This window comes from Ammospiza caudacuta, chromosome 2, assembly GCF_027887145.1.
Source record: "Ammospiza caudacuta isolate bAmmCau1 chromosome 2, bAmmCau1.pri, whole genome shotgun sequence".
In the NCBI taxonomy this organism is placed as follows: Eukaryota; Metazoa; Chordata; class Aves; order Passeriformes; family Passerellidae; genus Ammospiza; species Ammospiza caudacuta.
The window spans coordinates 115620730-115764908 of NC_080594.1; the positions used below are offsets into that span (position 1 = coordinate 115620730).

The 144179-nt window shown below is 42.7% G+C and overlaps 1 protein-coding gene and 1 long non-coding RNA gene across 3 annotated transcripts; one reads left to right on the forward strand and one right to left on the reverse strand.

Annotated features, from left to right (window-relative positions):
- The first annotated feature begins 7759 nt into the window (after positions 1-7759).
- On the forward strand, positions 7760-10243 carry LOC131554841 (uncharacterized). Of its 2 annotated transcripts, none has more exons than XR_009274445.1 (3): positions 7760-7816; positions 8381-8475; positions 9627-10243. It is a non-coding gene; the product is annotated as an uncharacterized LOC131554841 (long non-coding RNA). The 2 variants fall into 2 exon arrangements; XR_009274446.1 differs by having other exon boundaries at positions 7767-7816; positions 9617-10243.
- Positions 10244-14239: 3996 nt separating this feature from the next.
- AGPAT3 (1-acylglycerol-3-phosphate O-acyltransferase 3) lies at positions 14240-109504 on the reverse strand. Its single transcript, XM_058825420.1, has 10 exons — positions 109291-109504; positions 70108-70228; positions 35525-35751; positions 29476-29645; positions 28499-28660; positions 26882-27035; positions 26389-26491; positions 23987-24062; positions 21625-21823; positions 14240-20953 (listed from the first exon to the last, which is right to left on the reverse strand). Exons 3-10 carry the CDS (start codon positions 35700-35702, stop codon positions 20865-20867), a joined length of 1131 nt encoding a protein of 376 aa, XP_058681403.1. The 5' UTR covers positions 35703-35751; positions 70108-70228; positions 109291-109504; the 3' UTR covers positions 14240-20864.
- Between the last annotated feature and the right edge of the window lie 34675 nt (positions 109505-144179).

Here is a 144179-nt window from a genome sequence, read left to right on the forward strand (position 1 = left end):
ATGGTCGGGGTTGGAGTGACCGCTGGAGATCGCTCAGTGACCTCCCGAGATCGCTCAGGGACCTCCCAAGATCGCTCAGTCCATCCTCCTGCCCCTGAGGGACGGCCCGAGGCGCCTGAGGGGCAGAGCCCCCGGGCCGCCCTAAACGGTGACAGCCGGCGGGAGGGTCGGGGTTGGAGTGACCGATGGAGATCGCTCAGGGACCTCCCGAGATCGCTCAGTGACCTCTGCATTTCACTCAGTCCATCCTTCTGCCCAGGCAAGGTCACCCAGAGCAGGTGACACAGGAACGTGTCCAGATGGGTCTGGAATGTCTCCACACAGGGAGACTCCACACCCTCCCTGGGCAGCTGTTCCACAGCTCTGCCACCTCCAAGGAAAGAAGTTCCTCCTTGTGTAGGGGTGAAACTTCTCGTGTTTTAGTTTATGCCCTTGTTTTTAGTTTTTTTATGCCTTATTGCTCCTTGTCCTGCCGCTAGACACCACTGAGGAGTCCGGCACCATCCTCTTGGCAACCTTCTGGGAGATATTTATATGTATGGATGAGATCTCAGCCTTCTCCAGACTAAACAGGTCCTGCTCCCACAGGTTCTCCTCATAAAAGAGATGCTCTTTGTTAAAATGAATTTTATTTAAATTTGTTGCAGGACTTCTATTAGGCTTTGGTGGACTTCGTGGGCAGCTGCCTGATGTGTCATTCCCATGGCTGTTCCTGGCTAGTTCAGTGGGAGTAAATGCATTAGGGATCATATTTTCCACTGACTTCAAATATATAAGTGAATATGGCCCTTGAAGTTTAATGGTTTATAATGTAGAGTTTTAAATGCATAGAGATAATAACACCCCATTACACTTCTGTTGGGTCTAATTAGTGGTATTAGAGCCATAAAATTGACCCTTGTTTTACTTTAGACTGAGATGCTATTCCTTTCTTTTAAATAAACCTGCTGTTCACCTGGGTCATCTGCAGTTTCTTCAGAATAAAGAATCCTAAACTTAGAGGGTTTGCACTTACTGTCTCCAATAAAAGTGAGTAAGATCTAGAAGAACATATTGAAAGTAGCCTACCATAAGGGATAAAAATGGAAAACACTGCATACTTGTGTAAAGCTAAATGTAACCTCAGGTAATACTATAAGTAATCTGTGAATTAATTATAATTCTTTATTTCACAGTGACATTGTGCTCAGGTGGTTTGGGTGTACAAATATTTATAGGAGTCAATTTGTTTAGAATTTTCTTTCAGTAAAACCTTAACCCTGTTTTCTGGACTTATAATGTTGATTCAAAAAAAATTACAGCATCCTTGTAACATATTTCATCCCTTAATACTGCTGAATACTCCCAGTTATTTTACTGGGGGATTATTGGTTGTTTCCTGTTTGAATATTTGCACAGAAATTTGCTTTCACCTTGGTTGTAACTTGTTTCTTAGCACAGTGAAACTTTAATAATATTTTATATAGAACAATTAAATGTTTTCATCTGATTTTCAGGTTTAGGTGAACAGCTGGACACAAACAATTTTTAATGCTGTGAGAGTTGAGACATATCATGGTACAATTTTATTAAACACTATTTTACAGTGTAAGTGATAAGTGTGTTGCAAAAATTATTCACTGAAACAGAAAAGAAAAAACAGTCTTTATGCATTTATAAAAAATTAGAAATTCCTCCCAGTAAGCTCCTAAGTAACTCAGATACACAAAGTCATGTTGTGCATCTGTCAAATGGTCCTGAACAGCACAGATAGGGAAACAGGTGAGCCCAAGTCAAATGTATTTATCCCATTTTCTCAGAGATTACAGCTAAGGCAAATAGTTTGTTGGAATTAACATTTTATTCTCCATAGAATTTGATTAATAATTAAATTTTTTCTCTAGATTTTATGTTGCAGTATAGCTGTTTCTATCAAAAATAAACAAACCAACAAAAAGAAAAGCCCTGTCCTAGCCCTGCTTGCTGTTTTTGATAGCAAGAGAAGCAAATACATCTCCATTTGTGGTTTATTCCTAAATCATCTTCTCCCTCCCAGAAAACAAGATAGGCTCATTAATATAGGTAAAAAGACTCAGGAAAACAACTTTTCATTGTGTCTCAGGTGTTTAATTGCCAAAAGTACTTGAAAGTCAGTTTGACAGGGAAGTGAAATTGACTGGTCTCTGCTGGGAAAAGTAGATCTTTTATAGCAAATTACACAGACAAAAAAAAAATCAAGCATTTGGAAATTGGGATTTCAACAATTTCCTGGTTCTACCTAGCATTTTGAAATGAATGGATGGAATTTTCCTTCTGGGGAAAAGAGGAAAAGGGACCCCACTTGAAGGGTAACTAGAATTTTGTTTTCCTTTTACCTTTACACCAGCTAAAATACTCTCTGCCTCTACTAGAAATCATTACACGTCTTAAGTGAATATTAGTTTTGTATCCACAAAACACAGTCATTACAGACACCAGGCCACTGTGGTGCTACAGTTCACTCCCATTTTTCAACCTCTCATGCGTGGCAAGATAAAATTTAATTCTTTCCTACCAATCAGTCTCTTTAGCCAAGCAAATCCTCTTCACCATTTCAGATTGCTGGGTATCAGGTGCCTAAAGCTTTTCTGTTGTCACATTAGCAGAGAAAAATTGTGCCTGTACTTTGAGGAGTCAGTAAGAGAGGAGGAGCTGAATTTGGGGTAGTTGATGGCCAGCAGAGCCTGTACAAGTGCTTTTATGTATCAGCATTATCATTTCTATTCCAGCCGCAGGCTTAGTGCCCAAGTAGGTCACCTCTGGGATGGATCTTGACTTTGAGGCACAGTGTAAAGGAGCAGATTAATCTAGGAGGCATTTGTATGACTGGATGGAAAAACTGCACGTATATTACTAAACCATGAAGAGTTTCCTGGTTTCCAAGTCTGTGCATCTCATTTTCCTGAGATTTCAGGTCAGTGTGGACAGAAGGGCACAGCAGCCTTTCTTTTCATCCCTATTCCACAGCCTGGCCTCTGCACAGAGCAGAGGTGTGCTGATGGAGCAGGGCCATAGCACACATCATCAACACTCTGGGGTGTTTACAGGAACAGGGCTCTAGCAGGAAAAACAACCTCAGAAAAATAAACTCTCTCCCAAAACAAGGCACATAAACTCATGATATTTCTACAGCAAGACTCTGTACATCACACTCACTGGTTTAACTGCACTTCATTAACTGTTTCATTAGCAGGAGCTGTGTCTCTTCTTCCAACTTCCACTTTGTGCACTCTGGTTGTGCAGCCTCGTCACTTCTCCCTCAGTTCACAGCTTCTCTCTGCAATAGCATTTTTACAGAATTCAAAATTTTCTCCCATCAAAATTTTGCACAATTGTTCTTCTGTGATGTTTCTTCTTATTGATGACTTAGAGATTTATACACCCAATAACCACTGCCACAGGCAGTCCCATGGCTGGATTTGGGTTAGGCTAACTCCATGGGCAGTCTCTGTGGCTTTTGGGAACTCTCCCTCCTAGATGAGGAATGAAGTCTAACTTGAAAGGTGGGAATTGTTTCAGAGGAAGAAACTGGTTTCAGAAGTGCTGTTTGTGTGTATTGTGTGGTGGTTAATGTAAACCAAGAGTTAAATTTCTCATTGTCCTGTTCAATCATATTTTATGTGCACAAACCCAGGGGCACAGGTGTCAGGCAAACAGAGGAAGTCACCTTTTCTGCTCCTGAATTTCCACTTTCTTTTTTCCCTTGCTCCTCTTCTGTTACTGGTTTGTTTAAATGATGTGCTTTGCAAGGCAGGACAAGGAATTGCACTGTAAAATATTTGGCACCTGATCAAAATGGAACATAGCTGTACCCTTAAGAACCATATCACAGAGATTAATGAGCTCAGTAACTGCAAGAGAAGCTGCAGTGTTTTCAGAGGAACTGGATCTCGTGTCTCAGGTCTCCCAAAGAGCAAGAAGGTTAATTAAATCCTGGCTCTTTGTTATAACATTAAATCCTAAAATATGATGTCAGTCTTCAGGTCTCTACTGGGACGACTCTTGGTGAATTTCTTTCAAATATTTAAGCAGCAGGAAAATGAAATAAAGCACTTTAAATGTATCCCTAATTGCCTTATGTTTTGATGCAATGTCCATTACAGGGGAGAATCCACATTTGAAAATGTTCCTGCTGAGTTTGAAAATTATGACAACCATCCTATTTTGAAGAGGCAGAGAGAGAAAAGATAAACAGAAAGAATGGTGTTGATGAAAGGAAATGATCACCAGCAGGTGAGGGTTTGATAGAAGGAAAAGAAAATTCTTATGCCAGGTTTCAGTCAGGATGAAGACAAAACCAGCAGTGTCTGCAGGACAATTTGATTCCCCCTCTCCAGTGTTACCTGACTGTCTGTAAGATAACCAGGGCCCAGGGGTAGCATGGTAGATCCCAGGATTTGCTAGTAATAGCAGTCATGAATTTCTTGTATCCTCTCTTTCATATAAAATCCAAATAAAGATTTGCCATGAAAAATTTTATCTTTATATTCTCCATGTCTGACCACACTCTAATATTTCTGCTGGATGTAGTGGGTTGAGCCTGGCCAGCAGCCACACGAACACTCTCCCATCCCCAGCAGGACTGGGGAAGAAAAGAAAAACAGGAATGGGAAAGCACATGGTTTGAGATAAAAACAGTTTTAGGTGAAGGAAGGAGACAGAGATGAAGCAAAGGAAATCACTCACCACCTCCCACACGCAGAGCAGCCATTCTCCAAGCAGGAGCCACCTTGGAAGGCAGAAGTTTCCCTTCCTCTATCCCAGTTTTTACTGGTGACCCTAACCTTGTGGCACTGTATTGTATGTTAGGAAAAGCCCTTTGGCCAGCTGGGGTCAGCTGGCCCAGCAAAGTCCCCTCACAATCTCTTGCCCATCCCAACTTACTTGCTGGAGGAGAAGAGTATCCAGGTCTGCTTGTTTTTACAATAATCTCATTTAACAGATTGCGTTGGTTTCCCTGTGATGACTGAGAGTAGGATTATTCCAGAGATATTAATGAAATAATATCCAGACTTTGACTTATTTTCACCACTACTTAAAACTGAGCCTGTAGATGGACAGTCCTGGGTGGAATGGTAGCAGAGAACTTATTCATGTGCCTTTTACCAAAGTTTTAAGTTCTGTCTGACCTGAAAATGATTACAATGGGAAACTTTATGGGAAAGATGAATATTTGAATGTTCAACAGTAGCAAGGTTTGGAATGAAAAACTGAAGGAATTTCTAGAGAAAGCCTCTCTTTTCAGGTGGAGCATCAACTTTCATCTCTGGGGAAACTTCAAACAATTTTTTCCAGGTTAAAGGATAAATCTTTGCATGTAGGGAAAGCAAACATTTTCCTTTTATATTTTTGGTAATTAATATTTAGGGAGAAATGGATATGGAAGTCCATGGTTTTCCACTGAGATGACCATCACTCTAAACAGTGTTTGGGATTAAAATGAATTCAACATAATAACTGTAACTAAGTTTTACAGAAATAGTGAAGGAAACTTCACCCCAAAGGAAGAATTATTCAAGGAGTCAGGAGAGAAGCAAATGCATAGTTTTATGTTTTCACTTTGACTTTTGGCAGCAGTCAGAAAACTGTCAACAAAAAGCACAGAAAGTTTAACTGAAGGAATTCTGTTTTTAATTAACTAATTTCATTAAATCACAGCCACCTGCAGAAACAGAAAAAATTACAAGATTTTTATATTTGGGAAAATAATTTTATAAGATTGTAAATTCCTTTTTTTTAAATTGAGTACTTTAAAAGCCACATTTTTGAATTAGTATGTCAGCCACAAATCATTAGTGGTACATAATAATCAGAATTCTGTCTTTTTATTTCATATTGTTGGGAATGAATCATTGACAGAAATGTATTTAATAGCAACAAAACCAGCATGGGCAACCTATTTCCATAGAAGCTCTATTCAACAATATTTTCATTCCATCCATAGATTTCTGCAGCAGAATCTGCTGTGTATTGTGAACTCTTGCCAATCACCAGAGTCAGGAAAATATGGGAATGCAGAGAAAGTGACAGTAACTGTGGAAAAGCTGTTGTGTGTCCCTGTTCTGAAACCTGTAAATGACCACAGACAAACCAGAGGGAAAAACCATTTCAAAATTGAAATGTGCAATCAGAGACCTTCAAGAGGGGTCAGGAAAAGTGAACAGCCTTTAGAAGGTAAAAGAAAAAGAGAGAAGTCATAGAAATGCTGAAAATACTTAAGAAAGGAGTCTACAGAAGTACTGGCCAGCAAGCCAGGGCAGAGCAGCTGGAGCAAGGAGGAGGAGATGCTCCCTGGCCTGGAAGGGAGAATCAGTACCTTGATATTTGTCCAGCATAATCTTCACAATCTTTTCAACATCAGTCTGTGCCTTCTGGGACTCCAAGAAACCTCCTTTCCTGGCAGTGCCTCTCTTCTAGCATCCCTTGAGACAGACTTTCCTCCTCCTCCTCCAAACAGTTTGCTTTGAATAGTTCTCTAAAATCCTACTCATCCAGGGAGGATGCCACAGAAAGGCAGCACATTTGAGTTATCAGAGCAGCTCTACCTTGCAGACATGAGAAAGGCATTTGGACTCAGATCAAGTGCTGAGTGTGTTACAAGCACACCAACCCACCTCAGTAAAGAGAAAGAGGTTCAAAGAGTGAAATTTTGAGTAGGAAAGTATAAACATCATTACCAGGATGTTAATGTTATGTGTTTAATGGTGTCAGCAACTGCTCTTGCTCCCCCTGTACCACATGAATCGCGTAAGAGAAAGAGGAGGAAAAAGCAGATGTGACAGCCCTTACTCCAAGCTAATTCTGAACACCAGAGGAATTCAATCTGCAGCTGAGCTACCACTGCCCTTGCCTCCTTTTCTTCTCCCCCAACATGTCATTTAGATCCATTTCCCAAGCCACTCAAATATGCTTAGTAACTAACTAGAAATAGTGCAGTGATCTTGGAGCCTTTCACAGCTCCCTGAAATCCAAACAACTTTTCAACCAGTATGGGCAGAAACAAGGTCAGGTGCCAGCAGGCAGAGAAGGCCCTCAAGCCCCAGGAGTTCCTGCAGCTCTGGACTATTTTCAGGATAGACCCAAGCTGCAAAACAGAAACATTTAATCTGCCAGCAGGGAGGCACAGGGCTAATTAGCAGGTCTTGAACAGCAAGATTCAAACTGAGAGCATCCAGCACTCTCCCTGGCTTTTAGAGAAATGGATGCTATTTCTCTGTATCACCTGCCTCTGCTCCCTGAGCACCCACCTTTTCCCTGAAATCCAGCCCTGCTGAGCATGGAGCTGTGGTAGCTGTCATGAGAACATCAGCTCAAACTGTGAAAATGGAAATAATTCTCCTCACTCATGAGAGAGGTTTGTGTCAGGAGTTTCATTCTCATTTATGCCACGAGTATGAGTGGCAGAGAGCCCAAGGTAGAGTCCCAGGATAATCACACCCCAACATAATCCTGAACTTCCTCTGGAGACTGGAGACCTTAGAAGAAAAAGGTTGTTTGTCTGGAAAGTTACCCTATCCTGAGAGGAGTTAAAAGCACAGGAAGGTACACATTTGAATGTAAGGGGATACAATATAAGAAAGTGAAGGTAGTATAGAAAGTAATTTTACCCCATTAAGGAGTTGCAGCTGAACCAATTACTAAAGATTAGGAGCAGACCTGATCTTAACAGGCCACACCTGTGGCCAATAAGAACAGTGGTATAAAAGAGTGGATTGGTGGGAACTGGAGTCAGATGGCTGCTGCAAGGACCAGGAACAGTCAGTGCCTAGAGGAGCTGCCTATGAGAAACACTGAGGAGGTATGAAACTCCGATGATATGGAGTCCTTACACTATAATGATAATTGAACTCTTGATGCATAAGATAACAACTGAACACTGGCTGTTCTTTGGAAAAGGGGTGATAGTGAGGCCCTGGGAAAATGTTAAAATAGACTCTGAAATGTTAGGCTTTGTGTTTTCTCAGATCACTGCACCTGCGTAAGCAGTATGCTAAATGATCTAATTTTTAGATGTAATGATTGTTTAGTAATTAAATGTAATTATTATATAATCATAAGAAGAATCATGAGAAACTATGTTGGAAATTTAAGGGGGGCTGTGCTTGGTTGAAATCTATGTATACAATAGAATGATATAAGTTTAATAATTAACATGAAAGTTATATAGTGATAGAATGTAAAAATATGATCATCTCATATGTATGGTCAGAGTCAGATTTGGGTGGAAAATACCCCTGATTCCCAGAGCTCTTAATAAAAAGCACCAATATAATCATTTTTGTGATTATGTGTTTCTGAACGCTAACAGGGGGAGGTAAAGGGACACCCCCATGGGATGTTTCCATGTTCAACTCACTTGCAGGAGTTTTGGTACCACCACCAGACACAGGAAAGTGGGCATGGAGAGAGCACAGTGTCTTTAATCTGCGCACAGCCAGAGAGCTCCCAGCTCACAAGGTAATTCACTGTTATTTTATCAGCTGTACTCTGCAGTCTGCACCTGGGTTCTCAGCTGGGGACTGACAACTCTTTTCTCCAGAATATATTAATTTCTATTCATTTTTAATTACTACACAATTAAAAACATAGATGTGTGGTCACTTTAAAAGACACAGGAAACATTATTAAAATACACCATTACTATTTGTGCTTTTGTGCAAACCTATCATAGTAGTTCTGGGTTGTTATTTCATTTATTGTCCTTCTTAGGAGTAGCTTCTGAAGAGTACTGAGGTCGGTAAGAATGAGACCATAAAATTTCTAATTCAATTTTCTAGACAATAAGGATCTATTCTAAGGACCATCTAAGGATCATTGTTTAACCTCTGCCTATCACACCCCTGAGGAAGAGCTCACATGTCCACAGGATAATATAAAACTGATGGGAATAAGGAAGGAGGGAATCTTAGAGTGAATTACACCATTATTTAAATACTCTTCTCTACATTCATCACGGGAAAGCTCAATTCCAAATTAGAATGTAAAATTATTAGTTGTTAAATTAAAATGCATTATTAATTAGAAATTAGATTCCCTTGCAAGCTTATCTTAGGTTGGTCCTCCCTGGGTGGCAAAATTGAAGTACTACAAGAATAATGAAGTCTGAAGAAGAGGCCCAGAAAGCCATTCATAATAAGCATAGAAATAAATATTCTGATGAGAATACTCCCCTTCAGAATGCTTATTTTTATTTTTGTGTCCTGCCATGACACCAGGACCCTCTCAGAGGGTTCAATTGACAGGGTATGTGTGATTTCATGGAGAAAGAGGAGAGTTAAACAACCAGAGACTCAGCAGTAGCGTAAGTTTTGAGATCATAATGATATCCAGGCCACAAAGGATATTTCCACTACAGGTTTCTATTCCAGGCTTTGATCCTATTAGACCCTGGTGCCCTTAGGAATAAAGCTACTGAGACAGCTGTAAAACAAAATATATCATTGATAGGAGAGAAAGGACAATGAAATCTCTCATTAATTCTTGCTCTGACCCCCCCCCAAAATAATACAGCAAATATTTCAAACAGATGATGCTGCTTAGATCCAGATCCTGTAGCAGCACTGCAAACAAACCTTCACTGCTCTTAACACCCTGTTAGTCCTTTTCAGCTGTGCCTGAGGACACAAAGGTACTGAGAGCCTCACCGTGAACACCAAACTGAAGCTGAGTGAAACTAAGCTCGAACCCTCCTCAGTGAGCTGCTGAGAAATGAGGTTTCCTCTTGCAAGTGGAACAACAAAATTCTGGTATTTCATTTTTGTAAAGGAGCTGTATAGTTATGATGTTTTGTTTTGTCTCTTGAGTAGGAGTGAGGACTGTTTTGTCACAGGTTGCACATCAAGTACAAGGCCCTTTACCCTTCTGATGGGTGGAATAGCAAATCTCCTGGTCTGGGGAAGACAGAAGGGAAAATCTGGGTGTACTGATTGTTTGGGTGACACTTCTGAACCTGTGCTGAAATCTGTGAGGAGCCCAGGGGAATTAAACACTGACTCCCATCAGACTGAAAAGGAAGTCATGTGCCTAAATCCTATTAGTGCCTGTAAAATTCCCAGACCTAACATTAGCTCCAGAGGTTACTCCACTGAGATCCCTTTGAGAGTAAGCAAACCCCCCCCAGATTGCTTCTGTGCAATTTGTTCTCCCTAACCATGTTATGGCTTTGGAGTTAACAGCAATAATTTATGTTCCATTATGTGCACTACTTAATTTAGATAGCCCAGCTGCCTTCCTGCATGGCTGCCAGCAAAAGAGTGCACACTCTCAGGAAATAACAAATTTGCACATTTCCCTTGCCTGCCTTTCTAATCTTACTGGAGTTCTGGGTCAGGGGTGCTGGGGGATGTGGTTTCTTTGTTCCCATCTAGCAGGGAACTAACCCTGGTGTGAGCAAGTTTCCCTCCCCAAAAATACAGAGTTCCAGTCTGCAGCACAGGGCTGTGTCTTGTCCACATCTCACAGCAGAAGAATATTCAAAAGCCTTTTCATAAAAGCATTTCTTAACAGTTTGAGGTCTTCTCCATCCTTAAATTAATCAGAAAAGAAACGTGTGATTTGCCAGGTAAACTCTTTTATTGTGTTCAGTTAGTCTTGCTCTGAACCTACCTGCTGACAGCAAGTAGTGCATCCTTCTGACAGATTATGCCACTGTAAGGCTCTGTATTGAAAACATTCAATTTTTTAAAAACAGAAAACAATTACATTTTTTTAAAAATCAGAATTTTGCCCTAAAACTTTGTAAATGATGGGAATTACATTATTATGTGCTAGGTGAAACATGAGAAGAAAGCAGCAAAACAGGAAAGAGTTTTGTCTGCCCATTCAGTATCAATTGTATTTTCCCTATACTTCATTTTGTGCAATTGCTTAAAGTAAAGCCTTTCACAGCTGGGAGAAAGAAGTGCCTAAAAGAAGTCATCCCTGTTTGGTGAAACACAACACTTGCAGCAGTTGTGTGAAGAGAGGAGTAACCTTAGTGAGAAGGATTTTCTCCCAGGGAGCTTCAGGGGATCAGCTCAGCTCTGTGGTAGAGTGGACCCTACATTTATCACCTACAAAGCAGCTTTGCTGCACAGAGACAAAGGGCAGCAATCTCCTACCTTTGACAAGGAGCTCTGACCTGATAGGAAGCAAACAGGAATTCGCATTTTCCTGAAAATACTTGTGGAATTCATGTTTCATTGTGGCAAAGGTGGGAGGAGATTTGTAGATGTTCCTAAACTGATTAGTTTCTTTCTTCTACCGATTTTCCTTATAAATGGAGCAACCCCTAGCACTTAAATACTTGTAATTTCATTGGAAACTTAAATACTTGTAATTTCATTGGAAAAGTGAAAAAGAGATGTCAAACTAGGTTAGCGTTGAATTTGGCTTTTGCAAAAGTTGCCCAACATCGGCAAGATGAAAAACAGAGGCAGTTCATTTTCATGCCACAAGCCACAGCAGAATAAAAGAGCCTGTCCTCAGAGTGAGCTCTCTGTATGCCATCAGTCACGTGCCATGTCTGCACAGTGACCACAGGTGGCACAGGGACACCTGCTTTTGGCGCTCTGCTTTCTTAAATGCCTTGGGAAGCAACGTGCTTTGTCTTTCCAGTGGAGAGCAGAAATGCCTACTCCAGCTCAGGTGTCACAACTACAGCTCCAGCCCCAGCAGCCTCATCATGGCAGCACTGTCCCTTTGGCACAAACCTTAATCACAGCAGGATGTGATGATGTTGGCAGTATAGGGGACTTCTATATGTGCGCAGATCTCATATGTGTTGCTATCATATATGGTATTTATGTAACTCCTGGCAGGAGAGAAGTCTCAGTGGAGATCAGTAAGGATGATACATGTGGGGGATGAATAATGGAATCATAGAATTTTAAGAGGTTGGAATGGACCTTAAAGATCATCTGGTTCTGATGATGAATGTCCCACTAGACCAGATTGTTCAAGGCCTTATCCAACCTTGCTTGGAACACTGCCAGGGATGGGGCATCCACAACCTTCCTGGACAACCTGTGCCAAGGCCTCCCTCACAGTAAAGAATTTCTTTCTACTGCTAACTTAAATTTCTCCTCTTTTGGTTTGTACCCATCACTCCTTGTCCTGTCACCACAGTTCCTGACAAAGAGTCCTTCTCCAGCTTCCCTGCAGCCCCTTCAGACTCTGCAAGGTGCTCTGAGGTCTCCACACAACCTTCTCTTCCCCATGCTGAGCAGCCACAGCTTTCCCAGCCTGTTTTCAAAGGTGAGGCCCTCCAGTCCTCTTATCAATGTTGTGGCCTCCCCTGGACTTGTTCCAACAATTCCATATCCTTCTTATCTTGGGGACACCAGACCTGGACACAGCACTGTAGGCGGGGTCTCACCAGAGTAGAGTAGAGGTGGAGAATCTCCTCCTTGGACCTGCTACCCAAGTTCCTTTTGCTGGAAGCCAGGACAGGGTTGGTTTCTGGGCTGTGGGTGCTCACTGCCAGTTCCTGTTGAGTTTTTCCTCAGCTATCACCCCCAGTTCTTTCTCTACAGGGCTGCTCTCAATTCTTTCCCCACCCAACCCATAGGTGTGTCTGGGACTGCCCCAATGCAGGTGCAGGACTTTGTACTTCAGTTTGTTGAACTTCATGAAGTTCCCACCAGCCCCACCTCTCAGGGCTGCCAAGGTCCCTTCTGTGGGGTGTGACACAGCAAGGGACCCTGGTCCCTGTTGTGCAGAGCTGAAGTCATCTTGCAGTGACATAGCTGTGGCACTGCAAGCTGACTTCAGCTCTGCACAACAGGGATCAGGAGTGGACTCTGATTCAGATCAACAGCTCAGTGGATCAACTGGTGGTCTAAATACTTCCCCAAGTCACACATGGAGAAGGGGGAATTAAATATTATCCCCTCCATGTGTGGGATGGCTAAAAGAAGCTGGGCAGAGAGCACTGGACTCTGATATACAATATAGGATGTGATGAAATCCAGGAGAGCATTTCATTAACCCACACCACAGCTATTAACATTTATCTACCTACAAAATCCTGTTACACAAAGTTTTGTTTCACAGAGGCATTCTGTCAAGCCTCTCAGGAATGGATTCTGGTTTTAGAAGTTGTAGAAAGTGCATCAGCCTGTTCCTCACCCCAGAAGCCCTCTGCCCAACATAGCACTCAGGAGGGTGGCACATCTGAACTCTGAACTTGCTCCCAGTGCAGCAGCTGATTGTATCTGGTGTTGAGAACACAGCATGGCTTCTATGGAATTCCAGGCTGTTTTCCCAAATATATTAATGAAGTGTTGGAAGAAAACGAGTGGAATTAGTGAGACGAAAGTACATGCAGAAAATGCCTCCACCACAAGCAGCCTCCAAGAGTGTTCGCAACTTAAAGAGAGGGTGTGTAAGAAGCTCCCACAGCCTGAAGGTCACTGTGATGTGGGACTGCTTAGCACAGAAACAGACCACCCAACATTCCCCATGCCTTCATCCACAGAGCAAACGTGTCCTTCCATTTCCACAGCTCCCTTACACAGTGCTAGCTGTCAAACACTGCCCCACTGACCTCCCCTTGCCCATAAACCCCACTGCTGACTGCTTCTCACAGGTGTGGTTGTGATGTCTGACACCAGTTGGTTCCAGATCAAAATAATCTCCTTCTAAAAATGAATTATGGATGCAAGGAGATGCAACAGAGGCACTGAGGTAAGAAAAGCTGTATTTGTGAGAACTCAAAAGGAAGACAAGGAAAGTTTCTGCTTGCATACTCTTAGAATGGAAGTCCATCCTCTCCACAAAAAATAGGTCCTCCCACACAGTGACACATGACACCACTCATCTGTCATTTTAAGGCAGCTCAGCCCAACCTAGACTGTTCAAAGGGGAACAGATCAGGGAAGAGAAAACCTATAGGAGAAACCAAGGACCCAGTGCTTGTAGGGTAGCCAAAAAGATGACCCAGGAACGTGATATTGACACAAATGTCATTTGCTAAAGGATCACATAGGCTGAAGAAGAGCTGATGGTCCAGGGGACAAAGCATGGTACAGTGTATGATGTTGTGTACACAGGAGGAAGTGCTTTATCTTCTAGTGAAAAATAAAAACTTTAAAGATGTCAGATTTGAAAAATTGTTTTAATCTACAGCGTCTCTGCGTACCTTGCTGCAGTCTCAACTTAGATTATACAGCTTTGGGGTTACTTTGGAGGATTCTTCAGGAAAGGAAGATGCCTCCTTCCTTATTCTGATCTTTTGGAGGAGCCATACAAAATTTTATACATTGCTGCTATAAGTACCTCAGTAGTGCACCATCCCTCTGCAGTTCTCAAGGACTGGCTTTGTGCAGGGAATGCCCACAGGGTTAATCTTGTTGCCTCCCATCCCCACAAATGATCCATCCAGGTAATTGCTGCAGACATGTGGCACTCACATGGGTCAGTTTGCAGGACTGAGACCAAAAAGCATAAATGGAAATTAAACCAACCAAAGCAAAAAGAAAATAGCCCTTATTACATGTTTAGTTACAAAAACCAGAGTGGTAAGTAGGAAAAGGATGCAGATCTCTCAGTGACATTATGGGCTGATCAATACACACTTGGAAAAAAGCCAGATGCTGGGCAGTCACCACTTCGTTCAAGCACAGTTAACCCCCCTCTATTCCATCACAGTATGTACAAAATCACATACAGTTAAATAAACAACTGAAAGCATGAATGAGATTCTAATATACAGTACTTTCACACAGCCAAAGCTATTTTATTTTACAAGACGAGGCTTTTGCGTTCATCTTTTTTCTGAAAGCCCAGTAAAAACAGCATAAACTACTTAAGCAAAATTTATGAGACAACTTACAAAGTAAAATTTGCATAGCACTGTAAATCTGCGTGTTTGTTTGGGCACAGTTCTCTGTAAAAACTACAGTAGGTGACAGGGTTGGGTTTTAATAGCTTCTTGTTTTTCACCAGATTCAGACACACTTCTTCTGAACATCATAAAATCAAGTGTAGGAAACAACTGTAAAAATGTACAAAAATATATACACATGCACAGTAAATGCATACCCTGTATACAGTTTTATTACTCGTTAGATTTGGCTAATAATGATCATCTGGTGACTTACACTTCCCTCCAGGAAATGACAGGTTTGCAACACATCAATCAGCTCCAGGAGGGTGATTTTCCTCGGAGAGAAGGTTTGGATTAAAGCTACAGTACTTGCTGGTGATCTGAGGAGTGAGCGAGGCGCCGTTCAGGCGAGTTCAGCATTCAGATGTCACAAGGGACAGCTCGGACACAGCTGAAGCAAAGGGACACGAGGGGACACAGCTCGGCTCTCTGCACAGATGCACATGCACGGAATAAAGGAGGTACACAGAACCTGCTCATGCCTTGGGGTGTGAAAGTTAATTCCTGATTAGGCTCTGCTACCTACTCTTCCTTCCTTCGTAAATTGTATTTTAGTAATTTGTAACTTGGCGTGTTTTCCTTAAGAATGCATGCTGGCCAAAATGAAAAAAGTTGTGTAAGACTGAAAATTGGTAGTGGTATCTCCCACATTGAGGAATACTTCTAATTTAAATTTTAAAAGTACTATTATATTCTGATTGCTGCTGAAGTGTCTAATTTTAAAATTCACTTTTCTCCTAAAAAGATAAAATGCTGCTTCTGCTAGTGGTTTATAGAAATAGACTATCTGCACTCAAGTGCTCTCAACAGTGAAAGTGCACAAATAATCTTTCTTTACAGTTTCAGAAACTGAACAGTGGCAGGTAACTACAGGTATAACATTTTAAGAAACACAGGCAGCTTTCTAAAAGCCTAGAGAGGCTAAGGATCAGAGAAACACATTTGTCTTAGATGCCAATCCCATGTCTTCCCAATTCTGAAGTATGAAATATTTTCATGACTTTTCCTGGTGGCTAACACACGTGGCACAGACCCTGTAACGCTGATTTCTAGAATGTTCTCACTCCAAACCACAGCAGGTAAATAACACACAACCAACAGCCTGCAAGCATCTTGCTGCAGAGACAGTCAGATAAACCAGCCTTAAAGATAAACAGGGCAGAATGAGAGTCCCCATCTGAAACAAGCCCTCAGGAGGAATTCTGCCCCAAATCACGTGAACATGGCAAGGGTTATTCTGTAAGTTGTTACACAGAGGTCTCACATCCACATTAGTCAAAGCTTGCCTCTCACATAGTTGTCTCTGCTTTGCAAAGCTCCTGGTGATCACTCAGTTTTCTCAGAACAAGAATTTGGCCGGACCTGTCAGTGTCCTGCTCCTCCCAGCTGTGTTCCTCCTCCCTCACAGCTCCCAGCAGGGCTGTCACCTGCTTCAAATCCCACCTTCACTCAGCACCAGCAGCCCTGGAGCTGCCTGTTATGATCAGAAGGTTCAGGAATATGGGAACAAGTGGCTGTGACACACTGGGTGGGAGTACAAATTCAGCATTCCCATCACAGGGACGAGCTTCTTTGTGCAGGCACACAGCAGAACTTGGAGCAATCATCTGCTGGGAATCAGAACCTTCACACCAGGGACAGAAGCACATGGCATCCAGGAGATGCTGTGAGCTATCCTGCTGTTTCCCATCTTCAAAGGAGATCAAGGAATGGATTCCTCAATTTGATCTGTGTTGGCCTCCAGCATCTGCATGAAACACTTGGGTGAAGTCTGCCCCAGTCTGGCTTTAGATTCTTAGCAAATACTTCTCCAAGATGCCAAAATACATCAGATTGTGTCTTCAATCTGAAACATTCTGTGTAGCATCAAGTCAGCATTATTAATTGTCTCCAATCCCACATTTCTTCAAAAGGTACATGATGCAAAACCAGGTTTTGGGGTAGTCCCAAGACAGAAGCAGTACTTTCAGCAAATATCCCATGGGCAGTGACTCCCTTGCTTTCTCATTATTCCAGCTCTTAGTAAAAACCTTGTCCCAGCTCCCTTTCACCAGAGACGCCTGTGTGAGGGAGGCCTCTTCTCTTCCCTGCTAAAAGTTTTGCTTTGAAGCAGCCAAGCTGCATTATCATGTTACACAAACACCACCCTCTCACTTCAGACCTGGAGCTGTCAACCAGTGCCAAAATTCAGGAAGAGAAAACCCCAGCCATGTGAGACAGCTGCTGTAGGACTGGCTGAACTGGAGAGCTCCGAGTTCCTGCCAAGAGGTTGTAACCAAACCATCTGCAGAGCATACAGGTGAGCAAATATACAGACATCAGTGATGGAGACAAGAGGTACCACGTGGAAGTGAGCAGTCACACCCACTTTTCCTGTGAATACCAGGCAATTAGGACACAGGCAGCAGTCAGATTCATTGGTCAGCAATTAAGTGTACAGCCCTTCAAGATAAGTTAAAGCAGAACAAAGGAACATTGCCCATGCTCTTTGTGCCAGAGACAGATATTTTGCTCAGTGATGCAAAGTCAAGAGCACATTCAGCCCACAATGAGCAAGAGAGAACTGTAATCCTACCAAGCCAAGGCCTCTGGATACCACATCCTTCTTCAGCATCAGCTCTTTGTGCCTTCCTAACTCAGAGATGCCACGTGGCCAGCAGTCCCCAAGCTCTCTCACCAGGTTCTCAGCTGTAGGTCAACGTGATGCTCCTTTGGAACTGCAAATCCCACTTGGAGAGCAGCACCATTGCTGTTGGTGACAATGACAAGTGCTGCCAAGGCCAAGAGCACACATCTATCATCTGTCCATGTTAGTCTGAGAACCATTCCTCTTCGGAGTCAATGCTGAACTCCATGGCAGTCAGCTTGCAAGTCCATACTGCAAAACTCTATTTACTCCAAACAAAGAAGCAATAAATGAAAATTCTGAAAGGTGGAGAGAAAAAACACTCCCACAGCTGTAAGTTTATTAAACCTAGCATGGTTGAAAAGCAAAAGACAAAAAACATGATATATTTTTGTTTATTATTGCTCTTAAAGGGCTTGGTAGTCAAATATACAAGCTATGCTCTATTAAACCAGAAGAAAATAAGATATAAAATCTATGCTCACTTTTCCAATCCAATCCACCTGCTAATCTTCATTAGTGACATTAACTTCAGCTATTTCCAGTCATTTTAATTGATACATACTCTGTGTACGTGTGCGCGCGCGAGTATAAAAACCCCTATTTGAGAGAGAAAATTCAAAATGAAGAGATTCGTGTTGGTTTTGTACTGTTTTGTGCACTGCTGTAGTTTCAGTTTTTCAAGTGTTACTGATATGTCTGTTTAGAAGAGCAAAATTTAAGTATCTGATGATGTATTTATTATATTTTCAAAAAGAAAGCATGACCAATAAGTTATGATAAGAAAATATGAAATGTTGATTATTCTCCCCTTGATGTACATGCACTAATCCCATGATCCTGAATAGGGAGTTACATGCACTAAGAGGAGAAAAGGATCCTGTAAAGAGAAAGGCTATTAATTCCTTTCTCCTCTAAGCAGCTCCCTTCTTCTCAGCATTAAGAAGGGATTTATTTTGTGAAATTCTTGTCATGCCCATTAATATACTGCTCAAAATGTAAGTATAAAACATAGTCAATGGTCAGCCTGCTTAGCAAGCCTCTTCTGCTAAGCCAGTACAATTTATATATACTCAATATCATCTTCAGGAAGCAAGTATACAGCATTTGTAACATCTTTCTAGGAAGCAAGAACTATACCCATTACTGAATTAGTTAAAAAAAAAAAAAAAGAAGAAAAAAAAAAAGAACCCCCCACTGTTCTCAGTCCTCTGGTTAAAAACAGGGAAAAGCCAGAGTTAACCTTATCAGCATTTGGATGTCTGACTGTACTTGAAGACAAATTACAAAAACATCCAGCAAGGAAAACAGAGTTATGGCTAGGCTCTGCTCTCCTCAGTTCCCAAAGCATATTTCAAATCCCACTAACATTTGCAACAGATTTGCAGCCCCTCTCTTAGGGAAGATTTATTGAGGGGACAATGACACACTAACGTTGGGGGTCTGGGTACAAGGATTCAGCAAGGTGGAATCTAACAGGAGACAGACAGAACTCAGGTCAGCCTTCAAATGCTCTTGTTGAAAAGACCACAAATAAAAATCAAGTGCATGACAGAACAAGTGATTAATGACCCCAAGTAAAATATTTTTCTAAGTTACAAAATTGCTCTTCCAGTGTTTGAAAACAGAAAAACCTGTGGGAGAAGAGGTTACATTCCAACAGTTAAGAGCAAATTTGGAAAGAAGGTAAATTATTACTCTCTTATCTTAGTTACTGGAGCACAGATGAAAACAACAACCAGTGCTTTGATAAAATCTGCTCTTTACAAAAGTGAGATAAATATTCTAGTGGCAGCTGGGTTAAAGATACAGACCCTGAGGGTTAGCTTCTGCCCTCAGCTGTAGATCTGCAACTCATTTCACCCACTTCTGTGAGCAGCCAAATGCAGATTGTGACCTTCAGACTTGAACATACAGGTATAGTTACCATCTGTTTGCAAATAATTCCCCAGCTATGCATACAGCAGCAACCTACAGAAACCTCCAAATGTGCGTTTGTAAAAAAAGGAAAGGAAGGAAGGAAAAAAGGGAGACAGGTACAGACATGATTCTGAGCTCTAATTTTCAGTGAAAAAGAGCAAAATGTCAACAAGCAAAACTAAAGATAATTAAAATCCCTGAAGAGACCTTATACTCTTTCTAATGCTTTAACAGCACAGCTCACCTTGCAAAAAACTTCACATAAACATCTAAAGCATGATCAAGTCAGAAGAGCAGCACACCCTATCCTGACACACACAGGGTAAAGTCCTGGCCCCATCTCAATCCATGCTGAAACTCTCATTAGAAGTTCAAGAGATACCAGCATTCAAAATTTGACTGCTACAGACCTTTCCTTTTCACATTTTTTACAAAAGAAGACATTTTGAAAACTATTGTGCTGATTTCTAGTGCTGCCTCCCAGTTTACTGAGAGAGGTTGGCTGAACTGGACTTTGGTAATGAGAGATGCAAACAGAAATAAAAGAAAAATTGAAAAAAAATCTTTTCTTTACACAACTCTAAATCCCACGGCCAATACCACTAATTCAAAAAAAAAAAAAACCAAACGAGCCCAAACAGATTCAAAATTATGGAACATGTTTGATGTGGAATGGGGCAAACAGCACTCCAGACTGAAGTAATATTTAGAAATTAAACAGCCTTGAGCAGTTAGCAGGAGACAGGATGAGAGTGTTATCCTATTGGATCTGTTCTATGGGATGTGCTGATGGATAACACACAGCTTCCAAACTCCACTATCCCTTCTCCTGCGTTACAGAAGTCTTAAGATGTTGCCTGAAAATAAAAAGTGTCAGTGTAACATACAAACAGGATTTCATCTGTAGCCATGACAACACAGCCAAAAAGACTCTAACCCAAGACTCTAACCTGTCAATTCATTTAAGGAGGGTGTTTTTTCCTGGCTCATTAGTAAGAGAAGTTGGAAATCAATAATGTTACATTGGCTTTAGCAAGAGGAAACATTCAATGGCTCCTGTTGTAAAAGTGAGTGTAGTGCTCTTGACAGAAACCAGTTTTCAGTCATCTGAAGATACACGTGGCCATGGCCAATGCCCTCTTTTCTCCCCCACCCCAAGTCCCCCAACAAAGCAAGAAAAATCAGTTTCTTCTTCCACCCCACCCCAGATTTTCTCCCACAGCTTGACTACAGTAATCCTTGAACAGGCAGAAGGTTGGTGCATTCTCTTCAGTCGATGCCTCCAACTTCTTCATTCTTGGCTCAAGTTTTATTCATTAATATTAGTCATCAGTTATTAAGAAAAAGATAGTTTCTAAGTGTTTGTTGTTGTTTTTTAACTGAAGTTAATCGGATACCATAGTCTGGTTATATGTGCTGATCTGCAGCCGTCAGTTATTCCTTTTTCTTGAATTCCTGGTTGCCATAGCTGGAGCCTTTTTCTATTTCAGTTACTCCTATCAGTCTACGAACTCCAAAGGAAGCTTTAAAATATAACAGAGAAATGAGAGGCACATTAAAAGCAGTCCAAGCACCCAGGAAGTTACATGTAAGCACACGAGCAGAACCCAATCCCCAGGTCAGCAGTGACCACACTGTGCTGTATGAGGCTGCACAGGATCACAGGTCAAATGACACTCAAAGAGAGGGACAATTCAGATTTAAAAATATAATTACTGCTTCTCTTGGTTAACAGGACATGTAGCATGAACATTGAAGCACATCCCCTCCCTCTTCCCCTTCTTTTATTGCTAGGGTTCTTTTGTTGTGGGGCTGGGGGATGGAAATTTGGTGGTATTTATGTATTTTTTGTTTGTGCTGGTGGTTTTGTTTTTTGGGTTTTTTTTTTTTTTTTTTTTTTTTTTAATTCACAGACAAGTTGTCCAGTGAAATATTTTTTTCTTCAGGCACCATAATAATGGGCTACACGACTCACTTACTACCACTACAGTTTTTGCTTAATATATGCAGGCAAATTTGGCCAGATTAAAGCTTTTGAAACAATAAAAATGCTGTACAACAGAAAGACTAATGAGTGAGCTCCAAATATTTTCCTGCAAGCCCCATTCTCATTAATTAATAAACAGAACTTATTGGAGGTAAAGGATCCTGTTCTGTGTCACACTGGGCTTAGCATCTTCTCTGCTTTTATTACCTGCTCCTACAAGTCCCAGGAATGCAAGGATAAGAAGAGGTGATCCACTTGCAAAAACTCCAAAGCCAAATGTGAAGAGAGGAGAGAGGAGAACTGTGGCCCAAAAAAGAAAGTTTAGGAGAGTCCATGGTCTCCTAGGAGGTTTAAACTGCTTGCCAGGAAATATACCTTCCTGATTATACATCTCTTGCAAAGCATCCTGGGGGAAAGAGAAAAGAAAATGAGTTCTTAATGTTTGCACCAAGCAGCCCAAGATTAGCCAGCTCCAGGACAACATCCAGGACAGCATCTGTGCTACAAACTCATCCAGAGTGCACAGCATCCAATTCCATCTGCTGTCACTTATTTGGGCATTTCTGTTGACCATCCAAGTGACCTTTAAGCCTTTTGAAGGCAATTTTGGCACCATCAAAAACTGAAACCTTGTCATCCTCTCCACTACCAAATACCTTCATCTTGCCTGTTAATTGCTTAAGAATTTAGGGCAGCTTCAGGCCAGAGACCAGTTCAGACATTACCAACCCTCTTAGCTGGGTGCTTTTCCTTCCTGTTTTTACTTCCAGAAAGGTCAGCATGATTCAGCAAAGCAGAAAAATTCTGTATGGAGAGCCAGGAGGGGAGGACAAGGAATGACCTGAGAGCAGAGACAGCACCAGCCCCAATCCCAGCCCTGCAACAGAGCTCCTGCAGCCCAAGCTGAGCCGCAGAGGTGCAAAAATCCTGGAACACATCACTCAAAGGAACAAGGTGCCCACCACCTTCCCTCAAGTCTGTAAAACTGCTCTTTAAGGTTTCCATGCCATTACCAAGGATGGCTCAAGCTCAGCTATTTCTTGTTTTTACTTATTTCTTTTTTTTTTAATTTTATTTTCCCTTACAAAAGGCTGAGAAGTGCAAGGCATTCCTTGCCAAAACCAGCCTTTGGAGGACACATCCTCTGTGCAGGAAGAGGATTCCAGTTACAAAATCACTGCAATAAATGGAATGAGAGGATTCCAGTTACAAAGTATTGCTAACACTAAGATCAATATGTATAATTCTATGTCCATAAGCAATACCTCCCTGTCAACACCTCACAACAAAGTTGAACAGAGGCACAGCCAGCATCAGGAGGGATGAGAGGAAATGGTGCCACATTGCACCAGGGGAGGGTTAGATTGGACATTAGGAAAAAAAAACTTTCATGGAAAAGGTTGTAAAGCAGTAAGACTGTCCAGGGAACTGGTGGAGTCATCATCCCTAGAAGTGTTCAAAAAAACCCTATGGATTTTATGGATTTGGCCCTTGAGGACATGGTTTAGTGGTGAACATGGTGTTGGGTTGACAGTTGGACTCTGTTCTTAGAAGCCTTTCTCAACCTCAAGGACTCTTTGGTTCTACAGACCTGCTAAGGGGAGGTGGGGGGAAAAGATGTTGAGCTACTGCTCTTTGTAAGATAACCTCTCTCCTTAACTGAATCAGAGTTCGGATACTCAAACAAATTAGTTGAAATAAATAAAATGAAACTCAGAACAATTTGCTGCCTACCTAGAGACTGAGCATAAGCCTGGCAATGCTGCAGCACAGGTCATCATAGCTGGGGAAAGCCCAGGATACTTAAACTTTCTGTGCTCTGCTGTCTTCCCACAAAGATCAGCAAATCAAGATACACTTTTCCAGTTCAATAATCCACCACTTAGGGCTGGACAACAATTACAGCTCTCTCCTACTCCCCACAGAAGTGTTAAATCTGGTTGAGAAGTGTTAAAGTGGAAGAGAAAAATGGATTTTTCTAACCATTTAAGGTTAGAAAAAGAAGTGACACAAGGAAGAGCTCTGAGCCATCTGAAGGCATGCTGGGCACGTGTTTTATCAGTCCCTGGCAGCAGCTCCCAGGGACTGTCTGTGCCATGTCACACACCACTGCAGAAGTATTAGCAGGAGGCAGAAGGAAAGTGACAGTGGAGGAAAAATGAAAGCAAAGAACAATTGCAGCTGAAAGCTGGGACCTGCTGTCCCTGACCGACAGTTATCACTCTTCTCAAGTGCCTAAAAACACCCACAGGGAAAATGGAGCTTTTAGAAATGCATGACAGAGATCCAAGTGCTGAAAAATGTAAAAAGACACTGGATTGCTATTAGTCTTTCACAGCTCAGGCATATCTCTGAATGCTATTGTGCTTCCTGGCAATTTGAGACCTCACCACCCAGCCCTCTGCTGCCAAGGGGCTCCTTGGTCCTGCTCCTTCCAGCACTTTGAGGGACGGCTGCCTAGTTATACAAAATATCCTCTCCATGCAGTGCAGGAGTGTGTATTACTCACTGCCTTAATACACTCCCCTGTGCAATCCCACAAGGCAGAAAAGAATGTAAAGCTATTTACCTTTTCCTGGTAAAGCTTATGAAGCCAGTTTGCAGCTTCCTTTTCATCTTGAGGGATATCTTCCAGAGGAAATCTCCTAGTTTAGTAGAAAGATTAAAAATGGAAAGAAGAAAAAAAAGAATTAAGGGAAAATTCAGGTATTTGGTTTTATGCCTCTCCTAGGGAAGATCTTCCATTCACTAAAGGGCAGAAATCTTTGCCAATAATGACACTGATGGCAGAGGTCTTAAACACAGAGAGCTGGGACTTAAAATCTGAGGTTTTAGGTTGGGAATTGGGTGCTATTTTAGACAAAAGAAACTGTACAAGCTCCTGTCGGTGTCAGAGCACATCAGTAAAGTCATAATTTCCCATTCAAACACTGTTCCTCCTTCACCAGATCCACCCCTGGCTGATTTCCAGTGAGCTCAGACTGAGGCACTCAGAGCTGGGAAAAGACAAGCAAGTGGAAAACACAAGGGTAATTGTTGGTTGCATTTTGGTAGTGAAAACCAAATTTTGGAAGCAATGGGAGAGGCAACTGAACGTTCACTTTTTACCATCTCTAAGGTAAACACTTGCAGTGACTGCACTTGTCCCTCTTTGTCTCTGCAGCCCCACAGACTGAGGCACACAGTTCTGAGGGTGTGTGACAATTCTGCCAGCCCTGACCTGACCTCACTGAGAACAGTGCCTTGTCAGAGCCTCTCTGTAGTGGTGAAGAGCCAACCATTCCCCTGTTTCTTCTGTTTTCTAGACCCTTCCAAGCCAAGCCCCTCCGCGATTCTGTGAATTTGTTCTAACACATTTCTAATGATTTCTGCATCCCATAAGCAAACTGAACACCAGATCTGGCAGATTTACTTACATGAGCCTTAACAAGAGAAGCTGCTCAATTCATATAAATAATGCTCAATAAAAGCTCAGTGAAAAGTCATTTGCTGGAAGCTTTCTGGTGAAGTCGCCGTGGTGTTGCTGTCACCACTAGAGGGGACTCACAGCAACCACATTTGGTGATTTCCTGATTATTTCCTCTGGAGGCAGTCGGGATAAAGACTGGATCCCCTGCAGAGCTAAGCTGCTTACCTGGGCTCAGGTAACTACGTCTGCACGTACCAAGAACAAGGGCTTATGTGCTTCCCTTCTCTGAGCTACACTAAGTCTGTTGGCACAACAAGGACATGCTCCATTTTCAGCAAAACGTCTGTAAAAAGTCTCCTTACTCTCATAGCTTCTTCCCCAAAACAGGAAAAAAGTGTAGAAAAGCACTTTGAGAATATTCATTCCATCCACAAACATATTTTTAACCTAATTATCTAAGCACATCCATTTGTAGAGTACAATTAGTAATTTTACCTGGCAGCAGACTTTTACAAACCCAAATATCTTCTAACTCTATTAAAAACTACATTTCTCTTTTCTCCCATTACCCCTCCAAGAAATGAAAGAAAATTGCACCTCCATTAGCAAAAAAGGATATTTAACTGAAGGCTGCCACAGTTCAGTGTATAATTAATAATTATACAGATGTGCATCCATGCATGTGCACCTCAGATCCAGCTAGATATCCTACATGCACTTGCCATCAGTGTGGAATTACAGGTGGAGTTGCCTGACCAGCTGTTTTGCTGGCTGGCAAATTGTCTGCTCACTTTCCTCATCAGGAATATGCTTGGCAAGTGTAAATAGTGAAAATGAAACCCCTTGCAAATGAGCAACTCCACCTCTCCACGGACAGCTCCACAGTCATCTTTTCAGCTGGGAGAATAAAACGTTGTGGATGCTGCAGCAACACCCAAAGCCAGAGGGGAAAGGAGAAAAAATAAAAAGCCTTTTTCCCTTTTTTTAAACTTTTCAAAACCAAGCATCAGCCTCATCACCAGAGTACAGCAATGTTTTCCAAAGGGTGGGTGAATCCCACAGAGAAGCAGAAGCAAACTGTCTAAAGAACTGTGGAAAGAATAACCAGGTCATGTCTCAGGTACAAACATAAAAGGGAAGAGAAGACATTCAACAGGACTGGTAGTTTTTATGATCACAAGGAAGCCTTTGAAGCAGAAGGCAGCAAGGAAAAAGCACGAAAGAGAAGAGGCGTGTGTGCATGCAAATGTGTGTGTGCTGCATGGGGTTAGGTGTTAACAGCTACTCTTTGAGGCAAAGGAACAGTGAGGAATGTGAGCAATGTCCCACCTCATTCACAGGATGTCTGAATTTCAGCATTTTTACCTTTTTAATCTGCTGATCCAACCTTGTGAGTGAGGGAGAGAAACTGGTATGTAAAGGAGCTTTAGACTGTTTACTGCAAGGCACCGCTGAAGGACAAGAAGTGGATACAGGAAAGGAAATTACCCTGTAAAATCTGAATACACTTCAACATGCTAAATTATGCATCTTAGGGTTCACCTCCATCAGTAAATGCTCACCTTACACACATATCTGCTTCATATTTCTTTCCATAAAGAATTCCTAATAAAGATGGGTTCTTGTTTCCTCTGAAATTTAGTGTTACATCATACACTGCTGAAACTGTTGGGAAAAAAAGATAAAACAGAGCTGTTACAGCAGCAATTCTAGCAAGCACCTTCTGGCATCCTTGCTTGAAACAGCACAGAGCCTTGTGCAAGCCTTGCATTAATGATGTGTCAGAGTTCTGTGTTGACACATCACATTTATCTGCACCAGCCCCCTGACACTCCCAGCTCTGTAAAACACCAGATGACTTGATGAACTAAGCAACATTAAAAGGTTTTTAGTATTTCTTAAGACTGGTTATCTGACAGTTCTGTGGCAATTTACAAATTACCAGCTGACATGCTGGATCCTCATTACTGCCAGCTCACTAATTTTAACGAACAACAGAGCAGACTATGCTGGTGCTAAATAACACATTACAAGTGCTGCAAAACTTGGCAGTACCTGTTCCCCTGAGACACTGGACAGCAGTGGTGAAACCTTTGGTTCTGGGCAACAGGTGGTATTTCAGTTTAGGCAACCCCTTGGATTCAGCTACTTCCATACTGATGCGGTGCTTGGTCTCTGTGAAACGAGTTCCTTCACAGTACAGCAGAAACTGTGCAAGACAAAAGCAAAAAAATCCCTAAGGATACCTTGAGATATCAAAAGAAATCCAGCAGTATACTGAAAATCTGTCCAAGATAAACATGCATGTGCACACACTTCTGTTGTGTCATCTCTTCACCAAGTATGAGGCATAAGCACCAACTCCCAGCTCATTTACCATTACCTTTACAGGTAACAACACTTGCACCAAATTTAAGGTGACAAAAAGACAGCCCTAATTGTGGCATTTAGAATGCACAGAAATTAGGAAATTGATCCACTCAAGTCAATTTTAATCATGATTTCAATTACCAAGCAGGAAGTCTTGACTTAAATAATCAATGCTAACTACATTTTGCACTTATATTTTCTAGTTGTTTTCCCTAGAGACTCGTCCTTGGTTCTCAGTTGTAGAATCATTAAAATGTATAGATTTGAAGCTCAAGTTCAGTCTTGAGATTTTCTAATTGGTAGGGTTTATTCTGTTTTTTCTTTTCTTCTCCACATTCATCAGAAAGATACATTCAATATTATTCATATCTATATATTCAAGCAATTAAGTAGCTTAAAATACATTCTCCAGATTCTTACTTTTTTCTGTCTTTATAATGATAGAAAATTACAATGCATTCACAATGTTCTAGTTAGGTCTTAATGTTTCACTATTCATTTTAACAAGCTGTACTGGATAATACTGAAAATTCACTTAAAATGCATAAAAGGCCTCTTAATGTTTTATAGGCCAAATAATTGTACATTACATGTGCTGCTATAAAAGCAAAACTGAGAATTTATCAAAACCTTTGCATTCAAAGCTCTAAGAAGGTTAATGGGCTGATTACAGCACTGTGCTGCTGCAGTGAAGTTTAACAGCATTGCACACAATGAAACAGAGATGTTTTACCCTTAAATTTTAAATAATGTCAAAATAAAAAGGAAAAAATGTAACTGCAGAAGCAGATAACATAACATAAGCTTGCCATATGTTCTCACAGAGACTTTTTGGGAAACCTGCAATTTCACAGTTCAACGAACACACTAACAGGAACTTTGCATCAAAATCTATGGCCTGTGCAGTGAAATTCACTCACTTCTCCAAAAAACATTTTTTTTGTTGATGTGTCCTTTCAGTCTACCTGAGAAAATGTTATACAGATGTAGCAATCCAATGTAAGGCTTTTTTTTAAATAGGCAAAAATAAGTTTGGGCAGAATCATTAGTATCACACAAGCCTGATTTATAAATTATTCTTAAGCTTCTGAATTGTTTCCCAAATGGTTTCCCCTACCAACAGGCACACAGCACTTTTCTACCAGCATATCCCAAAAGACCTCCTGAAACAGAGCATGGCTTTTCCATGACAGCTCTTGCAAGTCACCTTCTCCTGACACACAAAGCCACAGGCACCAGTCTGTCACTGTTTCACTGCTTCACTTCCAGCAGCCAGTACCAGAGGAGGGACTCAGCACTTACCCACATATATTCAGGATAATCAGCCAAACGTTTCAATCCCTCAATGACTGTATCTCTGTCCTCTTCCCATTTCCTTTTGCAGAAAACAATCTCAAGGAAGTACCACGTCCAGCCGATTAGGGGCACATAGAGCAGCTCTCTCTTCGCAAGAACTTTGGAACTCTTGGAGAGAAAAGAAAAGTGATAATCCAAGAATGTCATTTGCTGATTTGTGCAACGAGGTCAAACACATTAAAGCTAAGATGATGGAGTTGGATCTGGGAACTTAAATGCAAAGAAACTGTTTATAGATGGGTTTTAAGCAGTGTCAGGATCATTAGCTTGTCAGAGTGACTCTTGAGAGAAGTTGGAAAGTCTCTTTTCCCAGCCTGGCGCTCGAAGGAGTCAGAGCTCTTCATTTCTCAGTCTCAAGGTTGTTTGTTTTATCTTATCTATAAAAAATTTTCTCCTGCCCTGCTGAGGTCCACTCAGCACGACCGTCAGAGGCACTCTGCCTGCCCCTGGGGCAGTGTTATGTCTTTATACTAAAAACTACATACACAATGTTTACAATTACTTCCCAATACCTGTCACCTGTGTTAGACAGTGAGCTTCTACTTTAAACCAATCTAAAAGTGCCAACATCACAGCAGAAGATGGAGGCCAAGAAGAAGAAGGAGAAAGGCTGGACATGCCCAGTTCCCTCCATCTTGCCTCCTGAACCCCCATACCAGAAACTCTACAATCTACTTTTCCACCCTGTGATAACTTCACTATTATTTTACCTAAACTGTTGTGGCTTGCTGGTCTTCATATAAGGTTGATAACTTGCTCCATGGGTCATAATCAAACCCACAGGTGTTTTGGGCTCTGTGCCAGGGTCCCTGAGCCCCCTGGCAGGGGTCTTGGCTGCTCAGCACAGCCAGAGGGATGTCCTGGGTGCTGACAAAGCAGACCTGCCACCCTGCAGAGGAAGGGGAAGCTCATGGCCCACATACCCCCAGCACTCCAAAGCGCTCCGTCATCGTCCAGCCGCACAGGAAGTCGATCTCAAAGTTGTGGTTCAGGATGATGATGACATGTTCCTTCCCAAAGGTTTTCACCGTGGCCTCGTCTGAGAACAGGGTGCACTCTGTGCCTGACCACCATTCCAGCAGCATGACCAACTCTAGCAAACATGATGGAGGTGGAGAGAGGAGTTAGGGGTATCCCTTACAGAAAGCATTTAGAGTTTCCTCCTCAGCCCCATTCACTGCCCAGCCTCTCCTGACTCCCAACACCATCACCTTCCAAAGCCACCCAGCAGAGATGAAACAAAAGCTTGGTACAGACCACACCATAATACCATCCCTAAGCAGTATTTAAGGCACCAGACATATGCATTATGGATAATTCAGCAAGTTTTTAACAGTGACAACTCTGGGCATTGCATTACAATTGCAAAATTTGATGACCACTGGAAAAAAAAAAGCCCAAAGACTTTTATGCCTGAAAACAGACAGTGGAGCTGTTGATTGCTCCACTAAATGAGCACAGTTCCTCCCAGGTGGAATAGAAATTATGCATAGATGCAGCCTAATGTTTTTACTCCACATGAAACAAGCCTTATGGAGGTAAACAGACCAATAAAGGTCTTTTAAAGGGATGCAGTGACATAGATCTTCTGTGATAGATTTTAATATTAAAACACAGGGCTCTAATTGTTCTGCATTATGATCATCAACACAGAGTTAAAAACAGCAGAAAATTGAGCTAATTTATCAAAATACCTGGGTAAAGACAGAAATGGTAAATTTTGTCTTTCTTTTACTGCAAAAGAATGAGTCCTTTTCCCTCCATTTACTCCAACTTTAAAGTATCACAGCAACTCTTATTCCACCCTGAACATTTGTTACCCTTTTTTTATTTTCCACCTCCCCCTTTTCATCATAAAACCCCCTTCCACTTAAATTCAGCATGCACTGACTGTAGTTGCTATGGTTAGCTTATTTCCCTCATTTCAGTACATGGAGGCAGATGGAAGGCATTGCTTGCATCATGGGACAACTATAAAAAGTATGAGAATAGTTCATCCTCCCAGTAGGAAGATTTGCTTCCCTGCAAACTGTAGTCATTGGTATTTTTTTTTATTTCAATGAGATGTGGTTGAAATAAAAATGTGATTGCACAAATATAGCAGTTAAAAAGAGTCCAACCCCTCCCACATGACTACACCTGCAGGTTTCCCCTCTGTCCCCTCTATCAGGTTCTGCCAGGAGGTTTTTCAGCTTCCCATTGGGAGTTTCTGGTTCTGCCAAACAGGGCAGCACCTTCCCAAACAAGGGTTTCTGATCAGTGGGATCAGACAAGGTCATCTATCCATACCACTCAACAGGAGTTTGGGATCCAGTCTTGCACCACTCCAGAGAGAAGGCAAACACAGGATTTGGATGAATAATAGGGAAAACCAGTCCTGGTCTGCTGAGGATAGAGAGCTCACCTAGCACTGTGTTTTTCACTCATGATCACTCACTCACCCACCAGGTTATTCCCCTGTATCACTTTCAGCACTTGCTCATTTGGAGGAATGACAAAGTTATGCACCTTGCTGGCCAAGAGAGCTTAACCCCAGTCAACTGGAAATATGGCAGAGGAAAGACAGAATTGTCTTGTTCCTTCACACCAGGTACAGGTTTCTATCACTGCTTCCCATCTTTGCATGCTTTGTGTTCACTCACCTTCCTTTCTCTGGCTATCTTGACGCAGGCAAAGGAGAAAGAGGACAGCAAGAATGTCCTCAGATCACCTTCCAAGCAGGGGGCCAGGAGAATGGAGCAGTGGTACCAAACACATCGTGGTACTGTGAGCAATTTTCCCTTTCCAGTGCTGACTGTGTACCAAGGAGGAACATCTCCAGTACCTGCTACATTTTCTTATAAAAATTATAATCACCTGGGTGTGTTTCTTCTTCAAAATCAGGGGAAAAAAAATAAATCTGCAGAGGCCAGTGTGGATGTGACTTTCTGCAGAACCTTTTTCCCTAAAACATTGGAGGATTTGCCAGAGTTCATACTGAGAGAGAAGGGCTGATGAGCCAAAGGATTAACACGAGGAGACAGATTGTCCTTTACAAGTGTGCTGACAAATGATGTAATTATAACCAGGAGTGGGCTCATTTCCTTTTTTCAGTGTGTGGGTTACAGCTCCTTTGCGTGGCACTGATCCTATCAATGCTACACAAGAAATCCCTCTGAATGAAGGAATGGCAACACTTGCACTGCCCGGGACAATTCCTGCAGGGAATAAGCAACACCTGGCACCAACCACCCCTTTGCAGCTGGGGGTCCCACACACCAAAGCATTTACAGCATCACAAGCCCCCCAGAAACAAAGCAAAGAAGGGGCACAGCACGTCCCTCAGCTGGAAGTACCAATATTTGAGAGGTTATTTTTGCAACAGGACTAACCCAAACACGCTGCACTCTCCAAGGGTGTGATTCATCTGCAAGGAGCTGACGTGGGAGAGCTGCAAGTACGACTACCTGGCATGAATTTATGGGTTTATGTTGGGGCCAGAGCCTGAGAGGCTTCCTTCCCCAAATGTCTGTCAGGAACATTGGATAGAGTCTCTCCTCCTCCCCTTTGGAAGCTGGGCTTTATGTATTTGAGAGGAGATACAGTAAGAACAGAGCCTGGTTTTCAGTACAGAGCCTGTGTATCACCTGGGTATCCATCCCTGCACTGATCCTCTGGGCAGAGCAGCTTCTCTTACAGACCCTCAGCCTAAGACCACAAACAGCTTGGAGAAAATGAGTAAAATGTAGCATCAAGAGCAGAACACCAACCTACAGGTTCCTTCCCAAAAGGCTTCTCCATACTGAAATATATTTCATTATGAATGGCAACACTGGAGCTACTGCATTTACACAGCTTACCTAAATTGCTATAAATCACAATTGAAGAGCATATTCTGCAGCTCTTCCATTACAGGCCATCAGCTCTCTGCAATCCCACATAACATTTACATTGATTTTCATTGTTTAATTTCCCAAGATGTTAATTTATAACAGGCTACACACCAGGGGTTATCCTATGTACAACCAATTATCTACTCAGTTTCTCCAAACCTCTTTGTACAATGATGTGAGTTATTTCCAGTGTTTAGAGGATGTAAGCAGCATCTAAAGTGTGATTTTTTTTTCATGCAAAATGCTAACTAAGGGCTGAGCCTAAAGCCTTACAGGAGCAAGCAGCTAATATCCTCAGAAAAGCCCAACTATTAATGCAGCAATAGTTTTCAGCATGAGATCAGATTCTAGATTTTTAAAAGCAGAAAGAAATTCTTACAAGAAAATGGAAAAAAACTCCTATATGTCCCCACTCTTATCCAACCAAACTAATTTTGAAGTTTTTGGTAAGCTCTTCTAGTGAAATACTTTTTTCCCAACAATTTGCCTGCTAGTCTATTTAATTTCCTCTCTCCTGTACTTCTCAGTAGGCAGGACAAAAAGCACAATAAAGACAGGGACAACAAGCTTAAAAAGAGACTGAACCAGACACCTCAGAGGGGTTTTGTTTGTGATACTTCACATGGATGATTTACAAAATGTGGGTGCCTGTCAGTGGACTGCTGAACTGTAATTTCAGTGCTCATTCTGGTGACTCATTTACCCAAAGTGGGAGTTGGATGCTGAGCTGAGCACTAAGGTAAGTGGCCATGCACACTGGGAAGGGATGGAGAATGGAAACCAATTAGATGATTCACTGCTGAAACAGGAGGTGACATTTGGGCTAAGGAGCCTTCTCAACACTCTAAACATTTTCAGAAATCCAGCTCTGTGAGGAGAAGGCATCCACAGGGAGGAAGTTTTGCAAAGGTCTGACAGAGGAGAACAAAGAAGCTGTGCTCAGTACAGAGCTGACCCATGGGCAGAAGAAGAACCACTGAAAAAATGTTCACAAGAGGAGACCCTGGCCTCAGAGATGGGCACTGAAGGGTGTAAGTGGATTCTGAAGTTTGTCACACAGTTCAGCTGCAGACACATCTGCAGGAGATATTTTAGGATAGACCTCTCCCTCTGCAGCACACAAAACAAACCTGGGCTCCTACAAGATCCATACTGCTCACATGCTCAGTACCTGAGCCAGCCTCACAATGATCCCTCAGCACAGGTGCTGACACTGGATGAAGGTGGCATTGGGACACAAGTAACAACTCCTATCAGTCCAGATAAGGTTGGAGGTGCAGAGGAGCTTTACTTCCCACTTTTTTGAATGACAGAGTGACAAAACACTTTAGACCCTTGACTTCCGTGTGATTTCCCAGTATTACAGGGAAAAAAAAAAAAACCAACCTGTTTGAACTGCTTCGAAAGAATCTGCATCTAACTTACCATTTCTCTCATCTCTGTGTGCAAACAGATACATGTGCATGTGTGGCTGCAGTTCTCTTTACAGAGAGCAGCAGGCACAATTTCCCCAGAATTTTTCCTGGGGAAGGCAGTGAGAAAGCTCAGAGAAGAAGAAAAACAATTCTGATCTCTACTTGCTGCATCTGTTGTTTGGCACATGTGGAATGTGCTATGGAGATTGTTTACCCAAAAGGGATTTGTTAATTGGACACTGGTGATGGCTGTTTTGGATTGATTGACCAATTAGGTCAAAGCTGTGTCTTGACTGTCTGTAAAGGGTCACGGGTTTTTCTTCTGTATAGATATAATATAATATAATATAATATAATATAATATAATATAATATAATATAATATAATATAATATAATATAATATAATATAATATAATATAATATAATATAATATAATATAATATAATATAATATAATATAATATAATATAATATAATATAATATAATATAATATGCATTTGTTCAGCCTTCTGTATCATGGAGCCATTGCACGTTTGTGGTTTTTGTCCCTAGGACAAGGTGAGAGATGAGAATTTGACTCCTTGTTCTCATAAGGCTGATTTATTATTTTATTATATTATATTAAAAGTGCTATACTAAAACTATACTAAAGAAAGAGAAGGATACATCAGAAGGCTTAACAAGAGTGAATAATGAAAGCTTGTGACTGCCTCCTCAGAGTCTGACACAGCTGATGGTGATTGGTCATTAAGTAAAAACAATTCACATGTTTGGATAAACAATCTCCAGACCACATTCCAGAGCAGCAAAACATGGAGAAGCTGAAGCTTCCCAGTTTCCCAGGAGAAAAAATCCTGGTGAAGGATTTTTCAGAAAACATCATGGTGACAGCACGTTATTCGCCAGCTAGGGATCATCCTGTATTGATATGCATATATGTATTTCCTTTGGTTCCTAGGGTGACATTATGATGCTTGTATCCCCATTCATGTGTTCTGTTTATGCTGGATATCATGTTCTGTGCCTTCAAGACTGGCTCTGAAGAGTGAAAGTTTTGTTTTGGTTTTGCTATCAGCCTGCTCACCCATGGCTGGTGGGATATAGAGACAGGGCAGTACATGGTGCTGCTTTTGCTTTTTGCTTTGCTCTTGCTCCTGCTTTGCTTTTTGCTTTTATATTCTGCTTATTAGTTAGTTTAGCTAAACAGTCCAAATTTCTTCCTGGACTGTTTTTCCTTTCCCTTTTTTGGACCTACTCAAATCTGCTCCGGGCTGGGCCCTGGGAGCACCGAGAGTTTGCACCCTGTGGCCCAGCGGGGCCTACTCTGGGCAGCAGCTGCCCCAGCGCCGGAGGGACTGAGAACAGAGCGACCACCCCCAGGAGAGACTTTCTGAATTTGTCATCTTTTTCAGAGTGGTGAAAGAGTGGTGTCATCCTGTACTGTTCATTTTGTGTGCAGGGGGTGCTGTGCCTGTTAAATAAACAAGTTCTTTCCACTTCTCTCCGAGGAATCCTTCCCGAACTGGTTGGGGTGAGGAGCTGTGTGGATTTGCTTTCTGAAGGGGCCCATTTGGAGGTTTTCTCCCAAATTTGCCCTAAACCAGGACAGTTAACAAAAGCAAAACCAAGAAAAGCCCCTCCCCAGCCTCACCCATCCCATCCCAGCCCATCCCATCATACTCACGGCTCCATAGGGAATAGGCAAGGCGACAGTTTACTCGGCGATAGAGCTGCTTGTTGATGGGCCAGAGGAGCAGCGTGCATAGTTGGATGAAGTTAATGATCAGTCCACTGACAACAAAGACGAACCCAATGAGGAGGTGAACTATGAACTGGGTCTTCAGGAAGGCAATGAAGCCCATGATAACCACTCAGAAGCGTGTGCAAGGGCCGTCACTCAGAATAACTGTCCTGAAACAGGAAAAAAAAGCAAACAACAAAAGAGTCAAATGGAGTGGATTTACAAGCTCTGAGGAAGGACAAAGCAAAAGCCCTGAAATAGTCCAGGCTCATTCATCAAGAGGAACCCAACCCAATAAACACTACACTCTCCACGCCTGCCTCATGCAGGTCTTCACACAATAAACAGGTGATGGTGCAAATCCCTGCCCAAAATAGAAAGGAATCATTATTTACAATTTACAGCCCACCAGGAAGATTACTGTTTGTTGAAAAGACTAATATCACACCTCTCTTCAAACAAATACCACATAATTGGGAGCTAATGCTGGGAGGAATACAGACACCTGCACTCTCAGTGAGCAGTGGTCAGGATATCTTTAGGGATGCTGTCCTGAACAGGAGCCTCACCCTGCAAAGAGCAGGACTGGTCACACACACCTTCAGTCTGGCCAACACTAAGGCAAGGAAATGGAAATCAGGTATTTCCACATTCAAAACCCATGCTGGAGCAGGTTTAATAACTTCTCACCTTATCAAGCCACATTTCTGTGATCAAATATACCAGTTAGTGTGGGGGGAAAGTATAAAATGATAAAAAAAGCCTTAGGCTATGTAGCAGTACAAACTTGATCTGGAATGGGCATTGGTGCAGAATCTTGATTCCACCAAATTAGCCCTTAACTCTGAGGCTGTGCCATATTTATACCAGGTGCAGAAAGACTGGCAAGGGCTGAACCAGCAGAATGCGACAGGAGCTTAGACAAGCCTGATCCACTACAAATCCTGCCAGCACAAAGTTAACCCAGCAAACTCTATTTACCAAGCCACCAAACTGAGCTTATTGCAAACCCCACATTATCCAGCACTGGCCTGTTTGACCTGTTGGGTACTGGAAGCCACAGCCTCGAGGTCTCACCCAAAAAATAAAAGCTTGACCCTGATTTTTTGCCACAGCCACAGCTTGCTGATGGTTTTCAAGCTCAGCTTTTGCAAGTATGGCAAATGACCAGATCAAGCAGTAGATGGTAACAAATACTTTTGACAAACTAGGCATCCCAAGGTGGTGTGAACCCACTGTCTGAAAATAAAGTCCCTGCTAGCTGTGAGGAATCAAATAATTTTCACTCACCACCTGCTTACGGTGTGCTGCTATTTGTAAAACTCTACAGCAATTTAATTGTGAAAGCTTGTTTTCTATCCTCTCTCCTGCCAATCAGGTACAGCCTTTCAAGGCTCAGAGTGTCTAGTTTTTGCACAATTAACATCCATTTGCATCATTAGTAACCTACCCACTTCAGAGGCACATAAGAGAGGCAAAAAAAAAAAGCCTGGTTGAACACAGCCAGTATTGTGCCTACCACAGAAAGCAAAGCAAGAGGAATAGTATTGGAGCTCATGATAAATAATCTAAATTCTCCCAGTGTTTTCCTGTAAGGATGAAAGAAACATTTCTTCCACTAATAAATTACTTTAAGAACAGCTGTTGGGAAGCAGAGACTTCTGTTTGAAAAGGAACAAGTGGAGCCCTCCTTGCTCTTCCCTCCCCAAAAAGCTGCAGTTGTCTCACACAGCCAGAACACCACAGCAGTGTTCACACATTGCCATGTGGGAGGCAGCTGTGGCATCCAGTGACTCCCTAGCACTGGGCTTGTTTGTCTTTTCCACTGGCACACTCTAAAAAACACTGCCATACATTAAACACCAAGTTCTTCACTTCCAAGAGTCATTCTCTTCATCTGGTCTATCTCAAAAGCCAATTCAAACAAACAAGAAAAGAACAATTCCCTCCACCCCTGCAAGATATTTCTTGAGTTCCTCTGCAGAGCCATGTGCAAGCATCTTTGCCGATGACTGTGTCCAGTGTCAAACCATTCAAAGGCTGGACTTGAGGATCCTGGAAGCTCTTGCAACATGATTTTATCTGTGACAGTCATTAGAGCAGCACTTGCAGCCTTTTTCTGCACAGCCTGGCCCCTCTCAGACAGGGGCACAAAGCACACACAGATGGCACAAGGAGAAACAGCAATGTCAGGTATTATCTATCCTCAAATCAAATGGTTTGGCTCCACTTCCACAGCCTCTTGGCTTTGAGCAGAATCTGGGGCTGGTGTTTGTCTCTAACATTAAGGACATTGCTGTTTTACAGACTCCAAAGGACACATCCCTCCTTACACAGCAGCAAGATGGTTTCTCCAGCTTTGCTGGGCATGGAAAACAGGATTTATCACTCTTGCACCAGCATCCTGCCCCACATGCTGGGCACCATAGAATCATTAGGGTTGGAAAAGCCCTTCAGGATCACTGAGTCCCATCTCTGACCAACCCTTACCTCATCAACTAAACCACAGCCCCAAAACTCACATCTAGTCACTCCTTGAACACTGCCAGGAATGGCAACTCCACCATTCCCCCAGGCAGTTTCAATGCTTAACAACACCTTCCATGAAGAAATTCCTCCTGATGTCCAATCTGAGCCTTCCTGGCACACCTTGAGACCACTTCCCTGGTCCTGTTGTTGTTGTCTGATCCTTCCAGTTTAGCTGCTGGATACAGAACCTGCCAGTCTCTGTTTTGACAATCCCTCACCTAACTATATTTGACTTTTAAGATCATTAGAGGTTAACCTTAATCTAGGAATTATTTCGTTTTCTGCATCCCTGCCCATGTAGGACAGCCAGGCAATTTAGGGACAGGACAAGAGGCAAAAGGTGGTCAGCAGCTGTTTTGTTGTATCCCAGGGTCAGGGGAGGTTGGGGAAATCAGAATTTGCTGAAACAAGGAAAAACACCACTTCTGCATTTGACATTTTATTAAGATCAGCTTAGTGAAGTATCTAGGAAATAAACAGCTGCCTCAGCCTAACACAGCAAAGTCTCAGCACTATTTTATTTTTTTTTAAACATATCCATATCATCTGCTTTTTTAAAGACCTGCTAGTCAAATCTTATTTTTGTCCTTGTTTTCCTTAAACACTGTCACTTCCCAGCATTGACCTTTCATCACAAAAACTTCATTTCCTCCAGCACAGCTACACTAAGAACAGCGGGGAATTTTAGTACTCTCCCTGCTTTCACAGAATTAGAGAATGGATTGGGTGGAAGAAACATTAAATATCACCAAATTCCAGCCCCCACACCATGGGCAGGGACACCTCACACTAGACCAGGCTGCCCAGAGCCCAATCCAGCCTGGTCTTGATCTATCTGCTCTGATGAAAAAGTTCTTAAATGCTTTGCATCCTTCAGGGCTCTCTCCCTTATTTCTGTGCCTCTCAAGAAAAGAGCAAGGAGAAAAATGTTCTTGCCGTGGTGAGCTGACCCTGGCTGGAGGACTGGTGCCCACCAAGGCTGCTCTATCACTCCCCTCCTCACCTGGACAGGGAAAACACAACCAAAGGCTTGTGGGTGAAGGTAAGGACAGGAGAGATCACTCACCAGTTACTGTCATGGGTAGAACAGACTCACTGTGGGGAAATCAGCTCAATTTATTACCAACCAAAGCACAGTGTGGTAACGAGGAACAAAACCAGATCTTAAAATGCTTTCTCCCAACCTCTCCCTTTTTTGCTGGGCTCAACTTCCTGATTTTCTGTGTTTCCTCTGACCCAGCAGTGCATGGGGACAGGGAATGGGGCTGTGGTCAGTTCATTGTTCATCTCTGCCCCTTCTTCCTCAGAGAGAGAACTTCTCACACACTTCCCCTGTTCCAGAGGGCAGTCCCTCCCACAGGAGACAGTCCTCCATGAACTTCTCCAATATGAGTTCTTCACCAGCTGCTCCATGGGGTGAAATCCTTCAGGAACAGGCTGCTCCAGAGTGGGTCCCTTGCAGGGCCACGAGTCCTGCCAGCAAACCTGCTCCAGCCTGGGCTTCCCACGGGGCCACAGCTTTCTTCAGGCTCTCATAGGCTCCTCCAGGGGCTGCAGGTGGATCTCTGCATCCCCATGAACCTCCATAGGCTGCTTTGACAGGGTCTGCAGGGGAATCTCTACTCCAGTGCCTGGAGCACCTCCTGCCCCTCCTTCTGCACTGACCTTGGAACTTCCTGGGCTTCTCCCACATATTCATACTCCTCTCTCTGGCCACCATTCCTGCTGTGGAATTCTTTCCCACCTTCCTTCTTCAGTGCACTACCCCACAGGTGGTACCACAATCTCTGATGTGTTGGGATCTCTCGCTTATCAGAGTGACCCCGAGATGTGTTAGAAAGTCTCTTTTCCCAGCCTGGCACTTAAAGAAGGAGTCAGAGCTCTTCATTTCTCAGTCTCAAGGTTGTTTATTGTTCCTTATCTATAAAAAATTTTCTCCTGCCCTGCTGAGGTCTGTACACTCTGCCTGCCCTGGGGCAGTGTTATGTCTTTATACTAGAAACTATGTATACAATATTTACAATTACTTCCCAATACCTGTCACCTATGTTAGGCAGTGAGCTTCTACTCTAAACCAATCTGAAAGTGCCAACATCACAGCAGAAGATGGAGGCCAAGAAGAAGAAGGAGAAAGGCTGGACATGCCCAGTTCCCTCCATCTTGCCCCCTGAACCCCCACACCAGAAACTCTAAAATCTACTTTTCCACCCCGTGATAACTTCACTATTATTCTACTTAATTTTTCATGGCTTGTAGATCTTCATCTAAGGTTGATAACTTGCTCCATGGGTCATAATCAAAACCACAGGCACCTTGGGCTCTGTGCCAGGGTCTCTGAGCCCCCTGGCAGGGGTCTTGGCTGCTCAGCACAGCCAGAGGGATGTCCTGGGTCCTGACATGATGGGCTCAGCCTTGGCCACTGGCTCTGTCCTGGACTCAAGGACAGATTTGTCCTCAAAGCCCCACGTTCACATGGATTCTCTGGTTACCAAAAGATACATCGTGGCCCTCAGCAGAAGTCAGATTATTACTATTCTCCTTCACCCAGCTGTCTACATTCATGGAAGTCCTAATGATTAAACTTCCTGGAGACTTTGACTTCTGCCATATGTGACTGGAATTTGCCACCAAGTTCAAAGCCATTAGAAGGGAGAATGACAGAGAAGTGTGACTGCATTCATTAAGAAATCAGTCAAATGCCCAACATGCACATTACAGCATTTCATGACACATACCTATTTATGAACTCAAAATTAAAAATTAAGCCACTAATCATTCTGGAAGACAATATATTCAGTTTGAACGCCAGAATTTAATTAATTTCTTGCTGTCATGCATGACAATCCCTCTGAAGTTCATGATGTTTGCATGAAATTAGAAACTGGTCCACTGATCCTAATATTCCAGCCCAGTGAGAATTAATGTGCTCGACAACAACAAAAACTGTGGCAGGCTGTATTTACATCTCCAGACCTCTGCCTGCAGTTTTTCTGATCATGCTTTTGCCATCTCTGCTGTGCCATATTTACCTCCACCCATGAAACCAATTACAGATATCTTTTTCCCTGAATATCTTGTCCCCACCCTGAAATCTGGTATTTTACCTACTTTTGCTATTTGAGAAATGAGCGAAACTTTTAGATCACTGAATTTCACCTTTTACCACCAAATTTTTAAATCTTATATTTTTCAGATAAATCTTTCTAAGCCTCTTTGATGTCTGTATAAACTTGGCAAACCCTGCCTGTGAGGAAGGGTTAATGATGTTGCAAGTCAGAAGCAGTAGAAAAAAGGCATTTTGTTGCCCATCAAGAGTTTCCTGACCATTTTTCAGAATTCTACAAACACTGCTCATCAAAAACACACAAAGAAAATAAAATCTCTTTTTTATTCAAAGTGAGATCTACCTGTTGCATGAGCTGCTTCTTGATTATGGGGACAGATAAAAGGAGCAGAAACCGGGAGCTCAAGAAAATGGCTTTTTCTGAGTATGCTTTCTACCCTCCCACCTTTCTGATGACCCAACTGAGGCTACTTCTCCTTAAAAAGCATGAAAATCACCAGTCTAAGTGTCTGTTCCCTCACCCCTCCTGAGATCAGAAAACCCAGGAGTCAGGGCAGAGATATAAGGGACAGCTTCCAATGGCCTGCCTATACTTCTTCGTCAGATAAATAAAAGTAAAGATCACAATCTGGTTATTTCAGAATCCTTCAGAAATACCACATTACCACATTGGGGCAGCAGGTTATTTCCCTGGACATTTCTGGGACATTCCACACAAAAAATATGCTGATCATCTTATGATTAATGCTTAGAAGTAATCAGTTACCACAAAGAAATAATTTTTCCTTGCAGAATACACAATACTCTTCTAGCTGAGAGACAGAAGTGCAGTGGCTATCCAGCTTTTAAAAGCTAAATGAAATATTCATAGCAAACAGGAAAATATTCAGGAAGACAAGAGGTCATTGATGGGCTCCCTCTTCCTGCACCAGACCACATCTCCTTCTGGGATGAGGAATTTGGGAGCCTGACCCCCGTGATGCAGAAGCCACACAAAAGCTATGGAAAGAGTATTTACCCAGGGATTTACTAAAACCCAGGGATTGAGTATTTACCCAAAAGCATCCCAAGACTCCTGCTCTGCTCAGAGTCCCCCAGACTCTGCCATGGCACCACTAAAAGCAATCTCCACTCAGGCCTCATTTATTTTAACACCACAGGTGTCTAAGTGGGCTGGAAAACAGAGCTTAGACAAACAGCACTGAGTCAGAGAGAATAAGCAAATAAGGTATAACAACAGTTTTGGTACCCATTTGAACAGTCTGTACCAGGGATTCTCCAGATAAGCTGTAAAAATAGACAGCTACTCAATTGCATCCCACACAGCATTACAAACTGTCTACTACAGAGCCAGCCTTTTAAACCTAAGCATGACAGAAAGATTATCTTAGTTTCTCACACAATGAGTCTAATTTCCCTGAACGTGCCTCACTGAGGTGCAAGGCTGATTCAGAGTTCATTAAAAATCCTGCTTGTCATGAATTTTTCAAATTGAAGGGCATGGGAAAAAAGCTTAAGCTAAACTGAGGTCACAGAGATGTAAGTTTGGTTTTGAGTTGTAAGAACTAGGAATAAGATCTCAAAAAGTAAAAATGGTACCAATCCTGAAATCAGATGAAAACTCATTCCCTGAAATGTTGTCCATCTTGGCCTTGAAACAGCACCACAGCCAATTTCCAGAAAAGGTCAAGAGTGGAAGATTATCACCATTATCTGTCTGGAATATACTCCTTACTTTGGGCTTGATCTGAAGGCATTCAAGCCACAGAAACTTCCACTCATGTCAATAGGTTTGGCTCAGTATCTGTACATATTTTTGATAAGAATATTTCCATCAAATAAAAAGCCTTTGGTTTGACTCATCATCCTGATGAGATGCCAACACTTTGGGGAGAGAAGGAAGGAAGAGAGAGAGAGAGAGAAAAGCAAAGAGAGAGGGAAAGAGAGGAAGGAAAGAGAGGAAAGAGAGGAAAGAGAGGAAGGAAGGAAGGAAGGAAGGAAGGAAGGAAGGAAGGAAGGAAGGAAGGAAGGAAGGAAGGAAGGAAGGAAGGAAGGAAGGAAGGAAGGAAGGAAGGAAGGAAGGAAGGAAGGAAGGAAGGAAGGAAGGAAGGAAGGAAGGAAGGAAGGAAGGAAGGAAGGAAGGAAGGAAGGAAGGAAGGAAGGAAGGAAGGAAGGAAGTGGCGGAAGGAAGGAAGTGGCGGAAGGAAGTGGCGGAAGGAAGTGGCGGAAGGAAGTGGCGGAAGGAAGTGGCGGAAGGAAGTGGCGGAAGGAAGTGGCGGAAGGAAGTGGCGGAAGGAAGTGGCGGAAGGAAGTGGCGGAAGGAAGTGGCGGAAGGAAGTGGCGGAAGGAAGTGGCGGAAGGAAGTGGCGGAAGGAAGTGGCGGAGGAAGGAAGGAAGGAAGGAAGGAAGGAAGGAAGGAAGGAAGGAAGGAAGGAAGGAAGGAAGGAAGGAAGGAAGGAAGGAAGGAAGGAAGGAAGGAAGGAAGGAAGGAAGTGGCGGAAGGAAGGAAGTGGCGGAAGGAAGGAAGGGAGGGAGGGAGGGAGGGAGGGAGGGAGGGAGGGAGGGAGGGAGGGAGGGAGTGGCGGAAGGAAGTGGCAGAAGGAAGTGGCGGAAGGAAGGAAGTGGCGGAAGGAAGTGGCGGAAGGAAGGAAGGAAGTGGCGGAAGGAAGTGGCGGAAGGAAGTGGCGGAAGGAAGTGGCGGAAGGAAGTGGCGGAAGGAAGTGGCGGAAGGAAGTGGCGGAAGGAAGTGGCGGAAGGAAGGAAGGAAGTGGCGGAAGGAAGGAAGGAAGTGGCGGAAGGAAGGAAGGAAGTGGCGGAAGGAAGGAAGGAAGTGGCGGAAGGAAGGAAGGAAGTGGCGGAAGGAAGTGGCGGAAGGAAGTGGCGGAAGGAAGTGGCGGAAGGAAGGAAGGAAGGAAGGAAGGAAGGAAGGAAGGAAGGAAGGAAGGAAGGAAGGAAGGAAGGAAGGAAGGAAGGAAGGAAGGAAGGAAGGAAGGAAGGAAGGAAGGAAGTGGCGGAAGGAAGTGGCGGAAGGAAGTGGCGGAAGGAAGTGGCGGAAGGAAGTGGCGGAAGGAAGTGGCGGAAGGAAGTGGCGGAAGGAAGTGGCGGAAGGAAGTGGCGGAAGGAAGTGGCGGAAGGAAGTGGCGGAAGGAAGTGGCGGAAGGAAGTGGCGGAAGGAAGTGGCGGAAGGAAGTGGCGGAAGGAAGGAAGGAAGGAAGGAAGGAAGGAAGGAAGGAAGGAAGGAAGGAAGGAAGGAAGGAAGGAAGGAAGTGGCGGAAGGAAGGAAGTGGCGGAAGGAAGGAAGGGAGGGAGGGAGGGAGGGAGGGAGGGAGGGAGGGAGGGAGGGAGGGAGGGAGGGAGGGAGGGAGGGAGGGAGGGAGGGAGGGAGGGAGTGGCGGAAGGAAGTGGCAGAAGGAAGTGGCGGAAGGAAGGAAGTGGCGGAAGGAAGTGGCGGAAGGAAGGAAGGAAGTGGCGGAAGGAAGTGGCGGAAGGAAGTGGCGGAAGGAAGTGGCGGAAGGAAGTGGCGGAAGGAAGTGGCGGAAGGAAGTGGCGGAAGGAAGTGGCGGAAGGAAGTGGCGGAAGGAAGTGGCGGAAGGAAGTGGCGGAAGGAAGTGGCGGAAGGAAGTGGCGGAAGGAAGTGGCGGAAGGAAGTGGCGGAAGGAAGGAAGGAAGGAAGGAAGGAAGGAAGGAAGGAAGGAAGGAAGGAAGGAAGGAAGGAAGTGGCGGAAGGAAGTGGCGGAAGGAAGGAAGGAAGTGGCGGAAGGAAGTGGCGGAAGGAAGTGGCGGAAGGAAGTGGCGGAAGGAAGTGGCGGAAGGAAGTGGCGGAAGGAAGGAAGGAAGGAAGGAAGGAAGGAAGGAAGGAAGGAAGGCTGTGCTTATGGCTCTGGCATTCATGATCATTTCACAGACATATAGAATCAGACTTAATGAGAAGCTTTTACATTTCCTTCTTATCTTCAAGACACAGGTTGCTCTAAGAAAAAATACCAAGATAACCAGTTGTTTAACTTGCATTTTGTAGTGAGAAGACCACAGAATATAATAACAAAGCAAAAAAAAGTATTGAAACAACTCAGTGCAACCAGAAGGGAAAAATGCCAGCTCTCAATACTACAGACCACTGCACCTGAGGGGCAGAATTCCCCCTTCCCTGCCCTAAATGCAATGTTACTGACATGACTGAGCCTCCTCAACATCTGCAAAAAGCACTCTGCTTATGCCACCACTAGGGATGAAATTATATTTTCTCTAACTTCTGCTACACTATTACAGCTGAAAACACCACCAATATTAAAATGGTTGTTTTCAAAATTTAATTTCAACCATTTCCTTGTATCACAGTTGGCACAAGAAAGAGAGAGCAAGTGTGCACAAATTCAATTTCTTCTCAGCATACACCCTTCAGTTAACATTGCCTCTGTTTGAACAAATGGATTGGATAACCAAAATGAACCCTGACTGGCTTAGAAATCTGCTGGCTGCATGACAACCCCCACAAGGAAGCAAAACTCCTTGCAGGATTTCTCTCACTGCGAGCACCACTTTATTGACAAAGAAAATAATGGTATTTTCATAGGGCTTTTCTGTTCACAACAGGGAAAGCAGAGAGATTCTGTCACGAGTTCCCTGGGTAAAACCAGCTCAGACAACTCTGATGCCATGGCTGAGTCTCACCAGAGCAGGCTGACATCGCTTTTCCCACAAAACTGCCTCCCATACTCACAGGACATCACAGGGCTCTGCATGGAGCTCTCCAGGGAAGGCACCCCACAACTTCAATTTGTTTTTACTCCAGGAAGACAATCACTGTCATATATTTTAATAAACTTACAATAGTTTTTATTAGAGTATGTCACTTACAACTGCTGGTAGGTGTTTGTGTGCTGCCTCTCCCCTGGATACACACATTTGTCATCCCTCAGTCGGCAGTCTCACACTTTTGTTTCAGTATGAGCAACGCAAAATTAAATTTTCTTCAAACTATAACTACAAAACCTTAATTGCTATTAAATTTCGATTAGATAATCATTGTGAATTTGGCACATTTGGCTCGTTTCTCACAAGGTTCAGATGGGTCTTTTGGGTATATGCATATTTACAGATACTTTTGAGAGCTCTTGCAGAACTCAGCCTTATAAACCTTGTCCCAAATATTACTGATCACCAAGGTTTGCCCATTTGAGCTCAAGTTTTCTTTAACCTGCTTGCTATCAGGAGGAAAAATAAACACTCTGTAACTTACATTGTTCTACAGTGTAAGTTGTTCTACAGCCACAAAATTAGCCTGATTTTGAAAACCAAAATCAGGTAGACACAGATTACTCCTGGTTTCATCTTTAGTGGAGAGCACAGAGACATGAGCCAAGGCAGGGGGATCCATGCTCCCACCAGCACAGCAAGACACAGCAGGATGGAGCAGCAGAAGATAAGCAAGGCTGTAATTTCTAAGAAAAAAGGATTAAAACCAAGGGAAAATACCAGCCCACTGCAAGACATTTACACTGAAACGCACGAGCTAGAACGCTATCATATTCTGTATATTTTAAGAAATAAATAGGAACAATTATTCAGCTTTGCAAATTCCTCCTGGCTCCAGACAGACAGCTTAGCATGACTCACTCAGGATTGGCTGTCAAACACCTTCTGCCAGCCTTGTTCCTCCTCTTGGGAACTTTCAAACTTCTCCCTGGCCTTGTTTGCTTGGTGTTTGCAGCAGCTCTCCCCACTTTGCCACTCTGGGTAAAACTCCCTCAATGGAGAAGCAGGATGATCCTTGCCAGCTCCTTAATTCCCTATTCTTTCCCTTGTGTCATACTCTACACACACCAACACCTTCCCAGTCCACTGCTTGGTGCCACAGTGGCCTTGAGCCCATCCCATCACTACCAGAGCTGCAGGCACTGCCTGCCCACCAGGTGCTCAGGTTGTGTGTCAACCCCAAATTCTGAAAAACTGTCACGTTTCCAGCTTGCTTCGAGAGCAAAAGCAGGCTGGGAGAAGCTCTTGGAGAACTCAGCACACTCCAGCAGGTCCACTGCACTTCTTTAAAGGACAGGCAAATATTTTGAGTCCTGGTAACTGCTCCTTGGAATCTCACCCCAGGTGCAATGCCAGTGTGTCCTGCCTGAGGTAAAACTGGGCAGATTGTGGCAGCAATGGGATGCTCCTGCTGTTGAACACTCCCTTCCTTTCCCCAGACAGGTTCACTCACCAGAGATAAATAAGAAAGGACATCACAGAATCAAAGGATGGTTTGGGTTGGAGGCCACTTTGAAGCTCATTTCATTCAACCCCCTGCCATGGGCAGGGACACCTGCCACTACCCCAGGTTGCTCAAAGCCCCATCCAACCTGGTCTTGTACATCCCCTAGGATGGGGCAGCCACAGCTGCTCTGGGCAACCTGTGCCAGGGCCTCACCACCCTCACAGAGAAGAATTTCTTCCCAACATTTAACCTAACCCTACTCTCTTCCAGTTTGAAGTCATTCCCCATGTTCTGTCATTCCAGTTCCTCTCTGCCTTCATGCAGGCCTCTTCAGATCCTGGAAGCTGTTCTGAAATGTTCACACAACCTCTTCGCCTTCTCCTCTTCTCTTTCTCTTCTCTTCTTCTCCTCTTCTCTTTCTTTGCTCTTGCTCTTCTCTTCTCTTACTCTTCTCCTTCTCTTCTCCTCTTCTCTTTCCCCATATCTCTCATCCTGTCTCCACAGAGAAAGTGCTCCAGTCCTCCTATGAACTTTGTGGCCTCCTCTGAACTCACCCAACAGTTCCACACCCTCCCTGTGCTGGGGCACAAGAACTGTACTCCGCATTCCAGCTGAAAATCCTGGCTGAGGAGGCAAGCAGAGCACCTTTGGCAAACACAGTGCACCCCTTTAGCCCTGTACACCAAGGGAGGGATTATTGGGACAGCCAGGAGCCAGCTGGAGCTCCCTGCACAGCCCGCACATCATTTCATGTGGCACTTGCAGTGAACAAAATCACCAGCAGCACCACAAGAGATGCAAGCAGTTTTGAATGCTCATCGTGAAAAATAAGCCAACAAACCTCCAATAACCACAGAGTTTTGCATGCTTCCCACTCCCAAAGTTGTACTCAAGGCATGGGAATTCCTTTCCTTAGTGACAACACAGAACTTTAGGATGTTGCAGATGTAAAACACATCCCCAGAGGGACCTGCTGGTTGTCCACTTGTGCTCGTGTTGCTCCCTGCAGCCAAGCCAAGACTGAGCAGTTTGTGTTCAGCCCCACACTGATGTGGCTTTGAGGTTTCTGGAGCTGAGGGTGAGGGAGCAGGAAGCAATGTTTATTATCCCTGGAAGGAGCAGGATGGAGGGGATGACCAATTTCAGACATGAGTAGTGCTCACAGTGTGGATTCTCTGGAGATCTCATAGATTCAGTAGGCAGCACTGGCACACCAAACAATGCTCCTCAGCCAATGGCAGGTCTCACTATTTGGGCAGAAATCCCTGAATTTGAAAATCACTTTGCTCATAAATCAATAAAGACACATAGATACAAAAACATGCTGAGGTCCAGCAGTTTCCATGATAGGAATTGTAGGCCTGAAGGAGCTTCATTTTAAGTCAGTAGTTATGCTGGTATTTGGTAAGAAATTACCTTTAGAAAATCAGCATTGTAATCAGAGAAAGGCTGGGAAGTGGAAACCAGGAGAGTATGGATCTCATGATTGAAAAGCAATGCCACAATTATGGCTGGCCATAATCAATGCTCTTGTCAAATCAGCTCATCATTTATTCCATCCTGCTGCACCCTGAGCACCTTTCTAAGTGCTACACTACATCAGCAATCCCACAAATCTGGGATAAAATTTGCATTTGGACAGAAGCATTAATGTTCCTTTTTTACAGGCAATGTGGCAAGAGCATCAAATCCCTTCCCTCCCCACAAAAGTGATTGCTGCCAGTTGAATTTCTCCTGTTAAGATCAACCAGTACAGTAAGAAAGTTCAGATGAACATTTTAGACATACTCCTGCAAAAAGGACAGACAAAAGGAAACAATTCTTCCCAGTTCTCAACTGGAACAAACTCCTGCCCTGAGCTTAACTTCTCAAATGCTGCGAATGTGACACATATTTGGTTTCTCACCTTTGTTCCCCATGCAGGTCACTGTTATTTCTGCACAAACACCTTGAGTATTGTGAAACCCTGACCAGGCTGGGTGCTGACACAATTCCCATGGCTGTGACAGGCCAGGAGGAGCCACAACCTCCCCTCCACCTGACATGAAGGCGGGCAAAACCAGCAATAAAGTACATTGTGAGTCAAAAATACAACCCAGGATTTAAGTTTGATTAAAAAAACAAAACAACACAACACACCAGACACTAAAAAAAGCAAAACAAACTCTATCTGCTCAAAATTATAAAAGAGGGCTGAGACCAAAACTTACAAACATGTTATTTCACAGAAGTAGTTGGAGCTGTAAGTTACCTCTGCAAGTTCTTCTCATACAGATGAAAAATAGGTACTTTTTTATTTTGAAGAACTCAGGGCTTTTGCACCCCCTGACTGGAAATCATGTCAAGATTTAACCACCAGGAAATCACATTCTGCATCCAGCAGCTCTATTATTTTCAGACTTTCCCATGGAGCAAATGCTGATACTGACATTTTCCCCCTCAAATGTAAGCATTTTCCATTTCTCCTGCAAAGAAAGACTTTTTGCCTTAATTACTTCTGGTTTTGATAGAGCTAGCAGGTGTAGTGAGTATTTTCTTCATTTCAACTAGTTCATTCAAAGTTGAAAACCCAACTGGGAATTGAAAAAAAAAGAAAAAGTCTCTTGCAATCTCTGAATAAAAAGCAGGTGGGAGAAAATGAGGTCTCTGAATTTTAAAGCAGCCAGACTTTCCTTGGCACTTAGGTCTTGTTTCCTCCCTTACATTCTGGCTGCACTTTAGTGAGAAGAACACTACCCAGAGTGGATTTTCACAGTAATTCAATATCTTTCCAAAGCCCTTCAATCTTTCTGAAGTTATTAAGACTGATAGTTTGACTGCATGGGTGAAAATGCATTTTTATGAATACAAAAACCTGAAGCTACCACAATTACAACTGGCACCATAAAACAGGATTTAGTCAGATTTATGTCTAGACTCTGATAATGACACTTTTAAAGCATTAATTGAACACTGTGGGGAAAGTACTAAGAAATAGTTCAAGAATAACATGCTTAGGTAATATGTCATCCTCTTGGCTCCTGATTTCTAATCTGAGATTAACATCTGCCTTGTATCTGGTAATTAAACCTCTCATTAGGTCCCAAATTCTGAAGTTTAATCAGATAAAAAATTTTCTTTGTCAAAAAAAGACAAACTCAAACCAAACCAAACCAACCAGGCTGAAATACAACTATTTCAGAGAAAAACTTTACATTTCTAACTTCAGCATTTCTGTATTTCTATGCAGGGATTTTCAATTTAACAGTAGATTTGGTGAAGTGCCCTTTCCTGAGTCACCTGCTCTGCTTTGCCCAACTCCCAGGTTGCAAAAAATTTCAGTTTCTCCACCCTTGTTGAAAACAAGAGTTTCACTGACAGCAAGTGGCCAGAGCAGAGCTGTGGAGCAACTAGATGAACTGGAACGTAATAAATTAATTAGACACAGTAAATTATGCTGCTTTTTTTTTCCAGCTTACCCCAATAAACTTTGTAACACCACAAAGCCAGTATGATGGCTTTAAAGAAGTTAAATATTTTATAGAAAGGCAGTTTTTTAGAAAATGCTGCCTGTTTCCAGGTGGTGTATGGTTTCCCCCAAAAAGCAGAGTGCACAGCTCCAGGTGTCACCCCCTGGATAAAGGAACAATTTCCAAAGTGAACCTCACAATTGCTGAACAGAAAACTGGGACTGCCACTACCAATATCAGCAGTAAATTAAACCCAGGGAGTGGACAGGCACAGCCAAACCTCCTGCAAAACAGCAGCTTCCCCACACCCCTGTGGAGCCCAAACCTGATTCACAATTGCTCAGGTGAAGAGAAAGGGGAAGATAAATGAACATGGTTTAAGAGAAACTGAGGAGGAGTGCAGACCATGCTCCCCCTGAATCCACAACGTGAGCCAATCTTCCATCCCTCACTCTCCACCTCCATGCCAGAATATTCAGCATGTTTTTTCCCTCCATGCCAGAATATTCAGCATGCTATTTCCCTCCCCTCACTACATGCAACTACAGGAGTTATTTATACCTCAGAAGAAACTCTCCTGACTTTATTTTTTCCCCTACTTGTTGAATGCACAGAGTAAAACGACAGTCTGGTGTCCTGACACCATCAATCTGATGCTAACTACTACCATGGCACAGAGACATGGTATTATATTAATAACCACAACCACTGTAACACTTGGATTTAGTCAGACAAGATGAGCTTACTAATTGCCAGAAAAACCTCTCTGAACTGGGCTGTTTGTCTCCCAATCCACTGAGCACAGAAGGAAGCTGCATCCATCCCCACACACATCACCCTGGTGCAGCTCTCACATCAGCTTCCTTCCACCAAACCTGCAACCACTGGACAAGCAGAGCAATCAGCAGCTAATCCAAAAACTCCCCAGACATATCAAGAGGGTAGTAAACCTAAAATATCCTTGCTTCATCTCCTTCTCCACATAAACATCTATTTTCAGAACTGTAGCTTCTATTATTGATCTCTTGAGAACAAACAATTTGGTTTTAATTCTCCCCTCACCATGGCAATATGTGCACCAAGTAGAAAGATGGTTTATTTAGTGAAGTGCATTTGATGCTATTTCTGCACTCAAGATACAAAACAGTATCTTCATGGTTTGCAAGTTTAATTTCTACAGTTATTTCACAAGAACTCAAGTACCCATTATTTTTTCTGATATTATAAGCCACTTGCCCAGTCATGTTTTCTGTTTTCTTTTCAAAAGAAGTTTTGAACAAGGCTATTACATTTTAATTTATAATTTAATTACTATTTTAATTTATATTTACGTTTTTCCTGACATTTCATACCATCATTTCTAGTTGGTTTCCTCTGCCAAGTTTCCCCCTCTCCTCTGTGTCAATGTACTTATTTTTGTCATCCTACCTGCTCCCATGTACACAGTTGGTCTCCTCAATCCTTCCCTGGATGACAGCTCCTATGAGCACTTTATGATCTTTGCTACACACAAAGTTTTTCTTTCACCTTCTGGGTTTTATAAATGTACTAGACTATGCAAAAGCAAAAAGAACACATGTATGACAGGGATCTGAGGGAAAGCATCTTCAAACAATTACAGGTGAATATATATTTCAAACTGTAGGACAAACAGGAGAGGGGGAGTGACTCCAGCTGCTGACAGCATCTGTTTTCCTGGCACATTCCTTCTGCAGGATGAGAAATCAGCACTTTACAAAGATGAGGCCAAACCAGGGACACCTGCATTGGTTTGAATCTCTCCAGGCAAAAAAGGGCCACCAAAAAAAAGAAAACCCACAGGCTTCTCCCAGGTTTACTTCAGTTTCAAAGTCTAGCAAACTTCAGATGTTTGCATTTTCAAATGGCCTGTCCCAAGCAGCCACCTCTGGAAAAAGTGACTCATCATTCCCTTTTGCACATAGACTAATAAGATTCTGTTTAAAAGATGACACCAATTTCTATTACTGCCAGCTGTGTTAACAACACAGAACAGTGGGTTCAGCACTGCAACAAGTGAGTGCAAAGAGGCTGAGGAAATGCCATCCTTGGGCATTTTCAAAACCCAACTGGACAAAACCTTGAGCAAACCAACCTATTTCTGAAATCAGCTTGGCTGAAAGCTGCCTCATACTCAAATCACATCCACCCAACTATATTCTATGATTGCCTTTTTTGTTTTTTTAATGACAAGCCCACAATGACAATCTCCATTAAGAAAAAGATGCTGAGATCTCTCATTTGACCATGTGAAGCCATCCTGAGACCTCTCCTTGAAATATGATCAGTGGGCTGTACAGGAGGGCAGGCATTGCACACGGAGCAATAATAATTAAGTACAAACTGCCTGAGTTTCACTCCACTTCCCAGGTGGTTTTTGCAGCCTGCAATGAGCTCTGTGTTGTCATGGCTACTATTACAAGCATTTCACCCCTCTAAAACTAATCACATCCCAACTGCAGTACAGACACACCCTAGCAGGTAACTCAGCCACATATTCATTTTTAACTCTACCAGCTAAATCCAAGATGTGATTTGAAACACATTCATCCTTCTTAAGACAGATCTAAGTTTAAGTATTACTTACATTTATTTTTCTCCTCTCAATCCCTTTGCCAGCATTGAAATGATGGGTTTCTCTCAGGGTGTCTTCCAGATTTCACAGCACTAAATCACATCTCTCTCACATCACAGTCTGACATCATTTGTTTTCAAAGGGCAAACAAATCAGCCATGGGGGACCAAGTGCCTGGGGAGCTGTGCTGCTGCACATCCTCAGTGGAAAGGGAACTGCTGCCTCTCTGGACCAGAGCAACCACTGCATGGAGCAGGATCAGCCAAGGCCCTGAGGTCAGCCTGGTTTGTGTTCAAAAGGAAAAAGCAGCCTGTGCAGTGTCACCAGCTGCTCTTCCAGCCTCTCCTCCAGCCTTTACTATCTCATGTTTTATCTAACCTCCAACTCAGACCCATATATAGGAATCTCTGTTTAGTTCCTGGATAACAATTGCTCTGCTTGCAGAGAGGAGCTTAAGTGGCTTAGAGAGCTGCCTGCCAGAGAATGGAATTTAGCATGTTGTTCCAAAAGCCTGGCTCCTTATGAACTTGGATTTTAGTGCTGGCAGTGCTCACATCCATGTAGAGACATGGGTAGCAAAGAACATCCAACTTTGTCATAACAGGTTCTTAGCAGCTCCTTTCTTCTCTCCCAGGCTACTTCCACGAAACTTGTAGTATTCCAGTTATTTTGGAGACATTCTCATAGAATTTCCAGCCAAGTGTGTCTGGAAATTCCTCCATGAGTTCAAAACATATCACTGAAGAGAGAGATAAATGTATTTGAACAGGACAACACTAAGTTTTATTTCCACAGCGAAGCAGGCTGAAAAGCCTGCCAAGCTCAACCTCTTCAGCTCATTATATTTAAAGACACAGCAATGCTATGTTAGGTTAGCCCAGATAAATTCATGCTTTAGGCACGTGGGCATGGCCACAGAATTCTTTGGGTATTGAGCTTTTAGGCAGTTGAGGTTTCCATATTTTCCACAAGCAGCAGCCACAGCACAGAAACAACCCCCCTGAAATCCACATTGAGAACAGAGAGCTCCAACTTCTCTGCAAACTCCTGATTTAGAGGAATACTCTACACTCCTCAAAGTGCGTGGTTTGGTGCTACGGGCTGCTAGCAAGGCAGAGGCTGCTCTAATCTCCAGGCATTTATCTCAGACACAACTCCTCAGTCAATGTAGGACACCTATCAGCTCAGGGCTTCACTCTAAGCTGCCTAAATAAAGCACAAAGTGGCTTTTACACAAACACAGTTACATTTCAAGCACGGGCTGCTAGATTATGGGCACGTTATCCACAGATGACAGCTATCACAAACCCAGCCCTAACGTGACAGGATGGGGCTCAGTGCTCACATTTCACCAGTTTAGTGTTTACACTGCACTTCCCAGAGCTCCAAACCATTCCCATGGCCAGGGACTTCCCATGGAAACAACCTGGCCCCAGTGTCTGTGCATCAGCTCATAGAAATTAGGAACCTCCAGGTTATTGTGGCTGAAATAACAGATAATACATCCAGTCCAAAAACACCATTATGGGAATTGCTAATAAAATCCAAGTGAAGACAGACATCATGTGCTAAACTACTGCTTCAAACAACAGAAACAATGAGAGCAAAGCACCATTTCAGTCAATAAGGAAAAACAACCCAAAAAACCCAACAACAACAACAAAAAAACCCACCAAACAAACAAACAAAAAATCCCACAAAAAACCAAAAACCAACCAAAAAACCATGGGGCAGTGAAATTATGTAGTTCATTAAAACTAGAAGTCTAGCATAGGTGTTCCCTCTCAAAAAATATTAATCTACTGCAGTACAAAATACACCAGTAGCCAAAATGTTGTGATCTGAATTATTTTGCTCTTAATAAAATCAAAGTATTCATGGCAAGTCCAGGCTTTTGGGCATCTCACTCAAGCAACAAGGTGGCTCAAAGAATGAGGTAAAATCACTGTATCAAATTACCTTCACTTCTAACACAAAGTACACCAATGAATCACACTAAATACATGTTAATATTCCAGGTTCCTTTGGTGGCCAGAAGCTGAAACAGAAGGCAGATTTGGCAGCAGGAGAAAGAGAGGAAAAGCATTTTTTTCAAATATTTTAGCTTGGAAATGGTCAATTAAAACACAACCCTAAAAAAGTACAAATGATTCTTATGAATTTATCCTATATATTAAGTGATGACCAGCCTACACAGAGTGATAATCCATTATTTATGGGCTAAGAGATTTCTCAATTGGTGAAAAAGGACAATTCTTTTAGGGGCTCATGTGGGAGAGAATTTAACCAAACAAACTCTGAAGAGGCAATGACTGAGCAAAGAAGGAAATGTGATGTCTAATGCTGTTATAATTTCTGTCTACTTTGGTTCTGCACTACTGGATTGCTGAGTGCATCCTGTGAGGATTCACACCTGGTACCAGAAGGAGCCTGCATGTGGCTGGGTAATGGGGGAACTTTCTGGATTTTTCCCTAAACAACTGCCTGTAACTTTGAGACTCTGCTGGTCCCTCACCCTTTCACCACTGCCTGAGCACCAGCCTCCACATATCCAAGAAATGCATATTTATCTTCATCTTTCTGGTATTTTTCCTGGGGGGAAGTAGAAGAGACATGCTGATTTCCAAGGCTTGGGGTGGGATTGCATGAGAAATGCAGCAAGGGAGCCTCAGCCTGGAGGGTGCCGCAAATTCCAGTGGAACAGAGAATATTCACTTCTTAGATGAATTCCTTAGAGAGGACAATTTGAATTTAGCCCAGAAAGTGACCAAAATGCATCTGGTCCAGCAAGTTAATAAGGGTGCTCCAACCCAGGAGAGGCAAAAGATCAGATGGAATTACAGGAAAAAAAAAAAAAAAAAACAAACAACCCCGAGTTAATCTCTCAATATGCAAGGTTGATTCCCTGCTGAACTGGTGATCTCTGATCTTAATCACCCCAGTTCCATCTGAGGATATTCTCAGGGAATTGCAGCAGCCAAACTAACATATTTAAGAAGAAAAAGGAAATAATTAGTCTTTCTAGCTACTTCCTACAGGGCAGACTTACATTAAAAATTAATGAACTAAAATATTTATCAAAGTCAGCTTTCTTCAAGCAACAACAAACTAAAGAGTTAAAAATACCCAAACCAACAAAGGCAAAAAAGTGCTGTAAGGTACTTGCATTAAATCTCATCTACATCTAATCAAGAGGTTTGAATAAGCTCTCTTCTCACAAACAAGCAGGTGATGTAATTAATTTTCTCCTGAACCTTGAGGTTGTCGAAGAAGAGGATCTGACCTAATACCAGCTAATTCCTGCTGTGTGCAGAATTGTAATCTCTCCTGCAAACCAGATTTGACCTGGATTCAAGTCAAGAATTTTAAGAGGGAACAAAATAAGGGGAAAGAATGAATTCTAAGAGATGTGTGCATGTTATTCTGTATGCATAATGCACACAAATTTATATTTGCATCAGTACAAAATCTAACTGCTGTCAGATGCACACATCACACCCCAATATTGAGTTAAGACATGAAGAATTAATTAAAAAGTACACTGGGTTCATGTATGTACTTACCACATGAACTTTCTTTTGTTAAAAATAACATTTAGCAGGACAGCTATAGACGTCCTTAAGCTCTAGATTTCCTGATTTTAACATTAAAACTGTAAAGTCATTTACACATTTTTCTGTCTGTTTTGTTGCACATTTTGAGGATTACAGGGACTAGTAATCACACACATTTTAATTTGAGCTGCCACACTGTATAGCTGAGAGTTTACATATCTGCAGAGAATCTCTGTAAAGCTTAAATGTAAATAAACTCATTAATAATACAATTGTGTGCATACACACACACAGAGGATTGTAGGCTTGTAAGCAGTACAGGCATAACCGCCTGAAGGAAAAACTTGGCAAAGAAAAACCAAGATGATCCTACATAAATTTTCATTCCTTTTGTTTTTTAAACACTTTATTAAACAAACAAACAAACTCATGTGTCATGCTGGAAACTTGTTCCCAGCAATGTTACACTCCTTGGAAAGTTCTCCAGGCACAGCCATATTAATTCCAACTCCAGCAAGCTTTTCCTTTTACAGTTGATGTGTATTTTTTCACTAAAGCCAGTCAACAGATTGGGTTTCTAAAAGTCATTGTTTGCTCCAGACAAGGCTCTAAAAAGTCTCAAGACTTCTTTTGGCTGAACATCTTGGACATATGTGGAGACACAGAGAAACAAGGCCAGCCCAGAAATGTAGGGCAGCCCTGCCCTGCTCCCACCCTTCCCAAACCCAGTCAAAACAGCCAGGCTCCTGGCTCTGCTGCTCCCAGCCACCACCTCCAAGGGGTAGAATCTTCATTTTCACCTGCCTGAGACATCCCTTTTCCATGCTGAAGACATTTGTGTCCCTAATATAAACACACTAATACACGGTGAGCCTGTCAGCCTAATTTCCGTGAGAGACAGCTGTGAGAACACTGAGAGCACAAAATAAGAGTGAAAGAGCTCTATAAAGGCTTGCAGAAAAAATGGAAACACACAGTCACCACCTTGCCCAAGTGGCATCCTTAGCCACTATGCTCTCAGCTGAATAAAAACACAAAAACTCAGAAGGCAACAAAACAGAGTCCCATAATATGTAACACGAGGGCAAATCAGGGAATGTATCTACTCCAGCCACACATTGCTAAGTACACACCAGCCTTCCAGAGCCCTTCAAAAATTACCACCATTCTCCAGCTCACCCCAAGGAAGCAGTTCAAAGGACAAGCCACCACGAGCACAGCTGCAGTACAAAAATCCAACTTACCAATACAAGTAATAGGCTAAAGCCAGGACAATCAGGGTAGCGCAGACTCCAGCTAACAAGCATATACTTGACTGGTTTACCAACATCTTCCCAGTTTGTTATTGATTAATAAACAAATAAACACAAAAAAAAAAACAAAAAAACAAAGAGGAGAAGAAATGGAACGGCAAAAACGCACGATGTGAGTCTTGGCTAGGAAAGTGAATCAGTCTTGACATGGAGGAGGGATTATGGTGACAAAAGCACATCGAGGTAAATCTGGAAGTGCTTCAGCTACTAAAACTGCCTGCTCAGCAGCCCAAAAAATCACCTGGCTGTCCTGTCTGCTACATGGCTTTGTAAGCCACTGAGCTAAAAAAGCCCCTCTTACCTCAAGAATGAAGGCATGAATGGGGCAGAAGAGGACTAATATTTAAAACAGGTAATACTGCTCAAGAAATATGACAGTCAGGTGGTGTTGCTGGCAAACCAAGCCTTTGCTCTAATCCAGTAAGCTCCTTACAGGAAATTACCAGGCTACAATGGACCGGATTCGCTCGTGTGGTCAGGCGTGTGCTCAGCACGGCCACTCAACACTTTCTGTGTCTGCAGGACCTGACAAAGGATTTTAACAAAATCTAGATTTCAGCACAAAGGAACCTCCCATCACAGGACCCAACAGATGATAATGGTGTTTTTTCTCTCTTCTTCCTGCTCCACAATCAGGGCTTTAGGAAGGCCTGAGCAGGCACAGTCCAGGGGTTTGGTTAACAAAGAGGAGATACTGGAGCCTGGAGAGGGGAGAAATGAAGTGGCAGCAGCTGCACCCTGTGCAGGAGCACAGTGCTGGTGGGGTGGTAAAGCTCAGGGCCCTGATGCCTCAGGTTTAGCTTTTATATTCTTCAGATTCTGTTCTGCTTTAGCATGTAAATCTAGGCTTCATATTAGGGGGTGGTGAGCTCTCTTCACAGGGCAGGGAGACAAAACAATTCCTGTTTTAGCTGGGGACCAAGGACAAATGATCCAAATCTCAGGCCCAAGAGCATAAACAAGGTGGACCAAAGAGAGAAAACAAGAAAGATGGGACTTCATAACCTAAAGCTATAAATAGAAAATTAGCTCCAATATGCAAATGGAGCAGAAAAAGTGAGAGACTCTGTGACCGGTCATCCATTTTGTGGCCATTTTGGGTTGTGCTGCCCAAGGTGGATCTATTGAGCCTCTTAATAAATCACTACTTTATTCTTTAGCTCCATCCAGTCTCTGCTCTAGGGCAGCATTCACAAGGCATCAGCCCCATCCTGATGCTCTGCAGCATAATGTGGACAGTCCAGGTAAAGAGAGACCAGGACACAACGGCTGGACTGAAGAGTGATTCCCATTTATCAACACAGCCCTCTATGAAGATGAAGGATAACTCAAAGTTAGACCTCTAAAGAAACAAATTCCACACAAAATCTAGCTTAGATACCAACAATAAAATTTAAGTGGTAGCCACAGGTCCCTGACACACCCATTTTTTGATGAAACTTTAGCAACAGCACTAAAGAGAGCAAAGTCATGGTGTAAGACCCTCTTAAAACCCTGGCTGCCCTGGAGGTAGAGTCACATTGGAAGATTTCAATAAAGTTGAAAGAGGGAGCAGAAAATCACTTAAGATGAAACAAAAAAGAACATTTTTACATTCAAAGAACAGACGATGCTTGGAATTATTTGGCCAAAAAAGGAAAAAAAAGAAAGGAGGCTGTGAATGTTAAAGTTACAGACAAATAGGAACTTTTAGCTGATTTAGCAGAGCTGAGTAGAATAAGAACATAAAAGCTGCCTCTGAGTTTAAAGCACACACCAATTAAATACAACATTCTTCAGAAAGTGTGGTGAGTAAGGATCCAGTGGAAAACCAGGATAGAAGCACCACAGCATTCATAAAATAAGGGAAAATTTCAGGTGCTATCCATGCACCAAGTCAATAGGTCCTCCTGTCCTCTTACATCCTGCACAAAATCCAGATCTGGACTTTTGCAACCTCACTTACAGCTCAACCCCATTTCTCAAGCAACTCCAAGGTAAAAGTCTTACTACCATCTACATCTTTGTCAATGAAGGAAATAGCTTGCAACTAAATTCCATGCTTAGGAATAACCAGTTTCTGTGGGCTCCAAAGGAATTTTTACTGATTGTGTCCCCCAATCCCATTTTGAGATTGGTCACACTGCTTCTGCTCTCAATTGCAGAAATCAGGTAATATCAAAAAACATCAAAATAAACCCCAAAGCCCAATAGACAAACACACACACAGTTCAAAGATGACAGGAGGGTTTCAGACATGCAGAGTCACCAAACTGGCACTTGCAATGTTTTCATAGGTGAAATTCAATCACCAGTCTCCAGGACTGCTGAGCAATACTTTTCCAATGCACAACATTCATTAGAGAAAATGCACAAAATGGATTATGACTGGGCACAGGACAGCATCGTGATTTTAAAATGAAAACAGAACCCAAAGTAGCAATTAACAAGAGGCCTCATTTGGAAAAAAAAAATAATTACGATATTGGAATAATTGCCTATATTTGGAACAAGGCTTACTTGGTATTTCTATGATAAAAGCTATTCTAAAATTATAGTGCTGGTATTCAAACAGCAATTCTATAATACCAGCCCTTACATAACAAACAGAAAAGGAGTTATCTAACAGAAGCCCTATTAGTACAAAATTATTTGAGTAATAGGCCTCTTGCAATGTATAAAATAGATCAATGTTATGTAATTACAAAATGCTGCCAATCTTAGTCTCTGATTATTAAGAAAAAACCTCAGTAATGTCTACTCATCTCTAAGACTACATAAAATGCTCCTCTTCACTCCAAGTGGTTGAATTTTCAAGACAATTGGGAATTCATCCTTTGTATTCGGATAAAAATAAACTACAAAAGAAACTTCAGGAGTGTTAAATGCATTTACACACCAAGCTGTGAAACCTAGGGAGCCACCTGCTAGACAGATTGGGTGAATCTGGAAAATGCTCTGTAGCAGGGACCCATCACTTGTTAAAACAGGGATGCAAAATAACGGATAAACAAAAGAGTCTCACCTGTGAGATGTCACAGGGAAAATGAAATACTTCGCTTTCTGGATGAAAAGCTATGCAAGGAAAAAAAAAAATAAGCCTCAAACACATGACAGAGAGAGAGCCAGCCAGGAGACATCTGTCTGCATGCAAATGTGCTGTGGCTGAGCAAGGAGAAGCCTCAGACTGCTGCTACACAGAAAATCAGCAAGCACAATATTCATGCCTGCAAGCCCCTGCCCAGATTCAAAGCTCCCCTTTGAAGTGCTGAGCACTAATTGGGAAGAAATGGAAACTCTGTCTTCCAAGAAGTGCTGAGCTGCCTCAAATTTCAGGAATTAAACACTGCCTGATGCAGAAGAGGAGCAGTGTGATTTGCTCTCTGATCCACAGTAATGCAGGATCCCTGATGAAAGTGAACAGGCTGGGGCAGGAAAGCTCCTGGGGCTGTCTGGTGGCAAAGCCTGAAACAGTGAGTCCAGGGGAAAAGCCACCACCTCCTGACCCAGTGTGCTCAAAAGCAAAGCTACCACTTCCTGAATCCATGTGTCCAGAGACAAAGCCACCACCTCCTGAATCCATGTGTCCAGAGGAAAAGCCACCACCTCCTTAACCAGTGTGCTCAAAAGCAAAGCCACCATGTCCTGGCAGAGGCAAAGCCACAATCTCCTGTATCAGTGAGTCCAGAGGAAAAGCCACCACCTCCTGAATCCATGTGTCCAGAGACAAAGCCACCACCTCCTGAACAACTGTTCCCACAGGCAAAGCCACCACCTCCTGAGCCAGTGTGCTCAAAAGCAAAGCCACCATGTCCTGAATCCACATGCCCAGAGGCAAATCCACCACCTCTTGAACCAGTGAATCCAGAGGCAAAGCCACCACCTCCTGAACCAGGATGTCCAGAGAAAAAGCCACCACCTCCTGAATCCATGTGCCCAAAGACAAAGCCACCACCTCTTGAATGCCCAGAGGTAAAGCCACCACCTTCTGAATCTGTGTATTCAGAAGAAAAGCCACCACCTCCTGAAGCAGTGTGCCCAGAGACAAAGCCACCACCTCCTGAATCCATGTGTCCTGAGGAAAAGCCACCACCTCCTGACCCAGTGTGCTCAAAAGCAAAGCCACCACCTCTTGAATCCATGTGCCCAAACAAAAAGCCACCACGTCCTGAATCCATGTGTCCAGAGACAAAGCCACCACCTCCTGAGCCAGTGTGCCCACAGGCAAAGCCATCACCTCCTGAGCCAGTGTGCTCAAAAGCAAAGCCACCATGTCCTGAATCAGTGAGTCCAGAGGAAAAGCCACCACCTCCTGAACCAGTGAGTCCAGAGGAAAAGCCACCACCTCCTGAATCCATGTCTCCAGAGGCAAAGCTACCACCTCCTGAACCACTGTGCCCAGACAAAAAGCCACCACCTCCTGACCCAGTGTGCTCAAAAGCAAAGCCACCATCTCCTGAACCAGTGAATCCAGAGGAAAAGCCACACATCCTGAGAGCCAGCTTGGAGACAGAGCAAGGCTCAGCACATCCCCTTTGTTCATTTATGTCTCTGCTCCAGAGTTTGCTACCATGAACTGTACTGCCAGGATGGAAAATATTAAATAGGATTATTTATTATTTTTATGATTAATAAATAAGTTAGAGGGACAGGGCAAAGCAAAGGCCTCAGGTGACACCTGAGCTATCCACATGCTGTGGGAATCACAGCTGCAAGACCAAAGAGAGACAGAAGGAAAGTTTTCCCCTGCCAGTGCCCTGCTACACCAAATCTAAAAAATCCCCAGGAAAGCATTTGCATGATCTCACCTACAAATGCACCTCCAAACCAGGAACTGCTCACAGTTTACCAGCAATGAAGAAAGGCAGCTCTAGAACTGAGAAACAGATATATGCCATGCAATTTTGACTTTACAGTGCCCAATCTTCCTGACAGATCTGAGACAAGTGATAAAGACCAACCAGCCTCCTGTCACCAGGCTGATGTTTGTCACATGGACAAAGACACCTTGTCTATACATTTTTATATACATAAAATGTCTGTACTTTTTCTTTTTTTCTTAAACCATGAAATTTTCCATGGTTTAAGCCTGGAAGGAGACAGAGGCCATGTGAAGAGTGAGGAAGACAAAAGTCATCATTCTTCCAAATCCAGATGTTTCAGATCTTCATCACAGGGGAGACAAAGAAGCAAAAAAACCAACACCAAAGTAGGGTTCTGCTGAGTGACTGTCACCAAGGCAACTTCAGATAAAACCCACTGTTCTGCAGTCAAGAACAAATAATAGGTGAAAAATATGACCTGAAAATGCAGCAGGTACACAGCAAACAGCTTCTCAGAAAGTTCAGTGAGCTGAAGTGGCAGCCTGAATCACAGAGGATGGGGAGCTGGATCCTGCTCAGTGCATTCACACTGCTCATACAGAGCTGTGCATCTGCTATCACAGCCCAAACGAGGAAAAATCAAGAAATTAAGAGCTGTACAGAGGGCAGGGACCCACATCATCCCCTTCCTCCTATGGGATCCAACTTCTCTCTTGGGTGTCACCTGACTGCCAACAGCAGTGTGTTCATTCCTGAATAAGACATCTGTTCTTCTTTTGGATTATTTCACTGACAAATATTGCACAAGGCTGTTATCAGCCTGAATCCATAATTACCCCTGTGGTCAGACCTGTTTTTGCATATACACAAAAGCAGGTATTTTCCTAAAAAGATAGACCAGACTTATCAAGCAGACTGATAGCAAAAACAAATATATGCTGAACAAAGGTTTATTGTTCTGTGTTTTCTGTCAAGATCACACCAGCCTGTCCTGGTCTCTGTACCAATACTGGCAGCAGCCACTCACCACACAACCTTTACACTGACCTCTTCACCCAACAATGAAAAACCCTCAAACCCCCAAACAAGCCACCATAAAAGAAAAAAAATCTTTCTCCTATGTGAATTTGAAGACCATGTTTTGAATACAAAGCTGAACTGCATGTGCATAAATGTGCATTTTGCTCGTGGTGAAATCTTTATAAATTAAAACCAGAATTCTTTACAAATGCAGGAGCCCACAATTCAAAACATATAACTTGTAAGTGGGAAGGCTGCACATTGTGTAAATTCAGGCTTTTGCTGGTCATTCAGCTGGGAAACTGAACAGCAGCCACTCTGTAAACATCCCATCTGTCTTTAAAATCCATGTCAGGCAAAAACCTGAAAAGAAACATCTACAGCTCTCACCTTTTCTTATTATCTCCCATCTCCCGGGTGGCTTTGGCATTCTATTGCTAAATAGGCCTCTAGCAGTACATATAGTTAATTTAGGCCATCTGGATTCTGCAGAGCAGGGGACCCTTCTTTGGTAACACACAGAGCGTTTGAAATATGCTGCCAACAAAGATCACAAATCCAGGACTGGTCAGCCCTGTCACGATTCAGTGTCCCTTGTTCAGCTTCTTCTGAACAGTGGCCTTTTAATGCAATGTTTGAGAGAGACATGACCTAAATACCCTTTCACTGAGGGCTGCAGGAATCCCAGGAATGACTGGCCCACTAAAAATCCACACTTGCCTTCCACCAGCAATGCTCAGACAGCAACACAGCCTATAGTGAAACTTTGGGAGTTTCCACAGATGCTCTCTTTATCATGGTCTCATGTTTAACAGACCCAGACAAAAGGACATTCAAATATTCTGCCTCTGTCAGTCCTTTTTCAGTCCTACAGGTGCCCCAAATACTGACACTGATCTGACCACAGGAGATCTCTCAGTGATCACAACCCCAGCAAGGGCGGGCAGCTGCCTGAGTGGAAATTTCTGCATCTCCATACATTGCTCTGTATTCCTTCCACTTCTGTCAGAGACACAAAAAAACACCAAAGCAGAAATTGTTTCCTGCTGGAACAGTTATTAAGTCCTGGAAGAAATGCAGAATGTGAAATTACTGGTATAAAAGTGAGCATCCACTTCTCTTGGAGCTCACAGCATTTCTGAACAGTTTGACTGCCAAGTCAAAAACTGCTCCCCATCACTTGAAAAATTAGAAGCTAATTAGTAAAGAGAGGAGTTCACTGTACCAAAGCTTCATATTCAAAAGACCCTCTGTGCCAAACTGGAATTATGGATGTCACCACTGCTAGCTTGGCACTGCTCTTCAAAAGCTCCTCAGTCAGGCTGAGTAGCAGTTTGAGAAGCAGCATTTATGCTCTTATGATTCATTTTTATCTGCCAGAGTAACCCTCAGCTCATGTGCAATTATATGCCCAAAAAATCAGATATTCAAGGGTATTACAAACTGCCTGCAGTTCAACGCAATGTGTTAACATAGGACACATTTATAGACAATGAGTCTAGCAAACCAGACTAGCTTCATTTAAAATAAACAAACAGGCAGCCTGATCTATTTACCAGAACCAATCTGAAAGAATCAATATTTCCCCAATCAAGACCTAGAACAAAAAACTTCATGCTATTTACTCAGCAATGTATAATTACTTATTGAATCTGCAGATTTTGTTCACTTTTAAGCCCATTAAACACAAACTACTTTTTATTAGTTCTATTTAAATTCTTTTTACCTTAACTGTAATAAACCAGATTTCTAAATAACTGGAATAATTGAAACGTCACTGCCTTAATCAGAAGTATTTTACTGTCAGTAAGTTCATTACTTCCAGGCAACTGGGAGTTTTTTTCTATGCCTGAGTGCTCATAATTCTCTCCTCCCAGGCACTACTACAGGCTCACTCTAAACTCAAGCTTAAGGTCAGCATGTCCTCAAGGTTTGCTTGTATAACTGCCTCTACAGTTATTACTCATCCCACATCTCTACCAACAAGATATATCTTAAGCTAAGCTGTTGGGTTTGAGGGTTTTTTTTAGGTTTGGGTTGTGTTTTGAGGTGTTTTGTATTTTATAAAGCAGATAATTTCAGCAGACATTAGGGAATAGTTAACCCAGGGCACACAGGACAGTAATGAGAGGCATTATTTCATCTTCAGCACAGGAAAAGGAACTGCACAAGGTGATGCTTAGGCATTTTGTTCCCATCTTGCAACATGGATCCAAAGTATCCAGATGACTTTGGAGTGAACAAGTTTGAAGCTCACAAAGCCATGGCAAAGAAGGGACCTGCAAAATGCCCCAGGTCCTGCAGTGCCACAAGGGCCCAGCAGCCCCATCACCAGCTCACACTGCCCTGAGCCTCCTCCCTCTGTCCTTTCCATGCATCCCTCAGGAGAGGCCTTGTTCAGCTTTTGGAGGGTGTCCCTTATCAGCCCTTTGCACTCACAATTTGGTTGTGCAATCTTTAACTCCTCAGTCTCCGGCTGACTGACTCTTGGGCATCACTAATCCCATTAAACTTTGTGGAAGAGGTTTTACAGCTACCTCTGTGAGCCAGAGAGAAGTTTGATAAGAGGATCCAAGTTTACCCCTGAAAGAATTTTCTACCAAGGTCATTGACATAGAAACCAAGAAGGATAAATAAGAGAAACCTGCAACTGCCTATTCCAATGAGCACTTTGTTTGTCTCTCATGACCAAGGAGTAAAGTGTAAACTTATAGTTTTGTAAGAATGTATAAAAAGCATGCATGCCATAATAAAAACTGTTTGAAGCCTTCTGAAAATGGAGTGTGTTGCTTTGTATTGTCTCCATCTCAACTACAACAAAACTTGAACACCACAACCAAGGAGAAAAGGGAGGCTCTTTCCAAAGGGAGACACAGGTGCAGAGATTGGGCAAATGAAGCCTTGAATCAAAAGTGGCCTTGCTGCTGAGGCACAGTAATATTGTCCTGAAGCACATCCTGTGACAGTATTTGTATTTAAATCTGTGCTTTCTGCTGCTTTGGAAAGTACTGCCAAAGGTGCTGAATGTGAGGCCTTCACAACATCCACGTGTGAAAACAACTGCTCCCACAGCAACTTTGACATTTTCAAAACAATTATGAAAGAGTAAATGCCATTATGGCTTCTAAGAAAGCACTTTCAGTTTGGATTACTTTTTTCTTCTCAAAATAAACACCCCCAGGAGATCAAGTTCGGTCCTTGAGCTCCACCAGCAGATACCTCCAGCTGGAATGGATCCTGTGCTGGCCCAGAGCAGTCACCACCCTGGCAGGGCTGAACAGTGCTGGGTTCCAGCCATAAACATATCCAGAATTGTTCAGCAAGGCTGGTTTTCCTTAAGAAAGAGGTTCAAAGCTTAATGTGGTGCAGTTTTTGAAGAGTAAAAGTGAGTGCCACAGGAAAAAAAAAACCACTGTCATGCTCCCTTCCTCCAAATTAAAGGTGCAACAACTCAGTGCCTTTTTATTAGAAACAGATAGGAGAGAACATTATTTCTGCAAGTTGTACAAAACTGACTCTGCCTAAAAACCAGACTAACAGCAGGGATCACACCTCTGGGAGCAGCTTCTCAGAGCATCACTATGCCAGGGGAGAGGCCTGTCTTACAGGATTGAAACCTCACCACAGCCTCCACACTGGTAAATTAAATATGAAAACAGGAACTGTACCTGGTCTTCCCATATAATTTACATTTCACCTTGCTTGAACTGTAGAAACTCTTGAAACTGTGACTGCCATGACTGCTTTTGTCAGCTGCTCTCAGGTCTAGCCTGATGAATCCAAAGATTACTTTGTTTTCCTCTTTGTGGTCCCAAATAAGTTTTTATGAAAATTGACTTTTCCAGAAATTTCTACAAATTATAAACTTGACAAGTCAGAGAGACAAATCCCCCCCCTTCCCCCGTAAGACACACAGTAAGGACAACAGCAGCAGGTGACAGATCACAGAATCACAGGATGGTTTGGGCTGGATGTGACCTTAAAGATCATCCAGTTCCAACCCCCCTGCCATGGGCAGGGACTCCTGCCTCTATCCCAGCTTGCTGAGAGCCCCATCCAACCTGGCCTTGAACACTTCCAGGCATGGAACATTCACAAATTCTCTGGGCACCCTGTGCCAGGGCCTCACCACCCTCACAGGGAAGAATTTCTTCCCAATATCTGATCTAACCCCACTCCCTCTCAGTTTGAAGCCATTCTCTCTTGTCCTGTCACTCCAGACCCTTGTAAAGAGTCTCTCTCCATCTTTCTTTCCCTTTCCAGCTCTCTTTAGGCACTGGAAAGCCACAATAAAATCACCTTCTCTTTTCCAGATTGAACAACCCCAATTCTCTCAACTTTCCTCACAGTGGAGGTGTTCCAGCCCTCTCATCATCTGGGTGACAATCAGGAAGGTGAAGGCTGAAGGAATTATTCAAGGAATTATTCATTATTATTCAACCCATGCAGTTTCCAGCATGGCCATTCACTTCACTCAGAACATTTAATTTCCAGATTATTCCTCGTTTCAGCTTCTAGTGACCCAAGACAAGACACCCAGGCAGCACCACACAGATAACAGGCCTGGCCTCCTGCAGGCCTGAGTATGAGAAACTCAGATTTTCTCCTCTGAACAGAAGCACAGCTTGAGATTTCTAGAGATGTCACAATCCAAAATCTTGCCCCCCCCCAACCCCAGCATGTTTTAGCTTCTCAGTAACTCATCAATGGCCTTTTCAAGCCTTACACACAAAGAAGAAAAGCAAAGATTGCAGCCATGTAAGATGAAAACTATCCTACAAAACAGCAACCAGATAAAAAAGGGCTTTCTTGTGTTTTTGGGGCATTGCCCCTTGTTGACCAGTGTCAACAAGAACAGGCAAAAACATTTTACACAACCAGTTTTGAAAGCAGCTGGTCACCATGATACTGGGACAAGGCTGCTTTAATAAATCAACTCCTGGGTGTCCCTCCACACACCAAAGCTGCAGGCACCCAGCCTGGTTCAGCTGTTATAGCTAATTTTGGGGGTAAAATTTTTGACCCAAGGATATTTTGGGCTTGCAGGAAGTGTCTGTTTGCCCACCTAATGAGCTGGAATCAATGCTTTCACTTCCTCTACAGCAGGAAAATGTACCTCTTAAAGGGATGTAACTTTACACAGCGTCAGAGCATGCCCTGAACACAGATTGTGGCTGTTCCAGAATGTGCAAAACAGCTCTGAGAAATATCTCACAGAAATTACCATTTTTAGGGAGACTACTAAGCCTACAATAGACCTTGAAAGGTGATAAAACACCAAAGCAATAATTTAAGTCTTTGCAAAACCACCAAGATTAAATTATTTGCTTACCAAAAAAATCTACTAATAGCCCCTAAAGGGACAGGGTACCAGAGATCACCATTAATATGTCAACATCTGACAGTAACCACAGGTTTTAAGATTTTGTCCTGAAAAAAAACTGCTCTGCTGCTGTATCAGCAGGGTCTCAGCAGCTTTCCACTTTCCCTGTCACTGTTTGTAGGACAGACTGCAAAAAAAAGACAAAAAATAGGAAGCTTGCTGAGATACTTAACATTTTCATAGCCAGTTATTGGATAAAATTTCAAGATGTTCAGATTCAAGGCAGCCTAGGATGACCCCAGCCAGCATTGATGAGATTTCTATGAACCCCATCAAGGAGGCCCTTCAAGCACTGTAAGGACATAATTCCCCTTCTACATTTAAGGAAGGAGGAGACAGATAAGTATTTCTATAGTCCCTGGTAGGTTTATTCATGGTTAAATCTCTGTTGCAATAATACAACACACATGAGACAGCAGCAGCAACAATCTCAAGTGCTGATTTCATTCCTAAACTAAAATTCTCCAGAGTGGGAGACATCTGACACCTCTCCCAGCAGTTCATGCAGCTCCATGAAAAGAACAGGATTTGCACACCCAGTTTTTTCCCCCTCCCAAAAGCACATTGCTACAGACAAAGCACAAATACAGAAACGTGGGGGAAGATTTCTTTCTTACCACCACCACTGGGGCCCACTTCTGGCACCTGGCAACACTCAGAGCAACAGGAGAATCCCCATCTCCTCCCTCCAGGGAAGTACCACTGCTTATGTCTCAAGAGATTTGCTTTCTCATTTGCCTATAAGCAAAAAAGACATTCTCCAGTGAATGAAGGTAAAATGTATTTTGTTTAGAAGCAAAATGCAATGCAAACAAGCAGCTGACAACCCAGGTAATGAATAACCCAAACAGTTCTTAGTAAAATTATGAGTCTTTTTCCTTTCTCTGAAGGAAGAAACCCTACTTGATCTTTCTTCACATATATATTACTACACTCAGCTCCACAGGTACTATTGCTTTCAGAGGGACTAACTGGCACACACCTATGAAATTAAAAGCAAGTGTTCTAAATTTGCCACTAATAGTGAAATTGCAGCTTCTGTTCAGACAGGAGCAAGGGCTTGCATACATAAGAACTAGCCTACTTTTCCTGGCTTTACTAATCAGCATAACAAAAGATTATTTTATTTCTCTTACCTCCAAACCCTGTCTTGAGAGAAGTTACTGAAAATGAAGCAGAAGCAATTATCTGCTCTGAGAACACACAATTAATCCCTATATTTTATTAAGAGTGTTTTTTATGATCCTCAAGCAATTAAGCTAATCATTATTTAATTTTATGTTACTGAACTGGAGATTTACTTCAGACACAAGCTCACTTTCCACATAATTTAGTCTCAGTAATTAGAGATGTACTTTACCCAGAGGTGGCTTGTTTAAAGCATGTTATCTAATTTCACAAGCCTCACACCATGAAAGTTTCATGCAGAAATCTACAACCCAAACTTCAAAAATGAGAAAAGCCCTGAAGACACTCAGATTTACCAGACTGCAAACCAGTTTTTCCTTTAAAAAAAAAGAAAAAAGGTTCTCTAAACGTGTGCCCAGCAAGTTAATGTATCACAAAAGCCAACACAAAGCATTTCTATAACCCACCACTCCTCTAGCAAGTTGTTGGAACAAAGAGCACTCCTCTCACATGGATCACTTCATTTATAACTTATTTTAACCAGGATGCAGAGTCTGCAAATATAAACGTTTGATTAGGACACCCAGCAGGACCTGCCAGAGGATGTAAGCAGTGATGGAACACTCAGACACTTAAAGAATTCTGTGACAGTGTTAGCAGAGGAACAGCAATAGGGACCAGGCAGGCAGGTTCATGCTGACCCTGGACATGATGCCAGTGGAAAACTGCTCCATTCCATCCTATTTCAGATGAAACTGTGCTCTAGAAATCAAACTGTGCCAGGAAACACCAGCTACCCTGCACACTCCCACCCACCCAGCTCAGCTTTTGTTCTGCACACAGTCAGTGCCATCCACGCAGGCTGGGACATTGTCCAAGGCCAGTTTTATGTCAAAACACATTTTCTGGGTTTTGGAAGGGCATCACCTCCCACCACTGCCACTCAAGAGAAGGAAAACACGACCAGGCAAATATTTGAAAAACACACAGTGCTTTTTGCAACTTTTTGCTTTCTAAATCCTCCAACAAAACCAACACATGCAACTGCTCACTCAAGTCAACTATACTTAAATCTCTAAAAATGCAGAAGATGCAGATTTATTTCAAGATTTTAGTGCCAGTACTTTCACAAACTTGCCACATGTAAGAAAGGCTACAGAACTCATCAACAGCACGTGAGATTTCAGCAAAGACTGACAAAGAAGAACCAGAACATGAAGCTACAAGGAGATCATAAGAAGACAGGTTGGTTATTGGGAATGTGTTTAAAATAAATACAAGTAAGTCTCAGCTATCTGGATATTCAACAAACACACTTTTCCATGTGGTATCACATTAAAAGTGTAAACCTGGAGACAGAGGAATTGTGACAGCAGTAAAGATTCTGCCCAAAAGAGATGTGCCTGACAGCACAGAAAGAAAAATCTTCTATGAAAAGGCTTCTTGAAGTAACTGATGAAAAGACAAACCCTGACAATCAATCTTCTGGTTCATTTTTAACTGATTAATGGCTTGCATAAAAAAAAAAAAAAAGAGTAATTTTGGCAGCTGGTGACAAAGCTGGGAAGCAATCTGAACATGAAGTGCATTGAGGTGTTAACACCACAGGCACCATGGCCATGAAGAATGGAGCCACAGGATTTGGAATACAATTGCTCCTCATAAGACAGTAAAGACAACCACTAGGAAGGAAAACAAACCACTTCAGGCAAAAAAGGCTGCTGAAACCAGAGCAAACAGCTGGTCAAGTGTAAGTTCAGGCTTGAACCCCTGAGAACAGCAAATCTCTGGGAGAAGTTTTTGGGGACAATAAACCTACATGCTTGAGGAAGCCCTATTATGACAAATTACCAGCTTTCTTTACCTCTGACTGGTTCTGTAGTTGCTCCATCTAAATAATCAAAGGGTCTATGAAAATATCACCAAAATCAGGTGGTTCAGCTGTCAGTGCTGGTGGGGAAGGTGTTACTGTGAATTACAGGGCTGGGGGGAAGTAAAGTATAAAAAATTACCATAACATTTCTGCATACCTATAAAACAAATACTGTTACATTTAAAATAACAACATTAGCCATTTTGTTTTCATTAAAATCCACACATGCAACTATGGCAATAAAAAGTGTTCATTAAAAAAAGCTCAGCAAGTCAGGAGCAGAATCTCATCCTGCCTCCCATTATCCCACAACAAAGGGACCCCTAAAACCAATGCAACACAAGTTGAGCTGCTCCTTGGAACATTCTCTAGTCCTGAAGCAATTCTTGAAAACTTCCTCCATGGGCTATCAAAAGGATCTTTGCCTTTTTCACTGCCTGTGTACAGCAGCTCTCATGCAGACATTTTAGTTAAACTGATAAAACCGAGGTCAAAGTTCCCAGAATTAACGAGTGCAACTGGTAAGAGAATAATTTCTGCTTCAAGACTGAAGCACAGCAGTGTTATGCAAGAGAACAGGATCTGAAAGCAGGCTTTGATCTGGCACTGTTTATTGTACTGCTGCTGGCAAAGAGGTACCTGAGCCCCAAACAATGAGAGAGAAACTCTTCCCACTTGAGATCCTCACCTCTCTCACTTGGAAAAAAAATGTATTGAGATATATATATATAAAAAACATCATGTACTGGACACTACAAGCTGTATCAAATTGCTTTTCTGATGTCTTCTAAAATGGAACAAACAGATTTAGGCAGTACATTGAGGATGAGAGTCACATTCAAGCATACACTCACAAGTGTTTTTCCATTTCAAAAGTCCTGCAATTAAATATAAACGTGCATGCACTTAAACACACAGTTTCTTTCTTGCACAGTATCTTGTACTGAATTCAATATAACCTTCAAACCCATGTTTCCATTAGCTACTTTGTGATACCACAGCTTTGAAAATATTCTCAGTGCTCCAACAACCAAGGCCTACAAGACTCTAAAGTGGCCATTCACAACTCCATCTTCAGCATCATCTCACAAGGAGAACATTTCATTCCCTTTTATTTCCTCCACCCCTTCTTTCCTTATTCTTAAATAATTTATTAAAACTACTGAAACTATTTTCTGGTCAGCTTTCTTCCTCACTATAGTAAGCATTAATATCTTTAAATCCCTGGTTCCACAGCTTGGTTCCCTCTCCAAAGGTCATCTTCTATATAATAACCTGATATTGATGGACTAATGTCAGGGGGAAAAGGGGGAGAAATTATAATGTATTTTTAATCACAAGCTGAATTTCTCCCTAGATAGCAAAGCTGATTTCATGGCATGCCCCTCTTTCAGTGTCTTATGGAATCATCCATCACTGACAGAATGACTTCCAGAAATTCCTTCCTGCTACCATCCTACAACTATGACCATCACCTGTCAGAAAGAGAGCCTCTAAAAACAAACCACTGCCCCAAAGATAACTAGAAATTATTGACTTGAAGGTGCTTTCAGAAAAATAAGTCATCACTCACAGCAGGAAAACCAGAGAGGATGTCAGAAAATTATGATGGGTGTACAACAAACAATCAGAAGTGGTTTCCCCCCTCATAATCCAAAACTGACCTGTGAACCTTCTTGCCACAGCTGTCAGAGGTGGTGTAAATAGAGAGAAAAGAGAACTGGAATCCTGAATGACACAGAAGTGAACGAGGAAATACCAGCCACTGTGTTGACTGCAAATCCTTCAGCAGGGAAATCCATTATAAGCCAGACTACTGACCTGGATGGACCAATGACAGACAAATTCTCTCCTTTCCAAGATGGAAATTAGACTTCTTCAGCAAACAAAGCTATTAATTTTCCATTGCAACTTTCAACAAAACCCTTCAGTTTTGAGCTTCTCCCAAAGACAAGACAAGCAAGAATGAAATGGGTGAATATATCTGTGATCTCATAATTCCACAAAGTTCTGTGTTCACTCATCAGGAGAACCTGAGCTCCTGCAGCCACAGTTCCATCCAACTCTGTCCCTACCCACGTGGAGCCAGGGCTCTGATGGATAAACATCCTGGAGCAGGTTCAGCTGTGGCAGCCTAAAACATTACTGCCCTCTCTTGTCCATCCCAGCCCTCTGCCAGGGATCTCTGCTCCACAGCACCCACCTCAGCTGCTCCAATGCACAGCACAGTGCCACTTTAACCCCCTGATGAAGGAGGGTTCTTACCATCACTCATTTTTTACAGGCAAACTGCTCTGTAATTTTCCAGCTGTGAACTGCAGGGATGAGGCAGCTGCACATGGTCCTCTCTGCAGTGGTTGGCAACACCTGGAGGAGGTGATGCCTGAGGTCACTGCAGCAGGTTTAATGCAATTCTGGTGCACCTTGGAGAGGTTGAATTATTCTTGGTGAAAGAGGCTGTAATTCTCCTATTGCTAGAGCCCAAAATCAGGGCAAATCCTGGGCAGGTTAACTCAGTATAGCACTAGAAAACTTCATCTCCCTCTGAGCTTCAAATGGGACAGAATCTCAAATACAGGACAGGAAACCATGGCCATGTGCAAATGAAGCTGGGAAACACACAGCTGCCCTAAGCAACCAGGGCAGAACATCTTTGAGCCAAGTGAAGTGTGCCCTGTCCTGGGAAATTAATCCCAGTTTCAGCCCAGACAGGTTTAGTTCCAGGAGTAAATTCTTACAGCCTTGCAATTTCTTGCAGCCTGGTCAGCTCTGAGGTTTTTCCCTGATTAAAGGCCTCCATGACAAACAGCATAAGAGAGTAAGTGTAAGAGGGGAATTTGAGCAGGCTTAGCCAAGGTTTCTGCATTTCCTTGTGTTTGGGAATGCTTGGGGGCTTAGATGGGTTTATTAATGCAATTTAAATAGTGAATAAATCTTGAATGTTGATGCAAACTCATCCATAAGTGTTGCCTAAATTGACTTCTGGGAAGAAGCAGGTTCTGAGAAAAGACCTAAATTATTGTTTAAAATGACCACTACCACTAATTGTACACTTTTTTTCCCTTATTGCAATATGTAAGGTAAGTCTATCACTTTCAGAGTAATCCTAAGATTTGTTTTTTTCTTTTAAACACTGGAATACTCTTTTGCCTAGAATAAGCCCATTATAGAAAATGTTTATGGCAATAGCAGAACACAGAGCTATGCAAAGCACAGCCTTCCACAGAAACAAGGAGAGGTGGTGTAATCAGAATTGAAATACTGAGAGAGATCTGAGTGTGGGACACAGACACAGGAGTGATCTGCAGAGTAAGGGACAAGCTTAACTTACTAATTTCTCCTCTTCTTTCACTTTTCCTTAAATAACAAACAAACAAAAAAAATCAGTTGCAAACATCCTTCCTCTCTGGCTTCCATCTTTCCTCATCATTTCCTCTGGCTGAGCAGCACATCCCTTTCACTGCAGTGGTCTCTGCCACCTTCATTTTGTGCCCTGCCTCAAACCCTGGGGCTGAGGGTCCCTGGACTGCCCCAGGTGGTGAATCAGCTTCTCTCCTAATGCTGTGATGTTTTCTTTGGTGTGCAATAGATTTATAGGTCGATTTTAGAGCTGCAGGTCTTTAAGTGGACTTCAGTCAGGGGAAAAAAAATCCTAAATACAATTCTTCATAATTACCCAGTAACAAGAAGCAATTGATCATTAACTTTTATGCTCTGATCTTCCACAAGCCGACTTTGCAGTTACTCCAAAATGATCATTTCCTTAGGAACTCCCAGGCAAAGGTGACAGGAAGGAGCTGCCTCATGGGATTTGAGAACTGCAGGGAATCTTTGGCAGAAATCTCTTTTTCCTTTACCAGCTTTGAATCTGCAAGGTTCCAAAATGAAAATCTGTAGGTAACGTGTCAGTCACCCTGGACATCATCCAGGGGACACTCACTGGGCACAAACCTGTGTGAAGCTCAGGGATCCTTCTCCTCCTCCTCAGGAGTTACTTTACTCCCCTAGTTAGACTGAACTAACTACCAATATTTGTTTATTCACTATTCCTAATTCAAGTTGGAGTGGAATTAAAAGGCTCTAGAATGGCAATCTAGGTAAGAACTTTAATGAAGTGCACTTTAGATATAAAATCTATTATAAAGCACTTAAAGTAATGAAGGTTGCTCCCTGTCCTTAGTATTCTGCACTAAGAAGGTAAAAAGGAATTTTAAAGGTTTAAAATTTAAAGAATTTTAAAGAAACCTTTAACATTCTGAACTGCTGCAGGTAAGATCTGAAGAGACAACAGTGAAACAAGCTGCATTTTCTATCATATCTCATTCCAGGACAAAACAAGGAAAACACACTTTAATGCACCTCTATCCTGAGAAAAATAATATTATTCTTTGTTATGAGTGAAGTAATTTCATAGGGAATGAGATGATAATTTTGAATGCATCACCTCTTCAGGCTCTCAGAAAAACTATACATCTGCATACTCATACTGTAGATATTCATACTCATACCAGGGACCAGTGTCTAACAATAAAATAATGATAAAAAATTCAAAATACAATCTTCAGTAGAGCTAACAGTGGAGGTGGAGAAGGCCTAGCTCATCTTGTACATGGAGTTTTGAACCATCTTTATTCCCCTTGTTTACACAAGGAAAGTTTTTTAATACCATCTTAATAGCATTTTTAATTAACCAGAAACACACATAAATAATAGATTTCCAGAAGCCTGATGAGGCTTGCAATCTAAAATAACAAAGTAATTAATTCCTAGGAAGAGGCATTCTCTTTACACTGCCCTTCCTTGGTCAAACACAACGAGAGAGTAAATTTGGTTAAAAGCAGGGAAGGGGGGGGAAGAAACCAAGTCAAACAGAACAGCATAAAGCTGAGGAGACAAAAATATTTGCGATCAAAGGGTGACACAGCATGGGAGGGAGCAGCTCTGCCAAGGGTCTGGCCATGCTGCTCCACCTGTGAGAGGCAGAGAAATCCTCACCAGACCCCTCTGCCTGGCCAGCCAGGGCTGGCACAGGTCCCAGCCCAGCCTGGCTGAAGCAGGTGCTGGCTATTTTTATGTCTAAAGGGCACTTTACGTCTGCCCTGTTCTCAAGTTCAAAGGGAGAAGCAGCCACAGCAACGCCCCTGTGCAGGCAGAGGGATGTGGGAGCTGGGACCCCCCAGTTCAGCCATGGAGGAAGGGTTTGGACGAGCAGATTGTGGCCCTGGAATGGGCTGCAGGAATGGGCTGCTACAAGCATCATAATCCGGCATCTGTGTGATGCTGCACAAGCTGTGGGATGCCCAAAAGGCCTGAGCCCTCATCCCCCCTGCAGCACAGCACCCACCCCTGACAGCACCAGGGTGTGGGGGGAGCCTGGGCTGATCTCAGCGTTTGTGGATACTGAAATGTCTGCACAGATTGTAAATAAAGGAGCCTGGCACTGAATTCCTACATTTCAAAGGGCACTGAAGTAATAATCTAATCTTAAACTGATTTACAAGTGTTAACTGATTCACCAGCTCACTCTCACACTACAGATCACAAAGTTCCCTATTTGGAACGGAATCAAGTGGCCAGGTAGGTGCAAGGAATCATGTCCACTGCAGTTCATCTGCAAATTGAGAATGACTTAAAAATCCACTTCAAGTCATCCTCCTACTACGAAAATCTCAGCTTCTAGGATTAGAAACCTTGTGGAAGATTATTCATTCCCTCATCTCACAGTTAAAAGGATGCCAGAATTACTATATCCCAGGCTGTAGCTGAAGCCATTCAGGGAAAGCAGTTTTCCTATCAAGACACCATCTTTCCAGTGAGATCCATTACATATCTCAGGGTTTGACTGGAGTATTTAGTATCCTTTTTTTTCCCCATAAACACAAGCACTGAGCAGTCTTCTAATCTTTGAGATCGTAAATGCCCAACTCCTACAGCTGCAGTAATTAAACCAACTTCTCATTCCATTACCCACATCAAGTCTCTTCCTCAGCATCTGCTCTATTCCCACACTGCACTCCTCAATCAAACCAAGATAAGCTATTTTCTAAGATCAGCTGACTTGTCTGTCCCTCAAGACATCACCAGAGCCAAAAGGATTCTCAGCAGATATGATGCATCTTGCTAAATATCCAAAAGGTCTCTTGTAAAGGAAAAAAAATTTAAAAAGTAGACGTCAATGCAAGGGGTTATTTTTAGCATCTGAGTTGTTCTATATTTATTCCTTTATGTCTTTCTAAAAGAAGCACAATCTCTGATGAAGCATTACCATAAAATACACCCTCCTGGGAAGTCTGCTTTATTACTCCTGGCTACTGAGCACTGCAACAAGTGCATCACACCACGCATTCAGCCACACAAGATTAAGGGTGCACACAGAACACAGAACAATCCTTCCTCAGTTCCAAAGAAGTGCTTAAAACAACCCAAACCCAAAAACCAAACCAACTCATCCACACAGAAAGCAAACTCCTCAGTATAATCTGTCATTCTGATTAAATGCTCTCTTCAGACTCAAGTTTTAAAACTGCCATTTTAAAGTATTTTTAATTGTCTAACCCCTGAAAAAACCCCTCAAGACACCTTGTGAGTCACCAGTTAGAAACAACACAAACCACAACCCCAAACTCCAGGACACACAAAACTTCAACAAACCCTTAAGTTAGCAGGAACAGCAGCAGCTCAGGCCATACAAATACTCAAACTATAACAGACTACTTAATTTCTTCCTTATCCTCTTCCCTTCTAGCATTTACCTTCTTTCCCTGAAGACTCCTGGCCCTCTACCTCCAACACATTTACCACAATAACCTTGTGCCTCTGATCTTATGCAAATTATCTGAAGATTTATATAAGGACAAGATACAGTTAATCAAAGGTGTGGTGTGGCTTATTTGTGTGGGAAGAGATGTCAAATGATCAGGAAAAGCAGAACTGTGTCAAGGAAGCTTCTGCTAGTTGCAGTAAGAAGAAAATAGTTTAAGACAGGGACTCACATTAGCAAAACTGGGAAGAAAACTTGCATTTTGAAGCTAACAGAATTTAAATTTGCTGCTCTGAAAAGATAGCTATTATCTAGCCACAGCTATTTTAGAATTTTGCATTATGCTAGATCTCTCAACACATCCATTGAAACAGCAGGAGTTGGGATGGGATAAAGACAATACATACCTCTGAGTGTTAACTTGAAACCTTTCTCTCCTCTGACCTTGAAGAAATCTGTTTTCCTTCCAGGTATTCCCTACCTATAAGACAGACATGTCCCATCACTCAGCTGTGCCCTTGAAGTATTTTACCAACTGACATTACCTACACACTGACAGCTCTCTGACCCCAGGGTAACCACAGATGATTGAGGAACTCCAGAATATGAAACCACGCTCAGCACACAAATAAATATCAGACGATATCAGACAAATAGGTTTGGTCAGTGGCAGGTTATTGCTACCTTCATGTAGTACAAATCACCCAAGTCACAGATTTTCCACAAGGTAAAAGTGTGGATCTTCAAAAAATAATCCACATTGGAAGTTAAAAACATACATGCCCTAATTACCTCAATCTCACACTGACCTTTGTATATTTATCTACAAAGACCTTGCACTAAGTAACCGTTGCACTATGGAAGCCAGAATGACTCCAGGTTAATTTAAAAACAAGCTGCTCTGAAACCTTTTAACTGAGCAAACCCACCTAACTCTATCTTGTTGTGAAATATTTTCCCTGCTGATTAAAATGTTTCCTGTGCAGCTGTGATTTCATTTTAGCCTTCTGCAGAAAACTGAAGACAAGAAAATATCTAGTTTGAATTCAAGGATCCTCTTGTCATAGCAACATAAAATTCACCAAAAAAGGCAATTCTCTCACTGGTGCTCCTCCTCTACTAACAAAAAAAGTTTCTTTATCACTATAAAGTACCCCAAAGCAAGAAAGAAGAAGCATGCAAAATCTTTGTGAGAAATCAGATGTTTTTTATCCTCTCTGATTATTAAAAACAAATACTACACTACATACACAACAACTGATTATTAAAAACAAATACTACACAACATACACTAAGCAAAAAGAAGTTAGTTTTGCTTAAAGAAAGTTCATCTGTGGCAGAAGGAGCACATCTGATTTATTCTTAGTTCCTAGATTAAAAGCTATTTAGTTCACATGAAAATTCTGAGGCAGTTTGTCTATCTTTTGTGAATTAAATAATCCCTTTTTCAAAATGGATTAAATTCCAGAATAAGCACGTCAAGAGAAGTTTGTTCAGAAACCTGCACTTGTGAACGAAACGGGGTTTGCCTCTTGGCAATCTTCACTTTTCCTCCATTACTTAATGCCCAAACTTGGCTGTTCTGTGGATTTTTTTAGTATTTGGGTGTCAAACTGACCGCATACAACCTGTGCACTGAAAAGCCAACACACACAGCCAAGTATAATCCATTTGTAATTACAGTTCACACATCCTTCTCAGCTCCCTGATGTGCTCCTCTGAGCAGACACCCTCCCATCTGAGCTGGTTCCTCAACACAGGCCACAAACACAAAGCTCCCAAGGACACAAAAAACTGATGGGGTTACTCCCAGGACCAGCCACGAGCACACAAGGGACAAAAATAACTTCTTTCAGAGGAATTAAGACTGCAACATGACCTCTGGCACCTGCCCCTGCTATGAGAAGGTGGAAAAAGCAACAAGGGAAGTCCAGCAAGAACAAATCCAAATCCCAGACACAGCCAGCATCAAAAGCAGTAGCTAAACAGAGGGCTAAGCAGCTCCCTTTGCACTTTTATATTTGATGCTAACCACCATTTCTGCAGCTCTCAATCCTTTGTGATCAGCTTTGCCTTCTGCTGAGGCCTCTACAGCCTCATGTGCCACTGCTCATTCCTCAATATTTGCCCTGCCTCCTGTCATCCTCCTCATCATTGCTGAACACCACCACTATTTTCAGCTTTATTTGTTATCATTCTGCTTCAAAATGTCCTTTCCCAAGACAAAGATGAGCACAGAAGCATGGTCTGTTGGCTTATACTGCCTTCCAAATAAGCCTGGCCTAAATCCCCCATAGGCACACTTCGATATGGGACACCTGGGTGGTATATTGATATGATATGATAGATTGATATATTATATTATATTATATTATATTATATTATATTATATTATATTATATTATATTATATTATATTATATTATATTATTACCATTATATATATATACACACAAACACACACACATATATATATAATGGCTATCCTGTTATTGATATTATATGATATATGATCCATATCTGTTATATATATGATATATATTTCATATATATCATATATATCATATATATCATATATATATATATATATATATATATATATATATATATATCTTATTATATTTTTTTTGTATATGTAATATATATTATGGTTATCCTAGTCCTAAAAACTCTAGGCACCACTGCCTTCCCTCAGCAGCTCCTTCCCTTGAGATGGCAACAGCTAAAGGAGGTTGTGCTAAATTTGCCTTCCCTTCCCCAGCCCAGCAAAGCAGAGACACCACTCCAAGTGCAGTGCCTCAATGCCCTGAAGCCCACTCCCCTTGAGGGCTCCTCAAGGATGGGGACAGGAGGCACAAACCTGGAAATGAGGAAGATCCAAAGGGTTGGAAGCCCAGTAAAAATGCTGTTTAGGATAATCAAAAGGGACAAATGGTGAGTGTGCACACACATGCGCATGCACAGGAATGGAAACCTGGGGAGGGCAGGTTAAGTAGATTCAGGATCCATCTCTTGTTTTTTATTCATCAGTGCTCACACACTAAGTAATGGCACAAAGTTTTGTTCCCCTGTTCCACTACATCCATTCCAAGACACTGATCACAATGGTTTTCCTTTGTGACAGCTGTCTTAGATCGAGACCCATGCTGGGGATTCCAGCATTTTGGAGCAGATGTGTGAGGCTGAAATGACCACCTCAGTGTCCACAGCGGCCACCTGTGACTCCCAGGGCCTTGTAGATATTTGCATCCAGCCTTTTGTGCAGGCCGAACCAGGCAGAAGGTGCTACCTCCATCAGGCAAGACATGAGGTCCTGGCCTGGAAATACCTTTCCATGGGCTGGAAATACCATTTTTCCATGGCCTGCAGTCAGCAGGACTAGCAAACAACTGTCCCCACTGTTTATGTGACAGCAGCCCTGGTCAAGTCCCCAGGCTGGAATCAATACTGCTCACCCTGCCTGGGGTCTACAGAAGGCAAAGGCCCAGGTTACCTTGTTAAAAACTCCTCCTACATGGTGGTAAAAGGTCTGGAAGACATCCATGGAAACCTTGACCATAACTACACCTACCCCACATCAGCTTACAGCTTCTAGGGACTGAGGTTCATGAGACTTTACAGGTGGCAGCAAGGCCTGAGCTGCTAAAATCCATTCAAGGACACCACAGGGTGGAAGAAGGCTTTGGCTGTGCCTCTTCTCTTAGCAAAACTCTGTGCCTACTCCTTATCACTTCACACATTGAGAGGAATGGCATCCAGCTGGATCAAGCTTTGTCACTGGGCAAGAAAAAAAGCAGCTGCAAAACTTGAGAGAAAGCTCCTTTTCTGTCTTCCGCAAACAACAGCATGTGCAGAAAGGTGAGACCTTGGTCTATTGGTGAGCTTCTGGAGAGCTGATCTCAATAATCAAGTGAGAATTAGGGCAGCAGGTTCCATAGGTCACTCAAGGGAGCAGGAGGAGAAATAAAGTTTGTTCCCACAAGAAGCCTACACAGCCACCACTGTCAGGGAAATGACACTGTAGCTTCATGCCTGTGAAACAGGGAAGAGGATAATTTGACACTTCCTGGAGCAGGGATCCAGGGGACAGGTTTCCTCCAGAGAGCTCTGCAGCACAGGCAGAGGAAGGATGGGCAGTGAGGGAGTAGGACACCTCAAATGTAAAGAGCACGAAGAAGATAAAGCAAGTAAAACTGAAATCTGCTCTCCTGACCTGCTCATACGGCACATGGGATTAAAGCAGATACAGATACTCAGCTCCCCCAGCAAAGGGTCCTCTCCTGTGTGGAGAAAAACCCACAGGGAACAGCTCCAAAATCCCAGCATTGGCATTGAGGGGAAGAGAGGACTTCTGCTAAAAATCATTATGAGAATTATGTGCCATAGTACAGTACAGTTCTGTTGCCTGGGGGTTTGTATGTCTTTATAAAGACATACATAAAATTTATAAAAATTTATAAAAAATATTTATAAAATTTATCCTGTGTATTTCTGAGGGTCCTGTTATCCCATTTGGAAGTAGAACTGTTTCTGTCCCCTTTTGCAGGCAGCTGCAGATCTGCTTAGTCTGTTCCCTACTCTGACCTTTTTTATTCTTTTCATCCCTGTCCCCCCAGTTTGGCTGTTCTCTGTTGTCCAACCCCTGTAAGAGAAGTGATTTATAAACCCTTTTTTTTGCTTCAGCTGGACAGGTAAATTTTCAATTTTTTTTTTCAATCTTCCTTACAATATGTACCTTTCTCACTGTGGTTATAATCCCCACAGCTACTAGTAAAAACAGGGATTAGCATGTCTGTTTGAGCTACTGATAAAGACAGCAAAGCCCTTTGATATCCAGTTTGAGCAATATCCTGAGTCTGAACATTTCACAGGCGTGCATTTCCCCCCCTTCCTCCTCCAAGCACGACACTCAAACACACAGAGGTTATCACACCCAGAGCTGGCATTAGCCAGCCTCTCAGGACATGAATCCCAGGGGCTCAGGGCACATTGCTGAATTGCTGCAGAGCCCTTTTTCTTCTTCAGTGGGCTCTGAGCTGATTCACAAGCACAAGAGGAGCTCAAGGCAAGGGCAGGACCCCACTCTGGCACGCACCCTGCCAGGCAGTGCAGCCACTGCTTCTCAAAGTTCTACTCTTAACTTGACCAGTGCTGCTACAAGAAAGGCCAGAAGGCCAAATTTGGTCAAAAACAAGTCAGGGGGTACCCTAATAGGGTCTAAGCAGGGTGAATAACAAGGGGCCAGTCCTTACAAAAAATTTTTTAACTTTTTTTTTTAACAGAGTTGTCTTCTTGTGTCCCAGAGCACTGCAGCAAGTAACACCGCCAAGCGCTTCATTGAACCACTGCTTAACAAATATTTCCTTTCCACAGCTTGCCATGAAGCATCACCAACACCCACTGCTTCAGACATGCTCTGAAGAGGTCTCCTACCCTGACCCTCCCTGTCTCCACTATTCTGGATGAGTACCCAGAACCTACAGAAAGGAGATATTAAAGGAGAGAGGCAAGGTTTCCTTACATCCAGGCTCATCCTGACATGAGCAACATAAGGAGCAATATTTTAACTCAGGTGTGTGTAGGAAATCCCAAATCTTTATGAATATATTAGAGACTGAAAGAATTTTTCAGTAATTTCTTGCTCTGTTTCTTTGCTTTCTCTGCTCCTGCTCTATATTTTATAGATGCTGGTCTCTTCTCCAGCAATAAGCACTGAGCCACTGAAATCTGAGAGAAAGCAGATCTCTCATGCACTCACATTATCAGCACCTCGATGTAAATCCCCAGTGTTGGCTCCCCAATTAGAGAAGAACCAGCTGCAGAACAAAAGGAATACATCTCTTTATCAGGCAGTTCACTTCTCTTACAGGGTTGGACAACAGAGAACAACCAAACTGGGGGGAGAGGCATGAAAAGAATAAAAAAGGTCAGGGTAGGGAACAGACTAAGCAGAAGGGGACAGAAACAGCTCTACTTCCAAATGGGATAACAGGAGCCTCAGAAACACACAGTATAAATCCTCACCAGAGCTGTACACTCACACCTAGTGCCATCCATTCCTGTTCATGTCTGGACAACACTCTGAAGCCTGGGGAAAGGACTAATTTGAGCACAGCTCTTCACTGGGCTGATGAATCAGCTCTCCAGTGTGCATTCTCCTTAGGGAGAAAAGGGAGAATTGGCAGAGGACAGCACTGCAGAAGGCAGCAATACAAGGAAACAGCTGCTGAATTGGATGCAGAAGCAGCCCATCATGTGGGGAACATTTTGATGCAGTGTTCTTGGCCAAAATCCTTATCCCCAGCCAAGCACATCCTCCAGCATGAAAGGAACAAGCACATTCCCTTAGGAAATTCACAGGCGTTCCAACTCCAAAGTGCTGGCACAGCAAAACCCAGCGCTCTTGGTACTGCACATGCAAGTAATAACAAGACAGAAAATATCCTGTAACACATGGCAATTATCAAGGGAAACACATATCCATGGTTCTAGCCTTGAAAGGACTGCAGTTGTGTGCACCCGACAGTGATAAGCTTGTCACATGCACACATCTGTATTTCTTGAAACCTGTACAAGATTGAGGATAGTTTTTACAGCACCTTGGGGTCCACTGGCCTTAAGTCTGTCCTGTTAACTTCACTCATTGATCTTTCATAAGTTTAAATGCAAAATGAACTTCAAGTCTTTTCTTTAAAATTATTTTATTAAACTCTTAAAAATCCTCAGAATAAAACAAGAGTATGAAGCACCGGGTAGGTCCTCTATACCCTATACATGCTCACTTCCATAGGCAAAAACACCTCCAGGAGAGGCTTCTACAGGTGAGGGATGCAGAATCAGCAGCTCAATTTCCTCCTCTCCATGTGAAGGCAGAAACCATCCCTGGAAGTGTTCAAGGCCAGGCTGGATGGGGCCCTGAGCAACCTGGTCTAGTGAAAGGTGTCCTTGCTCATGGCAGGGGTGTGGGAATGAGATGATCTTCAAGGTCCCTTCCAATCCCTCCCATTCCATGATGCTCTTGATGATTCTATGAAGCATGTAACAAAAAAATTACAACTGCAAATGTACATGTGCTCCAAGGGATCTTCACACAACTCCGTCTGTTCCACCAAGCAATTTTTATACTCTGAGGAACAGAAGTGGGTTTATATTCCTGTGCCAGACTGACTGGTCCTCTCCTTTTTCTTGGAAGTAAAAAAAAACCTTCTCTCAATTCTGTCAGCACAGAGATTTAAGGATCTAACTTCAGAGAACTGCAAGTAACTCGACCTTTTAATTTTTCCTAATGCTTCACATGTGTCCCATCAGTAGCAGACTAACGTTTTCCTTATTTGTTCTTTTCCTGCACAGAAGAAAAGAACTTTCAGTCTGTGTGAAAGATGATGCCTTGGGCACTCCCCATGGGCCTCTTATTGTTCACTGTAACTTATTTCTCCTGCTGGAAACTGGAGACTCGTTCACCAGATTTCTCTGGTGACAGGTATAATAAGAGACCAGCAGATAACTTCTGTTGCATCTCTGGACACCTGCTCTGAAAGGGTTTTCTGTTCCTGCACACTGCTACTTGAACACATACTTGACCTTTCCAAGGCAAGCTCCAGTTTTCCACAGAAAAGCCTTGGTCTGACTGTCAGACTGAAGGGTGGTAAAAAAACCACTTGTTCTCCTCAAATATCTTCCAGCACCACCTTCATGAACTGAAAAACCAACAGCCTCAAGGACTTATTTCCAGTTCTGCAAAACATAGGGCTTAAAGCAAACAGGGCCTTACTGTTGTAATACAAATACAACTGTGACACTGCCTATCAGGACTGTAAAAATACAGAGCCCAGTGAAGGAGTCCTGCTGGTTTTTTCATGAGTTTTTTTCCACTTTTCCCCCAAAAAAGCCTTGACAGGAACCTGGAAAAGCAAAGCAGCAGATTTTTTTTTTTTAATTCCAAATGCTGAGCCACTGAAAACTCAGGGAGGGCTCTGCATACACAGCAAATTCCTGAGCCTGGTGAGACTCAGGACTTGACATTGCTTCCTCTAAAGTCAGCCTGAAGAGTAGAACCATCTAACAGTCTTCTAATATTCACTCAATGGCTTTTAAACCAGTCAGTATCTCTACCCAAAAGGCATAAAAAATGGGTCCTGAAGAAATGACAAAGAGGAAAACATGCACATGAGGTTTTGGGGCAGTTCTTGAGCAAGGGAAGGAAGAGCAGATAAAGAAAACTCCATCAGAGAGGCAGGAGAAGCAATGTGAGTGAACAAAGATACTGTATGAAACTAAAAAACAAAGTCACAAGCCACATACTTCAGCAAAGACCAGCATCCCCTGGAACAAATTCCCGAGGGCCAGGATAGTCTTTGTAACCAATATTTTTTTTTAATTAAGTTTGGAAGCTTTCCTTGGAGAGAAATTACACTTTGCACACAGATTTATGAGACATGGGTTCATACCTGGGATAATTCCTACACCCTCTAATTTTGGCTTGTGACTTGAGAAGCCAAGGGGTGGCTCTGCAAAGGGATCAGGGAATGAAAAAGGGGAAGGAAAAGAAAGTAAGAGAAAGTACAGAAAAAGATACAGAAGGAAACAAAGAAACCATATTGATAATGAGGAAGAAAGAGTAAAAGCAGCCTAAAAAGATAAAGTAAAAGTACATATGCAGTAAGTGGATTTCTTTTAGTAGAAGACGTGTGGAAGAAAATAAATGGAAAAAGAGAAAACAATTCTGTGCAGGAAACAGTTCTGGGGCTGGAGCAGGGCAAGCAGGGGCCATGAGGAAAAAAATGACAACTTTATTTGCTTTTTCTCTCAGATCACTGAGTATTTCAAGGATGGCTTTTCCAAGCACAAAATTTCCTGTACCAGAGACAGGGAGCCTGGGTGCAGCTGGCCATGCAACACAGTGACCAGCATTGAGCTGAGCTGTCAGTTCACAATCCCACATGGCAATAAGCCAGAAAAATGCTACATATTCACCCTGACTCTTCTGGGTGACAAATGCCCTGTTCCAAACAAAATATGGGAGCAGATGCTCTTTAAACTCACTTTATTCCTCTCCATGCTGCCCTGACCAACACAGCTGTTGTTCATTTACTTTTTTTAAGCTCCACGACAAGGGAAAGCAGCGAAACTTTACCTGGACAGCAGCTCTGGGGGGGATCAGATGTGTGCAGGCATTGTGATCTATGCAGAGGGAAAGGGGACACCAGGAGCAGGGACACAAAAGCAAGGGACTGCCCTGCCAGGCTCTTTCTGCTGCCTTCTATAAGCAACAGCCACAGGATCCAGTGACAACAACCAAATTTAAAGGGTTTGCCACGTAGTGGTGTAGGTTCAGGTCTTTATAGTCAACATTTGCTCAGGTGGAAAACTGCACAGGACAGATCAAAACATCCTGGCTGATTCGTTAGGCACAGAGGCTTCAAAGCAGGCTGGTTTGTCTCGTTTACAGCTCTATCAATGAAACCAATCAGCCTCCCTGAACACAGCAAGAAAGTTTATTTAGGGCAGCACAGCAGGCTCCTCTCACCTCTGCCAGGCTCGGGATGGCAGCTTCCAAAGGGTGCTGGACAGAGGGATCAATTCCCTCACCAGATCCAAGTTTATTTCTATCTTTGCTCTAAAAATCACACCCAGCAAAACACACAACAGAAACTTCCAAGTGGATAAACACTGCATAAAAGCTTACAGCAGCTGATATAAACTAATTGACTATAAATACTGTGATACCTTTTAAGCCCCTGCTTCTTGTTCTCTAACTCAGCTCTGCAGGACACCATTCATGTGAAGTGCAATCTGAATATGGTAGATTTCAGATACAGTTTGCTTTCTTTAGTTCCATGAATAAATTAAGATTCATCCATAATATGTATATGTACCATTTCTTGTTTTCAGGTAAGAAAGTGATATTTAATATTAATATACAATATCAATATACTCTGTCTTAGGCAGAAAATGCACACAGCATCATATGCACACAAAAAAAATAGGCAAAAACTAACTGAGGGAAAATAAGTCTGCTGAAAGTCTTAGGGAAGTAAAAGCAGGCAGCTTTACTACATCCTCTTTTGCTTCCATGTATATGTTTCACCCACTGAGGAAAACAAAACTAAAAAATAATAATAAAAAAACAAGCAAAAACCCACAAAAAACCAAACAAACGAACGAACCCCCCCCCCCCCAAAAAAAAAACACCAAAACAAGAGACAAAACCCCCTGCAATAAGCAGAGATATAAAACAAAACCATGTTTTCCTTCTATCAATCCTACAGAGTCTCTTTGCAGCTGGTGCAATGCTGCCCTGGATCAGCTCAGAGAGCCTCACACTGCACAGAGTGGTGCCAAGCACTGTTCACTCTGGAGGCATCAGAAGAAGCACAAAAAAGCTCTGCTCATGTACAGATAGACTTGAATTACTCCAGAATGACTCAAGGAGAAGGGAATAATTATTCCTGAGCACTAGAGACAGCTGGCAATTTACTCACACCACATGCAGAAAGACTTCTGAGCATTCAGCAGCACAGTCAAAGAGATTTATTCCTTCTTGCCTGTGCCTCTCTCCCTGTGCTTCCAGTCTCTCTGCTCCTGGGAGCTCCATTATTTGTGTTGAAGTGTACTCCTTTTTAATCCACCTGCTGCTTTCCAGATTCATTTCACAGCATGGATTTTAAAGTTTTAAAATCAAAGGGAAAAAAAAAGAAATCACAATATTTGACCATAGGAAACTAACACTACCCAAATAAGCAAGTTGATTTTTTTTCCCCTTTCTCTGTATAAAATTTCTAAACACAAAGAAAGGAAATGGAAAAAAAAATAAAAAGATAAATGAACAGTCAAATCCTAAAAAATCAGATTTTTGCCTTGTCATTCAAATTTGACAGATCTGGGTCCTGCAGTAAGACTGACTGCCTTCAAGCTCCACCAAAAGACTCAACTGCATCCACATATCAGTAGCCTCTTTTCACACCTCCTTGTCAGCCTAAGCACAGGGTTAACCTTTCCCTGATTCTCATTTTTCAGGTGCCACAAGACTCTAAAATGGAACAGTAGAGCCACTTCCTACACAAAGAAATTAAAAAGAAGTGAGATGCTTCTCTGCATCCATCACATTCATTTATTTCCATAGAGGAAGCAAAAGAGGTCTCCTTATTATCTTCAGAGAAATACATGAACAAAGACAACTTTTCCTAAGTGGATAAGAAATTTAAAAAGTAATTGCTCTTTCAGGAATATGGAATCCATAAAACAGCATTAATAACTAAAGGTTAAAATATTTACTGGCACATGGAAAGTAGAATTCCATGCTGACAGAGCATCCCAAGTACAGCACATTCAGTGGTAAATAGATTAAGATCTCATACACACTCCAGAGGTGACATGTAGGGGAATTGCAGTGACAGGACAAGGAGTAACCAGTAAAAACTGAAAGAGGAGAAATTTAGGTCAGATATGAGGCAGAAATTCATTACTGTGAGGGTGGTCAGACACTGGAGCAGGGGGGTTGTGGATGCCCTGGAAGTGTTCAAAGCCAGGTGGGATGGGGCTTGGAGCAACCTGGAACAAGACCATCTTCAAGATCCCTTCCAGCCCCTGGACATTCTATGATTCTGTGATTGCACCTTTTCTTTAACGAGTTCCCAACTTCACTTTGCCCTCCAGCCCAATCATCACCTTGAAATATCAAATCCCAAACCACTTCCAGCAAGCTGAGAAATGATGTTAGCCCATTCTTCCCACCACAGAGCTGCTGTGGGAGAGACCCACAGGAACCAGCCCTGGCTTACCTAATGCAGGGAAAGCTGCTCCAGGAGAGAGGAACCACAGCAGGAACTCAGACACAGCCAGAGGAGCAGCTTCCCTGGCCCCACCAACACCTCAGTGCCCCAGAGGGATGGCCAGCTCCACCTTCATGCCCTCTCCTAAATCCAGGGATCTCTCACCAAGGGATTGCCCCACAGTATCCCCAGCACAAGGTATGGCTGCCTGCATACCCTGCTGCCTCCAGATGTGTCCAGCTGCAGGGCAGGGGATGAGGGAGGCACTGCTGGGATGGCTCAGGGAGGAACAGCCAGTGAGTTCTGAGCACGTGTAAACCACCCCTCACATCCTTCACCGGCCCAGCTGCAATCTCATGTTGCTTAAAATATATATACACCTTGGAAAAGGCATACAGCCAGGCCAAAGGGCACAGGTAAAGCAAACACACAGCTGCCCTCTGGACCTCTGACAGGTTTTTTTTTTTATGGTCACAAGGAAGGGTTATGTTTCCTCAGGAGTGCATTTTGCCAAGGGCCAGGACTGGCTTTTCAACCCCGTGTCCTGCCCCACTGCCCAGCCCTGACCACAGCACTGCAGGCTCAGCTGTCACCTCCTTCCCAAGCTAAATCCACCCCCTGCAAGCTTTACCAGCCCTGCTGCCAGTGATTTGTCACACCACAGAGCAGCATTTCATTACAACCCTCAGACATAATTTGAAATATTTAGAGAGCACCAACTACAGTATTACTTACCCATTACAATTCTACAACACACTGTTGTGAGACTCTTTTTCAATGTACATACTGGCAAACAGAATATATTTTGAGCCATATTCAAAGTAGTGGCTGAATTTTAGACAAAGAAAGTTAGGTAAAAATAAGCAAAATGCCTTCTGAAATCAGGCAGATTAACCACTACTGCAGTGAGCATTTGATGCACTTCAAAGGAAGAAATGTTTACTTTCAGCAGTGCAATAACCTGGATGAAGCATCATTTTAAATGCTGGTCACTAGAGAGGTGGGCATGATTTACTGATCTGCAGGGAACATTTCTAGTTACTAATTTCTAGGTTTAAAGCTCTGCTTAGCAATTGATTCTTAAAACCAGCCAACTCTGCTCCTGTCTTTCTCTTGGACATAAGAAAAAAACTAAGAGAAAAGGAATATATATGTAAACTGCCCATCCTGCAACTTCTCCCCTTCCACCTTATGCCTTGCCTCCCAGAAGGGGATTCAAAAATAGGAAATACTCAAAATACAGAACAACTGAATCTATATAGACCTATACAAGAGGAGCCATAACAAAACCAGAGTCTTAGTGACCAAGTAACCTGCAGTACCTTAATATCTGAAAGGTGTTCAGACAACAAGAACAACAACATTCAGAGACTCCTCGAACCTTACCCCAATTTCTCCTACTATCTACACTCATCTTTCTTTCCACAGCTCAGGATGGTTCTCACATTTTTTGCTCTAAGGCAGTTTGCAACAGTTTGCCCCTTTTGTAAGTCCAAATCACTCTTTAGGAATGGTGATAAAATTAAAAATACAAAAGCAACTTCATTCAGGACACGTAGGAATCTTAAAATCAAAAGGAATAAAATATTTATCAATCATATCCTCTGGATAACAGCAGATTGGAAAGCACAGAGGTGCAAGTAATTTTTGCTAGGGAATGACTTCTCTCTTCACAGGGCAAATATTTTTCTGAAGCTGGTTATCAGTGGAGTTGTTTTATTTTGTTTCTTCAGACCATCAGAGCTACCACAAAGCTATCACACAGTGTTTAGTTTGGAAGTACTGTGTTAAAAGACAATGGAAAAGTAGGGAGAGAAAAAAAATCTCACCATACCAATCACTACCTTATTCCTTCTGCCTTGATCATAGCAGAGGAATTATATTTCACTGAAATGGGGATAACACTAGGGGCCAAAAAGAGGGAAAGAAACAGTGAGCCAGAAACAGTAAGCAAGCACTTTATAGGCATTGCTCAGCTGCCTATAAACTGTTTAATACATAATAAAAAACTTGATCACAACAATAATGAAAATACTAAGGCTTACAGTGCTAGCAGTTCCATAAGTATCTATCTTTCAAGGCAGAGCAATCTTACTGCTATGCACCTGCATTTTGCAATGTTCCTTTATTATAGATTACTCAAAGACTTTAATTTCAGAGTGGTTTTAGAGTCTTACAGCCATGAAATCAACATCTTCAAGATAGTCAAATAATCTCAAACTGAATCCATGCTCTGACCTATGGGTGTATTTGCATATTGGAACTTAAAGCATTTAGCTTTGAACACACACAGGGAGGCAGGGAGATGAAAAGATGGCTGAGGTTGGAGGAAAAGGATTTCAGGTTAAAGGGCAGAGAAAAGTTACTCCTTGAACCTCTAACCAACATTTATGGAAGAGATCTGGGTTTCTAAACATAGCACCAAGAGACGTTTTTAGATGTTTCCAACACACACCCACAACATCCACACAGGACTGGGAGATGCCACACTAGACCATTGGGAAACCAGTGCCCTTTGAGAGAGGTGGCTCCAGGCCAGGAGAAATACCCCAAACTACCTAAAGGGAGATGCTCAGCTAGACAAGCTGTGCCACAAGCCTCTACAACGTTAATTAAAGCAGAGATAACAGTTTAAACCAGCCTGGGCCCTCCATCCTGTTCCTTTCCAGACAGTTCATTTGGTGAATGGACACATGATTTCAGTGTGCAGGAAAAAAGCTGCTGTCTCAGTGTAAATATTTTTAATATTTTGCCTGGTATCAGTCTGTCTGAATAAACTTTTAAGAGTAGTGACCATGAGAGAAAGAGCACATAATAAAAACCTGATCTGCACAGGAAGAAAATAGAAGGTAGCAACAGGAAAGGTCTAGGCTTTCACAACACATCAAGGATTTATAACACTATTTCCCTCTATTACTTTGTGAGAGATCATGGCAGTTTCTCTTTAAAAAAACCCAATCGAGCTCCAATATGAAAAAGCATACATTATAAACTCAAATCCCCTGCAGGTTTCAGATATCAGACATTACAGATATTAACTACCTGATATGCACACTTCATGCTTTTGGAAAGTGTTTTCTAACCTCACAGAGGCATCCTGCTCTCCAAGGCAACAATGATGGCTAATGGGAACCACCATGACATGGTGAACAAAGGTGACATCTTGTAATTCCAAATACTCTGCCTTAATTCACTTGAATGCTTTATAAGTTTACTCTGCTCAGTGGCAAGATCTTGAAATTTCAAGTTCATGCTAGCAATGAAACAGGTCAAAACAAAACATGTCCATGTCTGATCTACAGAAAAAACACTATGCCAAGAGGAAATGGTTTTGTTGCCCTTTGGGCTTTATTACTTTCCCCAACACATTTCTGTTAGTCAAAAGTACATTTAATACAAACCAGAAATTACTGTTCTGAAGTCTAAATGAAACCATGTCAGGAAAGCCAATCACTGCCAATGGGAAAGACCAAGTAAAAATTAGTTTGAACACTCCAATTCTTCTGATTTCTATTGTGAGCAGTGCCCAGCAACCAAAACATGCCCCATACAAAATGAATCAGCCCTGACTGAAATTTGATTTTTGACCTGATTACATTCTTCCTCCTAAAATAACCTCTCATTAAAGAACTAAAAAAGAAGCAGTCAGGAACTGGCCAACATAACCAAAATCTTTAGTGGTTAGCACAGCCCCCTCCACATGCAGAAACTCTCACTTCCATCACAGGAACTGCAAAGCTGCCTGTGATAAGTTAACAACTGAACAAGTTTCAAGATAGGATTTCTACATAAATTAGGACTGCATCCAGACCCGAGGCAGAAAACTAGGACTCCCAAAAAAAAGGAAGAGATAATGCATCCTAAAAAATGGGCAGCAGCTCTTAAATGGCTGTAAAAGCTTCTTAGCTTCTGACAAAGCAGCACCAAGAGCCCTGGTAGGACACAGGGGGAAGAAGCAGCAGAAAGAACTCCATGAGTTCCTAGGGGAGGAAATAAAGAATTTGACAAACAGCACATTCAAGATGCGACAGATCCCAAGGAAGCAAGGCCAGGAGAGATGCGCCACAGGATTTTAGGACAAGACAGGCAACAGGAGTCCCAGAAAGCAGCAGGTTGAACAGATGATGCTGCACAGGCCCCACACCATCTCCCTGGCACATTCCTCTCCTCCAACCCAGACTACCCTTTAGTTCACAGCTGGAAACACAGCAGTGGCTGCCCAAATGTGGACCTGCTACATTCAGGCTGCCCTGAATGTAGATGGACTTGGCAAAGAACAGCAGCCCCCACCCCATGGCAACATAAATGTAAAACCCAAGAAAAACCAGGAATAAAGGCCATTTGCACCCCCTTCATGCTCCTCTTCTTTCCCCCATACACAACTTTTACCAAAAAATTACCAGAGGTCCAGGAAAGAAAACCTGATCTCAGTATACTGGAAGGACAAAAACAAAGCCACAAAGAGGAAGCATTGCTAGGACAAATACTGCATCTGTCATGCTGTGCAGCATTAAACTTACCTGCTTGTTACTGTAATTTGGCAACTGACTCTAAGTGCCTAGAAAAGGGCCCTGACAAAACCCACAATAAGTGGGATGAAGCAAGGAAGAGAAGGAAGAGGAGGTGAACAAGGGAAAATTATACCAAGATAAGCTGGAGATGCACAATGTCACCTGTCTGAGAAGATCTACCCCTCTCCAGAAGACATGCAAGTTAAAATCTCAAGCAAAAAAGCTCAGTGCAGGAAAAAAAAACCCCACTTTGTAATCAGATTGTATCTTCTTGATGCTGTTGGAAATTGTTAAATATTATTGTTACCAGCCAGACACCCCTGCAGAGAGGACCTGTACCGGTGTAGTGGGGATTTTAATTTCTGTAACAACTATTTGCAGGTTTAGAAGCACACAGCTAATGAGGAGCCACTGGCTATCCAGAGCAAACATGTGAAGTGCAGGTAACTGGCTTTCTGCTGCTCATACCCTCTCTCATAGGTGTAATTCCACCAGATTTGTGAACTCCAAACACTACATTATCTGCAAAAGACAGACTTCCAAGGTGGAGGGTCCATTTACCTCACAATAACATCCAAAATGCTTCCAGTGGACAGAACCCCATCTTAATGTTGACCTGGAATTAGGGTAGAAACACAGGAGGGCTCCGCTCTCAGAAGAGCATCTGGTGTTTTGAAAATCAGCAAATTACAGATTCTCCCAACAGCTACTGAGTTTTTAAATGCAGGCTCAGTTTATCTCAGTTCTGCCTGCTCTCTGTAGGCACAGGCCCCATAGTCAGCAACAGGAAAACTGAATTTCCTTGTGCTCAGAAGCCAAGTTGTGCCTCATTTACATTAGAATTACATCAGAAATACACACATTTTTGATGCTTTATTGATTCACAGGTGATGAGGGCTCAGCACTGCCAAAGTGACATGCTGGTCATTGTGACGGTGTTTCCAGGGGTTTTAAGATGAGGGAAGAGACGAGGATCTTACTCCATGTTTCAGAAGGCTGATTAATTATTTATAGATATTATTTATATATTTATTATATATTATTATTTACATATTATTATTTACATATTTAATCGATATTATTTATATATATATATATATATATTACATTAAAATTATACTAAAAGAATAGAAGAAAGGATTTCCTCAGAAGGCTAGCTAAGAATAGAATAAGAAGGAATGATAACAAAAGCTTGTGGTTTGGGCTCTCTGTCCGAGCCAGCTGACTGTGATTGGCCATTAATTAGAAACAACCACATGAGATCAATCACAGATGCACCTGTTGCATTCCACAGCAGCAGATAATCATTGTTTACATTTTGTTCCTGAGGCCTCCCAGCTTCTCAGAAGGAAAAATCCAAAGGAAAGAATTTTTCATAAAAGATGTCTGTGACAGGTCATTGCTGGGAAGAGAACTCCAAGGACAAGATGCTCCACTTGCACTTCCTTGCACAGAGCCTCCCAGTTCGCCCGTGTTTTACCAACACACTGAGACCATATGTCCTGCCAAATAATTTTAGGCTCACCACACACCAAAGAAATCAATTCAGGAAGCTGGATGGTATTTCATTTCTGCTCACACAGAGTGACAGACCATCACAGTCCATAAATTTTCTGGTACTTCATCTCAGATGCTTGCTAGCGAAGCGTTCGCTGGTGCACGGAGCCAGGAGCTCGACTCAGATTTTAATTCAGTGCTTGTGGCTCTGCAAAACTCCTCCAGCACCCATCAGCTTTGTGCAATGGCTGCAATACCAAAAAGGCAAGCAGGACTGTGCTGTAGAGAGAACCAGCACCTGCATTTAAATTCTGCAGGCACTTCCCCAGCCTTTCAGCTTTTGTTCAGTGCCCTCCATGCATTCCTGGTAGTTACAACTCTCCTTTGGCTGGTCATCAGGAATTCACTGAACCACAGAAACTCACTGAGAGCCCAAAGGCTGAAAAAACCAGCAAGCTGAAGGCACCATGGTCTTCCTGGTGCATCTGTTTTGAGGCTAATCTCTAAGGTCACCACCTTCAAGGCTTTGCTCCACATTCTCCATGGATTGCAAGTGAATTGCTTCACCTTCTCAGAGAGGAAGATAAGAACCAGCCCCTATCTGAAAGGAGCACTTGAAAGCAAATTAAAAATACCAATACCCTTCCCAGGGTCATTGGATCTGGCAGTCAGATCAGTGTTGCCCTGTGCTGGAATTCACAGCACGTGAGGCTCCCAGAGTGGAGCAGGGTTGGAACACAAGTCTCTCCCAATATAAAATTTCAGAGTGTGCAGCTAAAGGAGATTTCCATAAGTCACCTAACCCAGCTGTCCCCAACCTTTGCCAGCAAAGCTTCTCCATCACCTTTCACTTCTCTTCATCATGACTATTAGTTCCTTGCCCCCCACTCCCTCCCAGCCTTATTTTTGCACAGCAACATAAGGGAAGAGCAGGGAAGGCCAGAGCTCACATTCTTTGGATTTCCCCTGCCCCTTGCCACATCTCATTTCCCATGAGGGACCAGGCACTCCAGTACCCAGAAACACCAAACCCCAACTCTTCCCCAGCATCTGCCAGGATCTTTTCGAGTTCCTTTCGGCAACATCAATTTTACAACTCCTGCTTGGCAACAGAAAGCTTCCTCCAAAGTTTTGCAGCTCTCCATTCTGCATCTTAAATCCCTAACTTGTCCTCTCTACAGCAGGCACAGACAGCAGTTCACTTCCTTCTGCTCCTGCAGCAGGCTCTCAGGTGTTCTCTATGAATAACCATCTTAATTCCCTTTATTAATGTTTCCTAGACATCTCTGTGATTTTCTTTTCCCACTCAGTTTTTCTTGCAGCTTGATCCATAGGAAAAAGTGCCTTCAGCTGCATGCCACAGTCCAGCTCATGCCAAGGAGAACCATTTTTCAAGTGTGTGTGCACCCTCATATGGGGTGCTTGGGTTTTTTCTTTTGGAGTCAGAGGGGAAGGAAGGGTTTGGGGTTCTTGGGCATCTTTACCCACATTCAAGCTTCAAACTGCTAAGTGGAAGCTCTACATTTTTGGTTATTATCAAAACAGGTATTTGGTGGGAATACAAGACAGCGTAGAGCTTTCTTCCCCTTCAGAAGTTTTGCCAACCTTGTTGTATCAATGAACAGTGTTTTAAAAAAAGCCTCCAGAGTAAATACAGAGGCACAAATGAATGTAGGCAATGGTATCACCAAAAACTGAGGCTGTTATGATTAATTTTATTCAAAAAGAGGGTTCAGGAGTACCAGCAGACTCCTACATTCCAGACTAAATAGCAATACCACTATAAATGATGGTGCCAACCTTTTCCTTCCAGTGTTGATATTCCTGCTGCACTGGGGAAGAGCAAGGAGCCAACCAGAGGCAGGAGGGAGCCAATTTTATCTGCTCAGTGACAAAATCCTCCTGCCCTGGAGAGCTCCAGCACTCCACACACTGGATCAGGCAGAAACCTCAAAGGAGAGGAACATGGCTCTGTCTCCTCTTTAGGGATCCAGGACAGTTAATGCTGGCCAACAAGAAAGGACAGGCCTGTGAGAAGAATGGGAGGGGGAAAAAAAGGAGAAAAACTCTAAGTTGGTTATTTTAGGTCACCCAGTAAAACCAAGGCATGTGTGCAATGCTGCAAGGTTCACATTTAGAACTAAATTCATGAGGTTCAGAAGGGCAGCTTACAAACACCACAGTATGCCTCAGATCATTCTTAATGCTTTTTGGCCTGAACCCATCTCATTAAAAGCCAGCTTTTTTTTTTAACCAAGCCCACCACTCCCACATACCTCCCTGCCACAGGGCAGCCATACCACAGACATTTCTCTCCAAATTAAATCCACTTCTTCTTGAATGAATAGGGTCAGGAGAATGAGGGCACTACACTTTAAAAAAGAGCATTAAAAAATAATTATGCTAAACCATGTATCAGCACAAATTAAAGAGAGACAGTAAAATGCCTGCTTTCAGCTTGCTTAAACATTCAATTAAAAAAGCCATCTAGGCAAAATTTTATTAAAATAAATCAACAGAGGAAATGCCCGTTAAACCAATGTGAAACCACATTCCTTTGGATGTTGTTTCACTGAGAAGGAAGTCTTCACTGCCATTCTGAACCCAATCATGTTCTCAAAGGATGTGCCTTCCTTCACAGCAGCAATGGTGTGAAGAGCAAGCGGTGCTAGTTTCACATGCAATGCCAAGTGCAGTAAGGCTTCTGCTGGCTTCCCTCGTACAAAACCACATCCTCCTCCTCTCTCAGGCCCAGCAAGCCAAGTTACCCACAGATAACCCTTCCCAGCAGTTCATAGCTTCCTTTGGGAGACATCAGGACAGGTTTAGAACTGGAACAGTTAGTGTAGATGGATGTAAAGTACAGCCTTTGCACCCTTCAGTGCCTTCAAGGAAAAGCAAAGGTTCAACCTCCAGATCAGATCTACCAACAAACATTGAGATCACCACAAAAAAAAAAAAAAAAAACCAAAAAAAGTTTATGTCGCAGACATCTTTTATGAAAAATCCTTTCCTTAGGATTTTTTCTCCTGAGAAGCTGGGAGGCCTTAAGAATAAAATGTAAACAATGGTTATCTGCTGCTGTGGAATGCAACAGGTGCATCTGTGATTGGCCTCATGTGGTTGTTTCCAATTAATGGCCAATCACAGTCCAGATGGCTTGGACAGAGAGCCCAAACCACAGGCTTTTGTTATCATTCCTTCTTATTCTATTCTTAGCTAGCCTTCTGAGGAAATCCTTTCTTCTATTCTTTTAGTATTGTTTTAATGTAATATATACCATAAAATAATAAATCAGTCTTCTGAAAGATGGAGTCAGATCCTCATCTCTTCCCTCAAACTGAGACCCCTGTGAACGTGGTCACTTGTTTAAGGTTTAGGACATTAAAAAAATGTGAAATACAAACAGGGCAAGACAAAAGAAAGGTAAGAAAGGATTATACCACTTGCTTTTGCAGAAGAGAGAGGTAAATGCTCATTACCTAAATGAAGTAAGGCTCATAGTGGGTTGCATACTGCAATCCTGTTATCTCAAAGATGAACAGTGTCTACCTGGTTTTTACTGTGAAGTGTAACTGAGGTGATGCTGTGAGTGCCCCTGGACTCATCACCACCACTTGGGTCAGCTCTTGCTCTCCAGCATGGTATTGCTCCTGAAAAGCCAACACACCACTCCAGCAGTGCACTGGAATACGCCAGAAAAAAAATATAGCACACAGACAAAAATGAAACTTGTCCTTATTGGATTGTTGGCAAAAGCTAAAAAAAAAACAGAAGCACCATCAAGAGAGTTTTGGTATAGGCAGAGCTGCACCCAGGAGAGCTTGCCAGCAGCAGTACACATCTAACACCATAAACATACATTTTTAATGGACTTGTCTTCGTTCTTAGACTCCATGCTCCAAAAACCTTTACCATAAGTTATGGTCCTCAATTCACAGCTGCAGCTGCAGCAGACAAGCTGAAGCAATGCCATTTTTACCCAGTTCTTAAAGGTGAGGCTGAATGCCTTTTCTGAGGGATGAGCAAACAAGCATGTCTGTAGCAGGTCAGAGCCAAGGTCCAGCCCACCTCAGGACACATCCCTGGCAGCAGCCAGCCCCTGATGGCCAGGGCAGAGCAGAGCACCGGGGCAAGCACACTGTGACCCTGCTGCTGCTGCTGCCCAGCATCCAGGGATCTGCAGCCGAGGCACCTCACTGCTGCTGCCTCTAAGCCCAGCTTAAGGCACCACTGATGTTGGGCAGTGAATGCAAACTCAGTCCTTGCAGAGCAGGCAGAGGGCTCACTGAGTGCTTTCTAATGAATATTTGGGCAGGAAAGCTTAAAAGGAATCAGCAGTGTTTGGCAGCAATGGGTCTTGTACCAACACAGAAGACGCTGGGGAAAATGCAGCTGGAGTGTTGGGCCAGCCAGTTCAGCTTCCACTGACAGAAACAACTCAACTTGAGACAATAAAAACTAAACTGAGTTTTAAAGTACATACTATTTCAGATTAAGCCATCTCAATTCCAAAAAGATTATATAAACAACATCCTTGCTACAGTGCTAGGTAAATATGATATACATCTGTTTGCAAGTAGTTGTCCTCTCCACAAGTAAGAGCAATACCAGAGGCAAATTCAATGTGAAAACCATTTACAAGTTCCAGAAGAGTTAGTTGTGAGCAGAGACTGCAAAAAGGCATGGCCCTGTCCCCTTGCCATGGGGTGGCCAAGATAAAAACCTCAAAACACAAAAGGCCCCTCAACCCCATGATCCCAGTGATGATCTTTCACTGAAAACTGAGATCAGTAACAATCTGCAATCTGGCCCAAAGTCCCATTGCTACTTATACATTTAGGTAAATGTATTTTACAAACAAAGCAAGTTAAAAAAAAACCAAACTCAAATAGAGAGTAGACTCCTGTGCTCCCTACAAAGAGAGGGGCTCCAACCCTCTGTACTATGAGTAAGCACAGGAAGCTGTCTGGGGAACCAGAGGCACCACCTCTGCTGTGACCACCAGAAGGAAAAACATTGCTCAGGGGGTGATTTGGGTCACAGCCTCCTCACTGACCTCAGGAAATGAAAAGCTTTCTTTCCCTTTTGCTTCAGGCCTCTTATAATTCAAACCTGACTAGCTACACAGTTAACAACCCAAGGGCCATCAGCATCAGAGGGATGCAAGAGGAGAAAATTCAGCTCAGACACGCTGGAAAGGAGATCAAGACTTCAGAAAGGTATTTGGAGCAAGGAACCCACAGAAAAGACGACACTGTGCAGCATAACCTTGGGTCAGTCAATCACAGCTGGGAGATGAGCCCTTGCACTAGGCATTACAAATGTGTCAAACCCAGAGCTGCACATCCCTGCTCAGATGGGAGAACAACATCCACACTGAAACCTGCTGGAGGGTTACCTACTACCGAATTAAGTGATTATGGTTGTGTTATTTAGCAATATGTCAGCTGTTATCAAAACTTGGGTCCATAAGCAGTGCAGCCATATCACTACCAGGAACATGAGAGCTGACCTAGCAAGAGAAAACTGAAAACTGCTAACGCTAAAGCATGATATGAATTATGTCAAGAGGAAAGACAGGCTGCTTTTGAACCAGCACTGTAAATCACACATTTCCTCCATCGTGTTCCCCTGAAAAGACCAAATCTGCATTTGAAGCACCGACAACTTTGAATCTCCAGGGGGGAAAAAAGCGTTCTTTGTGCAGAGTCAAGCTTGGGGAATCTTGCAGCAGTAATTACAGACACTGCCTCCCCAAGCCATCTGCTGTGGCATTTATAACTCCTGGAAGGGCAGCAGGCAGAGCTGGTGGAGGAGAAGAGGAGACACAAGGATGTCAGCAGCCAGAGCCAGGCTGCCCAGGAAAGCTGTGACACTGGGCTGACCCAACAGGAACTGATGTCCTGGTGTGAAAAACGCCAATCACTTGTTTTTAAAATTTTAAAAGTTTAATTTTAAAATGGTTATAAAAATAGGAATATAATTAGAGTAATAATAATTTGGACAATTTGGATTAGGACAATATGAGACAACAGAAACAAAGAGTTATGGATGTCCAGGTGCCTCTTTCTGGGCAAAATAAGCCCAAAAAAGGACCCACGTTAACAGAGGATTAAGCCTTAAAAGCAATAACCTGTTGCATATTGATACACCTCATCCATGATGCATAAATTCCATTCAAACACAGGATTCTGTCTGGTCAGTGTCAGCTTCTTCCTCTGAATCCTGACGGTGTCTTCATGCCTGAGTGAGGCGGGAAGAAGTTCGTTTCTTCCGATAATGAAGCAATAAATTCTCTTTCTCTGAAAGATTTAGGCATCCTGTGGCTGCTGTCTTGGTGTGAGTCCTTTCTTTAAAAAAAGTATCTTATATTGCATAGTTTCTATTTTAACCTTATAACATAAGGTTAAAACTATATTAACTATAATAAACTCTATAGAAACTATAAATAAACTATATTTAACACACTACTTAAGAAAATTAATACAGCATAACTTTCTAACATAACACACATAATATTCATTTTAATAATATTTGCGAAAAGCCAATCATAAAAATACACATTTTTCACACTGGTCATCCAGACCTCCTCCAGCTGGCAGACACAGCTGGTGTTCATGCAGCAGAGGGAACAGTGGGATCCTCACCCTTTTCAGATCAAAGGAAATCAGGAGACCACCCTCAAGCCACACTGAGCAAGCCCAGGCCAGCAAGGCCCAGTGGGAAGTTCTGGCCAGAATCTCATCCCATAAATGAAGGAACTGGTGCTCTGGAGCCAGTCTGAGCAACCCAGCTCCCACATCCAGATGGACATCCCAGATCACAGCACAGCCAACAGCTCCACACGCCTCTCCCACAAGAACTGATGCCAGCGACGCGGTCAGAATAATTCAGAATGAGCTCAATCCATCCTTTATCAGGACATGCACGCTCCACCCTGACCTACACACCTTCATGCTGATGACCACAGCCTCTGCAGAGTGTTTCCATCAGCACAGATCAGACAGAAGAAGAGGCAGCAGGATGGGCTCACCCACCCTTTGCTCCCACAACCAGGAGTTCCAGCAGCAGGGCACGCTGCAAATTCCACTTTCTCAGTGCAGCTGGAGACAATGCCCATTAATTGTTTTGCCATCCATACAGAATTACTACAATACTCACTTCATAGGGTTGTCACAAGGATTATTTAACATCTCTGAAGAGCTTTGAAGAAGAAATAGTGGCTATTGTTCTCAGTAGCATAGAACTGGGAACTATCTCACATGAATTTTGCATGACTGTGCATGTGTGACAGTTGCAGCACCAACAGATTATTTTTCTTCACCAAAAGAAAAAAAGCACCTCACAGTAGCTCAATTACTCTGGGCAACATTTTAGTCAGAAATGTATTTTGTTTTGCTTGTTAATATATCCTAAATAGAGATCAACTTTGACTATTTAATTAATAGATTCAGGTGCTGTTTCTAGTCTCTGTTAATTAAGGGAAACGCCGTGTTTTTTACAAAGAACTCAGTTTTGGCTGTCAGGGCTTCTAGCGAGCATACTATAATTACCTAAGCAATGCTAACACACAAGAACAACAAGAGGAGAAGAAAAAGAACTAAAAATGTCACTGAAATCTCATTTCATTTACAGCAAATGAGAAAGTCGGCATGGAGAAGAGCTGCTACACAGAGTCCAATGTCACACGGCTTACCCCTGACCATTAAGTAGCTCTTAGCATTGATACAGAACATTGTAGCAGTTTAAATAGTTTTTATTTTTCCCCCCCTGAATGCACAGGAGCTGTTGGATTCTAAACATTCTGCAACACACTTGGATCCACCTCATTGGTATGGAAAACTTTCATCATTTCAGTCCAAATGTATAAGCAAGCTATACACCTTTTCCTTCTCATAAAATGCAGGGAAATCAACATCTACTTCAAGGATAAGCTTTTTTTTTTTTTTTTTTTTCTTTTTCCCTGAGCAGTCTGAAACTCCAGCAGTTATCACACAATTAGGCAACAAGGTTGGGTTGCAACCCAGGGCACAGCCTGTTTTGGCAGGGAAAACTTCAGATTTCCACTACACCAGGCTTCAAATGATCTTACAACTCTTTGGGACACAAACCACATCTTTTTGTTTGGAAAGCAAACACCACATTATTGATACTACTGCAAGGGAAATGACAGTATTAAGGCTAGTCAGCCCACCAGCCTTCATTCCCCATCCAAGAGGGAACAGAAATCTTGTTCTCTTTATTTCACGCTGGCTCTCTACAGAGGAACTGACACCCATGGGCACACAGAAAATGCAGCATTGCAGTAGAAAGCCTCACACAGCCTAGGTCCCAAGTTACCCAATTCCCAGGGGAGGAACAAGCCCAAAATTACATGCTTGCTGTCCCTAAAGTAGCATGCCTCGGAATAGCCACAAAGGGTTGGGGGTAAAGAAAAAAAATTAAATTAAAAAAAAAAAAGAGACAGAAAAAAGCAACAGGAGCAACTGGGCTGTTTTACCAACAGCAAGGAGATGTACTACCAAGTCCTGCTTTCCCTGTGATTGTCTCATAAAGATCAACAACTTTGGAAAGTTCAATGTGCAAGACAACACTGACCCCATCACAAAACAGAAAGGTCACTCTGATTGTCTCCTCTGTCCATCAGTATCCTCAGGTGTCCTAAACTGGGAATTACTTCAATATCTTCCAGGGAAAAGGCCAGGAAAGCTTCATCATAATTGCCACCCAGCACTTCTTTGGTCAATGCACTGAACTCCTAAAACTATTTGGGGTTCACTTGGGTTTACCTGCAAAAAACAGCCCCATAGGCTCTCAGTTCTTTCTTGTAACACTGAATACTCATTTGGACAAGAACAAAAACCAAGTCTCCTGCTTCCCAAGACAAATGTCCCATCCAGCACAGTTATGCTGGTCAGACAGCTGCAAATACATGCACAGCAGAAGGCAGAACTGCTGCAAAGGACTGGGTCCAAAGGCAGCACTTGTAGATTGGTCTTTACAAAAAAAACAAATATTTCTTTCATCTTTGCTATGACTTGCGTGTCACATGTCTAAATGCTCATCTTCTCACCCCTGTCATGTCTTGCATACTCCTATATGTGTCCAGACTCACAGGCACAAGGAAATGCTACAGATAAATCATAAATATAAACTGACTTTGGAGGCATCAAAAAAATACATAAGCAAGGGTTCACTTTCTTTTCAACCATTTGAAATTTGGACCTCTGAAATTAATAAACCAAGTTTGGTACACCAGCAAATTAAACACTTCCTAGATTATCTTGATTTTTCCCACAGGTGCCTGTCCTAGTGATAATCAGTCCCTAACTTAGGTGCTGACTCACGCCTGGAGTCCTACCAGGATCCTGCATCAGATGGCAAACTGATTTTCATGCAACACATTTAAGAGTATCTTCATCAAGCATGCAGCACAGGCCTGGGGATTAGTGCTCCTTTTTCTTATTTTATCTTGGTTAATATCACGGGTAGAGAAGAAATTTGGATAACGCCTTGAAATATCTCTCTATTCCCTTCCTTTTCATTTTGGTAATAAAAAAATGTTATCAATTACTTGTTAAGAGCTGCCCACAAGCAAAAGCTCCCTGGCCCTAATGTGGAATGCAAGTGTAGACAGAGAGTAGTTATTACTGATGTCTCTGCACCAGAAGGTAGAACAGTCTGAGAAACAATCAAGTCCTAGGTTCTCTTTGGGTTTTGTCATTTCTTTTGTTCTTTATCTCCCAGCACTCCGGGTACCAATTGCCAAGACACCTGGTCTTTGTTCAGGAATCAACTATAACCAAGCTACACATGCACTAACCAACCATGAACACTAAAAAACCCAGTGAAAGAACAGAACATTTTTAACCACTGCAAATGATAATTAAGTTTCTTCATCAGCACCCTGGCCATTCTTACTAAGAATTATGTTCTCATAAGCCAAAGCAGCAAGACTGAACACAACCTTTTTTTTTTTTTAATTTGCAGTGTAGAAGCAGCATCCCCAAATTTATGGCTATCATAAATTTAGAACAGGTGAACTCATTACAGTTAACAGCAATACTTTATTCACACTGGTTCCCCACAAAATGTAAGCATCAAATCCAATTATTCTGCAACAGTTTTGTGAGTAAACAAAACACCATTTAGGATTTGAAAACAATGCATCTTTCTGCTAGGAGAGGCAGAAGGGGAAAAAAATGAAGCCAGCACAAAAGACTATGCAATAATTTCAGTTTGTAAGAAGATTAACACAAAGCAGAAAGCTCTAGCTCTCACAAAGAACATACACTTTGTGCTAGCAGAGCTCCCTGTAATTGTAAGTGGAATTTTGTCCAGTTTCTTAATGCACCTCTTCAGAGATAAAAGAAACCACAAGGGGAAGAGGAAATCTCATTCTTTTTTTCTGTCTAACATTACCTCAACTAAAGCCCATTCTGATTTCAGCCCTTGTCAGGCACAACTCGAGCACTCTCAGCAGAGCTATCTGCAATGCATTGTTAAACTGCACTACAAAGTTTTGATAAGTGGTCCTGCCATTTTTATCATGCTCAGCGGGGACAATCTGGTCAGGTGTTTTTCCTGTGCTTGTTGAATTCCAGCTATATTTGGAGACCAACTGTTCTCTGTCCTGCTTTCTCCAATTAACTGTGTGTATAAGGGTGGAGAGGTGAAGGTGGGAATCAGGCAAGGAAGAGATAATGAGACTTTCTTAAGAGTACATAAAGCTGCTCTTAGAAAAGGCTGAAAACCATACTGAAAGTAATGAGCATAATCTCAGTAACAATAGATGTGAAAGGGAAAGAAGACTGGGGTACACAGAAGGGAACCAAAAGCCAAGGCTCCTGTGAAAGTTACAGGAAATACTAGAACATTTACATTTAAAATCCAAGGGTCAGAACTGTTTGCAGCACAAGCAGTCCTGTAACAGCCCAGTGCTCAACTAAAACTCCATATAACTTCTCCATCTCCTACACAGCTGCAGTCTTGCAAGAAAATTAATGGAAACCATACATACAAGTTCTACTGCTTGTAGAATCAAACTTGGGAAAAAAAACCCACATATTTGAGATTATGCTGAACTTCACCTAAATGGCCTGTGGTTCCAGCAGAGTCTCAAGTGCAGAGCGTCATCACAAGAGAAGCAGTGCCAAGTCAAGAGGAGAGCTTCACCACTCTGCTCCCAAACACGCTTGGCACATCAGCAATTCCCTGACAGCAAACATGCCATCCTGGACTCCAGCCTGTTTCCCTCCGAGCAGGACAGGGGGAAAGGCCATCAAGTTTATTTTGGCCTTGAAATTAACGAGTAAGATAACACGATGAGCTAATGAGATTATATTATGCTGCTTTGAATAGGCAGCAAGATTCTTGGAAACTCTGACACTTTCTTCTCATACCACACAGGCTCTCTCTCTGCCCGATCAATGAGGAAATATGAAGACTAAAAGAGGAAAAAATGTTGGAGGGGAAGAACATACAAGTGCGGCGTTAAGCAGGTAACCATCTCAACAGAATACAATGTTGAAAGCCCTAAGTATACAGTGTATAAAAGCACTAAGTATACAGTGTATAAAAGCTCTAAGGGGATAATCAGCGTGCTTATTTATTTAGATAGAAGGCTAACACCTTAATTTATCCATCAGCATCCTCTGAACAGAATCCAGGCACAACAGCATCCCATTTGGTTGCCTCTCTCAGATCAATAGGGTTTGCTCTTCTCCATTTTGCACCCGCAAGCCGTGCACCCAGGCACAGCCCGGCTCTTCCGAAACGGGCTTCCCTTCTTTCTTTCTTTTTGTTTTCAACCGCTCCCCCAGTTTTTGCTCCATCCATCCATCCATCCATCCATCCATCCATCCATCCATCCATCCATCCATCGCACTCGGCGGGGATCCCAGCCGCCCTGCTCCCGGCCAGCCTGCACCTCCCGGGACGGCGTCCATCTCCCCCGGGATGGGCAGGATGCATTCCAGCCGGGACCATTGTGCCCTTCCCCGCACGGCCCCGGGTGCCGCCCGCCGGCGCACAAAGCGCAGCCCCCGCCGGCGGCACCGGCACCGCCGGACCGAGCCGGGCCGGGCCCGCTCGGCTCCTCCCGAGCCGCCGCAGCGGGGGCGGCGCGCCGGGGCCTTTCCGAAGGGGCTCCCGGCCGAGCCCCGGCGTGCGGCAGCGCCGGGCGGGGATGCTGCCCCAGGCTCCGCGCCCGCCTCGCTCCCCCCGCATCCCGCGCCTCGCCGGCGGAGCGGCACCAACCTGCAGTCCCCGCCGCCGCCGCCGCCTCCTCCTCCTCCTCCTCGGGAAGAGCCGGAGCTGCCTCTGCCCGCTTCAGCCTCCAACCCCCGGCGGCGCCGGGCTGGCTGGGCGCCGCTGCCCTCGGGAGGCGGGGAAGGGGCGAGCGGGGCGGGCGGCTGCGGGAGCGTCGCTCATTGAGTGCGGCAGCCCCGGCTGTCGCTGCTGCCGCCGCCGCTCCCCGCAGCCGCTACTTCCTGTGCGGCGATGGTTCAGTTCCTCCCGGGCCGCTGGGGGCAGGAGAGCCGGGGGGCGGAGGAGGAGGAGGAGGAGAGGGGGAAGGTCGGGTCAGATAGCGGGGGCGGCAGCAGCCGCCGCGGCCGCCGCTCCTCCCGCCCGGCGCGGCTCCGCCCCGCAGCGCCCGGCCGGGGCTCCGCGCTGCCCGCAACGCGGCGGGACGCGATGCTATGCGGAGGAGCCGCCCCCCGAGCCCGCACCGCGCCCATCGCCCCGCTCTGCCGTGGGGAGAGCACCCAGCCCCGGGGAGATCACCCAGCCCCGGGGACGGGAGAGCAGCGGCTCCCCCGAGCCCCACCGCCCGCCCGTGCCGCTCACCGGAGACATGGCTCTGGTCCCGCCGTGTGCGCCCGCCCGCCCGGCCGGCAGCGCATCCCGCGGCACGCACGGAGGGAGGGAGGGATGCGGACAGGCAGGGAGGGAGGGAGGGAGGTGCCCGAGGGCCCGGCCCCGCCGCAGCCGCCCCGCGGGGATGGGAGGGAGCGGGCGGAACCCGGCTGCGGTGGGCGAAGCTCCGGAGCGCGGGGGATGTGTGTGGGGAAAGGCGGGGATGGAGCAATGGGGGAGCGTGACGGAAAGTCTCGGTGAGGCAGAGAACGGGCACGGAGCGGTGTCAATAAATGGCACAGTCCCGGGGCGGATGGATGGAGGGAGGGATGCGGGCTCGGTTGCGGGTGCTCCACGCGGTGTAAATCCGTGCCCTGCGTGGTGGAAGCGCTCCATGGAAGGAGCGGGATCTCACCTGGGCTGTTTGATTGGTGCAAATGTGACACCAACAGACTGACGGTGTCTTTTTGTTCCCACACATAAACATAAAGGAGCAGGTCGGAACACATCAAAGGCTGTACAGGTTCGTTCCGTTTTGCAGAGTAAGTGTTAAAAGATGATGGTTTTGTTTGGACTCATGCTTGTTTTCCTCAGGGTGTGACGGGATTACGAGTAGGTTCTGTCCTGGCTAGAGAATTTCAGCATAAATAGGTTTTTATGGGCAATAATGAGTTGAGATAGAGAGGTCTTTCTCTGCTTTCTTGGATGCAGCATGGCAAGTGTCAAAGCTTGGAAGCCAAAACCTTTCCTTAAAAAAAAGGGGGGGGGGGGGGGAAGAAAATAAGAAAGGAACAAAAGAGAAGAAAAGAAAAAAGACAGTTGAATCAGAGCAACATATTTAAATACCAGTTTCTAGTGTTACCCTTCAAACACCTTACTGATTCCACTAAATAATTAGGTACAATCTCCAAGATGGTGAGTGCTTGCAGCTCTTAAAGCTTTTTCAGAGGTAATAAACACATGAGATCTTGAAGAAAGATACTTCCAGAATACAAATTTTGAGGACATTAACATTAGGCAGTAACATGAAAAGAGTGTCACAGTGTTCTCTGAATCTTCACAATAAAGCAAATGTTACCCTCAGCAGCTGTGGCAGACCTATATTTAAAAAAAGAGTGAACTTAACTGTGGTTTAGGTTCCAAATGTTCTCCCTCTTTTGCCTGTGATATATGACATTCAGAACATCATAACTCGACCTACTTTAGAAAAGTACACACAAGGAATATCTAAATATTTATGTTCTGTGTTTACCTGAAGTGCCATTAAATCCCTTTATTGCTGTGCCCTTACCGCCATCCCAGAACTCTCCGCTGGTTCCCAGCTGCAGTAGGAGGCAGAGATTCCTGCCCCGGGGTCAGGCGGGTGCTGCTTTTCCTTCCCTCCGTGTCCTGCAGCGCAGCCTCCTCCTGGCAGCTCTGCTCGTTCTCAGGTAACGCTGCTCAGCCCACGCTGCCCTGGCCAACCACAGCCCCTTTGGCTGATCTCCTGGGCTGATGTGGCTTTGCAGGAGGCTGCCGTGAGTTCCAGCAGCCTCCCCGGCTTCCTGGAGAACATCACAGGTGTATCTCAGTCCTTCCATGGAATGGAGGCAATTCCTCTCTGAAGTGCTGAGCCTCCTCTTTGTCTTCATTCTCCACACAGATTTTTTCAGCTCCATTTTTTTCTGCAACTTTTGTGTTTGGAGAAGCATGCTCATAGAGTGGAGCTTCATTTTTTTTTCTCTCTGTGTGAATTTTAGTGTACCTCACAAATCCTTTTCCAGACAAGAAGTAGCTCATTCAGAGAAATGATCTCATAGAAGTAGCTCGTGGCATTTTGAGTGCAGAAAGGGAGCATGATGTAATTCTTCAGTCAGAAAAATACTCAGATTGTATCACCAACACGATGACAATTAAGCTTGCCTGACCTGTTTCTGGTCTACTCAAATTTTAACTACAGCAAGGTAAAAATTCCCAATATTATTACATACTGGCAGTCCTACTTTGCAGTGCTTATTGTGTCCAGTGAGAGTGTTGTGCCCATAAAAATCAAATGATCAAAACTAAAACCTGAAAGGATGATGCATTCACAGGATATTTTAGCATAAAACGGATAAAGAAAAAAAAGGAAGTACTTTTAAAGTTTAGAAATAAAAATGGTGAACACAGAAAGAGCTTTAACAGCTTTTTAAAAATCCCCAAAGGTAGCACTTACAAAGTTTGCCAAGAAATGAGTTGCTCATATTCCTGCTCTGCTGTGTTCTGACATCTCCTGGCAAATGGCATCTTCTCTTTCTCAGCACTTAAGAGAGCTCTCTGAAGTTCTGGCCATTACCTCTGGGGTGAAACTGAGAGCAGCTGTCCTGATATTCATCCATTATCATCTCCAGGATTAAAATAAACTCTTCCACAGAGGAGTTTGCTGTGTGCATGAAGCAAGATTTCAAATAAAGCACTACCAACCTTTTCAACTGAGCAAAATCCCCTTAAGTAGATTTTAACTGCTTTGATGTGTTAAGAGCATGAGTGAAGCAGCTATTTCAGAGAACCCCAACAAGTCTGCAGGGTATTCTGGAATGAAAGTCTCCTGCACTGATCTCCACCTGTCAGTTTTTCTGAAAGTGTGAATATCATCAGAAGCAGATTTTCTCTCCACCTCTCTTAGCACCCATTTCACCTGCTAGAGCCCCTCCCTCCCTCCCCGGATCTCATTCTGGCTTCTCAAACCACTGGATAGAAATCACTGGAGAAGGTTTTCATATTACCTTTCAGTCCTGAGCTGTGTCTAAGGCATGTTCAACACCCTGGTGCAAAGGCAGCTCCTCATTTCCAGTCAAGTGCAGAGAAGCCCCAGGTCCCACCTGGAGTGAGCAGAATCTGAGCAACCATTTGAATATTGGTACAGCAGGTCCTGCACAAGCTGCTGAGGGTTTAGGGAGACTTAAAGCTGACACTGGACTGGGGCTCATCTATTCTTAAAAATTCAGGGGTGCCCACAAGCACAGATGCACAGCTTTGGCCACGTGTGTGAAGCACAACAACAACAACCCTCATTTTCCAGTGTTGACGCATCCTGTCCTAAGTTTAAGCTCTAATTACTTGGAGGTCTCAAGAAAAAGCACGTGCTGACACGATGCATTAATGTGCACGATACAAAAGATGGAGAAAGCCAGAATTCATCTCCTGAAGTGGTTAATGCTTTAAATCCAACCTAGCTGAATAGCTTGCCAAATGTTCAGCATTGCTTTCTGCTCATTGCTGCAAAATCTCATGTTTTGCTGTGTTCCTGGCAGGCTTGTGCTGTTGTTAATCACAAATGAACAGAAACCTGTAGATGAGCACAGCTCTCTACCAGTTACTTGAAAACTCACTGCTTTTAGAGCTGAAATTCTTAATGCATAAAACTTTTTTTTTTCCCCTTTGGAAAAGTGTAGTCAGGTTTCATTCGGCCATTTTTGAGTTACACAAGCATTAAAAAAATCCTCTCACCGTAATTACAAAGGCTTCCAGTATGGTAGAAGAAATGACTAGAAATAAAGAAGCTGCAAGCTAAAAATACAGATATAGAGGGCATTTCAGAAGGGACTGCTGATTTGGAGTGCCTGTGCACACTTCAAGGGCCCAGCTTTTCAAAAGCTGTTGAGTTTGTATAAACAGCTCCCTTCCAGATGTCTCTGTTATATATATGCTTGTTTTTTTTCTCTCCCTCTGTCCTCTCAGATTTGGTGTTAGCTCAATTGGGAATGAACTCAGAAAGTCTGATAGAGTGGCTTATGAGACTGGAACACAGGAATTCCTGTTTTAGGAATGCCAGATGATTTTAGCCAGAGGTGACATCCCTAGATTTTCATCTCCATGTGCAGAGTTTAGAAAACTTCAGGCAACTAAGCAGAATTTAAGCAGGAAACTGAGGCCCCTCCGTGAGGTGGGAGGTGTGGAAGGCAGCTTAAATTCCTTTTGTGCACTTTAAAGCCTAAGTGCATAGCTGCTGTTGTGGTTGGAAAAGGACTTGAAATCATATTAAATCCTAGTGTGGTTTAATTTGGATTTTCCTGATGCCTTGTACATTTCTTTGAATGAAATCTTAATGAAAATATATATTGCCAGCAACAGATAAGTACATGCATGTGCTTTACTTGTCTGCATCTTTTTAAAGGGTGATGAAGTTTAGAAAGTTAAATAAAAATTAATGTAATGTTAAACTGTTTCATTGGGCAGAACTAAGGAAAATCAGTATTGTCTCTTTTCCACTGGAAAATTAATTCTACTTCTTTACAGAAGAGTCTTCCAATACAAAAATCACATGATGCTGGGAAATAGGTCATGCTGCTCAGGGAAGAACAAAACCTTGCACAATACAAACACACAATACACATTTTGCTGTAACTACAATCCCTACACTTTCAAAATTTCATTTGCTGTCTTTGGATGCCCTGAGGTGAATTTTAGTTCTGTTCTTCTCACACAGCACTTGGAGCTGAACCAAGCACTCTTGATTTATACTGAAATTGCATAGTTTGGCCTGTAGTCTAGGGGCTGTGTTTTGTACAGCTTTTTAAGGAAAAAAAAGTACTCATTAATGGTAGTAGGAGCTTTTCTGTACAAAGGAAGCAGAATCACAATCCTATACATAACTGAATCTGAGGAAATACTGGAAAAACACTATTTTGGTTTAACCCCTCTTAGCTGTATTTATTCACCCCCTCTCTCAGCAGTTTATTTTCAGCCTCAGGAGCCTGCGCAGGGCTCAGTGTCCCAGCCAGGCCTGTTTCCCACTGATAACACTCCAGCCCAGGGAGTGAAAACAGCTGCACTTTGGGGGAAATGAATCCAGCACATGCTGGGCTGTGTGGCTGCAGAAGCCTGGGTCTGGAAGGGACCCTGGAGATCGCTCAGCCCAGCGCTCATTTATCCGATCCAGGAGCTACATAACCACTTCAGATCAAATGAAGGAGTCTTGAAATGCGCCCATGAAGGTTTTCATTTACCAACAGAAAGCCTTGGGGTCAGCCTTGAGTGACTCTTTACGTGGTTTCCTTTAATGAACTGGTTTTCTTGCTTGCATGCATGTAGGGTTGATCCTGAGTTTTAGTGCCCTGTTCCATCATCCACCTTCTGAGCTGTGCACAGTCCTCAGATCACAGAGTAGAAAAAGAGTTCATCTATAGAAAACATCTATACAGAGAAGTAGGATGAGGTAATGAAAACCCCACTAAACACATGTGGAAACAGAGGAAAGTTCGCTGGGGATTCTTAATTCTGAATTTCCTGGTGTTTACCCCAGACACAGGAAATTGATTTGACACTGAGTCTCTAAAGTCATTCTGGAAGCTAAGTCAATTGATTTCCCTTCCCACTGCCAGAATGGTGGACCTGGGCCAAAATGTGAGTGCAAATTAGGTCCCTCAGCTTTGGGAATGCATCGGGGGGGTTCTCTGCCAGCCACAGCACCTTGCTCTCTACAGGCACTCCCACCCTGCTGGCTTTGCTGTGTTTGTGGTGCTGGTCAGCATGGCAGAGCCTCCAGATTTACAGCTGAGTGCTGACAAACCAGCTCACCTATTCCATGCACTGCTCCAATAAAATCCTCCTCACTCACAGCTAAGCTGTCTCCTCTCTTTTGGCCAGAGCTGCTGGCAGGCTGCCCTGTTATGTACAAACATGTAAACCACAAAAAGATAAAAGACTGCATCATGCCAGATCCCTAATATAGATGAAATGGATATATATTATATTATATAATAATATATATAATAATATATATTGATTGCTTACCCCTGTGAGGAAGAAGTTGCTTTTTTTCCAGTTTTTGGAAGCATTTGCAGTTCAGTAAGCTGCTGTTACATGGAAGGGGATGTGCTTTCCCATCATGGTTTTGATTTACTTCAAAATGCTTTTCTGGAGTAATCGATTGCTTTGCCAGCCTAAAACTCAATAAACATGGTTTTAAAAGGGCAAAGATTTAGTGGTGCTGCAGTCTGCACCATAAATCTCTGCTGATTTATTAATGAATGAATGAGGCTAGAGATGATTGTCTAATATTATCTGCCATCATTGTTTACAATCCCTGATTTATGGGCCTGACTCCTTGTTTTCTCAGGTGTGGTTTGATGATGCTTCTGGAGTCAGACTGGCATTGCGACAAAACACCCAAGAGGAAAACCAGCCCCTATTTCTGCCATCAATTCATGTTGTAGGTACAGGTATAAGCCCCCAAGCTCAGGTGAGGGCGTATTAGTTATTACATTAAATTATTACAACTAGTTACCACAAGTGTCCACAAAACCAGGTTGTAGCAACATTTCTCTTAGTCAGGCTTATTTGTATGGCTTTCTCTACATGTTAATGTCTATGCATGACTAATTTTCCCCACACAATGAAATGAAAATTGAATGTCACACTGTCTGTTTGGTCTGTACATCTGTTACTCGTGCTCTGTTTTGTAGAATGGTGTATTTTTCTACATATCTTATTGCAGATTTCAGTGTCATTGTCACATTTCTGAGGCTAAGAGGAAAAGAGAAAGGAGCCAGTGGACATCTCTCCCTTCAAGAGCATGTAAGGCATTTGTAATTCACACAGCCTTAGAAATCCCATGGCTGATGTGTTGCTGCTTCAATATCTACATTCACAAAATGCAGGTTTGGAGAAATGCCAGTTCCACCATCATGTTGCAGCCTGGACTTGCCAGAGCTTGGAATGGCAGATTTGGTGTCATCAGCAGTGCTTCAGCAATCTACAGTTGGGAAGAAATGTTTGGATGTATTTGTGTCACACAGAAAAGCAGCAATTACTGATAGGGAGTCCGAGGCACATCCAAGTGCATCATCACATGGAGCAGACAGTGTCCTCTCAAATGGAATAAAACTAAAAACAAACCAAAAACCCCACAGCAACCATATTTGAAAGAGCCAGGGATTATTCAAGTGCTGGTAAATGTAATGCACAGTGATTAAATGCCCAAGTAAAGGAATCTGCTGGAAGGGAAATTAACAATCGGTGCTTCCCAAGTTTCCTATGAAAGATTAGGGCTGTAAAAGCCTGCTGTGACTGTACTTTCTCCCATGTATACACTGAGAATGAGGAGGTTGTGATAGCAAACTAAGAGTGAGACTGTAAGTCTGGAGTCTGGATTAGAATATGCCCCTTAATGCAAACATTTTCTGGTCAGAAATAGGATATGCATTAATCCAAGTGCAAGAACTGTGACTGACTTCACAATGAGACTTATGCCTCTGTGAAATCGTATATATATAAGTCAGTATTTAGAGGATTTATGGAAGAAACTTACAATTTTAAATAAGATAATGAATTTGAGGAACTACCAAACATCCTTGTTAAGACAGGAAAAAAAAATTACTTTCAGGTACCTTGTTTGGAAAATGTTTGCTATGGATAAATCTGTTGGTAAAAACATAGCTGACATTTCAGAGCTCAAAGCAAGCAAACACAAAGCAACACAGAGGCAGTAGATTTTGAGCAGAGCAGCATCATGGCAAAGAGCTGACTCCTCTAGTAACACCCTGTGAATCACTGTGGGGGAAAGGACAGGCAGGAGAGAGCAGCAGGCCAGCTGAAACCATCCCAGGAAATCTCTGTGCAGCACAAACTGAATCAAATCAAAAGCATGAGTGGATTTGTGCAGACCTTCCAGAAGTGCATTAGCACTCCAGAAGGGAAGTGGTAGATTTCACATGGCATTTGATGTCTGCCAGGAGATACCAACAGAGGCACTGCAAGAAGGAAAGGAAATTCCTCTCCTGCAAGACACATGGTCTGAGAACAAAGACCTTTGCTGAATAGCCCTATTTACAATCCAGGATTCATCAAATTATCCTTTGAGAATGGAGAAGATTCTGGTGATGTGGTGGTATTCACAGGGGTCTTAGGTTGAGGGAAGAGATGAGGATCTGACTCCGTGTTTCAGAAGGCTGATTTATTATTTTATGATATATATTATATTAAAACTAAACTAAAAGAATAGAAGAAAGGATTTCATCAGAAGGCTAACTAAGAAGAGAAAAAGAAAGAATGATAACAAAAGCTTCTGTCTCATACAGAGAGTCTGAGCCAGCTGACTGTGATTGGCCATTAATTAGAAACAACCACATGAGACCAATCCCAGATGCACCTGTTGCATTCCACAGCAGCAGATAATCATTGTTTACATTTTGTTCCTGAGGCCTCTCAGATTCTCAGGAGAAAAAAATCCTAAGGAAAGGATTTTTCATAAAACATGTCTGTGACATAGTGAGAAGCTGCATGGCAAAGATCACTGTCCCAGACATGGAACCTCACCAGAAACCACTGAGAGGAAACCGAGCTCTTGAAATCAGCACAGGGGACACACAGATGTGCTGCTTCATACATTCTCCAGGATTAGGGACCAAATCAAGCCTCACTAAAGGCACAGAAGCCTTGGATCCAGCAGTGCTGTGCTGCAATGGAATGTTGGGAAACTGCTGCTGCTTTCTTCTTGTTTTTCTGAAACACAATCTTGGGCAAGACTCCCTGACAACAATAATAATAACAACAATAATACAAGTACCCTGATGAGTGGCTTTTGGGATGAGAGACAGTTCATAGGTGTTTCTGCAGTCAGCAGATCCTCAGGAGCCCTGCTGCTGACAGGCTCTTGCAGGTTTGGATATCAGGACAGTTCCCAATGGGAACTGTGGCATTCCCACATCCCAGTGCAAAGTGCAGTGACTCTGGGCACTGAAAGAATCTTTCCTGTGCCAAATGTGGGTGCAGGGAGAGCAAGGGGACAGGAATTAACTCCTGACACCTCCTGCCCCACAGCAGTCACCATGTGCCTGGAATGGGTGCTTGGAAGTGAGAATCTGGAGACAGCTGTGAGTGTGCGCACTGTTTATTTTGAAATAAAGCTTGGAGAAGAAAATCATCAACATTGCTGGAATTCTACATCTTGTGTCATAGTAGTGTCTTGCAGTGTAGTCATTCATCAAGAGTAATATTCCATTTGTTTGTGGTGCATTTAAGCAATGAATATTGGTACTTGTATTGCAGCTTCATCTTCTAACTGTAATTGTGTGAAGCTCAAGTATTTTTGCACCAAATACATTTGTCACTGATGGGAGGAGGTTGCCATAAATACATTAATTACTGACTGATAGACTGCTACAATGAGAAGGTGGTTATATCTAAAACAAGCCTAAAAATATAGATGTCTCCAAAAAGCATCTCTAGAATTTGCTGCCTTCAGTGATACAAGAGCTGATATTTCCAAACTTGTCTCGCTTGGCTGCGTGACCTTTAAAGAGTGAAAGAAGCAGTGTGCTCTGGCTTTACTGCAGTTGTATTGTCATCTCAACAGAATTCCATGTCATCACAACACGAAACAGGTAAAAAAAGTGGAAAATATTAAAATCTGGAAAATATTTCAATCAGCAGCTGTTCAGTTCTAGAATAAGTGCAGTTGAAAGATTTTCTTACCCAGTAGCTGAATAAAGTCTCGGAAAATTCCAACAATATTAAGAAGTTCAATTACTTGAGCAATCAAAATATCTGAAAAATACTTTCTGAAGCTTTTAAGTTAGAGGAAGAGAGTGAGTAATCATTTGTTTGTCTAATAATTTAAATGCAGACAGGTAACAGAGAAGGTTCTAGGCAAATAAATCACAGATGTGAAATATTGACTTCCCACATATTTTTCCGTTTCATTCTTTATCAAAAGTGCTTGGCATGAATTCATATCAAAATTAATTTCTTTTTTTTACTGTCATTATATCACTCATCACATTAGGAATGCAAAAATTAAGCATTTGGATAAATGTATGTTAGAGCAGGTAACTAATTTAGTAAGTACAAACACAGACCTTGTTTACAAGAAAAATGTCTGACAGTCTAAAATTATATATGATTGCAAAGCAACCTGTTTTAATGGCTTTAATGCAATAATAACCAACTTCTCCAAACGAAAATAGCAAAAGGATGAAGGGCCAAAAAAACTAAAAAGCTTAAGACTGAGTGTATAAATCAGTGAATATCCAACCACTTAACTGATGATGGAAGTGACTATGGATTCAAAATTAGACTTCTCGGGTACTACAATTCCCAATCCATGAAAAGCTTTTGCCTACAAGAAAGGCTTTTTTTTTTTCCTCACACAGAACTTGAAAAGGGAATATTCCCCACAGCAGAGCTTTTAAAACTCTTGCTGTTGAAATGTAAAGATATGATACAGACACACACAGAGCCCTGAAAATACGCAGGTGCATTTTGCCTGACTCTCAGCTGCCCAGTTACTGTTCAAGAGAGAAAAAATATGTATTTAAGTGACAACAAAACACAAAGGAGAAGCAATTCCTTCTGGTTTGGAACCTGAAACAACAACAACAACAACAAATCCTTATGTCATAGATCAGCATGTATTTATTGCCTGAGTGTGCAGACCAGCTTTCCAGTCACAGGACTAACTGAAAGTATGAGAAACGAAGAGGGCAGAAATTAATATCTTGGTTTTTCTTTTCTTCCAATCAACAAGATATTGCCTCCTTACAATATAGCCCATCCACCACAGCTTACAGAACAAGTACTGATGATTAGAGTGTTTCATAAGACGGTCTGAACATGGGGTTTTGGGAAAAAACTATAAAAGTTGCCATTTCCAACTGGGAGACAGCTCATTAGAAAGCATGAAATCAGCTCAAATTATGCCAAGAGGGAGAAAGAAGAAGGCAAAAAGATCCCAAGGTAGGCTGTTATAAGTATGGCTTATTTGCCTTGCTTGAAATTTAAGACATATTTAACAAAAGGAATGTTTTCTGTTGCTCCTTGGAGACTTTAAAAATAAATCTATTCTGCTTTCTGTAATTTTTCCTTGGTTTTAATTGCTCAGGACTCCAGGGTTCTGCTGTGGTGGCAGTCTTTAAATCAGTGACTGATGCACACCAGCATCTCAATGTTTATTTACCTTCCTCTGAATCTGGTTGGAGGAAGGTAAACAATCTTTCTAGGTTTTGGTGGGTGTTAATTATTTGATTGTAAAGCACAGTGAGGCGTCTGTGCTTAAAAAAATGCCTCCTGTGCCTTTTGAGTGACTTCTGAGTAAATCCTCCCACGTCTCCCTGGTGGGGCAGCCTCACTGGTTAAATGGAAAGGCAATCCTAAAATTCACTCTGATGCCTCAGATTTAGCTTTTATATGTTTCAGATTCTGTACTGCTTTAGTGTGTGGGTCTGGGCTTCATATCAGGGGATGGTGAACTCTGTGCACAGAGCAGGGAGACAAAACAATTCCTTTTTTAGCTGGGAACCAAGGACAAATGATCCAAATCTCAGGCCCAAGAACATAAACAACAGTGGAATGAAGAGAGAAAAACAAGCAGGATGGGACTGCATGGGCTAAAGCTGGAATGGGACAATTAACTCCAATATGCAAATGGAGCAGAACTTATAAAAGTGAGAGATCCCATGACCAGTTGCGCATTTTGTGGCCATTTTGGGTTGTGCTGTCCAAGGTGGATCCATGGAGGCCTTTTAATAAATCCCTGCTTTATTCTTTATCTCTGTCCAGTCTCTGCTCTGGGTCAGCCTTCCCAAGGCATCCACTCAAGGATGTTCAGTGTGCTGAACCCACCCTGCCCTTCATCTCCAGCTGCTGGCAGCTGGATTGGCCACCCAGCAGTGCCCCGCAGCCTTGGCCCTGTCTCCAGCCCATACAGACAGCCCTTGTTTATTGGGAAGGGGGGATACAGACACTCTAACCATGGATGTCTGCATGGAAGGGTGGGTTTTTAACCTTCCTTGACCTTCCTTTAGCTGTTTTTAACTCCAGCTTGCTCTTGGCATTGACTGTGATTAGGAGGTGCAGCATGGTGCCTTGGGTTTGGGTTTTTAATAGGTTTTCAAAGGTTCAGCAGCAATGTTGGACGATCAAGTGCTGCACCTGTGTCAGGAGCTTCTGGCCATCACCATCAGATCACCCAGAACAGAGGAGTTTTCCTTAAGTTATGCTTTTATGTTATGCTTTTCCTTAAGTTATGCTTCTAACTTTCCATTAAGTTATGCTTTTTTTTTCCTTTATCTGTCACCAAGCTAAGAGAAAAATTCCTGCAATCTTGAATGAAAGGTTTTTTATCCTCACTGTCTCAAGATCTAAAGCATTTATGATCATAACAGATAGACACACTTAACTATTGCCTTTGCAGCATTAAATTTTACAGCTGCTGTTGCAAAATCTGCTGTTCAAAGGAGTCTGAATTTATTAAGTGAAGGGTTTGAGGGCAGCTACTGTCCAGGAAAAAAAACCAAAACAAAACAAATAAAACCCAGCAATACAGCCAGAAAATGATTAAGGCAGGTCTTAGGAAAGCTTAGTTCAGTGTAATTGCCTTGTCAGAGAGAGGAAGGGAATGTCATGTTCATGCTGCTTCCTCTTCCCCTAAATCAAGAAATGGAATTAAGTGAGACTGATGCAATCAGGGCTCTGATTTGGCTGTGTTTGTGCAGCTGTGTCAGGCAGTGGCAGCTCCAATCTCTGCCTTGCCATGACACAGCACAGGCTGTGCAGGAGGCAGCTCAAGGAGCTCTCCAGGACAACTCTCCACAGAAAATTTTCCCCCTTCTCCCTTTCTTTCTCCTCCATTTTGCCTGCATTAAGCACTTTGCATGGTAGGGTTATATCCTATCATATATCAGAAAATATGCAAAAAATATTTAAATTTTTACAATAAATATTAACATATTTACAATTTCATACAGTAAGTCTACACATTATATTGCAGTTTTGTTGCCATTTCCCTAAATTCACCCACTAGTTAAAATCAAGATAAAATTTCCATTAAATGGAAGGGCAGAGGATCCTTTCTAAGCACCAATGCCCTCCCAAATTCAAGGTGCAGAGGAATGAATCACAAAGAGAGGAGGGCAGGGAGGTGGCCTTGGCAGCCAAGGGGACAAGGTGGTGTTTTGTGTGGTGGGGGTGACCAGAGGCCCACATGCTGGGGAATTATGCACAGAAGTCATTATTAGGAAGGAAATAAAAACTGATGATACATTTCATGAAAAAGAGGGAGGGTGGAATGGGATAAAACTGTTGATTGCTCAAGGGAAACCTTGAGGCAGTCACAACTCCTTTCAAAACAGCAATCTGAGCACCCAAGAGAGGTGATTGGTGTTGCAAAGCTCACTCTGTGAATAAGGAAACCAATTTCCTTCCCAAGACAAATACAGGGACCACAGAAGTCCTGCTCTCCCTCTCCTGGGGCTGAGCCTCATGGGGTAAATGTTCCATACAGCCTCCCAATTTGCACTGGTGCACACCAACAGCAGTCTCATGCGGCATTTACAAAAATTGCTTTTGACCAGTTTAGAGGCACTGAATAAAAATAATTTAATAAAAGTTTTAAAATAACTTAATAAAAATAACAAGAATAATTTCATGAAAATAATAAAATTATATCCATTGTAATATATAATATATAATATATAATATATAATATATAATATATAATATATAATATATAATATATAATATATAATATATAATATATATTATATAATATATAATATATAATATATAATATGTAATATATAATATATAATATATAATATATAATATATAATATATAATATGTAATATGTAATATATAATATATAATATATTATATATTATATATTATATGTAATATGTAATATGTAATATGTAATATAAATATATATAATACATATATAATATAATATAATATAATATAATATAATATAATAATTATAGTAATTATAATAATTATAATAATTATAATAATTATATAAGACATATATCATTATTATAATTATAAATAATATATATCTTATATATTATATTATGTATTATAATATATTATATATATTATATTTTATAATATATATTATATTTTATATATTACAAATAATTTCTGAATGAGGAGCAGGAGGGCAGACAGCCACAAGCTCTGGAAGCCATGCACACCCAGCAAGTGAAGAATTCAGTGTTGATGCTCCAACTTGCATGCAGACAGAAACCTGTGCAGAGAGGTTTCACTGCAGCTGAAGGAGAACCTGTCCCCACAGGAAATAAACCTGACTGAATTGTTCACGAGGGCAACATGGTACCAGCTAACGGCAAACAGGCACTGGGCTAGCATAAATTCATGTCTGAAGAGAAATTTAATCAAGGCACCAAGGACATGACAGGAAGAATGTCTCATTTTCTATAAATCAGCTCTTGATGACTGGGATAATAAATGAGATTTGGGATTTCTTAAGTAGCTCAGCCTGTTTAGCTTAATAAGGAGAGTGATAATTGTATGATAGGCTGTAAATATCTACCTACAGGGGAGCAGAAATCTGATTAGAGAAGGCTCCTCCACCTTCCAAATAAAAAAGTTCAATTGTCTAGATGAAGCTACAAACTCAAACTAAAAATGACATGCAAAGTCTGAAATGTGAGGATGGGTAACTATTATCAAGCTGTGCTAATGCTGAATTCCCATTTCTTGAATCCATCAGGAAGCTGTAGCAATGGAATAGTGGATTTCCTACTTCTGATAATCTTAAAAAACACAAAGGTATGTTTCTTTGTTGCTTTGTTGGGGTTTTTAAAGTGGGTATTCCCCCAAAATAAGTGGTTTTAACAAGATTTTTGGGAAGATGGATTGTGTTGTAGAGATGATTACCCTATGCAATCAAAACTCCATGTTATTTATGATCTTCAAATCTCTCTTTTGTGCAAACTCATCTTTTCAAGGTGCTTAGCAGGGTGTATCACAAAGTTAAAGGAGTCAATTTTGGTGGGAACTGCTTGTTGAAACATTGTTAGTCCCTTACCATGGCATCCTCATGGAATCCTCACTTTGAAATCACAAATGTGTGTGAGAAAAAGACCCAGAGCTATGCAGAGCAGCACCAGTAAAATGACAATGTTCTGGAGAGATTTTTCTCAAGTACATCTAAACAGAAAGAAACTGAAATTATTCACATGACAAAGGAAAATATCTGCAGTTGAAATTAACTGTCACGTCCATCAAATCTTGGATTTAAGCCTGGCACTTTACAGGAAGCAAGAATTGCTTCCAGATTTCCACCAGTCATGAATTGACAGTCTGGGCTAAACAGACCATAATGTGAGTGCTAAGAGAATTCTGATGAAATTGGACAAAGAGTGAAGAGAATTCTAAAGCTCCACATCTGGTGGTTTAGAAAAAGAGAAGTTTCAGAGGAAGGAATTTAATCCAGTCCTGGTATAAGTCAGCACAACTTTGGACTCCTGTGGACGATGCAGTCACACTGAGATGGAGCAGTGGCACTGCCCACTCACAGTGGGAACCTCTCTGGGATCTGCCTCAATTATTAAAAAATCAGGACAGAGATCCAATAAAAGATCATTTCTGCTCCTATTCTCCCTCTCTACCCAAGGCAGGATAGAAGAACTTTGCTCCAGAGTCTGGAGCCCAAGGGTTTGGCAAATATGAGTGACCATCATTGGGATAATATGAATTATATGTCCACATATAAAAGTAGACTACCAAGACACAGAGAGAATTCCTTGGGTTATTTCCACACCTTATTTTTGCAGCTTTTTAGAACAGCAGCAGAGTTTGGTCACTTCTAACAAACATAAATAACCTTTTTCTTAACATGGTTTAGATCAAAAGCAAACTGCATTTATTTGGGGTTTTCTGAGGGGGAGAAGGATTTCACATCTGAATATTAGGCAAACTGATCTGAAATCTCAAGTTAAAGTCACTTTTCATGAGATTTGAGGTGTTATTGATTGTGGAGCAAGGTTTAAAATCAAATTAGATGCAGTAATTTGCCCCCAGGAAAATGGTGTACAAAAGATGTTTCTCCAAGCAAATCTCTACAGTAAAAAAAAAAAAAAAAAAAAAAAAAAAGGAAAAAAAAAGATGAAACAAAATAAATCCCCATTGCTTAATTAAATCTCTTCCTATGTGACAACATCTTTTTTCTCTTTAGAGAGAATTATTTTTGACTTTGATTGTGAAGAACGCTGGTGGAAGAGCTCTTGTGTGAGCCACAGCAAGCAGCAGCAGTGCCAAAAGCATAGCTAGGATTTTGCAGCGTTGCTGAGACAGTAGTGAAACTGCTGCTGTGTCACCTAGGAAGACAAAAATTAAGCATTTTTCACAAATTCAGACAAAAATGTGATCACAGTCAGATTTTGAGAAGGAACATTGTATCAGGCTGCAGCTCATTTTCTACCCTAGTACACTCTGCTGTATTTTGGATATTTTCTAACATATCTTTTCTCCTCATCTCCCAGAATTGCATCAAACCAGTCAGCTCCCAGCATTATACATCAACAGCCAAGGAGAGAGGAGGGAATAAGACATCTCTACCAGCTCCATTTGCAAAGCTCTCATGAATGAAAACCAAGCTCTGTGGTGCTTCTAAGCAGCCCTTGACTGCTGAACCCTGGAGCTTTAACTTGTCCTTTAAACAGTGGGGTCACTGCTCGTCATCTCTGAGCTCTCTGGAATGTGAGGGGTTGGGGGAAAGTGAAGTCAAACTCCCCTTTTTCTGTCTCAATTAAAAATGCTGAGATTCCCAGGATGAGAGCCTGTTGGGCAACACCTTCATGGTATTTGCTTTTCATTCAGCACAATTAACAGATGATTTGCAGCAATCCCTGCTGATGAGGGCAAGTTCCTCCCTGCTCACTGCCCCAAATCCTGCCCCAGGCACCATCCCTGTCTCTGGGATGTCTCTAGAGCATGCTGCTGTTAGGGTATGTGTAGGAGTATTAGTCATTGGCGATTTTTTTGTTTGGATTGAAGGCACTTGAGACAGTAATTCGAGTTCAGACTCAGGTGTTTATTGTTTCTTATCAGTAAAACAGTCTCACTGCTGTGAGTTCAGCAGCTTTTCATTAGAAGGCAGAAAATGGCCAACAACCTCTTGGTACAAGGTCTTTTAAGACTGAACTATCCAATGAAGAACTGACACCTGGATTATTTTCCCTTTTAACCCAATAACTGATCCCACAGAGCTGCAATGGGGACTTTTCTGCCCAATTACAAAATGCCACCCAAACCCATGGAGAAGAAGGAAGAAGAAGCATGAAGAAGAAACCCAGGACAACACCCTGTGCCCTCCATCTTGCTTCCATCCACAACATACTAAAAACCCCAAAACCTCAATTTCTCACCAAGTGATACACCTACACTGCTCTCTATAATCTATTTCTCACTTTTGTAGATTCCAGTCTATGTTGAAGTCTGGGAAACTTTCTCCATGAATGACAGTCAGAGTCAGTGCTGCCCTGGGGGTCAGGGCACCCCAGAGCAGACAGAGAAATATTCCCAGTGCCCTGGGTTTCCACAGGTATGAGCCATTCTTTCTCAGGGATTTGGGAACCTCTGCCCCAGCTGGCAGAAAATCCCACTGGAAGGAGATCCGGTGGGAAAGGGATTGGCTGGAGAGGGTTCCCACTGTGGGCAAGGCACAGAGACCTGTTTGGAGGAGGCCTTGGTGGGAGATTCTGCATTTGGGAGCTGGTGGATAAAGAGAGGGCAGCCCATGAACCCACGAGGGGCAGCTGCAGGATCACAGAGCAGCTTGGGTGGGAAGGGACCTTTAAAAGTCAACCCGAACCCCCAGGAGGGAGGACACAGAGGAATGGGGGTGATGTGAGATGAGATTGCTGTGGAATGTTAAAAAGGATGGGGAAATGCACGTGCCTGGTGGCCAGAAGCAGCCCAAGCCCTTGGATCCACCCCTGCTCCTCTGGGCTGTGCCCTCAGCAGGGACAATGCAGCACACCCAAGCAGAAGGCAATTAAACTTCCTTCTGTACAGCAGCAGGGAGTCCCTTTTTAGCTTTAGAAAGCTGCTCTCCAGGGCCTCCGTTGAACTTCAGTCTACAATTGAGCAGCACTATGGGGGCTCTGCTCTCGACTGGAGTACCTGGGAATTACTGCCATGTAAATAATAATTTCATAATATTCATGTAAGCCTGTTGTTGTGTTGCAGAGTCACACATTAGAGTTTAACATGCCTGGCATAAGGTTATGGCTCACTCATAGTCTTGGCAGAGGGAGGAATTGGGAGGGCTAAATAGCTCTGAAGGGGTTACTCTGACATTTCTGCTGAGGGTAATATGGGTTTCACTGCCTACAACTCAGTAGATCCATATGGAGGATTCTGCTTTAAAACTGGCTTTTATTCAAGGCTCTTCAGAGAATTTCCCTGCTTTGCTTTTCAAATGCAGTCACAAGAGGAAAGGAAAATTATATCTGAACAATTTCACTGTTGAGGGATTTTTTTTCTTTAGTTTTGCTATAGCTGCAAATTATTTCCCTCCTTTGCAAAGTAGCTTTGAAATACAAAAGCTAAAAAGGGCAGAGGGCATTTATTTTTATTTAGTATTACTATTTACTGCAGAGACCTTATAATTTGGGTAAATTTTCCAGGTACAACCATAGCCTTTACAGAAGTCAATAATAATTCTCCACTGCCTCTGTGGGACTGAGTGAAGGGAAAGCAATCCAATGGTGGGATATTGTGGGTGTCTCCTCTTTTCCAGAGATACTACTCAACCCAAACCCAAACGAACCTTGGCTTGACTTTTGGTTTTATGCCTGAAGGTCACAAGTCTCAGTTTTGTTTAGGCTGCAGATGGACCTGCTTCTAAAAACATTGGACTCTTCCCACAAGTGCATCTGGTGTCTTATCTCTGATGCCCAGGAAATGAGCCTCCCCCTCCTGTCACACTGCTGCGTTGACAAGGAGGTTTTGTAATAGATTGAGAGTAAAAACCATGCAGGACTTTGTTAATCCAAAAAGAAGATCTTGCACTGGGACTAGAAATAGAAAACTCCAACAGGGTGTAGTTCATCCTCGTGCCCAGGATACTGAAGCACTGCTGGAATCAGAGGACTCCAGAGGGCACCAAAGTTATCAAACTGCAAAATGATGGATATCAGGATGATATATGCTGGTATTTTGCTCACCTCTGACGGTGACTTTCTGGTGGCAGATACTCCCAAATTTGAGTAACAAACTAGAAATCCATCCTGAACTGCAAGGACTGCAGGTATAATTACTAAGATTATATTTCTACACTTTGCCTGTTTTGCATTGAAATAATTTTGCATTAATTTCTTTGAGTGGTTAACTGCTTTTTTCCCCCTTTTTCTAATGAGTTAACTCACCTATTTGGGCAAAATACACACACACATTCCAATTTCTGCTTATTTACAGCCCCGATGGCATAACTCCATAAATGTCCAGCTTAATTTTGTGGTGAGTTATATGCGTTGAAGGCCACCACAAGAATTTCATTAGCCTCAACTCTAAAGCAGTGACAGTAATTGCTGTGAGGCTATAAAGATTGAGCAGGATGTCATAAAAACACAAGAGTGCCAATAAGAAATGTAAATATTTTTGATACCTGGAGACCAGTTAATCTGTACAGTCAATGTATCATGCTCTATATATTTGTAAAATGTCTCTCTGTGCATCCTGTTGGCAGCAAGTAACTTTAAAGTGCAGAAAACTTGACTCTAACTTTCAGCAGGTCACTCATCTCCAAACTGCAGCGTTAATTTGTGCTGCTAATAGTGAATCATTGAAGAAAACAACTATCAACAGTGGAAATGTTTGAGGGGAGTCTGGGTGACAACCCACAGTGACACTCACAATCTTTGCAAAAATGACCTGTCCAGACCCTCTCTGGGCACCCTGTGCCAGGACCTCACCACCCTCACAGCAAAGAATTTCTTCCTAATACCTGATCTAAACTTCCCTCTTTCATCTTAAGGTCATCCCCACTTTGTCCTATTACTCCATGCCCTTGTGAAAATCCCTCTCCAGCTTTCTTGGAAGGCTCCAAGGCTGCTCCCCTCAAGATAATTTGTGCACCTCAACAGACACCACAATCTCATCACTCCCTTCTTGTGAAGGTGTGTTAGTGGTAGTTCTATACCCAACCTGTCCTGACAAGCCCTGACAAGTCAGTCTCTTTTTCCTAAGGTAGAAAAGTGTCCTCAGAAAGTTGAGAATGCAGGAACTTGTTTCTAGCTCCAAACCTGCCATCCTACTGGAAGCAGGACAAGCTTCTCTAATGAACTGAGAATTATCTGAAAAGTGGTGATGAACTGAGAGCTGGTTATCTGATAAGTGGTGATGAACTGAGAGTTGGTTATCTGAAGAGTAGTGACTCAATTGAGAATCCAAAGTTTTGTCTCACTGTGCTGTGCTAGAAATTCGGTGGGGGGAGGAAGAATGTTTTTAGAATGTTTTCATTTTAAGTTCTGTGTGTGTGTTTCTTTTACATATTGTAAGTTAATAAAGTCTTTTCCCTGTATTCCTGAGTTAGAGCCTGCTTTGCTCTATTTCTAGTCACATCTCACAGCAGACATTAAGAAGAATATATTTTCATGAGAGCATTGGCATTGCACCAGCATCAAACCATGACATTTTTGGTTCCCTGACCAGAAAGTAAATTTTAGGCAAGTGATAAAATAAAACTGTGAGATAGATCAATGAAGAATAAGAGCAAAGCATGTACTAAGTTAAAGTAGATTGATAGTGAAAATCTAGAGATAGAAGTTTAGTGAGTTATTGTTTTGAATAGAAGTATGTTTAAGGTAACTTTGATAATAATTTCAGAAATGTGTGTTCTCAGAGGTGAAGGGTGGAGTGTCCTAGTTTGAAAAGGAAGTGAGTTTTTTGGGAGTTTGTGGTCAAACCAATCAGTGCTCAGAGTTGAATATTGGCACCTGGTGTAGCCACTGAGGACAAGGTGCTCCACACATGAGGGCAAACCTTGGTGATGTTAGAGACCAAACACCTCCATTTTAATGTGTTTCTGAGTCACCATCCTCAGTGAGGCACAGGCTGTGTGGCTGCAGCTCCCTGAGCTGAAAAAGGAAAATAAACCCTGCTCTGAGAGAAGCTGAGCTGGGGAAGCTCAGTTTTCTGTGGCCTTGAATCATACATCTTTTCTCTCTACTCTTCACACAGTATCCCCTTCTACCTTCCTTTATCTCCTGAAAAGGTGACTACATTTTCTCTGATTTCTCCAGCATCCCTCACAATCTCCTCATCACAGCATCCCAGGGATGTGCTCATCCTGCCTCCAACCTCTTCCCATGTACCAAATCAGGGGCAGTTTCTGTTGTGGCCACAGCTGTGCTGATTTTTGGGACATCTGACCACAGACTGACCCTCCCAATGTCAAAAAGACCCCGGGGCTGCCAGCACAGGCTGCAGTCTTTCCCTGGGAAAGACACATGGGAATTTCACTACCTCTGTGTCACAGACATCTTTTATGAAAAATCCTTTCCTTAGGATTTTTCCTCCTGAGAAGCTGGGAGGCCTCAGGAACAAAATGTAAACAATGATTATCTGCTGCTCTGGAATGCAACAGGTGCATCTGGGATTGGGCTGTGTTGGATGTTTCTAATTAATGGCCAATCACAGTCAGCTGGCTTGGACAGATTGTCTGAGCCACAAACCTTTGTTATCATTCTTTGCTATTCTATTCTTAGCTGGCCTTCTGATGAAATTCTTTCTTCTATTCTTTTAGTATAGTTTTAATATAATTCATATCATAAAATAATGACTCAAGCCTTCTGAAACATGGAGTCAGATCCTCGTCTCTTCACTCATCCTCGGATCCCTTTGAACACCGTCACACCTCTATGTCTTCAACTCACCTCTCAAATTTGGGCAAAACTGTTCGGTTTTGAGGGGGAAATTGGCAGACAAGTGTGACCTCATGGTCTTTGGGAGACCTGTGGAGAAAGCAGCAGGGTTTTGCTGTTATGGTGGTACAGCTGGGCAGCACCAAGGCCCAGGGCTGTGGGACATCATGCAGCCAATCTCTCTAGATTTTTTTTGCCTCTCTTGTTCTCCTCTTTGCTATAAAGCTCCAATAACCACACCAAAAACCTGGCAGACCTCTGAGGCCATGGCTGCACAAGCTGCCCTGGTGTGACGTCTGTCCTTTTGTAGCAGTTCCTCAGGCAGGGCTGACTCAAGTGTCCTCACAGCCTCGTGAGAGACAGAAACTGGAAGCTGATCTGACTGCAGGGGGAAAAAAGGCAAAATGGGGGTAGGCATGGGAGCATCAGAGCTCATGGCAGTAATGCTTAAACCAGCACCACTTCTAGGAAGTAATTTGTCTGACAGGCCCTGAATTTAGGGTAGGGGCCACTGCAATCACTGCTCAAAACTGAGGTGATAATCCTTGACCAGGGGAAAAATTCAACCAATGAACCAACATAAAACCCAAACCCAAAAACTCCTCACAAAATACGAGATGCCCAGGGACATCTTAAAATATCTGCTGGGAAGTGGTAGGGAAACCAAGTGTAAACAGCATGTCTGCCACCAAGGAGAAGTCGTTCCTACGTGGAGATTGGTAACAGGAATAAGTCTGGTTGGAATGAAACATGAATGGAAATGTGTTTCTGAAATCACCAGGAAAAAAACCCAGCAGAACAAGGGTTAAAAGAGCAGCCTCTGCCAGTACCCAAGGTCAGCCAGATAGCTGTGATACATTAATGAAGATGTTTATGCCAAGAGCAGAGGTCTGTGCTCAGATAAAGGCACAGCTGGGATGGTTCCTCAACAGCAGATCCCACAGGAGGGCAACGAGATTACAGATACCTCTAAGAGTCCCAAAAGAGGGAAGCACAGACAAAGCACAGCAGGTTTTGCTAGCAGTCATGAAGGATGAAATGAGCAAAATTCTGAGGCAAAAAATTGCTGGCCATAATTTCTGGCTGCTAAAAGGTATTAAAGGCCCATTCAGACCCAACTGGCCATCACCAATGAAGAGGAGCTGCCTGTGTCTCTCATTTCTCTCAGACATCACTCTGGGCTCTGTTGCTCTGGTTTCCTGCACCTGAAAGTGTGGAGACAAATAAAAGGTTCATAGCTATGAGAACTCATCTGCTCACAGCTCAGCCCCCTCACTCATAATTTTATGTGCTCCTGAAAGGATTGCACTTACCAGCTCATTTTTTTCATTAGCACTTATCTTTATCTGAAGTAACTGAGCAGGTGGAAAAGGTTTAGCAGTTGGTGTCTTCCAAATGCATGTCCCTCATCTTCCAAGTCCTCTTTTCCTCCTCCTCCTGCTGCTTTGCTGGACTGGGTGAGCTCTGTTCCTTGTTTCTGCTTCTCCCCCCTGATCCCAGCTACAGACAAACCCTTGTGCTGGGGAAGTGTTACAGAAATGGGGTAACTGATCCTTTTCTCCTGACTGATCCTTTGCTCCTAAGCATTTCCCATTCCTGCCTTTATCTGGTCACAGCAGCAAAAAATGGAGCAGCAAGAAGCCAGAATTCCATCAGGATGACTGAAGCATCAGGCTGTGACCTGTCAAACCCCTCTGAAACCTTCTCTTATTGCCTTCAAAACTGCAGAGTCCCTTCTTATATTCAGTGCCTTCTCTGTTTTGATCTGTTACTAATGCTCAATGTAATTTCCAATATTCCATTCCTATAAGACATGAATCCCATTTATTTGGTTATCAGTCATTTTTCTCCACTTAATGGGCACAGTGTAATCATAAATTCAGTGGTTTTTCTCTGTTCTTCAGGAAGAGGAAATTCAGAGCCTTTGGAGACACAACTTCCACCTTGCTGGGCATCCCCCCATATCTTAATGCAAGGCATGAAAGGGTTTTTACAATGAAGGAGTTAAAGTAGAGTCATGGCACAGCTGGAGCAGGGCAAAGGTATTTAGCAGAGCTCAAAACTAAAGTAAAAATCCACTGTGCTGTGCCCTGCTGCTCACCAGAGTGACCCCCAGCTCCCTGGGTTCTTCATGGTTTTCTTTCTCTTCCCTCCTGCCCTTGGATGATCCAGAATTTACCGTCTTTCTCCTGCTTTTGCTGGAGCTATGGCATCTCCCCATCCCTCTCTGTCCTCTTGAAAACTTTCATGACTAATTTGGGACCTTGCAGTTTCCTGCCCTACCTGTAAACTTAAGCTGAGGGTTCCTCTTGCTGCCCAGATGAGTACAACAGTGAGGAGATGAGCCCAAGTCCAGGCAGAAAATCACCTGTTCAAATCCTTGTGTGCCTGCTGTGGGATGTTAAGCTCTACATCTGCACTCCAGCTTCATTAAAATTAAAATTAAAATACTGGAAGCAGGGGGAAAAGCCTCCTGATTTGATCCCACCTTTTCCCCAGATTTGCTTTGTGATTGTGTAGATTTTCCCAGATTTGCTTTGTGATTTTACCACCCATCTGCCACCCCTTTGGTAAGAAGAGACAAATAATTCAGCTGCTGTTTGGTCTGCAAGCAGCATGAGCTTGCAGAAATGTGAGCAGCCTGGTTGAGGGAAAGGTTGTGTAAGTGCAAATTTCTGGTTCACAGTAGTCAGCAAGAAATGGTTTATGGCTTTACTTGCCAGGGGCTTTGTAGGAACAAGTTCTGGCCTTGAAAATTCCTGTCTCTGCTCAGAAGAGGAGGATTTCTATCACAGCAATGATAGACATTCCTGAAAAAATGGCAACTTCCGAATTTCATTCAAATATTTCTATGTATGTGTGATAATACATCACTTCAGAAAAAAGGTTGATAAATACTATTAAACCAGGGTATAGCCAGGGCTCAACTTGGCCAATAATGCCTCAGCAAACTGAAGGCACTTCTACCTCCCTTTATCTGAACCTGTCTAAGTTATGGAATAGTTCAGCTACACAACAAAGTTACTGAGTCCTCATCATTCATATTATCACTCTGGACCAGGCAATCATCTCTGGTAGCTCTTATGCTTCTGGTTAAACTGAGATCTTTTCCCCCTACATAATATTCACATTGTATGGAAGGGAAAAAAAATCTTTGTGCTTCTCCAACAATTTTTAGAAGGTGAAAACTCCTCTGAACCACAAAAGAGAGAATCATCCTTTCAGCACTCACATTTCTGGAATAATAGCACAGATATTTTCTTTCTTGCAACTGTTTTACACCATGTGCTAGCAAACCCACACAAGTGGAAGTTGCCTGTTCAAAATATCAGAGACACAATGTGGGCTTGCTGATACAATGAGAGACATCTTCTGTGTCTGAGGGGTTGATTTTTGTTTCTTTCTTTCTTTTTTTTTTTTTTAACTGCCAAGCAGTGTTTGGATGCTAAATGGAAGAAGTCTGGACAGAATGTTTTCTGCAGCTGAGTTGTTGGTGGCTTTGCTATTGCAGAAATCACAGGTGGTCTGCAGGAAAATCTCTATGGCAGAGGGTCAGTGACATGAAAAACCCAAACACAAACATGCTCTGCCTCCCTCCTCTCCATGTGCTGCACAGAGCAACAGAATATTCCACATTAATTTGCAAACCAAATCAGATTGCTCTCACTGGAGACTCACACAGGTGTTGCTCAATATTTTTTAATTAAAAGTCTTCTTCGCTTTCTGGGAAGAAAAAACCCAACCAAACAACAAAAAACCAAACAAGCACCTGGACAGGATCTTTCATTTCTAGCACAACTAAAATGTGCCTATTTCTCTTTTCCCACTGTTTTTTTCCATTTACTAAAAGACACTGTTGTGTGCATGCTTTACTCTACTTTAAGTAAACCAAACCCATTCAATCTCAGCACCTTTTATCACCCACCAGTGACCTGGTCTGAAACCACTGATTTACACAATTTGACCATTTCACAGTTTGAACATTGAGACCATCACAATATTTCTCAGAACGAATCTGTGCAAGCCACACACAATTCTCTGAAGAAAATGAGTCCTGGGCTGCTCCAGCTCTCATCACCATCACAGAAAACTTCCCCTTCTACCAGCCGGATTTCCTCTGTGATCAGTTAAACTGGCACCTCAGAAAAGTCACTCTATTTTGCAAAATTATATTCTCTGTAGAGAAGATAAGGGTTTCAGGTTTTTTTTTCAGGTAAAGGAAAATTAGGAGAGACTCATTACATAACCTCTGAGTGTTTTCTCCATTACAGATAATTTTGTCTTTAAAATGCATCAGGAATTAATTAAAGCCTAGAAAATGAGCATTTTTTGCATGGGGCAGAGGGACTAGTCCTATCATTTAGATTTTAAAAAACCCCAAAAAACAGAGCAGAAGCAAATCATGTATGGTATTGCTGCATATTATGGAACAGCAGAAACATTTCTAGATCCTGCTGAGCTGGGTGACACCAGTGAGAGGAACACCAGGCAGGAGCCCTGAGACCCAGCAGGATCAGCCTGATCCAGTGAAAGCAAAACTCTGGCACTGCTTTCCTCCCCTCTGGAAGGGAAAAAAGCTGTGTTATCACGTTTGCCAACGTGAGTGCAAACCATCAAGCCTCATGCTGTAAATGCTCTCAGGGAATGGTGGTGACCCCTGTTCTGACAGCTATTTATCCTCCAGAGCTGTCTCAAACTGCTGAAAAAAATAAAGTAAAATGTGAAGCAATGGGAAAACAATTCTGCAAAGTCTTTGGACTCTTGCAGAGATGTCGCAGGCATCTTTTATGAAAATCCTTTCCTTAGGATTTTTCCTCCTGAGAAGCTGGGAGGCCTCAGGAACAAAATGCAAACATTGATTATCTGCTGCTGTGGAATGCAACAGGTGCATCTGGGATTGGTCTCATGTGGTTGTTTCTAATTAATGGCCAATCACAGTCAGCTGGCTTGGACAGAGAGTCTGAGCCACAAGCCTTTGTTATCATTCTTTCCTATTCTATTCTTAGCTAGCCTTCTGATGAACTCCTTTTTTCTATTCTTTTAGTATAGTTTTAATGTAATATATATAATAAAATAATAAATCAGCCTTCTGAAACACGGAGTCAGATCCTCGTCTCTTCCCTCACCCTCAGACCCCTGTGAACACGGTCAGACAGAGAGGATTCCTGAAGCAAATCCCTGTGGCTCTTGGAAGAAATTCTCCCAGCCTCCAAAACCACTTCTGAAAGGATCCCAGCTCCCCCTTCAACCCAGCCCAGCGCTGCACTGAACCACCTCAGGTCCTGTGCACTGTTAGGTCAGATAATTTCTTTCTGTTTGCCTTTGCCTTGAGGGGGGATGTTCAGAGTTGTGTAATTCCTTCACCTACCTCAGACACCACTGTTGAAAGTGTTATTTGGAAAAAAGCATGCTGAGCAACTTCTAACTGGCTTTCATCTGAGAAATGAGAGTCTTGTGCTCCCATTCCCACTAGTGACCCTGCTTTATTCTTCTCTGTATACCTCACTGGTTCTGAGAACAAAAAGTAAAATATTTGTCTTGTTTTGATGACAAAGTGGCTGCATTTATTTCTGTCCTGCCCTCACCATGTGACAGACCCACTTCTTCACTTTCCTGATGCCAAAAGTATTTAATATTGGGGTTTTTTATGGGTTTTGTTTGGTTGGTTAGTTGTTTGTTTGGGGATTTTTACTATTTTTATTAATATCCTTTGCTTATTAATATCTATCTCAACTTGGTTCTTGGCCATTTGGCTGTTATTCCCTCCTGCTGACCTGAGCCTCTTCCTAAACACCTTTCCCAAATAAAAGATGCAAAAACTTTCAAAGCCCACTCTTCAACTGAGCTTTGGAGCACACCATGACAGCCAACATCACAAAGATTTGCCCTTTAAAATCAAAAGCATTATTGATAAGCCTGTTATTCCTTTCATTCAGTTTGATGAAATCACTTGATCCAAAGTTAATTTTTTGTATTGTAATATCCTTATTTTTTACCAAATCAAAATTTCAATGTATCCACACCATTTGTTCAGTAGCTGTGTGGGAAATAATAGATTGATTTTCACTTTCCAGAATATCTGGATCCTACCACAATTACCATCATGTACCTTAATCTGTCAGGTTAGCAAGAGTTCTCAGTAGTATTAATCCATACAATCTTGGAGAGACAATTGGCTTCATCCAGGTCTAAATCTGGAGACATTTATTCCTTGGAAAATCCTTAGCAAAGCCCCAGAATTTATTCTAACACTTCCCTGCACCCCTAAAGTGATATGGCTTAATCTGGAACTGAATTTTTTGCCCCTTTTCTCTACAATTACTTTTTATTGAGAGTTTTCTATGTTTTACATATTAGATTTAAGGTCCTCTAGTTCTATTTCTTATCATGTTAATAATATTAATTCTTATCGTTTTAATCATATTAATACATTGTAATGATCCAGAACTTCTCTGAGAGGAAATCATAGAAACAACAAAGAACAAAGATCAGTGTGGAATTACACACTCATAGTGTGTGTATGTGTGTGTGTGTGTGTGTGTAATTCACTCACAGAATTATTGGAGGAAAATCTCTCTGTCAGATTATTTTTCATTCTGGGCATCCCACAGTTTTTACATCTGGATACATCTGAAGTCACAGAGCTCTGAAGAGGCTGCACTGAAATTTGAGAATTCAAACCAAACTTGGTTGAAAGGATAACCTGCAGCGTATCCTGAGAACCCATCTGTTTCTGACTGCTCCTTACTCCTCTCACCATGTGCACAGCACTCTGCGTGCCCAAGATTTGCCTCAATCAAAACCATGAGCATCACTCAATTGCTCAAAATCTGAGTTTGGCCCTGGACATGATTCCTAAGTGGCACAAATCTGCTTTTCCTTGAGCTGAACCGAGTCTCAACCCCCACAGAGTCCTGCTGATCTGAACAGAATCCTGAATGAGAAAGGCACTTTTCAGAGTAAAGGGAAATAAGGGCAGAGAGGGGATGATTTAGGTTAGAAGGGACCTTAAAGACCATCTCATTCCATGCCCACTGCCATGGGCAGGGACACCTTCCACTAAACCAGGCTGCTCAAATCTGTTTTGTTCACACAACAGTGCTTCATCCCTTCCAGCTATGGAAATAATCTGATTTCTGGAGGCTGAAGCAGCAGAAATAAAATGTTACTGAATGGAAAAAAAAAATGCAGCATGGAAATGGAAATGGAAAAAATCCCCCAAACTGTCAAAAAAGCAACATTGATTTCAAGACTACACAAGGTAGCATCTAATGACCACAAATGCCATCAGACACTCTGCTTAAACAGGATTTCAGATTACTGTTCTTGCCTAATAAGAGTCATAAATCACTGAACCTTAGCAGAACAAACAAAAATATCCCCCATTCTGGAGACAACCTCCAGCAAATATTGTAATGGAAGTACTGTGAGCAGTTGAAATCTTTTCCTTAGAAAATGTATTCTTTCCTCACTGGGCAGAAATCACAGTGAAAATATGCAGGAAAATCAGTGGTGACCCTGTGAGCCTTGACTTTGCGGTGTGTCACAGACATCTTTTATGTAAAAACCTTTTTTTAGGATTTTTCCTCCTGAGAAGCTGAGAGGCCTCAGAAACAAAATGTGAACAATGGTTATCTGCTGCTGTGGAATGCAACAGGTGCATCTGTGATTGGTCTCATGTGGTTGTTTCTAATTAATGGCCAATCACAGTGAGCTGGCTTGGACAGAGAGTCCAAGCCACAAACCTTTATTATCATTCCTTCCTATTCTATTCTTAGCCAGCCTTCTGATGAAAGCCTTTCTTCTATTCTTTTAGTATAGTTTTAATTTCACATATATCATAAAATAATAAATCAGCCTTCTGAAACATGTAGCCAGATCCTCAATTCTTCCCTCATCCAAGTACCCCTGTGAACACGGTCACAGTGGTGGTCACAGTGCTGTTCACAACTCAACAGCCCCAGCTAAAGCACCACTGAATTGCAAGAAGAGATAAAAAAAAGAGAAGAGAGGGAGAAAAAAATGACCTTTGAGTGCTGCTGGGAAAGATGGTGTAAATGTGTCAGGGTGGGATGCTCTGAGTGCAGGGACAGGAGTGGCTGCTCCCCTTGCTCAGGGCACAGGGCTGACAGAGCCCCCACAGCCCTGGGAAGGGGCAGCAGCACTGAGTGACTCAGCTGCCAGGAGCAGGCAGGGCAGGGGATGGCTCCTTATCACATCTCTGTGTTTGATTCCACGTCCCCTGTGTGGGACACCTCCTCTCCCCAGCTGGCTCTGTCACACTGAACTCTGGCTCTTTCATTTCTATTCATACAGCAATTGCTTCAAAGCTCTCCCCAGCTCTGCCCCTTTTTTCTCTGATTTTTCTGGCTCTCCTGACATCTTTCCTGCAGAGCCATGAGCAGCCCAACGTGAACCTTTCAGTGATGGCACATTGTGGGTCTGCAGAATGGCAAAACATCCCACTTCACTCCCTCATTTCTTTCCTGCTGCTTTTTAATTATCCATTTACCTTTTTGACAGCTGCTGTGGGGTTAGCTGAGAGTTTCTTGAGCACCAAGATGGTTTCCTTCAGTGGCAATTCTTCAGGGCCCACCACTGTGCACATAGAATTACGTGCACTAAATTAAGTCTACCCCTCTGCACTTGATCACACTGCCATCCTTTATTCTGTTCTCAAGCTATTCAGCACCCTGAGATCTTTCTGTAACTCTTTACAATTAGTCTTCCTTTTGGTTACTCCAAGTCACTGAAAGTTTTGAGCAAGTTTTGTCACCTCCAATATTTTTTCAGGTCACTTCTGAGTGCATGGAGCTGCCATGTGGCCACCACACATCCCTGAGTGACCCTGAGTGGTGACATTGTCCAGTCCCTGCCCTTAGTTTCTTGTCTTTAAACTGGTTGCTAATCCACAAGACAACCTTCACCCTAATGAAAACTTAGTTTATTTAAGGAAGGGACTTCACCAGAAGCTTTGAGGTGTCCAAGTACACAAAGTTTACTGCATCAACTTCATCTCCGTGCATGCTGATTTTCAAAAACTCCCTTAACAACAGATTTATGAGCTGTGGTTTCCAAGCTGTGCTGACTCTTCTCCATTATTTTGTATTTCTCCATATGCCCACTAATTTTCATTTTCATAATTCTTCTCACAAATTAAAAAAAAATAATTCTTCTCTAAAATGAAAATCAAGGTTATGTCTATGAAGTTGTTTGGACTCTTCCAGAGACCTTTTCAGGAGTGGGCATCACGTGTCCCCCTTCCTCTGACCTTGAGGCTAATTTAAGCAAAGCCAATTTCAGCAGTAGGTTATTCACCACAGTTAATAGTTTGGCAATTTCATATCAGAGCTGCTCTGAAGCTCCTGCATGAATGCCATCTGGTCCTGTTGATCTGTTGTTATCTGTTTTAGAGGTTTGTTTTAAAAAGGCTTTTAATGTCATTTCAGTTTGAGACCTTTCATCAGACTTGCCCAATTAAAGTTTTCAGTGTGGCAACTCCATTGACCTCCTAAATGGGAACAAACACCAGGACAAATAATCCATTTGGCATTCCTGCTATTGCTCTGCCTTCCTTTCACACTTTGATCATTCACCAGCTATACTGAGTTTCTGACTGAGACCTTCTGTTTCTGACATGTTTGAAAATTTTCTTATTATTACTTAAATGCATTTAGTGTGCTGCTAGCAAGAACCTTTTCATTCCCCATTCCTTTTTTTATGCTTTTACATTTCCTTTCTCAGAACATGTATTCTCTTCTATTTTAGTCATTTGTACCTTCCCCTCTATTTTGTAAAGTAACTCTTTTCCTGTGGTTTCTTTCACTTTGCTTCTAACTTTGAAAGTATTTTTTGAACACAAAGTACATCCCTACTCTGAACTCCCAATATCAGTAAGTGTGTCTATGGCACCTGCATGCAATTTACCTTTTTTTTAACTGTGCTGTTGATCTCTTAAAATGTTTTCTTATTTCCACATTTTTGTCATTTCTGAAGCTCTGCACTGGGGTCTTCGTGGGATTTTTTGTTTCCTATGGGCGTGCTGCATTTTGAGTGTGCTGTGGTCACCCTGCTCAGATGTTTGGCTGACACTTGCCCACAGCAATTCTCTGCTCATGGCTCATTCAGAACCAGGCACTGCTTTATCTCAGCTGTGTTCCCTGTTCAGGTGCTGCAAAAAGCACTTTTCTTATGGCATCTGCCAATATAATCTCTGCCTCATCCTTTCTCATAACCTTCACCGACTCTGCAGGGCACCACTGAGACCTCCAATCTCCTTTGTTTTCTGCCATTTCCCACTTTCTCATTGCCCTTGCCATTTCTCAGCCAAGGTCACCAGCCTGGGCAGGGGGCTGAGAGATCCCTCTGTCCTCCCTCTTAGGCACAGAACTTCAGACCACAGGGATCCTTTGTTACCTGTGTGCCACAGATGACTTATTTACCTGGTTTGACGCCAAGCCTTTTTTAAACACAGAGTAGCACAACATAATCTGCAATTTCTTTATCAGTTTCAGGCTACAACTCTGCTATCCCATGGCTCAGCTTGTTTTCTAAGTTTCTGGTATGTCCATTGTATCAACAACTTAATTTAAAAGTCCATCCTTTTTAATTTTGAGCCTCTAGCCATTTAAATTTTGCACTCCCAGCTTTATAGAAAAGCTGGCATTTATTTGTACTTGGCTTTGATAATCAATATTTGGGTTTTTTAAATTCACAATTCCTCCTTGCTGTGGCCCTCATTAAATTAATCAGCTTCAGCCCCATCTTTTTCAGTTGCTGCTGGTTTTTTAGGTTGGTTTTTTTTGGGGTTTTTTTTTTTTGGTTTTTTTTTTTTTTTTTTTTGCAAATAAGGATGTTAATGAGCATTGTATATGGTCAGGAAAGATCAAGAGAGCTACAGGATGTTTGGTCATGACTATCTAAAAAAAGGTGGTGAGCGTTCTGCCAGTGCCTGGCTCCTGCACTGTGAGCTGTTACACTTTTGTGCTGTTACTTATTAATTAAGTTAATTATTAATTAAGTTACTTATTAATTAAGTAGCACAGAACTAATCAAAATCAGTCATGTCAAGAAGCAAACCAAGCAAAGCAAGGATGCAGCTCATGCTTTATCCCTAAAATGGGCTGCTGATGAAAACCTGCTCACAAAGTAGAGCTGCACCCCTGAGGTCTGTGCTCCCAGCAACAGAGCCTTGGAAAGCTGGCAGATGCACGACAGGGACATGAGCAGAGCTGCAGAGCTGATGGTTTGACAGGTCATCATGCTAAACAGGAGTCAGAGTGCTTGCTCAGTCAGAAAACCTCTTTGGAGTTGGGTCACTGAAAAATAAAAAGGATTAAACGGCCAAGGAGCCCCTCTTAACACCAGAGACATGATCACACAGCACTTGCAATCCTGCCAGATCTCATTGCCCCAAGGTAAAAACATATTATTTACCCTTAGACAGCAAACCCCACAGATTCTAACAGATTACTCTCTCTCCAGCAGCAGGAACTTGCTTTGTGCACCATCTGTCGCCTCCTGCCCGCGTGTCAGCCTGCTCACGCCATCCCCACCAATTATTCACCTTCCTGTCACCACCACAGCAGTGACCCTCCCCCTGACCCAGAGCCCACCACAATGGGGGCTGAATAAACACCAGACCATAATGACAGCCTCCCTCTTCTCCTCCCCCAGCCAAGTTTGCAAACTGTGAAGAATTGGGGCGTTTTTTACGGGTCAGCACACTGCAGCACGTAACGCCCTTTAAATCATGCAGCTCCTCAGCTGGCTTTGACCAAGCTCAGCCTGGGATGCAGAGGGCCCTGAGAAACTCAGCAAGAGCTCAGGGTGGTTGAACCACATGAGTGATGTGATTGTTGTGCTCAGAAGGAGCAGCAGCAGCTCAGAGCTGGCCCTGCTGTGGTCACAGCTCACCCAGCTGAGAGCACAACGTGCCCCATGGTCACACACAGGATGAGAGGAGGCCACCAAATACATCTGTGTCTTGGTTGGGAATGCCAGGAGTCTGCTAAGGAAGGCAGGAGCCTCCCCTGAAATGGAGAATGTGAACCCTCCCCACCCCTCTGAATTGCTATAAATTTTAAATTAAGGGGCTCTCAGGCAAAAATATGGGAGCAGGAAATAACAGTTCTTTAATAGGGAAAAGAAAAAAAAAAGGATAAAATAAACAATGCAGTACACTAGAACAACACTGACAGAGTCAGAACCCAGCCTGACACCCTGTGGGTCAGGGTGTTGGTGGCAGTCCCATTGGAAATGTGGCTGCAGCCCTCCTGCAGTGTCAGGGGTGGCTCTGTTGGAGCAAAGGGGGATCCTGTAGAGAAGGATGTATTCTTCCTCTGAGGATCCAGTGGGAGAAGAGGCAGCTGCTATTCCTGTGGGGAATCCCATGGAGAAGCCGTGCTGGTGTCTCAAAACCTCTGGATTATATCTGGGTAGGAATGCTTGGCTCCTCCCTCTGGGCTCACATCTCCCAATGGGATGCTGTAGTTCTTATCAGCCATGCAGTGACATTCAATAGCTGTTATCAGCAGATGTCCCCTCCCCAGGGAGGAGTGAATGTGGTCACTCAAAGAGAGAGATAAAGCAAACTGCCCACTTGACAAAAGATAATCTGCCATACAGATGGTAATAGAAAACATCTTGCTTTGCAATCTTCA

Coding starts and splice junctions, on each gene's coding strand:
- AGPAT3 (XM_058825420.1), bottom strand. CDS start 35,702: ATGGGCTTCATTGCCTTCCTGAAGACCCAGTTCATAGTTCACCTCCTC. Junction 29,646..35,524: donor TGCCTATTCCCTATGGAGCC/GTGAGTATGATG, acceptor CATGTTTGCTAG/AGTTGGTCATGCTGCTGGAA. Junction 24,063..26,388: donor GAAGCAGATATGTGTGTAAG/GTGAGCATTTAC, acceptor CTACTAAACTAG/GAGATTTCCTCTGGAAGATA.